We start from the raw sequence: 103,318 nt of genomic DNA, 5'->3' as shown, positions 1-103,318 counted from the left end.
TCTGCTACCAAAATATTTATGGTCAGAAGTGCTAAGCATTCTGGGTGAGTGGAAATCATGCTTTTAAAAAGAAAGAGATTTCAGCAGTACCACTAGACAAGTGCTTAAAGTTTGATAGGGAAGTGCAGGTTTATGCGAATTTCTACCAGTTCTATTATATATTTAGTTATAAAACATATACACAACCTATTAGAGACAGAAAAACAAGACCTAGCTTAAAACAGAGGTGTCAAAAGAACTAGAAACAAATGGAGCTTAGCTGTTTGAATACCTACAAGAGAATTTAAATACTAGCTCTGTGGAAACCCTTGTCATGGTATAACAGAATGAAGTAAATGCCAGGTCAAAGTGTCAAAGAAATGTTGTATTCTTGTTATCGTTCCCCCTTCCATTAAGTATTATGAGAAATCCCTTCTCAGATGTTCTGTTTTGGCATTGCAACCACAAGTAGCTGGAGCGCATACTACTTACAATCCACCCAATACATCTGGTTGCCATTTTGTCTGAAAAGGGGTAACGTGCATATTTTCCATGCACATACAGCTTTGGTATGCATGAACATGTTCCATCAAAAATCTAGAGTGCTGATCACAAGTACTGAAGAAGATACCTGCATGGAAAATATGGGTGTTGTTCCTTTTCACACAAAATGTATTGGGAGGACTGCAAGTAATGCAAGTTCCCATTATGCATGGTCAGAGCACTAAAACTGGATGTCTGAGCAGGACTGAGGATGCTGCAGTTGGACAGCCTTTGCAAGTTTGCTCTAGCACTTATAAGAGAGAAGTGATTTATGGCAAAAGTCTACACCTAATTTTAGAACTAACCACCAAGATGAATTATTGCTGGGCTTGAGAACTGTTTGGTGACTTTTAGGGTTATTTTTTTTTCTAGATGTCTGCTTGCCTAATTCCTTTCTCTCTGTGACAAGGGAGCCAGGAACCTCATGAGATGGCTGATTCTCATGCCATTTTCATCCCAATTTAATGACTATGTTAATATTATATTTACACATGATATTATACCCTGGCATGGCATTCAAAGAAAGTTATTTTTTATTTTGAAAGGAAATATATAAAGAGTCAGATAATAATAGTAATGGTGGCAATAGTGATAGCAGTGGGATTAGCAGCAAAAGTAATAATGTGATTGGTTTTTACTTTTATGGTGATTCCATTGCAGATATTTTCATCCACAATCTGACTTGGTATGAACTGAGTTGTGGTAAATATTTAACAATTAAGCCAGACAACAGAGATTCATTTTTACAATAGACTCACTCATTTCCCCAAGGGCTAATATCATCCAGTTATCATCATTAAATGCCCCCCCCTTATTTTCCTTTACAAAAACTTGAGATGAGGACACAATCTGGCCAGTTCTCAGCATTTACTTACCTTATTGAGGACAGAAAAGTCAATATAAACATACGAAGCTGTCTTATATCAAGTCAGGCCATTTGTCTACCTAGCATAGTACTGTCTTTGCTATGTGGCAGCTATTCTACAGGCTATCAAGCATGAAAAGTTCTTTGTCTGTGTATTTCACCAGAGATACTAGGATTGAACCTGGGATGTTATGTGTGCAAAATATGTGCTCTGCCACTGAGCCATGGAGTCTCCTCTGAGGTGATTCAAGACCTGTCATGACAATCTTTGTCCAGGTCAAATGTGATTAGCCAATGGTGATGGGAGCATGCCAGACACTCATCCATCTTCTGTGGGTTTATCTCTGATTAGGGGAACACCTAGGTGCACATATATTCAAGTACACATCATTTCCTATTATATTAACAGGATTTTAGTGCTTTGAACAGGGGGAAGTACATATTGTTGGAAGCTTGATTCTCAAGCCTTCAGAGACTTCTTTTGAGGTTAGCACTATAACAGGAAAAAACAGCAAACAATAGCAAAGCTATGTTTGAAATGGGCTTGTATCTCATATTGCTTTTGAAGTTGGATGGAAAAGGAATTTTACTGACAAGAGGGAGAGAGTTCCGATGATAAAAATAATAACAGTTCTCCTTAATATTGATCCATTAAATGTTCCAACAAGTAATGAAGGCTGTTGTTTTTCATTTAAAATAAAGATGAAAGGGGCAGAGAGGGATTACCAGTACATTATAGGTCTCTGAGGGCTACAGCAAAGTTTTATGGGAAAGAGTCAGTTGAATGCAGTCTGGATGTCAAGAACTAGTTTTAAAAAATGAAGTTTTTGTTAAGCATCCAGGCAATAAATAAATCAGAAGAAAAAGATGGCAGGAAAGAGAATAAAACTTTGATCAGAATACACATTTCCAAACAGATTTTCAAACAGCCATGAAACAGCAGTAATAATTAAACCCCAAAACCAACTAAAGGTTATGTGTACCAATGAGCGAAACAATTAAAAACTAACTGAACTTTTTAAAAGTCTTGGCTAGACAATGGAGGAGCCAAGTGCAGATAAAGAGGGAGGACATTTCAGAGCCAGGGAGCAACCACTGAAAAGGCCTTTTAATCCATCCACCTCATGTCAGAAGGCAGGAAGACACGAAGGAAGGTCTGGAATAAAGAACACAGAGTCCAGGCAGGGATACATGGTAGCAGGTGGTCCTTTATATCTGATGCCAAAAACAGCAAGGAATCATACCATCATATTGTCATGATTAATTTATATTGTCGTCCTGGATCTCTGTGCTGAAATCTATGGGCTGCTTCATGTGGTATAAAATCCTGCTTTGAAAGTATTACTCAGCAAACAACCTACATCATCATATGTTCTTTTACTGCATGCCTATGTAATATACATGCAGTGGGGTGCTGAGGCCAGTGATATGGCTTGTGGGTAGCATGCTATCTCCTATACAGAACAGGAAGGACATCGGCAGAGGAATTTGTGAAGCCACTACTGGAACATAAGAATTGTGCTGCTTATTGTGCCACTATGTTATTTTAAATTGATCTTGATCTCTTGCTTCCTGTACGAAAAAATTTACCAGGGTGACACCTTAGCTTAGGAGGCATTCACTGCATTCATTCATTGCATTCACAGTCACGCTTACATTTAATTTAATTTATTCAATTTATACTCTGCCCTCCCCACACCAGCGAGCTCAGGGCGTATCACAACAAGGTTTAAAACACATTACACAGTTCAAACCATTATTACCATTAAAAACATAAAATACTACATACCACAGTTTAAAATATCTATATAAATATAGAAACAAGAAGCATAGCAGCACATAATCTAGACAATCACCATTTCACCATCTCCAAAGCATTTTTACCAGAAAAATATGTGGGAGATGGAAGGTGACATTGGACGGGAGGGCATATACTTTATTCCCCCTGACTGGGTGGGGGGCACCACCTAGCATCAACCATATGCCTGACGGAAAAGCTCCATCTTACAGGCCTGGCGAAATTCTAACAAATCTTGCCGTGCCCTAGTCTCGTAAGACAGAGCACTCCACCAGGCTGGGGCCAGGACCGGAAAAGCCCTGGCCCTGGTCGATGCCAGGCGGGCCTCCCTAGGGCCAGGAATCTTTAATAGATGTTTATCGCTCAAGCAAAGAGTCCTCTGGGGCTCATATGGGGAGAGGCGGTCCCACAGATACATCGGTATAGAGACATGGCTCCTCTTTTTATGTCTCTGCAAGAAGATGTGAGGTGTCTGTTTGACTGTGGAAGCTCTTGTCCTCCAATAAAGATCTTGAAATGCATCCAGAACTGAGAATTCTCAGTCAAATAGTGGGTTACTTTATTGGTTTTGCGTCTGACAAAGTGGGCTCAGACTCACAATACCTTATGTGGCAATAATTCACTGGTCATTAAGGCAGTGATCCCCAGCGTGGTGCCCAGGATTGCCATAGCACCTGCCAGCATGTTTCCTGATGACCATTTGATTCTTGAGTTTGAGTCATAGAGTTCAAAGAATCTTAAGCAGGGCAGAAAATAAATGGGGAGCTTCAGGCTACCCCCTACCAGCTTGCTACTAGCTAAGCTCTTAACCCATTCCAGGGCGGCATGCCACAACTGTGCATCTTCAGCTTATCCAAAGCGCAGTTTTTTTTTAATGTATCTGGATCTTGCAGCCTCTCCTTATGGCCAGATAGGGAGCAAACCCTCCATTTTCTTTGTAAACTGACACAAGCAGTGTCTTGCAAGAACCAGTCCATGCTTTCCACTGCATCCTTGGAGGAAGAGGTGCTTCAGAAGAACCCCAAAGGCAACAACTTCATGCAGACAGCATTCATTCAGAATTTGCTGCCTCCATTTTAAAAGAACATTTAGTTTGGGACTTGCCAATATTTTATGAAAGCTCCAACATTTTGGGAAGCTATGCTCTCCATGGCAGGCATTTTGTAGCAGGTCCCGTTGCTGTTTCTCAAAATTCCAGAGGTTGGTGAGGTTGGGCCCCCTCATTAACTTGCTTTCTATTGGCTTTGTGTTATTTCTTTTACCCTCTTATTGTTGTTGCTGTTCCACCAGCACTGCTAGCTGATAGAGAACATTACACAAGCTCAACAATATGAATAGGTTCACTTGTGGAGGTCTTTTTACCCTTGTAACCCTGAGACTGTCCATTAGGTAGGTCACACTTTTAAAGACCTTTTAAACCTCCCTTCCTCTTCATACAGTCTACCCCATATCAACCAATAGCCAATCCCTCTTTTCACACATTTTCTACCACCTTCTACTTTGCCTTGGTGCATGGCATATTTTACAGATGCCTCCATATAGGATGTGGTATGACTGTTACATGTAGCAGTCTTAAGTGAAGGAAATTTGAACAAAAGAAAACATTTTGGAGGTGAGCACTGGATCATTTTTATTATATTCATGCTGTCCTATTCCAAATAGTTTGGTAGCCATTATAATGCTGTAATAGGAATTGCACAAATGGAGTATCCAGCAGCTTCAGTGCTATGTTCTGCATTACAATGTCAGGTCAAAACACGGCATGAAATCATCACTTCCTTTATCTGGTTTGTGAAATCGGACTCCGGCTTGCAGATGATCACTCAAGTCCTGGTTTGCCTCAACAATTGCTCATCAGCTTTTTCTGGACAGGCATCACTGTAGCAGGAGACTTTGTGAGATCATTAGCAGGAAACAGGCCAGGATAAAGTCAGGATGTTCACATTCAGATGGGTAGCAGCCAAAGAAAGGACCTTCTCAGTCATGGCACCAAAACTGTAGAAGTCCTACCCCAGGGATTCGTTTGTTACCCTCTATCATTTTCTTCTGCCACCAGGTGAAGACTTCCCTGTTTTGTTGGTGTTCCCTCACAGACTTTACTTCCCATTTATGTGCTTTGATTGTTTTAATTTTTTTGACTGTTCACTGCCTTGACAAGCCTAATTTGGATGGAAAGGTGGCATGAAAATGATTTAAAATAAGTAAATATATATGCCAAACCAAAGCTAAGGCGAATGTAGTTAATAAATCAATTTAAAATCATACAGTCATATCGTGGTTTGACATACCTAAACTAACCATAGTGGAGTGGTCTGCGTTCAGATGACCACACTAGTTTTGCGTTATGTCTGATACAAGCCATAGTCTCTGTGACATGCTTCATAAATTGTATAAAGTTCAGCATGCCATCACAATTCTATACATAACTCCCGAAAGGAGGTTACCACCCAGTGGTGGCCATGACTATGATGTCTTCCATGTGTAACTGCTTTGAAACCCTTGTTTTAGCACGTTTTTGTCTGTTGCAGCAAGTTTTCCTTCATCAGTGTCTTACATGGCAACCTAATGCATGGTCCTCCTGATGGGGTTTCAGGAATAAATATAGCAGAGCCAAGGAAGCACAGCCAGTGCTTTCAAAATGAAGAACAATGAGACTACGCGGCCACTTTTTTAACAGTCATCTTCAGAAAGGTGAGACTAATTTAGATATGGACTGACAATTGTGAAATATATGACAGGAATGTGTTTTGTACTGCTATGTTCCTAAGCCACCTATTAGTTTATTTCAGTTGTTATGGGGAAGAGCCAATGTAGTCTAGTGCTTAGAGGGTCACTCTAGGCTCTGGGAGAGCCCAGTTTTGAATCTCCAACCAAAGGACTGCAACCAGTGTCCTCAACAGAAAGCAGTTTCTCCATGCAACCAGGGTACTGCATGGTCCAAAGGTGTGGCTCTTACCAGTTTCTTTGGCATCCTACACGTCCCTACTACTTTATCTTCTCATGAGGAAAAGAACATAAACCTTATTGAATTAGCATCTCTTCTTGTAGGTAAAGGTAAAGATAGTCCCCTGTGCAAGCAACGAGTCATTACTGACCCATGGGGGGACGTCACATCACGACGTTTTCTTGGCAGACTTTTTACGGGGTGGTTTGCCATTTAATGTCTTCTGTTACAACATCCTACCCTTGACATACCTTTAGCTCATCCTACCTCTTGTGCTCTGGGAAGTTTACAGTGAAAACAACACAAAATAAGCAAAAAGAAACCAGTCTAATGCATGTTGGATTCTCATATATATATATATCTTTAAATATTGTATATAATGAAGTTGATACAGAAAAAAGCTACCCCATACACTCACAAATCCAACCACAATTTTGATAAATATACTGTCCGTTCCATTTTAATTCAAAATTCTAGCAAAAAACCCTCTATAATCTAAATCCCATGATTCAAGGAAAGTTTTGTAGCTTTCAATATTAAGGCTGCAAGATTGGATTTCTGTGCTTTTAATTGCAGGGGTTTAGAATTTTGCCAAATACACCATCTCTCAACATTGCAGCATGTTTCCCTTTTACACAGTTATTAAAGACACAACAGCAGGGGGAGGGGTTAAGAAGAACTTGCTGGCAGCAGACTAGCAGCAGCCGAGTTGCATCTGGGCAAAGCTTGTCCCTGAAAGCAAAGCTTGGTCATGTCCAAAGACTGCCAAACTCCAAGTGGGGCCTGCAGATCTTCCAGAATTACAACTGATCTACAGACAACACAGAACAGTTCCCCTGGAGGAAATAGCTGCTTTGGAGCATAAACTCTATAACATTATACCCACTAAGGTCCCTCTACTCCTCAAACCCCTCTCCTCAGGCTCCATCCCCAAATCTCCAGGAATTTCTCAACTTGGAGCTGGTAACCCTAGCATGGTCAGGGATGCAAACTCTTGGCTCTTGGCACCATGCCGTCTGCTACTGCCTTCTCCAGTGCAAAGCAAGCCATTGATCCCTACAAGCCACTCAATGCCAATGTCATTGCCCAGGAAGCACGGGGGCGGGGGGGGGGCTGCACTCATGCATATCACGTACATCCCCTTTCTACCAACAGGTTAATGCTAAGGGTTCAGTCTCTCCCCTTTGGAGCTAATTGGTTGCATGATGAGTGCAGATAGACGTGCCATTACGGACAACAAGATGCTGCCCACCCCACTGCGGGCTTGCCTGTATGATTGATGTGCAGTAAGTAACAAAATGAAACTGTTTGGAGGGGGATAGACATAGCCTCATTTCCCAGATTTGGTTCAGCATTCCAGAAGCCACTTTAACATGCTGAACCAATTAATTTTGTAGATCCAGAGGAGTTAGCCGTGTTAGTCTGTAGTAGCAAAATCAAAAAGAGTCCAGTAGCACCTTTAAGACTAACCAATTTTATTGTAGCATAAGCTTTCGAGAATCAAGTTCTCTTCATCAGATGCATGATCAAAAGAGTTTTGATCATGCATCTGATGAAGAGAACGTGATTCTCGAAAGCTTATGCTACAATAAAATTGGTTAGTCTTAAAGGTGCTACTGGACTCTTTTTGAATTAATTTTGTGTGTATTTGGAGCTCTCTCTTTTTTGTTTGTTTGTTTGTTATGTACATGCCTAGTAATAAAAACTAAGAACGTATTTACATTTTAGGAACATTTGATGTAGATACTTGTCACACCTTACAATAACCAGAACTATGGCTGCCCTGGGAAAATCAAAAGATCTGAAACTGAAATGGGAAGAACTGTGATGGGTATCCCTAGTTCTTCTTAAATTGCATTCTGATAGACCAAACCAAACTAGATGAAAATCCTGGATACTTTTTCTGCAATTCTCATGTTAGTTTATAAAACTAAAAGCTCATATACTTTTAAAACATATACTTGTGTGTATTCTACTCTCTCTCTCTCCCTCTCTCCATATATATATTGAATGAGCCAGCGAATGAACTTTTAAAAAAATAAACACAAGAGAAGCAAGTTCCGGATAAAAATCAAACTTGCTTTATTTGTCCTTCATTTCCAGCTCCAAGGCCAAAATAGTAAGCCTTGCTTGGAACTGGCACCTTAAGTAAATGTACATTTAATGTACGTCTAAGCAGGATCCCTTAGGAGTGCAAGATAATATTTATTAAACATTTTGGGAAATATTCTGGCAAGATTTTAGGGAGAATTAATATACATCATTAAACATGAGGCAAGCTAGAAACGTCTGCAGGCCAGCCTACCAGCCCATCAGGATGATAAATAACTCAGGGTGCAGATGTCCATATACGGCTAGACTTCCTCTAAGGCTGACAGCTCAGCGTGAGCATTGCGTACGGCTCTTGGATCAGGTTCACATTCTTCGGGTGTGTTTCTCTGGGAGCCTTTGATTTCCGCTTTGCGGGCTGGCGCAGACCTCCAGTGGCTCTTATAAGAAAATAGCCGCAACTGAAGGTTGAAAATGTGCAAGATTCTTTCTTTAAGTACACAAACACTCTGAGTCTAGCCACTTTCCTGCAGTCCTGCCAGGTTTTTCAGTATGTCTGATACTTGATCAGGTGACTTCTTTAGGGAAGGGGGCAAGGCACCCTCCCAAAAAAAGAAGGAAGAAGGATAAACATAAAAGAAAGAACCCCACATAGCCACACCTGTACATTTTACAAGACTTAACCAATTGAAGTGTATGTCAGCACACACATTCCACATATAGCTGTGTAAACACAACTGTGTTGCCAATGCAGTGAATTCCTAATTTTACCAGAAAAAATATACTGTCTGAAAAGGATCTGCTGTATAAACACCTGCATGCAATTCCAAATTAGTCCATTTTAACAATCTTATGTATCAATGGCAGCCTCTTTCTTGATATTGTAGCATAACCTCTGCCCATATGGCAAGGCAAACAAAGACGCATGTTAAGAAAAACTGTTCTTTTTATTCCTTCATTACACCATCCACACAAAGCATGTCTGAGGAATAATTTCAGAAAGTGTATTGAGTAAAAACGGTATAAAGCCAGGATGCAATGGGTTGGATCTGTCGCCTCCTTTCTGCTAAGCAAAGAAGCTGTCCTAGAACAGAGCAAGGCACCTTTCTCTAGAACAAAGCTCCTCATTAAGTGGATGGGAGTTGTAGGATCTGTCCATTGGCTTTTCCCGTACGCACAGCCCAGTCCTCCTGAACTGAGTTCAAAATATTACCAACCAAAAGAAATCTTTCTGATTATACATGGTGGTTTGTGTAAAGGGCCCTCACATGGTGAAGCAAATGATGACCCTTCCCTTGATGATGGCTTTGCTGGCTCGTGATCGTTTAGCAGTGCTGTGATCCAAAAGAGATGCTGCAGGCTTTAAGGACTGATTCACCACTTGATGACTATAATGTACGTAAATGTGCTATCACCTACTGGAAAACTTCAAAAGGAACTTTGTTGTCCCTCCAGTTTGGCTCCAACCTATTTCAGAGAAGTCAGTCTACAAATTCAGCTCCAAGTCAGAACATGCAGGACAGCCCACCCATTGGGCAGCCTATGGCACCAGTGGTAAAGGGGCACCAACCGTCCCTGTTGCCCCTCCATTCCAACTGCCCCCCATTCAAACACCCATTGGAGCCTGCCCCAGGAGGTGCCCCAAACCCAGTGGGTTGAGAAGAGGAGGAAGAGGGTGGGCATAGGCTTCCCTCTTCCCTGTGTCCTGGCAGGGAGCAAGGAGGATGGGCATCCACCTCATTCAGCTGCTAGGGGAGGAGGAGGATAGGCAGCAGCTTCTTACTGCAGTGCAGAGGGAAGGAGAGAACAGGCACAATCTTCCTGCCACCATATGGCCTGGTGGAGGTGAGGAGGGCAGGTGCCGTGTTCCCGCTTCCCCAAATTCTTGGACCAGTCCTGGTAATTGTTAACTGATCAAGCAATGTACAGACATTTGAGGATTGGTGCTATACAAAAGCCAATCCTCAAATGTAGTGGTGAGAGTGCTGACTAGAGTGTTGGACTATAATCTAGGAGACCCAGGTTCAAATCACCACTATACCATGAAAGCATGCTGGGTGACCTTGGATTAGTCACACTGTCTCAGCCTTACCTATGCCGCAGGGTTGTTGGGAGGATAAAATGGAGGAGAGGAGAATGATATAAGCCACTTTTGGTCCCCACTGAGAACAAAAGGCAGGTATAAACAAACAAACAAATAAATAAAACCTCTGGTAAGCAAAGTAATAGGACAGGATTACAGAATCTGAAAACAAAGTATAAACATTAGGCAGGATATGCTAATAACGTCAAAAGGCAGAATTCCATAGGTAGAAAATGTAGTGAGAGCAAGATAATGCATATGGTAAACCAAGAATATATGCTGTACATAGTAGTGTAGCCCACAGTGATATTCATGCCCTTCTTGGGATTATTGTGAATCTGGAGAAAATGCATTGGGAAGGACCCTTCCTAAAGTGCTATGTAAGTGACATTTTGTGTTTTGTGGGTTTTGTTGATGAAGTTCTAAAGATCTTCTTTGCTATAAGTTTAATTACCTCAATGAGTTCAAGGCAGACTTGGATAAATTTATGAAGGGTACGTGTGATCAATTTTATCCCACCCTATCTTGGTGCCAGTGAACTAAAAAAAAGGTCATTCCCATCCCTCTTTCAGGAGATCTGATTTCCTCCCCATACTTCCTTTGGGCACTAGGAACAGCTCGACTCAGTTCAGGATACTGGGTACCATGGGCATGCATCCAGCTAAATTACTCTTGGGTAGAAAAGGGAGAATATTAATAAACTTGCACAAAGTGTTGTTGCTTTCCTTTCCTAAATTGTACACTTTCTCAAACTTTCTTCTTAAAGACCTTGAAAAACACTTTTTGTATCATATGAAAATATATTTGTTTAAACATGTAATAAATCAATGGGAATAATTTAAGAGGCAGACAAGTAGATCAATTAAAATCAGCTAGCGGCTTTAATCCCCCTCCCTTGGCACAGCTTGAGCAACATGCTTTTTTACCCCTCCTCACTAAATAACCCCCCATACTGTCATTTACAATTCTACAATATGTATAGTAAGATATCTCCATCCAACAGTTACTTACCATATTAGGGCAATTTTAAGCAGCTTTCTATTTACCTGGTTATATTTCCATTTTTGTAAGCAGGTTGTACATAGTTTGGTGTGTCTATTATTTACTCAGCACTGAGTAAATGCAGCCATTTGCTTGCAGCCGTTCAAATAAATATAGGTTTGGGGATGCCTCATTACTTGGAAATGTGTAGTACTTACCATAAATCCTTTTTTTAGGGGATTTGTTCGAATGGAAGGATTTTTTTCCATTTAAAAGGAGATTCTTATTCAAAAGCAATGTGGTATTGGAAAGAGGTATTATGCCGTGGTGGAGAAGAGGGAAAGAAAATGGAAATACAAATCGGTAACATCTACACTTCATAACATGTAAGAATGAATAGCTCAAGTCCCATGTGGGAACAACTTTCTAAAAAACCACATATCTACAAGATTTTGGGGGGGAGGGGGTCATCTTGGAACCTGAAGATTCATTCCCCTGAATACTTCATATGCAAACCATCCTTCATACTGCTCCATGTAACAAACAGTGCTAAATTGATAAATCTAGTTTTAATACATAAAAACAGCCACTGTGCTATGTTTCAGAACCCTTCTGGATCAATAGAAAGCCAGCATGGTATAGTGGTTAGAGTAGCAGACCAGGATCTGGGAGACCAAGGTTGAAATCCCCACTCTGCTACAAAGCTTTCAAAAGTCAGAAGGGCAATCAGTTTGTATCCAAACATTTTGGCTTCTCAGTGTGATAGATGAAGCAATTGTGTTTTTCATAGCAGTAACACAACTTTCTCCCTGGAAATTCAGAGCCAGGTATTTAGATACAACTTGGCCTAGGGAAGGGCCAGTGAAAGCACAGTCAGTGAGGAATAGAGGCAGGCATGGCCTGTGAACTAAGAGAATGCCACAAAGTCCTCTGCTCTGGCAAAGAGTAGTGTTTGAAAACTAACCTAAATGAGGCTGTGTGTGATTCTTCAACATATTCAGATTCCACCCAAGAGGAGAAGACTCTCCCACTGTCTTAAGAGACTGTGGAGGACAGTATCACATGGCCTGGACAGATCACAGGTGAGAAAGTGCCCGCTCGGGTAAACCAGTGGAACCTTTAAGGGAACTGAGACTCAGCATCCAGTCCTCTCTTCCGACTATGGTGCTGAACACTTTTAGAACAGTGCTTTTGTTTCCAGCAACACTGTGGAGTAGGATAAACTGAGAAATAGTGGTTGCCCATAAGTTTCATATGTGGGTGGGAGAGATGAATTCAAACTGGTTTCCCATAGCAAGCCTATCTCTGTTCACTTTGCTATATTCTATTGGAATATTTTTAAAATACTGTGTTCTTTCATTTTAATAGATTTTTATAGTCATGGGGGGGGGGGGTGGGACAAGGAGCACAGAAGCGCAAGGGCAGAATGTGTTGCTTACGAATGACTTGAACATACGCAGTGGGAAAAAGAGAGCCACATCTTCCATGCTTCAGCCTCACTTCCCTGTGCCAAGTATTTCAGGGCAAACAGGCTCACTCTCTCTATTCATAGAAAGTACCTATTAGGAAAAATCTCCTTGCATGATTCAGCAGTCCACAGAGCTCATTGCAAACCAGACGCTGTATAACATATTACTTTGGAGAGAGATAATAAAAAGGTCCCCAAATATCTATTTTTCAACCACAGTCGGAAACTGACTCATCATGAGAAATTAGCTGAAAACAGCCTGCTTCTATATTTGTAGAGCCTTGTTGTCTTCTTGCACAGATAAGAAACGGGGGAGGGGGGGGAATTCCCAAGCTTGTTCCTAGCAACCAGCCTGGCAACCTCTCCCCGTCTCCCCTCCCCCCATCTGAACTCTGCCTGTCACAAAGCTAAAGGCATGAGCTGAATCAAACAATACATTCTTACCTGTTTCTCGTGGAGGATTAAATATTGTGGGTAAATATTGTTTCCCTGAGAAAAACACGAGGCCCAGTCCACATCCATTCAGTCAAACAGGACTTTTGTCATTTCATGTGCTAAGAATGTCGTTGATGAGGTCTAAATGACCAATCTATTCACTACCAAATATATTCTTATTAGTGTTGATAAAGTGCTCCCCAATGGATTACAAGCAATATGCCAAGCACAGGTCACTGTGCAATCTATTCATTCCAGTTGAGCTTCTGTACCAGGTCCTGTACATTGCAGCCAATGTCACTACAGGCGTGCTTGGTGAATGTCAAACAATAGCCACAGTCCAGATAAAAGTATGCATACCTGAGTCACTACAAATGGGTCTTAAAAACACAGTTCCTCTGTACTTCATTGAAACTCGAGTCTGTTCTAAGTTTAAAGGTGAGGTAAAATTGTTAAAAATAAACAAACACAATGCCAACATCTAGCTACCAATTCCAGAAATGAGGGTCCCCCATTAATGTCAGTGGAGAAGAAGCAGACTGTGCTGTGTCCCTTTGTACACTAGGAGCTCACCCTTCCTTTGCAAAGAAAAGGGCAGTCCAGGCACTCAAAAGTCTTGTCCCATGAGCGTTGATGGGACTCTTTAGTGGTGTAGTGGTTAGAGTGCTGGACTAGGATCTTGGCAACCTACGTTTGACTCCCACTCTGTCACAGAAGTTCACTAGATGACTTTGGGCTAGTCACATACTCTCAGCCTAACCTACCTCACAGGGTTGTTGTGCGGATATAATGGAATCAGAGGGAATGATACTGTAAGATACTTTGGGTCCCCCTTGGGGAGAAAACCAGAGCATAAATATATAAATAAATAATCTTTAAGGGTTTCTTGGCATTGTACATCATGCAGATTTTGAAGGTGTCTGTTTTAAGGTATTCATGTACATCTGTTTTAGGAAAATGTTGTACCCAACTCTGAGCTTTGCTGAAAGAGGGAAAGGAATTTAGAACCCCATTCATTTATTTCAAGTTCTCTATTAAAGTGTAAGGAAATTCAGCGACAAGACATTTTACAAGCAATTTATTTTGGATAATGTGGATTTAAAGGGGTTTCCCCCCAGTCCTCCCTTCAAAAATAACTGATGATGGTTCGAACGTGATATTGATTTTTTTTAAAAAAAATCACAATACTTTTTAAGGAATACATAACCTAGTTTCTTTTTCTCTTTTGTAGTAAATTTGATTTATGTATTTTGGAGGTAGGATGGACACCCACAGAGACCGAATTTTTGTGGAATTCAGGTTTAGTGCTATGAAGGCGCGGCGGGGGGGGGGTGAAAAAGAGACGTATTTTTAAGTCCTATAAATCAGCTCTGTGGTGGTGGGAAGAATCTGGGCTGGACGCTGAAGAAAACTCCCTTTCTCGCTGGTGGAAATACAGCGCCTTTTTTGTGCGTCGAAGTGCGCCAGCTTTTTCAGACAGGAGGAATGCGAAGTGTCAAGGGGTCAGGATCAATCCGGTGTGAGTTGATGAGGCAGGAAGGTGGAGAAGAATGTCAGGAATGTCGCTGTTTGTGTAGGACTCCATTCAGCCGATTGGCGAGTCCGCGGCGCCTGGAGTGTATAAAAGCCGCCGGGGCTGCCTGCTGGAGCCTCAGACAACAGCCGCTCTGCTTTGAGAGAGAGACAGAGAGCGAAGGAAGGCACTTTCCGAGCCGCTCCAGCCCAGCCTCCACGCCGCTTTTTACAGCCCCGGACAAGCCGCCCGAGCATGCTCGCCAGGATGGGACTCGGCAACGTCGCCTTGGCGCTCTTCATCGCCTTCTTCGGCTGGGTAAGTGTCTCTGCTGGCGCCGAGGGCAGCTCTGGGCGGGTGGCAGCGTTTGTGGGCTGTTTCCCCCCCCGTGCCTCCCGCTCATGCCTGCGTCCCTCTCTCTGTCCTCAGGAGGTGGCCAGCCAAGACTGCAGCGGGCAATGCCAGTGCCCCGCGGCGCCTCCCGAGTGCCCGCCCGGCGTGAGCCTGGTGCAGGACGGCTGCGGTTGCTGCCGGGTATGCGCCAAGCAGCTGGGCGAGCTGTGCACCGAGCGGGACCCCTGCGACCCCCACAAGGGGCTCTTCTGCGACTTTGGATCTCCCGTCAACCGCAAGATCGGGGTGTGCACCGGTGAGTCCCCTTTTGCCCTCAGCGCCTGGCGAGGTTTCGGCATGTCCGCGAGTGTAGCAGAGAAGCGGGCATCATCCCTTGCAGACCTTTTCATAGCTTTCCTTCAACAAACCTTCGGGGCTGGAAGACCTCTTGTCTTCCAAACGGTTGTGTCCCTCTTCAGGGATCCCGAGGCAGCCCATTCACTTCCCCACCTTCAGTTAGCTTGGCTCCTTCTGTTGTGCACGGGTGTTCCTTGGGTTTCCCCCACCAGAGTTCTCATGAATGCTCTTTCCCCTTTGCAGCTCGAGACGGTGCCCCCTGTGTGTTCGGAGGCATGGTGTACAGGAGCGGGGAGTCCTTCCAGAGCAGCTGCAAGTACCAGTGCACTTGCCTAGATGGGGCAGTGGGCTGCGTGCCTCTCTGCAGCATGGATGTCCGCCTGCCTAGTCCTGACTGCCCTTACCCCCGAAGAGTAAAGCTTCCTGGCAAATGCTGTGAAGAATGGGTGTGCGATGAGCCGAAGGACAAGGAACAGACTGCAGTTGGACCTGCTCTTGCTGGTGAGTTGGAGGTTTTGTGGTAGAATTGGCTGATCAAGTAGAATGTAAGCATCAGCCTTCTATGGGTTCATGGTCCCAGAACACTGGCTTCCATCTCTTCCTACAACACAATAGTGCTATATTGTGTATCATCTGAATGAGTTCTTAGTGCTAGAATCTAATTTTTTTTACTGTGTTTTTTAGCATATAGACTGGAAGACACTTATGGACCTGACCCATCTCTGATGCGTGCCAATTGTTTGGTCCAGACCACCGAATGGAGTGCCTGTTCAAAGACTTGTGGAATGGGCATCTCTACCAGAGTCACCAATGACAATGCCTACTGTAGACTGGAGAAGCAAAGCAGGCTTTGCATGGTGAGACCCTGTGAAGCAGACCTGGAGGAGAGCATCAAGGTAAATATTGATTCATTTTTCTTCAGCAAATGCCTCTGCTTAGCCCTGTGGCTGGTTTCACTCTAGAACAAATTCATTGCAAATATAGTACAAAATGCAAATGTCACAGCAACTGTAAAACAATTAGAAAGCAGATTTGGGGGGGTTATTAAAAGAACTTGTGACCTGTCCTTAATTTAATATGTTGAAGCTTGCAAAAGTGTCCATGTAATATAACTCTAAACAGATTTACATGGCTAAAAGTCCAGCCAACTTTGCCAGCCAAAGTTAAGCACCTCAGAAATTTCAGTGAGCATATGATCTCCTGGCTGAATTGAATTCAATGTGATTTTAAGACTGGGGAATAGTAAACAGTATCCTGGTTAGAATATATATATATTCTAAACATATGCATGTATATGTACGTATTTGATAATATGAATGGAAATCTTCAGATCTGACAGGTAAATATATGAATTTTGCTTGTTTTGCTCAACAGAAAGGCAAAAAGTGTATTCGTACTCCCAAGATCTCCAAGCCTATCAAGTTTGAGCTGTCTGGCTGTACCAGTGTGAAGACATACCGAGCCAAGTTCTGTGGCGTTTGCACCGATGGGCGTTGCTGTACCCCCCACAGAACAGCCACTCTCCCTGTGGAATTCAAGTGTCCCGATGGTGAGATCATGAAGAAGAGGATGATGTTTATCAAGACCTGTGCATGCCACTACAACTGCCCTGGAGACAATGATATCTTTGAGTCTGTGTACTACAGGAAGATGTATGGAGACATGGCATAAAGCCAAAAGAGGGACTCTTAAACTTGACCGTCAACTTGAAATGATAATTGCATCTCATTTTGTAAAACCTGATCCAATAGCACAAGTTATTTAAATATTTTTTTAAAAAATCAAACTGTTCCATGTGACTTAAGACACAAGTGTCGATTGACTCCAAACTTTGGTTTGAAGGGAAAAAATTAAGATGGACAGTGAGGACCCACAGAAAAACTGTGCCTCAGAATAGAGTATATTGTTTATATTGGAGCGATATGTAGGGATTACTGAAGGAGATACGTGCACTCTCAGACATAGTGCAATTGGAAAAGACCCTTAGCAAGGTTATCCACACTTGTTTTTGTGCCGGTAATTGCTGGACTGAAAACCCGCACCTGACAAGGTGCTAAGTAATGATGTTCTGTTAGCCAGAACAGCAATAATTTTGTTTTATGAAGTTCTGATTCAAATACTTGCATCAAAAGGAATTGGCCTGACGTGTTAGACTGGACAGCTTGTACAGTGAACTTTTCTGTTACAAGCGAGGTTTTTTAATTAATATTGTAAATATTGTATGTGTGTATATATAAATATATTTTGTACAGTTATCTAAGTTAATTTAAAGTTTTATTGCCTTTTTTAAAAAATGCGTTGATACTTCAGTGTTAGCCTCTACTTGTTTAACAGCTTGTCTGATCCAATACATTCAACCATTGAAATAGATAATTGGAGTTCTGTTCAGTTAGTGGGGGGAATAATGAAGTGAATTGATGGTTTGCTGAAAACAGAGGTGCCTGTAGAAGCATTTCATCAAATTGGGGGTACGAAGGGCCTTAATGGCCCCAAATCAAAAAGAGTGGCTCATTGATCAACTACTAATCGTTCCACCTGGAAACCTTTTCTTTCTTTGACCATGACTGTTTTGGGGACAGTTTGTTACATGTTGAGAAATGTGACCAAAAGTTACATGTTTGCACCTTTCTAGATGAAAAATAAAGTATTTTATTTTTTATATAAATTGATTTGCAATTCTTTTGTTTTTGTTGTGAATAACAATTAATACTCTGGAAACTGAGTAACTTTATTTACATTTGCCTGAGTTCTGACAGTAAAAGAGTACTCCCTGTGTACTGATTCATTAGTGAATAAATGTGGCATGTAATTTATCAGGTCAATCTAAGATCAGGAAGTTCTTGAGCAAGTCCAGCATGTTGGTTGCTTAGACTTGAAAATGTACACAGTTTCATCTAGAGTTCTTGAAAGCTAGCCAGCAGCTTTTTGAAAATCATGTTACCCTGAAACTTCCTTTTGCTACTAAAGTGCACTATAGACTACACACCATACTGCTGCAGATAGATGCCTTGTGTTTGCATTAAGTTAAAATTCTGGACTTAACTCTGCTTTTCATTGACAAAAACACGGAATTATACTGAAGTAATTATCTAATAGAGTCAGACCAGTTGAGGCCCACCAATACCACCCAAGGCAATTTTACAATGGCTTACAAATTACAATTACAATGGCTTTCGATGATCTGAATGGGGATCACTTGGCTTCAAGTCAAGCAATTTAACTACTATAAGGATTTCAGCTTTAAACATGTATTCTGAAAAATGGCAGCATGGGAACACTATCATCTGCTCTCTTTTAACTTTTTCAGCACAGTCAATGTGCTCAATGAAATCAAGAGCACAATTTAATGCTTAAGTTCCTTGGCTCTAAAAAGGCAGACACACCTTACTTGGTCTCCATTGCACCCCTGGTTTTCTGTATCTCCTAGAAATACGGCAAAGAGATATTAATTGCATTATCCTCTGATCTTCCCTCACCCCATATTTTGCAGAGAAACAGTTCACCATTTCTGTAAAGAAAAACAATGTTGTGACTCAACCAAGACTGCTAGAGAAATGGTATTCTTCCCCCTTTGATAGGCATGGTTATCTGAGGGAGCATGTCCTACCAGCTTTTCCACTGATGCTAGAGGGAGGGGGACAGTCTCACTGGATTCTATTCCTCATTGTAGCTGTGTGGCTTTTTGTCCCCATGGGTTCTATGAGTCCTGGCATTGTCTTTTCAACTCCCTATTGCACTTACAGAAAAGTTGGTAGGAGCCAGTCCTATATATTCACACTCTCAATATTGGTACAATCGCACAGATATATGACTGAATAACAAATTCAATGAGGGTTCACTTAGAAAAGTCTTCAGTAGAAAAGAAATGGCCTCCTTAGATAGCTACAGCAGGGCAAGATGGGGCTAACCATGCAAGAAGTTAAATGGAAGTGGTTTATAAATTTCTACATCCTCAGTTCTTCGAGAAAGAACTCTGCAAAAGTCTGATTTCAATACTTGAAATGAGTGGCATCGGGTCCATCTGTATGAAAACTTTGTACGCTTTTCAAAGAAGAAAATGCCCTATTAATTCCTGTGTTAAAAATAACTGCAACACTGACAATATCTTCTTTCAGAAAGACAGCAGGATCTCCATTGGTTCTGTGATCATTCCTGTCTCCAAGTAGATAGTCAGGATCCATAATAATGTTCTCTTTGGCCATTGCTTGGCTACCACAAATGCGGTCTTTGGCTATTGCTAGGCAACCACAACACTATTGCCAGCCTTCAAGGGGAAAGGGGGCAGGGTCCTTCTAGGGATGATTTGGCCTTTGAGGGCTGACTCATAAGGACCAGGCCCACCAGGAATCAGAGGGTGACTTGATACCTGCATGCTTCATGACTCACCTAGGCCCAGCTGTTCAACAGCAGCTACTACACAAAAAACGGTGTAGTGTAATGGTTAAAGTTTCAGGTTTAAATCATTAATCTGCCATGGATGCTCACTGGGTGACCTTAGGCCAGTTACACATGGTCAGCCTAACCTATCTCACAGAATTGTTGTGAGGATAAAATGGAGGAAATGAGAATGATATATTCTACTTTGGACCCCCACTATGGAGAAAAGTGGGCATAAATGAAGTAGATAAATAATAACTTTAGCTGGAGATCAGGGGGCGGGGGGTAATAAAAGGATGATGAGGGATGGGAAGAAGAGAAGGAAGCAGGAGAAGTTGAATATATGGGGGTTGCCAGAAGGATGGAAAGAGGAAAGTGTGTGTGGAGGGGAATACAAGGAGAAATGGTTTCCCCTCTACAAGTCCTTGAAGGTTCTCTACTGTGCAACTGGGCCTGGCCTGGCAGTTGGCACCACACAACTGAGCCATAGTTTTCCCACATGGAGGCTGCCAGAGGAAAGGAAGGAAGGAAGATGTGGCAGGGGGGGGGATAAAGGTTGGTTGGCTGGTGGGTGGGAAGTAGAAGGAAGCAGGAAAAGAGGAAAGGCTATGGGGATTTTCAGAGAAGAGATGAGGAAATAAGGGGGAGGAGAAAAATGAGCTGCGTCCACAAGGTATTGCAGGTCCCTTGCTTGTTCTTTCTAAATGATTGAGTAATCTGGAACTGCATTTAAGGAATAAATGCATATTGATCATACATATTAATGCCTGACATTTATGAAACTGGTAATAGTGCACTGAGCTAAAGCACTATATTTGAAACTTGATTAACCCATATGGTAAATTGCTCTTACTAAAGATAATGTCATTTATTGCACAATTGGTTGAAAAAAATCAGTACCCAATATATTTAAGTCAATACAGGTTGTTTTCACATGAAGGTTTTGTTGCAGTTTGGGATCCAAACTGGAGTAGATATTTCTGCAGCATCCATGCAACATTATTCCCTAATGGTCCACTTTCCACGTTGTCCCCTGCTTTGATGTGATCTTTCCCAAATGAGGTTTGATATTATCATTTTGGAAAGAATACCGTGAAAGTACCTTTGCATGGTGTATGGCTAGGAAGGTGCTCAGTTTTTAAGGTCCTGCTGACGTTGGCACCATTTTCCTTGCCTTGGCCCTCTGTCAATGCAATTCCCTTCCCAGTGCCAATGAATGCACAACCAGGAGCAGAAGCAAGGATTGCAAAGGAGGTAGGAGGAGGAGATGCAGGCCTGTGAAGGGGAGGTGGGAGACAATGGAAGGACTATCGCAAGAGAAAGGAGATCCAGGAGGAGGGGAAAGCAGTGGTCAGAAAGGGGGGGGGCAGAACAAAGGGAACCAGAAATGGGGGATGGGGTTTCCCACCCCCTACAAGCCTCAGTTGTGACCAACACAAATAGGTTCTTTTGTAAGCATACTAGTATTCAGATGTTGTGCGGCAATATTTAATTATAATAATAGCCAGCTAAGAATCTCTTCAGGAATTACGATGCCATCCTAAATCCATTGAAGTCTGCTTAGGACGGCATTGTTAGTCAGAAATGATCTACAAGTACACAAGAGAAAATATGTCACTTGTACAGAAACCAGTGGTTTAACTCATAAAGAAATAGGATTCTATTAAGAAAACTGACTTTTAAGTGGCTTCTGTTGAAATAGCACTGCGTAGTTAGGTAATTTGCATTCCGTCTGATTACTGTAGTCTTTCACCAAACACACAGCATGGTAAGAAGACACTCTAGCCATTATTATAATGACAGGTATCAAATCAATGAAAAAGTAGGTTATTCCATCCACTGAACATGCCATAATATTTCGTTGTGCTTTTAGTCTATGATCCCTACCTTCATTAGAAAAGGGCTGGGGTGTGGCTTTTCACTCACGTAGACTCAGCTGTGTTTTATGTTCTTTACATATGGAAACAGTTACCAAGAAATCAGTCCAGCTGGGCTGAAAAAGCAACAGAAAGCTTTGCCCAAAAAACAAGGGGAACCTGAGAACAGAAGTAGTTCAGTTAATATATTTTTTTACTTCATTTTTCCATTTCTTTTTTTCTAATGTCTGCATTTCCCACATATGACCATACATGGAAGTCACCAAAATGCCACATTTAAGCAGGATTTTCAGCCTGACTTAAACAGGAAATCCCAGGAATCTCTCAAGACAACCTTTTCCTAGGCTACAATAACGCCACAATCCAAAGCACACTTTCTGTAGGGTCTCACTGAATTAAACAGAACATATTTTTGAACACACAAGATTGCAGTACACAGCTTTGAGTTGATAAATTATATATTTAATGGGTTAGACTGTTGCCTTAAATCAACAAGCAGCATGCATGCATCTTGTGGAAGCAGGTTTTGCATGGAAGCAGGTTTTGGGTGTAGGACTGCCAACTTTGGTTTGGGACATTCCTGAAGATTTGGAAGCCATGGCTAGGGGGCGGAGTTTGGGCAGGAGAAGGAGCTCAGTGGGGATGTGAAGCTATAGGCTCCATCTTTGAAACAAGGTACCGCAGATATGAATCTGCTAGGGGACCTGATCTCTGTAGTCTGGAGATCAATTGTAACTCTAGGAGAACTCCAGGCATCACTTGGAAGTTGGCAGTCAGGCTTGTAAGCACATGTAGCTCAAGAAATCAGATCCTTGGTGACAGTGCTGATCATCTGTTCAGATCAGAGAAGGGAGAAATATTCACATGGGCATTTTTTATTCCCTGCAGAACCTCGTGTTGACACTCCAGAAGTGCTCCATAAATATTTTTAGCATAGATTTCTGCAGAGCTGACTGCTAATGCAAACTTGTTGACTTCTGCATTTAATGGTCCCTCCTCTAGAAATCTAATATCTGTTATTGGATCTGTTTTTCCACCTTGGATCAGTTTCTCTTTCTTTTATTGTCTTGGCCCAGTATGACAGCAGTTGCTCATACCAACATCAATCTTATATATACATGAGGAAAGGGCACCATTCTTAAATAAAGCAAAAATGTTTCTCTGAATAACCAAGAGCAACTGATACACTGAATAAGACATTCACTTTGGATCTTGCTTTGCATTAGGTTCTACATACCACAGAGTCGAGTATAGGGCGTTTCTCTTTACTGCAGATCAGTATTAAGCATCCAAGGTTGGGACTTTGGTGCCGGGAACTTTGTGCAGGCAAGGATAATTTAAAATGAAAGAAAGCTTTATTGAAACTACTTTTGCATCCTAAGCTAACTTCATTTACACTTTCACTCACAGGGCAAACCAAAAAGTTGCATGCAAGGACTGCTCGAGGAGGGGCTCCACTGATGATGGAGGACAAAACTGCCCTTGTGGCATGCAGAGTCTGCTCCAGCAGAAAGTAGAACTCCTCTCCTAGTTGGCAAGTAGAACTTCCACTGTTTCTTTTTTGCCCCCCCCCCTCATTTGTAGGGCTGATGATGTCACAGTGCCTCTGGCCTGATTCTCTTGTGTCTTTTTCACCTCTTTAGTTCTCTTCCTTAGCCTCCAAAATGCAGGTGCTCCTAGCTCTTTGTTGGTCTTTGCTGACAACTTCATGGCTCTGTCTCAGAAGGCTCAACCCAAGGTCACTCCTCTTAACTTGTAATAACAGTTGGTAAGGTTGCCAGCTTCAGCTTGGGAAATTCCTGGAGATTTGTGAGTGATGCTTGGGGAGGGTAGAATTGGGGAGGAGAAGGAGCTCAGTGGGGGTGTTATACCCTTGTCTACTTTCTGAAGCTGCTTTTTTCTCCAGGTGAGCTGATCCTTGTAGTTTGGAGAGCAATTGTAATTCTGGGAGAACTCTAGACCCCACCAGAAGGCTGACAACACTACCAGTTGGGGAGGAGTGAAGGAAGAGGCCAACTGCAAGGTGATGTTCAAGCACATATCATGTGTATTAGGATGGCATGATAGTCTGTTTCAGGAACCAGGAAGTGGGGGTTGACAATTGACCATTGGCCTAGATGTTACTTGAGCTGCACACACATTTCCCCCATACACTTCTAAGCCTTTCTCTATCTCTAAACAGGCTTAGGTAATTTCAGGCTAAAGTTGCTGAATACACAGAAAGTTTCAGGGACAGTAACAAAAGCAAGTTCTTGATCCTGCAGGCAAGCAGACATATAAGCATTATAATAGAGCATAATCTATTGGCAACCTTGTAACACTCATTTATTGGGTTATAAGCATGTATGTGATTAGGAATGGGCTCAAGATTGGATCCCCAAACGAATAATTTAGCTCCAAAAATAAATCATGTGGAATAAAAGGGATTAGGTCCACATAATTGTGTGAATCGAAAATTGACCTCATTGGGCTACTTCAAATCCTGGGTCAAAAAAAAGGTTCCCTGCTCCTATGGCTCTGAAACATATGAGGTCCCCCTTTGGCTACTGAGAAGTTCATCTGACTCATTTTTATACTCTGCAGGGGCAGGCTACTCAGTAGGCTATTACCTAGGGTAACAGAAGATGGAGGCGCCAGGCCATGCCCACCTAAGCCAGTTGGCAGCCCAGGGCAAGGAATGCACCCGGGCCAGGCCAGGTTGGATGCCTTGGCTGGCTGTCCTACAGTGTAAAAAACCCTTCAGCTGGCCCAGATTCTCTCACCCATCACAATGCCTTAATCATTGGGCTTCAACAGCAGTTAAGAACCTACGATTGTTCATTTTCACCCTTTGCTTGACTTGAAATAACACAAGTCTAGTGGCGCTAAAAGACTAACAAAGCATGTGCTTTAGGGTTGCCAGGTCTCCTTTTTTTAATTAATTTTTTATTGAGCATTCAACAACATAGAAACAACGATATAAATGCACAACAAAGAAGATGGAATTCTTACTATTACAATAATCAAATGCTTTAACCACTTGTTGAACAAGAATTATAATTGTCCTTAATAAGAGGGTCTATTCCTCGTTTCAGTACAGTTTTCTGTTTACAATAAAGAAGGGGGGTTAGAAATAGAGTTATTAAACTTTACAATAATCAATAAACCCTACCTATCATTCTATTATTTATGCATTAAGAATTGCCTGATAGGTAGTATCTGTAGGATATAAATTTTGTGCCATGATATATTCAATAAAAGGTTGCCATTTTTCATAGAATCCTATTGTTTTTTCTTTTCCAAGACAGCAATGTATATCTTCTGTGATTTTTTCCATGATAATTTGGTCCCATATTTTGTCATACCACTGGCTTATAGTTGGTGTTGTTTTGGCCTTCTACTTTGAAGTGATTGTAGTTTTCGCAGCTATAAGGAGACTCCTAATGAGATCTCTTCTAATTGTAGAAATGCTATTATCTAGCCATAGGTCTAGAAAAATTATTAACAGCTGTATCTGCAAAGGGTAGTTAGTTATTTTATAAATGGTTTCTGCTACTACTTTCCAAAAGTTTGATATCTTTTTTCATGACCACCAGCAATGAATATATGTGCCTGTTTCTCCACACTGCCTCCAACATAGTGGGGAGTATTTAGCTGTTATTTTAGCCAGTTTTTTGGGAGTATGATACCAGTGAGTTATGATTTTAAAAGTTTGTAGTTTTGAAGTTGTTACTGAGGAGTTGAATAGTTTTGACTTCCAGATTTCTTTCCATTGGTCTAGAGTGATTATCAGGCCCCAATCTTGTTCCCATTTTGTTTGATATGTGTGTTTTATTGCGACACCTGATGCCAGTAGAATAGAATATACCTTTGAAACCAGACCTTTCTGTGTGTATTTTTCTTGATCTAGAATTTTTTCCAAATCTGTCTTTGGTTTTTTGAGAATGTCTGTAAGATGTATTTGTGATACCATGTAATTGATTTGAAAATAAGTAAACCAAGGAATACGCTGAGCAGTCTTTTTTCAAGTTCTATTTTTGTTGAGATTCTCTCTTTTGATGTTATATCAATTAATCTTGTTAATTTGACTTGCTTCCAAAATCTTTTTATTTGTTGTGTTTTCCTTGGTGGAAACCAATCTTGCATTGTGAATGCAGAGTACCGAGAGATTTCAGGGAGAAGTTGTTTCCTTTGCATATCCCATAACTTTAGTATATCTAAAAAACATCTATTTTGTTTTATTCTTGGAAGGTGACTCCTATTATTACTCCATATGATTTCTTGGTTTGTATATGTATATGGTTTGTATAGGTGACTTAGTATCTGGATCCAGTCATGGTTTTCTGTAGTTTGTAGCAGCTGTAGCGCATTCACTAGTCTAGCTGCTATTGCATAAGTTTTCAAATCTGGGTAGTTAAAGCCACCTTGATGGGTTTTTACCCTCAATGTATTATATGAGATTCTAGATATTTTATTGCTCCATAAGAATTTATTGATCATATTTTGCCATTGTTTTATAATTGTAAATGGTGGAGTTAAGGGAATCACTCTATATAGAAATAAAATTTTGGGAAGAATAAAGGATTTTATCAAGTGGAACCTGTCCAACCAAGAATATTGTTGCTTGTTTTTCTGCTCTAGATCTTGTTTGGTTTCTTTTATCTTTTGGAAATGATTGAATTTCAATAGCAAGTCTAGGTCTGCTGTGATAGTAATACCCAAGTATAGTAGCGTGTTGTCCATCCAGCGGTATTTAAATTTAGTGAGTAAGTTTTGTTTTGTCATTGGCAGGATATGTAAAGGTAGTATACTTGATTTTGATGAATTTATCTTTAAACCAGTCACCTGGGCAAACCGGTATAGTACTTCTTGTAACTGTAGTAAAGAGTTTTCTGGATTTGTAATAAAAAGCAAAAGTTAAGTTTGTAAACTTTAGACTCAATCTCAGTTCTTTGTATTTGCTCATTCTGATGGATTGAGGCAGCTAATGGTTCTAATGGTCTCCTTAACCTCTCGGTGGGAGGGGGGAATCCTGGCACTTACCTGTGTGATCTTTTTGTGTGTGCATGCTGGCAAAGAGCAAGTGCTCTCCCAGTAGGCACAATGATGTCACTTCTGGAAGTGACATCATTGCGCGCCTGGTGGCAGGCATGCTCCCTCCCTGCACAGTGGCAAAAGGCCCCTGCGAAGGGAGGGAGCATGCCTGCCACCAAGCGTGATGACAGCACTTCTGGAAGTGACATCATTGTGCTTGCCAGGAGCGTGCTCACTGTGCACTGACCTAGGAGGCTTCTTGTTGCCCAGGCCCATTCCCTGGGCACATTCCCCCCCCCTCACCAGCCAGGTGAGTGGCTGCAGGGGGCAGAGGCTGAGAGTGGGGGATCCCCTGCCCCATAGAGTCTTTGAGAAATTCCAGAGCATCTTTTGCCATTTCCAATTTAAACCAGAAATGCCAGACCACCAGTGCGCCACCGACGCACTAGGCCATTTTCCCCTTTCTCACTCCCCGATTTCTCCTGCCAGGGGAATTTGCAGGGAAATGCCCATCATACGCAGGCACCTGGCAACACTATGTATGTTTGCCAGCCTCCAGGGGGTGGCTGGAGATTTCCTGGAATTACGGCTGATATCTAGGTCACAGAGATCAATTCCTCTGGAGAAAATGGCTACTTTGGAGGGTGAACTCTATGGTATTATACCCTGCTGAGGTCCCGCCCCTCCCCAAACCCACCATCTCCAGGATCTGCCCCCAAATCTCCAGGAATTTCTCAGCCTGGAGCTGGCATCCCTAGGTTCCAGGTTCTCTTTCATGGGGAGTGGATGAACAAAAGTGTAATTACATAGGATAAACAACAACTACTTGAGGAAGAAGCATTCTAGAGCATGAGAAAATTAACTGACATAATAATAGCCAATGTTTTCCTGCAGCAAGAGATCCCTTGTTGGGTTTTCCAGTTAAGCAAAGTGTTGAAGGAGCAGTTAGGCATTCCTAGAGACGCTTTTTGTTCCCTTAAGGACTGGTGAATTCTGTCCTTCCCTTCATCTCTCCCTATTGCCTCCTGCCAGAATACTTTTTGCTGGGGCAAGGCATAGTGGTTGTCCAAAGCCCTGCACACACAAATGTCTTCTTGCTATCTCTGAAAAAACTGCAGTTTACTGAGAAAACAGACACAGTGGAAAGGCCATGTTCTTATGTCAAGCTGCCCTCATGTGGTTCAGGTCTAGTATTTTCACTGGAACATTTGAAAGAGGAAGTGGATAATAACAATTAGAAGTGCTGCTGCTGCTTTTGTTGCAGGTCAGAAATAAGCTGTTGATTTATTTTGAAAGTTCTTTAATATCTGTCTTTTAAAAAAATGTTTAGAAATGTAAAAGGTGTCTTCCAGTAACTTCACAACGGACTTAGAAAGCTGTGACTTTTCTTAGGATGACACTGTTAGACCTTGAGGATGTTTTGAAGCTCAGCTCAGTAAAAGCAAATTGAAAGAATATTGACCAATAACAGAGAGAATGCAAGCTGTCATCTGTTCAGCAGAATGAATATGTCAAATGGTGGAGCCTGAAATTCAGGTTGGGAGATGTGCACGGTGATGCCTACATTGCAAAACCCAATTCTCCCCTCCTCAGTTCTCCTTTACAGCATGGAGAAGGGAAAGAAAATATAAAAATATCACCCACATAAGCACAGCTCCATCTTGCTCAAGGCTGAGGTGCAGGAGTCAAGCAACTGGGGGTGGAGCCAATGGCACTATATCACAGATCTTGTTTCAACAAAGGCTCAAAGTGAACAATACTTAAATACTCATGCAAGGAGGTTGATACAAACCTCACCCCTTCAGGAGCAGGCTACTAGTCCTGAATGGTGCTGTTCCTAGTTATAGAGGAGACTACTCCACTGGCATTGGGGTGGTTCCTGGCTTTGTGGGGCTTGAGGGGTGAGCTGAAGAGACACCTCAGGGGCTACAGTGGGCTCTGGGACGGAGGCTTCATGGTCAGAAGGCAGGACTGTCTCCCAGGATGAAGGCTGGACTCAGACTCCAAGGGCTTGCCGTGCACATCTGCACTCTTGAGATGAAGCTAAAGTTGGTTCCTAATTCCCAGTTTCTTACCAGTGAACTGGGAAACAACTTCAGCATCCCACTCGTGAGACACTTGTAGGAGTTTCATCTGCCTCCTTCTGTGGTGGTGTCAGGTGCTCAGCATCCTCCTCAATGGGGTCTTTGGACTCTGTACCTGATGAAGAGGAGTCCATATGCTGGTCCATAATAAGTGGGCTCAGAGCTGGGTGCTCAGCTTCCTGCCCCAAACCTCAGCAGAGAGCACTGTAGTAGTGCAAGATTGCTTACTTGTTCCAGACTTTCTCATACTGAAAGCACAAACATTAATAGTTGATTTGTGTGTGTCAGTCATTGCAGTGCACACTCTTCACATGATTTTTGTAAGGCACTCTTATTCTAGAGTTTGTTTTTTCATCAAATGCTCACTATCATTGCCATAATAATCCACAAGAGAATGAAGAGTTACGCCTGATGAAGGCAGGTGGTACAGCTCTGTGATGCTACCTGCTTTTCTTCAGCTGCTGGAAGCCTGCATCTGTACCCTGTGCACTTCTTCTTGATTCTTTGGGTTGCCAGATGCTAGCCTCTGTGCTTGTTCCTGTAATACTCCCTACCTTTTTGGGAGTGTCAGATGTTTGCCCCTGCAGGCCAGAAATTTAATTGCCTACTGGTACCCATTCTTCTTTCTGCCTGAAATTTGGCATAGAAGATCCTTTGTGGAGTGGGTACAATCCCTAGACAGTGTGTTTAAATTTAAAAGAAACCAAACAAGTTACAGCTAGAGATGCTGTCAAACTTTGCTACTTTGCAAGTTGAAATCAAGCTGTGGCACACTTGTTAGAATTATGAGGAGCACTGCTATTTACCCAAGAGCTCTTCTATTCAGTTTTAAGAACTGTGTCTGCCCAGTATGCACGAGGAACAAGGATAATCCTTTTAGCAGGAAACCTGTGTGTTTCTCTTTTCTCTTCTTTGCCTTGGCTCTGGAGATAGACCTCAGGTGTAAGAAAAATTGCCCTGATTGTGCATCACATTGGAGACCCTCTCTCATTTTTCTAGGGGTAAGTCTATTGAACACAGTGGGGCTTATTTCCCAGTAAACATGCATGGATCAGATGGAAGAAGAGAGGGGAAAGGGGAAGTTCCAAGTGGTCTAAGCTCTTCTCAATCAATTTCTGATTTATCAGAAAAAGCTCAGACTGCTCAGATTAGGGGGGGGGGGCGGAATCTGCTTTCCATTGAAACCAATGGAATATGAAATTTAATGCAAAAATAAATGAAACAAAAACAAATGAAATGTTGGGAACCAAACAAAGAAAAAAAATTCACACCCTATTAGCATCTTATTTTGTACATAATATCTTCCAAAAAAAGAGCTTATTTTAGGTCAAACTGACCTGGGTTTCCTACTTTTTCCAGTAAATGTTACTTTGCATCTGTTATTGCATTCTCTTTTTATCTCAGCAAGAAATGAGAGAGAAAATTAGTCTCACTGGCAGATCGTCTGCCTCCTCCGCCCCAAGAAGATCCCAGGTTCAATCCCTCTTCTGTTAAAGATCCAGTGGATCAGGCATTTAGAAAGACCTTTTCTTTGTCTAAGATTCTTTTTTTTTTGAAAAAATTTTTATTGGGTTAGAACATTTTTATTTTTACATTACAGTCAATTTTCCCCTAATTTTTCGTTTCTAACCCCCTCCTTTCCCCCCCTTTTGTTGACTTCCAACAGCTTTCCCACCCTCTGTCCCTTTTCCCTTACTTCTATTAAATTCCTCTGTCTAAAACAGATATACATTCTCCATTATATTAAGCAGTACATCTTTAACTCCTTTACTTATTATACACCCAAACTATACATCTTTAGATAAACAATTTATCCCATTTTCCAGTTTTGAATATTTCTATATAAACCTATATATCATAAACCATAAAAATTTCCCACATTTAAATCAAACAATTTGATTTGTTCTCTATATATTACTCATTTCAACTTTTTATAGTAATTCTATATAACTCCTCGCATAATCAATCAATTTAACTCTTCTGTACATTCAGTTTGGTGCATATAAATCTTATCAAAGAAAGAAAATATTGTTATTTACTCAATCCTCATGTTTAAACCTTATCATTAATTATTCTCTATCAATGTTCTATCAGTTAACCTATACATATCTATATATATCTCAATCAATTAATCTAACTGCTTATAAATTCACATTTCTCTTCCTCCCCCGGTAAAGTCACCCCTCTCTTTTATACTTTTATTATACTTCAGTAGTTCTCAAACTGCCACAGTTTTCCTCCCACCTCCCATTTCTTCTCCAGATATTGTTTCAGCTTCTCCCAGTCTGTGTTAAACTGCCCTGAGTCCAGATCTCTCAGTTTTCTTGTCATCTTGTCCATTTCAGCCATATACAGCAATTTGTAGATCCAATCTTCAATAGTTGGCACTTCTTGTACTTTCCATTTCTGCGCATACAAAAGTCTAGCTGCTGCAGTCATATAAAAAATCAACGTCCTATGATGGGCTGGAATTCCCTCCATTCCCAAGTTTAGCAGCAGGAGTTCTGGGTTCTTATTTATTTGAAACTGTAAAATTTCACTCATTTCTCTTATTATTTCCCCCCAGAACTGCCTAGCTACCTCACACGACCACCACATATGATAGAGGGAGCCCTCATGTTTCTTACATTTCCAGCATTTATTAGAAGTATTCAAGTTCCCTAGCGCAATCTTCTTTGGTGTCATGTACCAACGATAGATCATTTTGAAAATGTTCTCTTTAATTTTAATGCATGTCGTTGTCTTCATTGTAGTTTTCCACAAGTATTCCCATGCCTCCATTGTTATTTCTTTATTGAAATTTATAGCCCATTTCACCATCTGTGTTTTAACTATCTCATCCTCAGTATACCATTTCAACAGTACTTGGTATACCTTGGATATTCTTTTCTTGTCTTCTTTAAGAAGGGTCTGCTCTAGTTCCGAGTTCTCTGTTCGTATGCCCCCTTTTGCAAAGTCCGAGTTGTATAAGTCTCTGATCTGTCTATACTGGAACCAATCATAGTTAGGTGATAGTTCCTCTTGCGTCTTTATTCTAAGTTTAGATACTTCAATCTTAGTTATTTCTTTGTACGTTAAACATTGTTGTTCATTATCCACAGCTCTCGGATCTATCACCTCATATGGAACCACCCACAAGGGGGTTCCTTCTTGTAGGTAAGTTCTGTACTTCTTCCAGATTGTATATAGACTTCTCCTTACGAAATGATGCAGGAACATCGAGTTGACCTTTACTTTATCATGCCATAGGTATGCGTGCCATCCAAAAAATTTTTTATATCCCTCTAGGGCTAATAGTTTCTTATTCTTTAACGTCATCCACTCTTTTAGCCAAACTAGGCAGATTGCATCATGGTAAAGCCTCAGATTGGGCAGTTGCATTCCGCCTCTCTCCTTTGCATCTTGTAGAACTTTTACTTTCACTCGAGGCTTCTTGCCTGCCCAAACAAAATCTGATATTTTCCTCTGCCATTTTTCAAATTGTTTAGAGTCTCTGATGATTGGTATTGTCTGTAACAAAAACATTACTCTTGGTAACACATTCATCTTAACTGCTGCAATCCTGCCCAACCATGACAAATTCAGTCTATTCCATTTGATCAAGTCTCTCTCTATCTGAGTCCATAATTTTTCATAATTATTCTTGAACAAATCTATATTTTTTGCAGTCAGCTCAACTCCCAAATATTTCACCTTACTGGTTACTTCACAGTCCGTTGTTTCCATTAACAATTGTTGTTTCTGCTTAATCATGTTTTTACATAGTATCTTTGACTTCTTTTTATTAATGAAGAAACCTGCCAAGTCACCAAACTCCTTAATCTTATCTATCACTTTTGGCATGTTCTCCAATGGATCTTCTACAATTAACATTATGTCATCTGCAAATGCTCTAACCTTGTATGAATAGTCCTTTATTTTTATTCCTCGTATTTCCTCGTCTTGTCGTATTTGTATCATCAGAATCTCCAATACTAATATGAACAACAATGGAGATAACGGGCAACCTTGTCTTGTTCCTTTACTAATCGTCAATTTCTTGGTCAGTTCATCATTCACTACAATTGCTGCAGTCTGGTCCCTATATATTTCTTTAATTGCTCTGATGAATCTTTCTCCCAATTGTAGCTTTTCCATAGTGGCAAACAAAAAATCCCAGTTTAAATTGTCAAACGCTTTTTCAGCGTCTACAAAGAAGAAACCAACCTCTTTATCGCAACGCTTGTCATAGTATTCAATAGCATTGATCACTGTCCTTAAATTGTCTCTTATTTGTCTGTCCGGCAAAAAACCTGCTTGTTCTTCCTCTATAACTTCCGAGAGCCACCCCTTCAGTCTCTCCGCCAATATCTTTGCAAAAATTTTATAATCATTGTTAAGTAATGATATAGGCCTGTAGTTTTTCACGCTAGTCAGATCTTGGCCCTCTTTGTCTAAGATTCTGAAGTGGTTGCCAGTTAGACCACCAGTTTGATTCTGTATGAGGCAGTTTCATATGCCCAAGTAGAGGATCAGCGTACAGATAGTAAAATGGGTGATGATGAGGCAGATAAAGGCTCCTCTCTGATTTTATCTAATCTCAACCAATTAATGAGATTTCATTAATCTCATTTTATTTTTATTGCTGATCATGAAGTGATGGGGGTCATTGTACAAACTCCTGAGTGGTTCTGCTTGATTTCCTATCATTTTGCCAAGATTTCCCCCTTTCAAGGCCTGCAGGGCCCATTCAACACATACATCATCTTTCTTGGAGAGTTTGTGTAGAGAACTGGAATGAGGTAATATCATTGCTTCACACAATCCAGATGCGGTTGTCTTAGTGCTCAGATAGTCTGACTGGGCCTAGTAAGGTCTGCTGATTAAAGTAAAATTCAGGCAGGACTGAAGCAAGAAGGGAAGGCAGAACATCAGACCACCATCTGTGCTTGAGTTTTCTGTAGAAACCAGCTTTGCCCTTTGAGCATCCTCCCACCAGTCTTCATATGAGATGCCTATAAAGCCATAGTATTTAACATTCTCAAACTGAAGAGCCAATTTTAAACATATCCTTCTCCTTTTCAGTCTTTGTTTTTTCTCTTTTTCTGTCTTTCTCAGGCCATATCTGCAATACAGTTTAACCATCATCCCCTCTCTCTAAGGAACCCTGGGACTTTCAGTTATGGAAAGAGATTTATAACAGAGTTTTTAGCATCTGTATTAAACTACAATTGTTATGGGGCAGATGTTTGCATCAGAAAGTCAACTATTCACACAAACCAGAAAATTTTGATGCCTTAGGCAAATTATCCCAGTAAGAGCCAGTGTGAAATAGCAGCTGAAGTGCTCTTAGTGAACCAACAAAAAGCAGAGAATGTGTGTGTATGACTGCTATACTTAAGGTCTTGGTGATACTGGAGAAATGAATCTCTGCTTCTCAGCTTTAAAGCTGTTATCAATCAACTATACCCTAAAAGCTACACATTCAAAACTTTTCTCATTCACAAGGACATGCATGAATATTGTCAAGGATAATTAAATTACACAGAAAGTACTACACATTTTCTAACAGGAGAACCTATCATAAATGACCAAAAAAGGTAGTGGGTTATGTAACATATGTCCTGCTTTCTCTGTAGAGAAAATTGGATTTCTAAAGTTCTCAGGGGTCACATTTCAAAGACATTAATGAGAAACTAAATATCAAAATCACACTAGTAATTCAGAAAATCCCTCATAACCATTAGATTGCTAGTGCAATCTTCCCTTATTTTCTAAGCCCAGAATGCAATTCTATAAAGCAAGTATGTGTTCATAAATACATGCACTGCATTCTATAAACATTTTAAAAATTGATTGAGATGCTGCTTTCATTTGCTCCAAATGTTTTGCTGGCTACTCAGACCATTAAATGTACATGTTTACAAGTGCTCTAAAACTGTTAATTAATGTGTCAACAAATTAACACAGATAATTTATCATTTTTTCTTTCAAGTCTTCCAATAATAATGAGCGTTTGCACCCATTTGTATCTGTTGTTTGAATCTCTTCTGTGCAGGCATACATGAGACTGTGCACACACAAGCCAGCCATGGTGGAAAGTTTTTGAGCTTTAGAGCCCTGAAGAGAGTGCATCATCCTCTCTGTGCTTGTGTTGGGCATTTTCCTGCCAAATGCTGCATGCCTAGAGAGGAGATGTCCATTCATTCCCTCAGAGCTGAACTAGACGAGACGAATTACATGAGTCTATGTGAGTGGCCAGATATGTTTTTCTCCCTCACCTTCCCATGTCTCTTTTACCCCCGATGAACTCATGTCCATGGCTCTGCTCTGTATGTGTCAGCAAAACAGCGGTTTACATTGGCAAGTGTCCACGAATCATATCATCGAGTCGCCATTGCAAAGTGGTGATTCTGTTTTGCTTCCACTTCCCTCTTCCCGCACAGAAAGCAATAAGGGACGGGACAGTTACAGGGGTTGGTTTAAGCATGTGCAAACTAGCGGTGCATGATAGGATACCATTCCCGTGTCTTGGAGGAGCACAGAAGAACCCCATGCCAGCACGGATATGGGATCAAGCATAGTCTGGCCACACTGGCAAGTGTACAGGAAAGCAACGGGGAGACATGTATAAGATTGTTGGTGTGTCGTTTGCTTATCATTCGTATTGTGTAGTTCAGCTCTCAGTCTCCTTTGCCACCAGCTTTTACCTTGTTACAGTTGGCAGAACTCTCAGCAGGGTAGGAGGGAGGGAATGTGTGCCTGCACAGAAGAGACTCGATGAACAACAGTTACAAGTAGGTGTAACCCTGTTTTCATCTTCATGTTTTCTTCTGCAGTAGAAAAGAGCAAGAGTCCAGTGGCAACTATAAGACTAACAAAATTTGTGGTAGGGTATGCTCAGAGGTCACATAACTAGTACTACATACCCTACCACAGGTTTTGTTAGTCTTATAGGTCCTACTCAACTCTTGCTCTTTTCTACTGCTGCAGATAGACTAACACAGCTACCCATTGTGATCTATCTTCTTGTGCAGTCCAACATGGGAGAATACTAAGCTACTCACCATATGAGGTGGGTCGTTCTGTCAATTGAACAACAAATGCAGTACTGCTGTTCCCATGGCAGATTTCCATCTGAAGTTTGTCTGTAATATTTTCCTTCAGTCAATAACTTCAAGCCAGGCAGGGTTAAGCAAACCAAAATTAAACTTTAAACTCCACCTCAGGAGAGGTGGAGTTGGAGCCAGTCCTGTTCATCGTAGATGTCATACCACAACAGCACTTGTGCCTTTCTCAAGCACCAGTAAAAGCTATTCAGTACCTTACAGTCCAGTCATTTGTATGGTGGTTACTCAAGTTCCCCTTTATTGAAATGTGCTTTAGTCCCAGAAAAATATGCATAAGATTGTATCCATAAATATAATTTTAGTGTAATGTCTGTATAAGTAGAAATTAACTATCACAGGCGCAACATTTTTTTTCATGAGCCAGTTCACATAATCATCTAGATGTCAGGCTTATGTACTCTTTCCTATCACATGGAGAACACTGTGTGATCAGTGCAGTAGGAACCCTACACATGGATATAGGTGTCTAATTCTCCACAGGAATGAGAGATGCTAAAAGGCAGGATTGGGTCCCTTTCATGTGGGCTCTTTAAACCCACTTTGGCTTCTAAAAATAAATGTCATAAACCTTAAGGATAAAGTGTGACAAAAAAGAAAAACTGGATTAAAACAGGTTTTGGAAAACCCAGATTAAGGCTTCACAGGCTGTGGGATACAGTGTTTTATTCTCAGGTTGTGTGAAACCTTAAAAAAATCTGTTTGCCTTCATAAGCCAAAGCACGTTGGAATGAAAAGCCCATATGAAAGGGACCTTGATCTCTCTAAATCCAAGATATAATTTTTCTGTTGACAAATTTCCTTAATTTAAAAAGAGTCAGACTAACTGGTGTTATGGCGGACCCAGTATTTCACATAACCTTCCCCCCACCCAAAACCTCCCTCCACAGGTTTCGGGCTTCCAAGACTGATAAGGGCTGGTCATCACATGCCACCTGTCTAGCCTCCACTTTAGCACACAGAGCCTTGACCCAAATCCTCATAAGGTCCCCTCTTCTAGAGGCTCTACCACACAGGCAGCCCATTCCCTGTATTTACCTCCACTAACCCAGCTACTGCCCAGGGCTATTGGGGAAAGGGAACTTAAGAGGTTATTTTCCCTGTACGCGCTCCCACCATTATCTAAATTTGGCTCATTTAACATGACCACAGCATTTGAGGTCTCTGTGTGTAATATTTTCCTTCAGCCAATGACTTCAAGCCAACCAGGGTAAAACAAACCAAAATTAAACTTTATTTACAAAATGGAACATAGAAGTGAATAGTTTTTAAACTCATAAACAAATAGGTTAAACAGGGAATGTTTCAATGTAACTGAACAGGTTTATAATCAACCAGCAAATATCTCTGCTACCTCCTTTCAGTGGCATCCCAAGCCCTTCTCTCAGCCTGTCACTCTCTCCAACGGACTCTAACTGTCCCTGGCTTAGCATTCTGCCTGCTCTCATTGGTTGGTTTCTCAGGAGCGGTGGAGCTGGAGCCAGTCATATCCGTCATAGATGTAAAATTATATTTTATCTTATCCTCTTCAATGACCAGTAACATTTGTACAAATTAGTTGAGGGGTATAGTACAGTACTTAAGATACAAAGCTGAAAAGGGCTGTTTCTGTCTCCTCAGTGATCCTTACAAGGTAGCAACACATCAGAACATCATACAGTAAATGGTGCAATGATCCAAATATAATATGCAGTAAATTAGGGCCAAACTAGATAAGACATTGAAGATCAATGATCAAATATCCCATCCCTTTTAATAGCAGCCATGGAGGAACCTAAATTAGATTAAGACCAGAGGAAAATGGTGCAGAGTGAAGGATTCTTCCATGTTGTGTTATCAATCCCGGCTGCTGTTAACAGAAGTTTAAAAGGTAGAATATCTGGTCATGGTTTTCCCAATGTCATACAGTTTGACTCTTAGAGTACTGTTACAGAGTGAAAAAACCTTTAAAATATGAAATGTTTTTTTATACAGTATTTATATTACTTCTCTTTTTTTGTAAAATATACATGCCCACACTTTTAGCTAAACCGTTTTCCCTCATATATGTGTCAGTTCAGGGCCAGCATCAGCACATGACAAGATTGAGCAGCTGCTGGAGCCCATGGGTTCTGGAGGGGCCCACTGCTGCCGATGCCCTACTCACACATCTCCACTGATGCCTGCATTCATGCCCTTCCACTGCCTGCTTATGAGTGCTTTGTTATCTCTGCTCCCAGCTACACATGCTGCCTAGCACAGTTGGAGAAGGGCATGTGGGTGGTGCACAAAGCACTAGCATTCCTGGTGACCATAGATGGGGTGCTCCTAGCTGCACCCATCACCCAGCAACATGAGGGGAAGGGTATGCAGGGAGTGTAAGCATCTCTGACTGCAAATGATGAGAGAGCTTGTGAGTGGGCATAGGAAACACACACAGGCAAGTGGGGGCATGTGGATGGGAAGGCAAGAAGGGCATAGTAGTGGGCATAGTGGGCCCCCTAAGCACTCTCTGTCCAGGGCCCCCCCCCAAACCCTGGAACCAGCCTTACATCAGTTTATGAAATGCTGGCAAACTAGCTTTAATAACAAAGTACAAAACTTTTACCACATTGATGTGGATAATAAGGCTGGGAGAAGCTACTCTCCTCTATTATACCTGGTCAATAAAATGTCCCTGAGATAGAAACATGGCACAGATTTTTTTCCCTGCTCTTCTTTTGCTCAAGCGTTCTCAATCTTCCAGCATGTTTAAAAGCGTTTGTTTCCTGTAATAGTCTCCCTCTTTCTGTACGTAAGTCCAATAGCGTTGCAAGCATTAAAATTAAGCCTTGTTGAAACTTGGCAAATAGGTTTTTAATTGCAAAATATCTGACACAGGCTGTTTTCTATCATGGAAAAAACTTAGCCCAGTCAGAAGTTCTACGTCTCTGGCACGGGCTGTGTGAAATCTCATTCTCTCTTCAACCCACAAGGATTCAGTCTTGCCATTCTGTTGGAACAGAGAGAGAATTTTCAGAACATGAACGAAAAAAGATAGTTACAGAAATATTTTGTTGCTGAGATTACATTCTCAGAAGACTACAAGTAAGAAGAAAGTTCCATAGAAGAAATAAGTTTCAGTGGATAAGTTGAGGTTTGTAGTGCAATCCTATACAGAATTACTCCAATCTAAACATTGACACTGTATAAGATTGCACTGCTAATATAATGACTTTATTAAATAAATAAATATATTCTTGCTACAGATCTAAAAAGTTGTGTGTTTACATTATTTATTTATTACATACGTATCCTGCTGTTCTTCAGTCACGGGACTCAAGAAAGCATAGACCAGATGCCCAAGAGGTAACCCCATCCAAGCACTGACCAGGTCTGCTTAACTTTAGCAAAACAGTAAAGAGTCCAGTAGCACCTTTAAGACTAACCAACTTATTTGTAGCATAAGCTTTCAAGAACCACAGCTCTCTTCAGCAGATGCATCTGATGAAAAGAGCTGTGGTTCCTGAAAGCTCATGCTACAATAAAGTTGGTTAGTCTTAAAGGTGCTACTGGACTCTACTGTTTTGCAACTACAGACTAACACGGCTCACTCCTCTGGATCTATGAACTTTAGCAAGGTTGCAGTGCAATGCACATAATGATTCTCCATTTCCTCATAAGAACATTAAGAAGAACCCTGAGGGGTGAGACCAGTGGTCCATCTTATCCGGCATCCTGTCTCACACAATGGCCAACCAGTTACTCCGAAGGGCCAGCAACAAGGCACAGAGGCTGAGGCCTTCCCTGGATGTTGCCTCTTGGTACTGGTATTCAGAGGGTCACTGCCTTTGAATGTGAAACTTCCTTTCAGTCACCCTGGGTAGGAGCCACTGATTCTGTCTAATCCCTAAAGTTGCCTATACCTGTGGCCATTGGTACATCCTCTGGCAGCAAATTCCACATTTTAATCACTTGTTGTATAAAGACGTATTTCCTTTTGTAGAGGCTGAAAGGTATTTTAAACTAGTATTTTAGTATCTAGTAAAATGCATTTTCCTCTTTGCTTATAACAGCCATCTTCAGTAATTAGAATAATTCCTATCATTAAGGGTAAAAATCAAAAATATGAACCATTGCAGCTTACCAAACTGCACATGTGGGAGATGATCACAATAGGACATTATGGAGCACTTTCCCTCCCTTCCCTTTCTGGTTCTAAGTCACTTGTACTGAGTGTCCTACAGAAACCCAACCATTGCTTGAGATTTCCATAGGTAACTAGCAATCTTGGTCTTCCTCACAGCAACATGGCAGACTATTCATGAATAGCCTTCTTGCCAGGTCTGGGTGAAAGGGCGGCTTCTGCAAAAGCTAGTAAGAAAGAAAGAAAGGTTCTACGTAAAAAGAATGTGTTTAGTGGAACAAAGACTAGATTTGATGATAGCATCAAAACTCTGGTTGAGTCTCTGCATAGAATACCGGTGAGGTGTTTTGACACAGATGCTTGCATGTGAGCCATGATCAGGTCTATGTTTACTTTAATTAAACAACATAAAAAATTCTGAGCAAAGAAACGCTTAATTGTTGAGATCCATATATAAGTTATCAAATAAATCTGCGTGTACTGAAGAGACTTCAACTAAAATTGCTGAAAGGAGCAATGAGTTATTCAAGTTATCCAAGACACCCCATTCCTTTGATTTCAGAGCTTTTGCCAGACATTGCCTATACTGTTTTCAAACCTAGTTTCACAGCTACAAGGACTAGAAACTTGTGATTCGGTTTCGTTTTCTCAGCCATGCCGGACGCTCCTCTCGGCTGGTCCGGGAGGAAACGACCGGGCACCCTGACCGGGCGGCTGATCCGCAAGGATTAGCCCCCAGGACTCCCAGGGAGGGAGCCAGGGTCCGGGACGCGGCGGGAAGAACTCCCCGAAATCAATGCGGGGGGGGGGGGGAATTGCCCGTTTGTCCCTATGGAGGCCGGCAGATGTGCGCGGCGCCTCGAGTGCCGCCGGGCAACGAGAAACGGCAAGTAAAAGAAACAGACGGAAGCCTGTAAACAAGCGAATCCCTTCTGTTTTACAAGCGTTTGTGAAGGAGAGGTTGATCTGAAGAAGACTCGCTCTTCCCCTTCGTTGAGTTCCAGAATTTTGTTGGCGCCCCCCCCCCCCAAAATGGCAGCAAGGAAGCAAAGTCCCGCTCTCGGTAAGTCAATCTCGGCTACTTTGAAGGGGGAGTCGCTCGAAGAGTTGGTGCGCAGGGCGGTGGTGGAAGCCATAAAACCCTTTGTTGACAAGCTGAACGAAACTGATCAAAGGGTGGGCTTAATTGAAAGCGAGGTGAAAACCATTAAGGCAGCAGCGGGGGGGGGGGCAGAAAAGTCTGCTCTGGAAAGTGCGTCACTTGTGAAGGCTACAAAAAAGGAGCTGAAGTTGGTGGAGAACCAGCTGATCGGGCTACAGGTGGAACGAACGCAGACAATTTTGCGTCTCCAAAACGTGAAAGAGGAGGAAAATGAGGATCTGTGGGATTTGGTCTCGGAACTACTGGCGACACCCGCGAGGACAACTAAAGAAGAGGTTAAAAGCGCCATTTTGGAGGTCCGTCGGGCTTCTTCAAAATATGCAACAAAGCGACAGTTGCCTCGTGAGATCATTATTGACTTTTCATCTAAAAAGATTCGGGACACCATCCTATATAACTCATACAATGCGGATTTGGACTTTATGGGTTTGAAAGTCAAGATCTTGAAGGACGTTCCATTTCTAGTCCGGAAACGGCGTTTTAAATATAAAAAGTTTGCAGCTCTTCTGAGGGACCATGGAATAAAGTACAAATGGTTATTCCCGGAAGGAATATGGTTCAGATATAAAGATCAGGCCTATAAGATATTATCAGAAGATCAACTAAAGGATTTTGAGAATAAAAACCCAGAACTCTGCTGCACCGAGAACGAAGAAAAGGAGGAGCCGGAGGGGGGGAGGAGGAGGAGGAGAGCACCACAACAGCGGTTGCACAGAGAGAATTGCGTCCGGGACCTAGAAGGGGGAGGAAAGTTTAATCAGAATTTGAAATGTTTATTCTCTGTATGATTAACCACTCCATCATTATTCTATGGAGCTATTTTTGTATTATGACAGTATGAAGGGAAACATTGAAGTGTAGTGTTTAGTGTTTGTAGTTCATTCCCCCCCCCCCTTTTCTTTTTCCACCCCCATTTGTTCCTTCCCTCTCCCCTTTCCTTGTGATAGTCTGGTGTAGTGTTTTGTAGTTATGAAAATAAAAAAATTTATAAAAAAAAAAAAGGACTAGAAACTTGTGCCCAACAGAAAATGATGCACTTTTTTTACATTGTGGTGAAAAACTAGAATATACATAGCTGGGTGGTACATACACGTGCTTATACATGAACGAAAATGAAGATTACTCACCGCGCAGCTTTCACTGTTGTCTTCTCTGTGAGGTACAATATAAGATTCTACATCAAGAGACCCTTCACATTGCAAAGGAGTCTGGGAAACATTTTTACAGCTTGTCAACATAATGAAATAGTGAGTTGGAATCAGGACATCTGAATTATTAGTTAGTCTGAAATTTTAAAAAAATTTTTCACTGTTAAAAAAAATCAGTATTTTTATAAGCTTTAAAAATTTAAATATTAAAATAGCAGAAGTAGAAAAAAATCTGGTATCCATTTAACCAAAATTGTTGTAATAACATGATGTCATATCAGTGTTTTCAATGCAGCAGGAAGTTTCCTGGGGCAAAGTCCGCTGCAATGAATCCATTTTCATGAGTCCTGCACAAGGAACTTCCTGGCGGATTTGGGCCTATGCAGCTATACTCTGGGGTAATAAAGCCCCCTCGACTTCAAGGACAATGGAAACACTGAGCAATACATACACACTCTAAGGTAAGAAACCAGTTCTCACAGACCTATGCAACTACAATGAGCAACAGCACTCGCAGCCCAGTGGGACTTGTAAGCACACTTATAGTGCAACCCTTCGCAGAAGGCTTTCAGAGGCTGCACACAGTTTCTGACTTTAGTTATACATTTTTTTGCAAACTGGACTGCTTCCACACCAGGGTGATTTCCAGTGAGAGTCTACTTGCAGATGAGATTCTGTGTGAAATGACCCTTGCATTAGAGCTTCCAGACAGCCCAAGATAATCCATGTTCACTCCATTTGTAGCGGTGCTTTTCTGTGCATTGAAGACCTACCACCTGCTGTGTTCTCAGGTGACCCTCATCCTGTTTGTTTGTTCTTTTGAGTAGCATATAATGCAATGCTGCACAGAAATAATGCTATACCTTTTTTTAAAAAAACCTCTACATATTGGCAGACACCTCTGATAACTTCCTGCCACCCCCGCCTCCCCTACCAAGGTAGGCTGAGCTGTAGCCAATTCTCTTCTGCTTTTAAAAAAACCAATCATGAGTAACACTGGATAGGAACAACACAATACCTTTCAACAACCTTTTAAAAAGTTGCATTTGCAGAACCTCTGAGGATCCCCTCCCTCTGTCTAAAAGGTGATTGTCTTCTGTTACGTGCTAATTTTTGCCAGGGACTAGCCCCTTGTGGTCATCAATCAATGAAAAGGGTAACTGACTAGCTCTTCATCAAAGTCCTGCAATTATGCTATTTCCCCATCAGACACAATTAACTGCTTTTGCCAATAGTGTCCTGCCCAGGAAATACCCCCCTTTTTTTTTTGCAGTTTTACAATAAAGCAAATTTTTCATGAAAAGAAATAAATAAAGGATGGCATCATGTGGAAAAATTTAAAAAGCACACCAGTCAGGTGGCTGAAGTCCTTTGTGTGAAAGCTGCCCTGATTTCTTAATTCTTATAATTCACTTTAAGGAAACTGTTAGGGAATATTAAACATTCCATTTATGATATTAAACATGGTCTCGATCATGAGCCTACTCACAATCTCACTGCCCCTGGATCTCACTGGAAACTCACTGCCCATGTCCTGACTCCTTTGTTACATGCCTCTGATGACCAGACCACCCTTCGGTTTAGTGTGATAACATGTACAATACCAGATATCCTCTTTCTTAGAAGGGAGAGTCCTTCTTCGGATGCACCCTCCCTGCCGTTATCTCGTATCTTAGATGCCTGCACAAGTTCTGTTTTTTAGCTTGACCAACACTGATGTGTTACATAATCTACAGAGGTAGTATTGTAAAACTGATAGCTCTGCGTGACCTCAGACCTACGACATTATGACATGGAACTGATGATGCTCATTATCATATTGTACTGTATGTAAGCTGAGACCTGTATGGTCATGGCATGTATTCTAGCCTGACTGGTTTGCATCAGGATGGCCACCCTACTAATAAATTTTGTTCTTCTTTGCCAAATGCCTTTAGAGTTTCTTTGCACTATGAAATCTGAACCTTGAAGGGAAGGTTCCCCCGCCCGCCTTCAGCTCCGCAGAGGGAAATTCTCTAACATCCTTGGGGGTTTGTCCAGGCTCTGTAGTGCCATCTGCTGGCTGTAAGCGCAAAAACCTACTACAGTGTTCCACTTTAACTAGACTGATTGTGCCAAAGAATTTTTTTGAATTTGACAGGTTGGGTTTTAGGTTCTTGTTACCAAAGTCAAAGTTGAATGATTACAATAATGAGTATTTGTGAAGGTGTCTGTCAGAAAAAGACTGCTCTTTCTGAACTGTACACTTATTTTGTAATTGGCATTAAGCTTCTTGATATGGGAGGATAAACCAGGGTCAGTTTTGTGATGTGTAGAAATAAAGTAGCACTTAGAAGTGTACTATGTACACGGAAGAAAGAGTGCACTTTCTCAAATTATGCATACTCCCTTCATTTTAATACCTCCTCTGTCCCTATTTAAATATAGGATGTATAGCAGCTTTGCCCATAGCAATGCATCTAAAGAACAATTTTGCAAGTAGTACACTAGAGGTTCACACCTGTTTAGGATAGCCCTCTTGCACTGTAGCAGTTTTGATAGCCATTAACAAAATTGCTCTGGACAGTCTGTGATTTAATCCTCAGTTTTATATTTCTGTTTTATCTTTGATCTTTCATTGCCAGATATTGAGTTGGATCCAGACTAAACTGGCAATTTCCAAAGATTCTCTCTTCCCACTCTTGTCATTCCTTAGCATCCCCTAATGTCCCAGGAGCAGCATTTCATGGAGGTCTGGATCCATAGCACTGTGGAGCAAAAGCTGAACTTCTACAATCACATATCTGAGTGTGGGGGGGGGGGTGACTCTCACATTTCTCATGTAATTCCTTCTTTGTAGTTTTGTAAAAGATCTGCTTCTATTCAGAGAGATGAATTGCAGATTACTTGCTAGAAATTAAGATGAGGAAGCACTTTACTTTTGCTTTGGTAATGAATTCATAAACATTTTTGAGCCGCTGCAACACCTGCTGTGCCAGTGAAGCCCTCCACGGTCTTCCTGAGTGCATCAGGAGTACTCCTTAAGCCTCAAATTTGGGAAGGGGAGGGGGTTGCGTCACCTGGTTCCTCCTCCTACCCACTGCACAGTGACACTTTGCATGCCCAGTCACACCAGCACTCTCTTCTCCGTCCTCATGGGGAGTCCTCCTTTTCATTGCACCCTTCCAAGTCCCACCCAGTCTCCCAATCAGTGCCCTTATCTTCCTGCTTCCCCTTCACCAAGGTCACCAGGTAGGGCTGACATGATAGGCTCAATCCTGGCTGACCCTCCCTTTGGATCCTGGGAGACGCCATGCCACTGAACACTCCAGCTGGCTCTCTGTTGCTGCGGTGGTTGCTGCTATGCTGCCAAAGGCTCCTGCCTGCTGCTGCCCCCAGCTCTCCCAACCGCGGGACACGTTCCCCCATGTTATGGAGCCTGATAAGTGTGCCCTTACAGGGGTTGAGGAAGGCTGAGAAGGGAGCTGCAGAGGGGCTTCCCCGGGCTGTCCCCCAGCTTGGAGAGCGGCACTGGGGCCAAGTCCAGGGCGGGTAGCTGCTGCTCAGGACAGAAATATTACAATTGTTTTTCTTTATTAAGAGCCCTGTGGTGCAGAGTGGTAATCTGCAGTACTGCAGCCCAAGCTCTGTTTACGACCTGAGTTCGATCCTGGTGGAAGCCAGGTTCAAGTGGCCGGCTCAAGGTTGACTCAGCCTTCCATCCTTCCGAGGTTGGTAAAATGAGTATCCAGTTTCCTGGGGGTAAAGTCTAGATGACTGGGGAAGGCAATGGCAAACCACCCCATAAAAAGTCTGCCATGAAAATGTCTGATGCGACATCCACCATGGGTCAGTAATGACTCGGTGCTTGCACCTTTACCTACCTACCTTTACCTTCTCTTTATTACTATAAAAACTAAAGCTACCATGTACCCACCTTTTCACTTCCTTGGGTGTATCATACAACCCATTGTAGTCATAATCAAATACAGGACCAGTGATTACGTTCACACCATTTTTTGCTGTAGCATATGCTGGTAGTAGGACTGTATTGAAATAGTTCCAGATCACTGCAGACACAAGGACAAATGTGCATGATTGAGGATTGCAAGACAAAGTCTTTCATCTTCCTGGATAAAACTACTTTGCCCTGGATTTCTTACATTAAATCCATAAATTGCATTACATTTGTTTACCTGTAGAACCAGTTTGAGAGAAATGAATGGACAGAATGAAAAGAATGACAAAATTCCAAGGTGGACTGAATCATCACTGCCTTGGAACACTGTGGGTCGTTCTGCCACAAGGTTAGGCCTAGAAAACATGCACTGAAGTCCTTGGAGTCTACAAGGCAATATATAATACAACCTGGGGACATCCTTAACTGCTCTTGGCCTGGCCTTCGATGTTTAGAAGCTTCCATTGTGCTAAGGGGACAGTGACAATTGCTATGCCTACCTTACATGTATATACAGAGAAGACATAGAATCTGTTGGAAAGCAGTTAGTCATGACTTGGATTTGCAAATATATCTACCTTGGTAGAAAGTCACTAAGCTACTGCCCCTCCCTCACTCACATGAAGCTGCCTTATGCTGAATCAGACCATCGGTCCATCAAGATCAGTACTGTCTTCTCAGACTGGCAGCAGCTCTCCAGAGTCTCAAGCAAAGCTCTTTCACAACCTTCTGCCTAGTGCTTTTTAACTGGAGATGCTAAGGACTGAACCTGGGACCCTCTGCACACAAAGAAGAAGGGTTCTGGTCTGATTCCTAGTTAGGATAGAACTCTGTCCATCCATATAAAAGATCTGGAAGGAATTTTGGTAGTTATGTAGGTCAGTCTCTCCATATCAAGTATTCCATAATCACCAAACCCCCTTAAAATCACTGCTGATTTCATGAATTAAATGGTCTCTATATTTATTTCATTTATACTCTGCATTTCTCCACAACTGGAACCCAAAGTGGCTTACATCATTCTCCTCCATTTTATTCTCACAACAACTCCGTGATGTAAGTTAGGTTGGAATTGTGTGACTGGCCCAGCAAGCTTCCATAGCAGAGCAGGGATTTGTATCTGGGTCTCCCAGATTTTAGTCCAATATTAAAATCACTAAACCATACTGGCTTTCGTATTGCAAATACTTCCCCCCCCCAAACATGTCCACGTTTAATTATTTGGATAAAAAGAAGTATTGTCTTATGGTCTGTGACCAACTTCACAGGTGTAGAAAAGGATGGATTTCTGCTGATCCTGCTTCCCACAACAGATCCAAACTTTCCCCCTTATGCTGTTCATAAAGGTCTCACTCAGGAACAGAATTTGGGAAGATGAGGGCATTACAGTGGGGAGTTAGGGATGGTTCTGTTCCACTGGCAGCTACTGTAGGACCCAAACAAATGCAATGTTGACCATGCTACTTGACATGGGTCATCAAAATAAGAAGTCACATTGATTTTAAAATAATTCACATTTGCACACTCAAATAAGTGGCTCCTACATGGCTTCTGTGATGGACATTACAGAATTATGGCAGGACTATGGCACAATGTGTCTCAGGTTCCATGGGGCAATTATGCTTTATCACAATGCTAAGGCAATCCCAAACAAAGCCATCTTAGATATTGTTAATAACATTAACCTTTCTGTTAGAAATATATAGTTAACTTTTACCTTGAAATGCATGATACATTGGAGCAACATTGCTTGTGAAAAATCCTTCATAGCTACCATTTCTGTCATCCTTCATTAAATCTAAAAACAAATTTAATTTGTTACAAGATTAATTTGTCCTTCTTGCTACAGAAATGTCCAAAAATCAGTTTGTGACATTTCCTTAGGGAGTCTGCTGTTTAAAAGGGGTGAAAGCAATACACACAAAAATTGCACTAAGTGTGGCTGAACCTTTGAGAACACCCAATGTAGCTCTTCAGACTCCAACCACTGGCCATAAGTCAAATCAAAATTAAGCACTCTTAAACCACTAATTTCAATGAGTTTAACATACTTAATTCTACTAAGGAGTGCCGTCTTTTCCAAAAGCAACTCCCACTGACTGCAATGTGTCTAACTTTCCAATTTATGGTGCTAAATAATTAAATTTTACTTCAGTTGGAATTTACATGTCTTTTATTAGATCGGTGGTTGGCATCTTAATAATCCAATACCAGATTCCAGGAGCACATGGAATTCTCAGTCTCTTCCGCATAGGGCTTTTTTGCTGGTTCTGGCCCCATATACTGTTCTGATTTCACCCCAGAATTCTGCACATAAAGTCAAAATACCCCAGTTCAGTTTCCACAGCAAAAGCTGTAAAAGCTGCAGAAATGATTTTTCCCTGATGTGTTTCTTACAGTTAAGTTATGACAGCTTTTTTGAAGAGCAGAATGTTTTCTCTGGTGTCAGTCCTGGCCCTGCCTTTCACCCTCCCCTTTACTCCCTGCATTCTGATTGGCTCAAATGTCATTATTTTGTGTTATGTATTGTGTGACCCTGGTAGTAAAACTGTCTTCTCACCAACACAAGATAGTGCAGGAGTGTGTTGTGTTTCTTGTGTTTTTCTCCTTTTTTTAAAAAAAAAAAATTAAAATAGCAACATTGCTACATTATTGTCTTAAAAAACCACTTATTTTTTTAAGCTTTCCCTCCAAAATGGCTCAGCCAATCAACACAAAGATTTCTTTTTAAACTTTGGAGCTTAAACAGGGTGAGGTTAACCACAACCTTTTCTAATGTCCAAACGTTACAATGCAACTCCCCCCCGTCCGCCTGCCCAAGAAAGCCACACAGATGAAACGTTGGTGTTGATCTTCCCCCAGAAAGCGCACAGCAAAACTGGGGCATTTTTCCAGTGTAGAAATAAAAACAAGATACCACTTCAGTTTGATTCCCTCAAGCACAGACCTATAGAAGCCCCAAGCAGTTCTGAATACCCAGAAAACCGATTTTAAGTGTGCCATGTGGAAGACACCCTAGTGTGTGGAAGGCAGGGTTGCCAGGTCTCTTTACCCTCCTGGTGGAAAGTGGGGGACCTGGTACTTATTGGTTTCGAAATCTTTGTGTGCACACATACTTCCAGTGCTGGCGCAATGATGTCATTTCCATCAAGTCATCATGCTGGCCACGGGAATGCTCCTGCCAATTTGAGCCCCAAATAGGCAAAGCATGGCAGCCTTCCTGCAACCAGCATGGTGACGTCACTCCTGGAAGTGACGTTGTTGCACCCCGCTGGGAGTGTGCCCACTGTGGGCTTGCCCCAGAGGTATTTTGCCTCCTGGGTTCATTGCCCATGCCTTTCCACCTACTGGCCAGGTGACTGGTGGCAGGGGAGGGCAAAGGCTGAGAGCAGGGGATCCCACCTACCGCAACAGCTTCCCATTCAGTTCAGCATTGAAGACAATTCTCTATAACCAACAGAAACACTACTGAATGGGGGCCTTTATCTTTATAAAAACTCAACTCAAAAAGTGTCTTGATTTTAGATTTCAAAATACATGCATAGCAGTAGCACCATTTAGTGTGAATGGCATAAGCACATACACGTGACGATGTTTCCCTATGGAAGGAAGGGTTTCCTGATTGTTGTTTTACATACAACATTTATACATGACACTTTGGTTCATGTATCTTACCATTTAATCTCTGGCACTGATTGTATTTAATTATCTGTCTTTAATAATTTCATAGTTTATTTTTATATACAGATGAAGTGATGATTACTCATGCAAGTTTAAGCCACAATAAATTTGTTAGTCATTAAAACCCCAGAAGACTCTTTTGTTATTTTATTTTAAAAGGGGGGTTGGCTTGATAATGTTAAATATGAACTAGAAGTTCTCTAGGTCCTTTTGTTGTCTCCCACATTTAATGTTTATGTAAGGTATAAGCTTTTTCAAGCATTCTGAAAGCTTGCACACCCTGTATATACTTGCACAAACTCTAATACTTATTCTGTTTGCAGTGCCTGCTAATAAATAATTCTCTTTAGTAATGCAAAAGAAATTTAATTACTTGGTGGGAAAAGAAATCCATAGTTTAGCTGTGGATGGCTTTTGTAATACGAACAACTCTGGCTGAGGCTTAAAGGAATACGGTTGTCAGTGTAGAGACAGCTAGAGAAGGCTTCTATGGAGACATTCCACTTGTCCTAGGTAACAAAACAGATCATCAATAGCTGCACAAGCACAAAGCATATATTATGTAATATGTGAGAAACAGGTTCACAACGGCTCCATCCAACTCTAGTTTTAGGCTACTATTCTGTGAAATCACGAAGTCTCGGAAATCTATGTGATCTTCAGTGTTTTTAACATTGTCAGTCACCTCAAGCATCTCTTATTGAGCAGTAGCCAATAAATAATTTAATACATTAAATATTTAGCCAATGTTAACTAATCCTCAATTCTGGCAAATAAACAGATGACTTCTGAAGAAAATCTCTTTCATTTTCTGCTTCTCTGTATCCAGCAACATTTTCCCACACCAGAGGCACTGTCTAAGTGACTTCAATTGGGCATGTCATTTCAGAGCTTCATACCCCCATTACCTTACAGAACCAGTGAGGACCAGCATAAGTGATGCAGTCCAAATAGGATAAGCGACTGAATGGGAGTGAGGAGGTCATGTGCCCTGTGTCTAATGGAAGATTGTTGAAGCTGTTGGGGTGACATCAAGGAACCAGGCAAAATCCTAGTCTCATTAACTTCTAACCCATTCAAAGATATGAAGTAAATTAGCTAGAAATATAGGTAGTAAAACCTTCAGATCATGACACTGACTTTTCAATGCTTCCTACATTCAGCATAAACTTTTGTTCCTGCCTTTAAAGCTTTCTACAGCTCTCCACCCCACTCCAGGTTATCTCTCTGTTTTTGTATCATGATATATTCTTAGCATTTCCTCTTCCTTTCAGTCTTCCAACTTTCAGCAGCCTAAAATACTCCTTCAGTTCTCACACACTGTCCTTTATGCTTGGAACTCCAGCCCACGATACCAACAAGGGGCCATGTCTCTGTGTCATTCAAATCCAGCTTATAACTCACTAATACCATGAAGTATTTTGTTTAACTCTTAAGTCCTGTTTTTTGTATTTCGTACTTAGTAAAATTCTTCATAGACAGATACACTCATAGTGTAATAACGACAACTCCAGTTTAGCAAGAGAATGCCATTAGACTGACCAGGTTTCATGACAAGCACTCGCTGCCCCCAAATGCTCAAAGGCTTCAGGAGCCATTTTCTGTCATTCCTAAATCAGTCCTATAAGGGAGTATCATGCCCGTAAGTACCAATATACTCACATGCTTGTTAACAGTATATGCACTCCATATAGGCATCTTGATATCTTTGCTGTATCCATTTACGTAGTGTTTATTGTAAAGAAGGCAATAGTTATGCTCCTTTTGTAGCACTCTGGGTCTCCCAAAAGGCAAATTGTATTTTTCTATCTTCTTTACTAGAGTAGGAAAAAGAAAACTAATTATATCTCTAAAACACAGTCTATTTTCCGATGAGATTTTCTGCTTGTTTTCCATTTTCAAAGCAGTTAAAATGCTTACCCTGTAATGCAGTGAAATTTCTCAGTGACTGAATGTGTGGCAAGCCCTAGAACAAAAAGGAAGTAAAGACGAAGAAAAATCATATAAACTATTCAATATCCACATGAACCAGTGGTGTGAATTAATCTGGGGGATTTGAAGTGAAATGCCAGTAATTTGCAGATGATATTAAATTGTATTTCTCCTTTACATTTGAATCAAGTGAGTAGTGGGTGTTCTGAACAAGTTCTTGGAGTTAGTAATGGGCTAGATGAAGACCAGTAAGTTGTTGGTAAGTAGTCAATTAACCCAAGATGGTGGTACTTTTGTAGTTCTATTCAGGACTAAGCTCCCTCATAAGGACCTTGTATGCAATTTGAGTTTATTCACAGATCTGCCCTTAAGGCTGATACTCAAGTAGAATCCATGGCATAGAGTGTTTTTCCACAAAGTTAAGCTGCTGTGTCAGTGGCACCTCATAGACAGATAGGGTTTTCCTACTGTTATTCATACTATGACTACAGGCTTGATTACTGTAATATGGGACACACTTTGGGGGATACATTTCCCAGTTCTGAAAGTATTTTACTGGCCCTTTCCAAGCACCATTCAAGGGGCTGGCACTGATTTATATGACTCTAAATATTCAGAAATGAAGTGTTGTAAGGACCACTTGCTCTTCTGTGACCCTATCAGTCTTCCTCAGGGGCCATCTCCAGATGCCTTTGCCTTCTGACTTTAGGCAGACAGCTACTGGAGAGAGAGCCCACTGTGAAACCCTCTCCTTACTCAGATTTACCTGATGCCTTTGCTAATGCGTTTGAGATGCTAGGTGCAGTTTGCCTCTTAATCATGCTTTTATTCATATTTAGGGACTTCTGCTTCCTAAACTATAACGTTTGATGGTTGTTTGTTTTAGCTTTTCTTTTTACATTGGATGTTATCAGTTGCTATTGGCTTTGATTGTCAGCTACTCTGAGAACCTTTAAATAAATAATTCTGAGCATAAATAGTATAAAAGTATTAGCGTATCAAATCTAATTCTAAGTCGTTAGATATTCTGAAATATTTTGCAACGTCACTTGCATATTTCACTGTATTAAAGAATACATCCATTCATGGAGCCATTCAACCCTTCTAAGAGCTAAATCCTGATCTCATGGAGATTTCTTAACATATGGATTCCTTCCAGGATTAATCCTTACTTTAACAAAGAAAAGAACACTTTGTCTTAAAATTCTGTCCAACCATATGTATCACACTTAATCCAAAAGGTGATTTTAGCACATGATTTTATTGTTATTGTTAGATAACTTGAGATTGCCGGATAGAATGAGCTATAAATAAAATCTTAATATATATAATGGGCTTAACAGGTAAATTACAATTTAATGAAGTCAAGTATGCACATATTTGCCATTTATCAAGGGGTATATTAAGTGACTGGCAGCCAAGTTTCCAATACATGTACTAGCGATGGGAGAGTTTTGAAGGTGTGACTTGTTCTTAATCCAGGCCAACAGAAACTTCTCAGTGATGTAACTGAATCCAACATGCGACATCGACAATGACCTCACAATTTGGAAGAGTATATCATTTCAGTCTGGAGTACAAGCAAATAGCTAAACGTTTCTATGAGAGTGTGTACCTACCAACAAATCACATGAACAGCCAAGATCACCTGAAGAAGTTCTCCGGCCTGTGAAAGGGCATGAAGAAGGATAACTTTCTTCTTTGGGATGCTTTGGAATGTAAGTTGGTTTCTTTAAAAGATGGTTGAGGCTTCCATGAGTACCATTGTTAGGGGCCGGTATCAAGTCAAGTAGATCTGTAATATTTCACACATAATTAATGGCTTGAATCCCACAAACCACCAGTAGAAAGCACTGGTGGTCTGGGATCTTTCTTCCCTCCCCCTCTTCCCCAGAGCCATTTCTGATCCTGCAGAGGTTTTTATGTACTAACAGCTGAACAAGAAAAAGTGAAAAAAAGCAGTTGGTGCAGTGGGAAAAATATTTTATTTGACTTCACAATTTTAGCTGCTGTAGGAACTTTCTGGCAACATTACTATACAGATCCCCATGATGATGCACAGGGAAAATATATGAAGTCATCAAGTCAGAAACATTTTTTCCTATTGCACCAATCACTATTTTTTGGCCTTTTACTGTTCTGATTACTGGTGTAACATTCTATTCTGGATACTGACTGATACAACAGTTGGGTGGCTGTAGTGGAGAAGGGAATTAGATTGCCATTTTTACCTCTTTTGTAAGAAAAGCTCTATTCATGGGGGGAAAGAGCAATTTTGCTCTCGTTCCTCTTCTCACTACAGCCACCCAATGTGCCACTATTAGTACAAAAATCCCTCCGCACTTGGAATAAACTTTAACTCCAGCAGTAGGGGAGAGTGAGATCCTGCGATCCTTGCACCCTCAAATTATGAGATCCAACCTGTTAGATGTTTTAAAATACACTTCTACTCTGCAAATTTCGTGTGAGTATAACCATGAACATCTCATGTCATGAGTATTTCTTTGATAACGTTATTGTCTTCTGGCCACCATACACTGCATTGTTTCATCATACATAGAGAGAGTGGGAGGCATGTTGGAATCTTCTAAGGGTTCCACATACAATGGCCTGCCTCAACCCCCTTGCTCATCCTGCAGGAGCAATCTACCATAACTTCCTCCTCATCTGTCCTTCAGCATCCAGCATCCAGGATGAGTATCACAGCCCAGCACTGCCAGGACTGGAAACTGCATCAGCCAGGAAACAAATATATACAGAGAGGTCCTACATCTTTCCAATGCAAAAAAAGATATGGCCAGTGAAACTCTAGTTTAATCAGGTATTTGTTTCCAGTAAGGGTTGATTGCCAAGTGGAGTGAAAACAGTTACTTCATCATACCACACATTAAATTGTAGATTTCAATATTTTCAAAAGTATTGACTTTGGTTTGAAACTTGAATCCAGGTCCAAAGCCTATAAAGAAAGCCTAGAAAAAAGGAGAACTCTGTTTTAGTTCTAATATTTTATAAAGTATGTGCTTTAAAAAAATAGATGCATGCATATTTACAACATGTATTTACAATTATTTAATGGCAATACTTAGAATAATTATTGCAGTGCACTCAAATCCTGCTCTGTTTTAAAGGCACCCTCCTGCACTATTTCATTCTACTACAGTTCTATAAAAATGCCCTCCTCGACATTTCTGTTTTGCACATTCTGCAGAATGATAGAAATGAGAGAGCATTCCAGAACTTCTCAGGCAGGCCATTCCACAAGGTGGGAGCCACATGAACAAGCATTTGCTGATCTTACCCATTGGCAAGGTGGCACCTTCAGAAGGCTCTGTTCAGATGAGGAAAGCTATTCTGGCAGTCATAGCATGGCATATCATAGCAGGAGACATATCATAGCAGGAAAGACACTCTTGCAGGTACGTGGGTCCAAGACCATTAAAGGCTTTGTTAGCCATAACCAGCATGTTGAACTGAACCCAGTAACTGAGCCCAATGGGATGTCTGAAGATTGGGAGTGACATGCATGCTCTGCCTAGTGCCTGACAGTAACCAGGCTGTGGCATTCTGTACCAGCTCAAGTTTCCAAAGCTGACTGTAACAGCCAGGTAGAGTGCATTTCAATAATCTAGTCTTGAGGTAGCCATAAAATAAATCCAGGTAGTTGAATCAGCCAAGTCAAGACAGGGAACCATCTTCCAGCTAAATGAAGATGGAAGAATGCGGATTTTTTGCAGTTGCATTAACTTGCTTCTCTAGCGATAGTTCTGGGTCCATTAGAACCCCAAAGCTCTTAATCAAGTCAGCAACTGTCAGCTGGACCCATTCAAAAGTGGAAAGTACAGTATCCTCCAAGATACCCCAGACTTTCCAACCAACATCACCTCCATATTGCCAGAATTCAATTTCAGCTTGTTCACCCTTAGTCATTGAACCACAGCTGCAAGGCACTGATCTTAAAAAAGAGATGGTATTTAAAAAGATGATGTAGGATAAGTGCAGACAATATCCTAGCTGTGTCAATGGTGGAGGGAGGGCATGCCTTACTTTCTGGCTCATCCACTGCCATGGCACCACCTCTGACTCCAGCATCGGTCTGTGTATTGCCATATTATCCAATTTGGTCCGTGAAGGCTTCATACACATTGTTAAACCCTTAAATTAAATGTAGGGGTTTAATCCTGCATATGAAGCTTATGCATACTACATAGCCTAGCCTTCCACTTGTCATGCTAGTTTTTATATGCATAATTTTTTAAATTTAGAACATGTATTCAGCCATGCATCTCTTCACCAGCAGTCCAAGAGAGAGATATTCTGTCTCTTTTTCTTAATTTATAGGAAAACTTTGTGCTGGCCACCACCAATTATATGATAAACAGAAAAATCATGATGAAAGTCCTCTTGGACTGTGACTTTCAAAAGCTCAGAGCGTCAGGAGCCAAGGCTGATGTGGTCTGAGTGAGAAACATGAAGTCCCGAAAACGAAGAAGCATCTCAGAGCCCAGCATCTTTCTTCAATTACTTGATCCTTGTTCAGGTTCCTTAGAGGGATTTCGGACAGCGCAAAGGAGTGGACCTATATTTTCTAGGAAATATAATGTTTTTCTATGGAATTGGTGTTCTCTGAACCCTAAAGACTGGGAAAGGCTTTGCAGACTCCAAAGGGATAAAGGCAAACTGTAGACTGCAAGTACACCAATACCTTCTCTTCTCCCCACCAAGAAAACCAGCCTCCACAATGTTCTGCTGATTTCAACTTGTTCACTCCCAATTACAAGTATGTAAGTCCAGAGCTGGATCGAGGGGGGGCAGGGGGGTAGTCTGCCCCTGGTGCCGCCAGGGAGGGGGTGCCAGGAGCAGCTGCCAGCTGCCGGAGCATGTAGGCAGCAGCATAGGCAGCCTCACAGCCCCCCACGCTGCCTTTCGCCTGCCCTGCGGGACAGGGAGCAGCCAGCTTGCCACGCACCCCCTGTCCTGCAGGGCAGGCAAAGGGCAGCGCGGCTGCCCATGCCATTCGCCTGCCCCGCAGGAGAGGGGGCAGCCGGCTGCCCCCTGTCCTGCAAGGCAGGCGCATGGCACGGGCGGCCTCGCAGCCCCCCGCGCTGCCTTTTGCCTGCCCTGCAGGACAGGGGGCACATGGCAAGCCGCCCCCCCTGCCCCGCAGGGAAGGCGAAAGGCAGCGTGGGGGGCTGTGAGGACGCCCGTGCCATTCGCCTGCGTGGAAGTGAAAGCCGCAGGCAGCTTCCTAGCCCCTCATGCTGCTTCCGGCGCTCCGCGTGATGACGTCACCAAAATGACATCATCACGCCGCACCGGGAGCGCGTGCATGTGAGGCCGGACTAGGGTTGCCTTGGGCGCCGGCAACCCTAGATCCGGCCCTGTGTGAGTCTGAACTTGGAGAGAGTTGCCTTTTCCCTTGTATTGTTTGTTGGAAGCCAAGAACTCATATGTTTTAAAACTTACCTGCATATTTGGAAATATATTGTCTGACCCATGGAATCCACCTGTGCAATACTTGAGCTCAGACGGGATTCTGCAAAACAGTCATGAACACATAACTGACAATACCTGCCTTGATGTATCATTGAAAAGCCTGGAGTATTGCAACCCTCTCTGGACTTCCCCAGATACATCTCAGCCCTTCCCACCTCTGCCTAAAATTCCACTGCTGAAATAATAAACAGTGTGACATTCCTCCTCAGACCTCTTCACTGGCTTCCCATCCCCATTCATATTCAGAACAACCTTTTTGACCTCAGCTTTAAATCTCTTTAAGATTAATACTTCTTTGAAAATGAGTAGCTGTGTCTGTCATAACACAATAATTTTTATTAAAAGACCAGTGATACCTTCAAGACTAACAACATGGTGAGGGGTCTGGAGACCAAGTCCTATGAGGAAAGGTTGAAGGAGCTCGGTACATTTAGCCTGGAGAGGAGACAACTGAGAGGTGATATGATAACCATCTTCAAGTACTCGAAGGCATGTCATATAGAGTTGTTTTCTGGTACCTCAGAAGGTCAGACCAGAACCAACTGGTTGAAATTAAATCAAAAGAGTTTTCAGCTAAACATCAGGAAGAACTTCCTGACAGAGTGGTTCCTCAGAGGAACAGGCTTCCTCGGGAGGTGGTGGGCTCTCCTACTTTGGAGGCTTTTAAGCAGAGGCTGGATGACCATCTGACAGCAATGCTTATTCTATGAACCTGGGCAGATCATGAAAGGGAAGGCAGGAAGGTTACATCAGTGCTTAGTTCTCCTGGCCCCTTCTTACAGGCCCAGGGTAAGGCCGATCGCAACCTTGGGGTCAGTAGCAATTTTCTCCAGGCCAGTTTTGCTAGGGATCCTGAGGGTGTTTTGCCATCTTCTGGTCATGGAGCAGGGGTCACTGGGGGTGTGGGGAGGGGAGATAGTTGTGAATGGCCTGTATTTTGCAGGGGGGTGGACTAGATGACCCTAGAGGTCCTGTCCAACCCTATGATTCTATGAACATTCATTTCAATATAAGCTTTCATGAGTCACAGGCAGCCCACTTTGTCAGAGAGGTATCTATCTGATGATGCAGACTGAGATTCACAAAAGCTCATATTGAAATGCTGTTAGTCTTGAAGGTGCCAATAGACTCTTTAATTTTTATAATATTCCTGCCAGTGACCTTTGTTCTCCCAATATTGCCACCCTCAGCAGCCCAATAGTGTCTTGATCTTGAATGCTATTCTACCTGCTGAGTAAAATTCTCTGCCTGAAGATGTACATAATATCAATTTTCATTTTCTTTCAAATGACTTTTTCTACAGGGCCTTTGGATTAATCTCTTAATATTTCTCAGTATCCTCCAATTAATGACATTTTTTCATACTCATTCCTCCTATCTTTGCTTCCCTCACTTTCTTCTTGGTTGTCTTCACATTGTTTAGTTTATATTGTATAATTTATATTGTAAACTTCTTGGACGCCTATGTTTTGATCATGGAATTCAAGTTAGGTGCCATTTACACATGCTTCTTGAACTGTATACATAAAAGATGCTTGCTTTTTTAAAAACTTTAAATTTTGTGCGCGTATGCGCACCTAACTGGGCATCTATAACAGAGATACCATATTACCACTTCCTAAGAAGATTAATTTTCCATTTCAGAGTTTCAGGTGGGTAGCCATGTTAGTCTGCAGTGGAACAGCAAGATTTGAGTCCAACATCACCTTAAAAACCAATAAGATCTCCAGGATATAAACCTTTGAGAGTCAAAGCCCCCTTCATCAGATACAAGTAAGAATGGAGATCCCTGAGACTCTCAAAAACTTATACCCTGGAAATCTTGCTGGTCGTCAAGGTGCTGCTGGTTTTGAATCTTGCTCTTTCAGAGAGAACTAACTAGCCCAGATGAATCTTGCACATTCTACAAGTCTTTATATGAAGTCCAAGTCATCTCCACAGTTCACCAGAAGATGTCATGTGCATGGCCTTTTTGACATATTATCACAGTTTCTCAGTCCACTTTTCATAGCACTGATATTTTATAGCATCTGCACTTGAATACAACACTGTTGAAGCCAACACTGCAATGTTCAATGGGAAGATAGAAATCATATACTGAAGTTGTATGACCTGATGTTTATTTAATTGAGACTATACGTATTTATCATAAAACACTTTATTTGGTAAAGTACTCGGGATATATTGTGCATCTTGTCTAGATAAACAAAGGAGATGAATACTTTCATGACTACTCATATATGCTATAAGTATTATTTGCATATGATGAAAAGCTTCAATCCACAACAATTTCAGACAGGTTATATAATCAAGCAACAGCTTCTCTCATCATGTGAAAATCATAGATCGTAGCATGTATACACAAACACACAGACACACACACACAGACACATATACATACATATAGGGAAATCTACAGTGTACAAGTATAGGTATGAGAAAGTGCACAGAGCTTCATCTCATCAGCTTTTGGGGAATCAGGAACCAACCAGCAAACTTCAGCCTCCAAGCCCAGCAAAAAGAAAGGAAGAAAGGCAGAAAGAAAGGAAAATACAAATGCTCGTTTGAGCATTTGTATTTTCCTATACAAGAGAATTTGTCTTTTATCCCTCTTACATAATTAAATGGGACCGTATATTTTATTGGTATAGTACAGCACGGAAACACTGCACCCAATGTATAGAAGCATGGTATGGGGTCCACAAAAAGCAAACTTTAACAGCTATTTATGAAGAATAATAACTTACCGAGCAAGTTGCCACTGTTGGTCCATATAGAAACTCACTGGTTCAATCCGGTCACTCTTGGCATAGTGAAATCGCTTGGGAAGAAGGTGCTTCATGTATGCTTTGAAATGCTGATCTGGGACTAAGCACTGTAGTATTGACATTAATATCCGTGTTATTTCTAATGTTATGGTTATATGTCGTAAGTGTTCCCATCTATAAATTCTCAAGCACATCACACAGCAAGCCTGTTCAAAGGCTTCTATGGAAAACTTTATTATTTTATGTAATTTATATCCCACTTTTCTCCTTAGTGGAGACCAAAAGCAATTTGTATCAATCTCCTCTTCTCTAGTTTTTGCAACAACCCTGTAAGATAGGTTAGATGAGAGTCTGTGACTTGGTCCAAGGTCACCCAATAAGTTTCCGTGGTAGAGTAGGGGCTTTTATCTGAGCTTCCCAGATCCTAGCCTGATACTCTAACCACTACCCCACACTAGCTCACCACACTTGAAACTCCTTTTTTGCACCACCTGCTGATTCTCACCCTCTTTATGTACAAGTGTGCCAACAATATTGTGAGAGCTTCCTCCCTGTGATGTAGTCTCATGGCTCTAGGAAATGTGTGTGAGTATCACAGTCGCATAGGTAGGCATGACAGCATTGAGCTCTCTCAACCAATCAACATTCAGCTGAGACACAGGATTTCATTAAAGTGTGAATAAGTTATTCTTCTCCAGGCCCATAGCATCACACTATGGGAGAAACTAATGTAACTAGGGTTGTTAAAAAGTAGTTAATTAATTATGAACTTTTATTTGATTTGTATATGGAAGCACCACGCCTGGAGAAAAGGGCATTTGTTTTTGGGGGGCGGGGGCGGGGGATGAAGCGCACATGGAAAAAGCAAGCTGCAGTCTCAGAAGAGGCATTCCCTCCCACATGTGAAGAATGCCTCTTCTAAAAATATGTCTGCTACCCCTGGATTTGTAAATAATTACATTAGAAATAGCTCCCAAATGCTAAAAGAATCTGCTGCCCAATTAATGAACAATTAATGCTTTTAATCTAAATGACCTAAAAGTTACAGCCCTAAATGTAAGTAAAAGTCATCAAAAGTCATACAGGAAAAAAACAATACTTACTGTAAGGTTTCTGACAATGCCTTCATAATCAACTGGAAGAGTTAGATGATATAATTAGTTACCTAAAGGTTAAAAGAAAATGAAAATAACATACTTCCTAATGAGGAATGATGATTTAAATACTGCATAATACTTAACGTTTCTTATCAAATCTCCATCCTTTTCACCACCTCACATCAACATCAGAAGTAATTCTTATCACATATTTATTTTAATAACTTTAAAATTAATAATATTAATATTATTAAAATTTTGTTCTAGTCTGCATTTATGTATAGAAATTAACAGCTCTTCTGTGGAAAAAGTTAAGGCTCTGATACTATTGAGCGTATTCTAGCCCAAGCAAAGACTGTTGTTATCCCATCCCACAGCTGAACACAGTTCACACATCCCACAGTTCATTTGCTTTACTTTCTCTAACCAAAGTGAACCCTTTTCCAATATATTCAATAAAACAAAGCATTATTTCAGAAGGAAGATAGTATTACTTCTTTAAACCACACACATACAAATTTGTGATTCAGGCATATCCTTCCTATGCAGAATTGCTCAGAAACCATAATCACTCTTACATGTTTTTGTGTCCTGATCCATTTCATAGAATCATAGAGATGGAAGGAACCTCCAGGGTCATCTAGTCCAACCCCCTGCACAATGCAAGAAATTCACAACTATCCCCCCCCCACACACACACACACAGTGACCCCCTACTCCATGCCCAGAAGATGGCAAAAACCTCCAGGACCCCGGGCCAAACTGGCCTGGAGAAAATTGCTTCCTGATCGCAAAGTAGTGATTGGCATTACCCCAGGAGTGTAAGAACTGACCATGAAAACTTACGCTTTCTTCTTTGCTATTAGATACAATGACTACTATTCACATCTACTGAAATTATCAGAAGCGTCTATGTCCTGCATTATCATCAGTAAATCATCATTATCTACACTCAATCTTAGTCAAAAGCTCCAAAAGTGGTAACATCTTAATTTCTCCCTTACATGTTATGTCTCAGAGTATACTTCAAGTGAGATGGCATTATAACTACATTTTAAATCATTCTTGATACGGATGATGAAAGCAGTCCTTTATGTGTTCAGTTTCTATTTCAATCCCATGTTTTCCTCCAAAAATAAGGGACCAAAGGTAGGCCATTCACAGGATTTAAGGGCATGAGAAGCTCAACACAAGGCATTTCACTATTGAGTTGGGTTGTAATAATATTCCTGCTGTTTCATTTGATGTACTTTTAAAACCCCTCAACGTAAGTTCAATTCAAGCATATTAGACTAGCAATTACATACAAGAGAAATACTCATCTGGAACATTTTTTGGTCTTAAGCGAGCTGCAGGACCAGGTACTACAGTCAAATTTTCAACATCATCCAAGTACGTGTTCAGGTATGCTGCTTTTCTGCAGCTAGCTGCTTCCATCCCTTTACAGAAAAGACAAACATTATTTTAAAGACTCAGCTGGTTGTCAAACAGATGGGTAGCTCCTCTCATATAATAATATATCATATAATGATAAAATTTTATCATATAATGATAAAATGTAACTAACCTAGGATTGCCAGCCCTCCGCTCATGAAAAAATGGCATGTGCATGCACTCCAGAGGTTTCTTAGTGACATCAATTCCAGTTTAAACAAGAAGCAACAGGGGCTCAGCCAGAACAAATCCGCCAAAACAGAGCGATTTCTTCATGGGGGCAAACCTACAAATAATGTGTATGTTGCCTGATGCTTGCTCCAGTAAGGCAAACAGCAGCTCCACAGAGCCATTTCAGGTCAGGAAAAAGGATATAGTGCTGTGTGTCGTGTGCCACAATCTGTACTTAGACTCTGCCTAGTTTATTCATACAATAAAAATGTCTAGGAGTTCTGAACAGAACTCCCAGTCATGTCCTATTAGCTTCTCAGTGATTAACTAATTCATACATGCAGTCCTAAGCAGAGTTACCCCTTTCTAAGCCTGTTGACTTCAGTGGACTTATAGAAGGATATAACTTTTCTTAGGACTGCATTGCAATAATAACATCAACAACACTCAATTTATACACCACCCTTCAGGACAACTTAATACCCACTCAGAGTGGTTTGCGAAGTATGTTATTATTATCCCCACAACAAAACATAGTGTGAGGTGGGTGGGGCTGAGAGAGCTCCTAGAAGCTGTGACTGACCCAAGGTCACCCAGCTGGCTTCAAGTGGAGGAGTGAGGAATCCAGATTAGAGTCCCGCACTCTTAACCACTACACCAAACTGGCTCTCAATGAATTAAAGTTCCACACACACGCAAATAAATGGGATACCTGCATTTTGTATTATCATTGACAAAGATATAAAATGTTTAGAGTATTCGTGCTTATGAGTTGGCATCAGCCCTGCCTTACTTCTATTTCTGAATGGCTTAATCTTGGAGTATGGTTAAACTCAATGAACTGGTACCACTGACAGTAAAAGATATGTAAAGATGTTTCCATCAGTTTGGTATACTTTTATTCACTTTATGAATATGCATCAAGACACAAATATTTATTTGACTTTGCTCTGTTTTGTATTATATTTTATTTCTAATAAAGACAGTTAAAATTTGCACTTTTTTCATACATCATATTACATGCAATTACCAAATTATATTTCCAGAAGAGCAACATTAAATATTCACTAGCATCTATTTGAAAGATTACTATCGTCAAATTGCTGTGTAAAATGTGCATGTGCAAAATTGGTTTTTACTCTCATTAGACTCAGAGTATTGGGAAGAGAATGTCTGTGTTCCCTCTCTATGGGAAGATCTGCAAAGGCTGGGAGAAGGTCTTTCCTGTGGTGGCAATAGGGATGTTAGTGCACCTCTCTATCTCTGAAGTACTTTGAAGACTAATTAAAATTGTTTTGTTCACGTGTCTCTCCAATTTGATACTGAGGGATATGGTAGGTTGAAATGGACTGGCACAAAGCCATTAGGCAAGCTTTATGGTCGAGCAGCAATTCAAACTTGGGTCTCCCCAGCCATAATGAGACACCCTAACCATGACTTAGTCCCATTGATAGGATTACAGTCATAAGAAAGATTATCCCATTTTAAAAGTTTTCTACATCTTGATAGAAAATATCCTGTCAAAGTAAATAGATGCAGAGGAGTTAGCCGTGTTAGTCTGTAGTAGCAAAATATTAAAGAGTCCAGTAGCACCTTTAAGACTAACCAACTTTATTGTAGCATAAGCTTTTTGGTGGCTCTCGAAAGCTTATGCTACAATAAAGTTGGTTAGTCTTAAAGGTGCTACCGGACTCTACTGTTTTGTCAAAGTAAAGTGACCCATTTTTTAAAATCTGACCTAAATGCTATATAGCTTAAATAAACTTACCGTGATCAGAGAGAAGAAGAATGTTAATGCAATTGTGCAAGTTCATTTGTTTAAGACCATCCATCAACATCCCAACCACTTTATCCACTCTTTGTAATGCAAGAATGACCTACGTGACAAAAATAAAGAGAGGTAAAACAAACATTAACAACATGCAAGACAGAATCTATGGCTCAGAAGGTTTTCAAGAGCAGCAAGCTGTTCATAGGAAATACCCTGTGCTTGTCACCTAATCCACAAGAACTACATAACCAGGATCGGAAGTCACTCCATTGATTGCCTGTCTAGTAAAAGAACTGAGTGACCAACGGCATATATCTGAAGGCTCATTGACATGTGACAGTATCCCCATGTCCACTGGAGGGATGCCATCACCATTTTAAGACTTGGGTTTTTAAAAACACTGCAGGGCCTGATCCTGACAGGCGACCTGATGGCACTCCGGCTAGTCAGAGATACAGGCAGTGAGGCTCGGAAACAGCACAAGGGGAAGACAGAAGTCCCAAAAGCAGCAGAGGTGAGGGGCAGTGCTTGTTGGGTGATCAAGATGTCCCCAATGCCAGCCCAGCTGCTTCCTCATCAAAGCCCTGTTCTTGCAGCCACCACAGCCTGGCTTGGCCCCTGATGGTAAGAAGAAAGAATCACTACCACTCCTGCCAGTCACCACGGACCTTGGCTTGGCTGTGACAGTTCTGGAGATGCTGGAGGCATGACAGCCCCCCCCCATAGTAAACTGAGTGCCATGCCTGAGGGGGGCGATTCACACATGACACTTCTGGGGGAAGGGAGAGGAGGAACCGTGCCTCTATCTCCACCCCTAAACAAACAACTCGTGAAATCTTACTAAATGTAAGTTACAAATAGAAAATAAAGATTGTCCTTTGATTTCTGAGTAAATGATGATGTAAATTACTCTTTATTGCCTATTTCTAGCTTACATTTAGTAAGATTTCGAGAGTTGTTTGTTTTGGTGTACCTTGGATATTGCAATATTCTCTTGCTTGTTTATCTGTCTCCACCCCTGGCTACTCCCTCATCATGCAACAAGCACCACCTCTCACCTCCGCTGCTTCCAGGGCTCTTGTCACCCCCTGTACCATTTCCAAGCCTCTAGAGATGGGGGGAGACCACGTGAGTCTCTGCCTAGCTGGAATGCCATCATGCAGGTTGTCAGGATCACACCCACTGTGTTTTTGAAATAAGAAAATCCAGTCCTTAAAATAGCAGCCACATCCCTGTGGCAGACAAGGAGACGTCATCACGTCTAGTTGTGCCCTGAGACTTTCTACTGGGAAAAACTTGCAAACATTTCCCAGAAGTATTATGAAAAGCCTCAAGAATATAGTTGACAAATATATTTAAATACACACATTATTCTTAAGACTTGCAGATACTTTTTTAAAGTAAATATCACCGATTCACTACAGTACTTATTTAAAAACAAAAAGAATAGCAATTTACTTACTTCACTGCTAACTGGTCCATATCTGTGGCCGGAGTGATCTGGTTCTTCTAAATACAGAGTGTAAAATTGTGGTCTATATCAAACAGTACCAAAATTTTAATATTTTACATAAAATCTGTGAGGTGTGGAAATTCATACGGACAGCATGTGTCAGAAATATCTGCGCATTATTCACTGAAGCAGCAACAGCAAAAAGACATGTAGCAGTTAAGCAAAAGTTCTGAGTTCAATAGGTCTTACTCCCAAGTAAGCATGTATATAAGGTTTCAGGTCTCACTGATTACAGTAGGAAAGTGAAGCATATGTTCTACATCTTTCCCACTGAAATCAGTAACTTAGTTTTGCTACAGATCTAGCAAATCAAGTTAGTACAACTTTCAGGAGCAAGATCTCATTTTATCATCAAATGCAGCACCTTCATCTTAAGATGATTCATCAGGAGGGTTTTACTATGAAGGCTCATGCCACAATGGCTGCATTCTGACATCATGACAAACTGCGACTTTTCTAGAAATGTAGTCCTCTCTTGGTGATTGATTGATTGATTGATTGATTGATTGATTGATTGATTATGCCATTTATATTCCACCTTTCTCACTGAGACTCAAGGCAGATTACATAGTGTGAGATTAGTACAATCAGTGGCAAGGACAAGGGCAGGCATTTCCATACAGTGTCAAGAACATTTCCATAAACATGTCATGGGGTCAATGAATGTAAGTTTACAAAGACATAGTATTAGCAAGGATCCAGTATGGGGTTGAGGAATTGCTGAAACAGAACATAATCAGTTCTATGACTTACATTAAACAACATAAAGCACAGGTAGGATATAGGAGTACATATTTAAAGCTACAGATAATATGTAAGGCAACATAATGGTGAAATCTATGGTTTCTAACTCATTAGCGAAACATCTGGGACCCCTTTCCTACAATGCCGCCCTCTTAGCTGAGTCACTAGCAAATGGAGTCATGGAGAGAAGGGAAGGGAAGGGAGCTGTTTTCTGACAAAGCAATATCAGTAGCTTTAAGCAGCACAAGAAGCACAAGATTTTTCTGTTGCTCTGAGTTGCCATCTATATGCAGGAGGCTGAGAGGGGCAGAACTACTTAATAAACCTGGATTTCTGCATTCAGACAGCACAATGATCAGAGGGTGGTACAAACCAGACTTAAGCCAGGTTCAGTGTGTGGTTTAAACTGTGGTTCAGCATGCCTACTCAGCACCCACCTACAAAGAGCAGCCTGCACTTACGTTTCACAATAAACCGCAGTTCAATCAAACTATGGTTTAATGTGGTAAATTAATCTGTCAACGAACTGGTTAATGGTTAAGATACAAGAGAAGTAATTGTTGTTTTGCTACTACAAATTACCAAAGTTACACTTCAGGAGCAATTAACTGCAGAAATGTTTTACAAGAGATAAAGTTTGGAAAATAGGCCTAATTTGGTTATTACAACAAACATTGTGGCACTCCCTAGCCGTGGCAACAGCCTCTTGGCTGGGGGCCAGGGTTTGTCTCTCCAAAGGAGGGGAAGGTAGCCAGGGCTGGGAATGCTGGGGGGGGGGGGGAGGCGCAGAAACAGAGGACTTATAAGGCCGCTCCACCACCCCCAGCAGCCAGTTACAATAAACCTAATTGCATATTGTGTTGAATACACATACTGTTTAAAAAATCACTGTTGTTCTGTTTTTCGAATATTCTAAGCATGTACCTTTTCTCTTCAGGTAACTGTAGCCAACTAAGCAAAGTTACTACTCTTTCTTCATATGGTATTGACCTAAATCAAAAAACAAAACAAAAAGCTTAACAAAAACTGTGATGTGTATTACATACCCCCGTTGTATATGCATGTAGAAAAACTGCTCGTTATTAGAGGAAAATTTTTGTTGTATCTTGAGAACAGGTACTAGTCTGTATTTTTGTACTAATATTTTTTCATTCTTTGTGTCAACTTTATATTAACTTAACTAGCTGTGAGAGTCACTTGATACAGGATTATTAATAAAGGAGTTGCAGGAATTTTCAGTTGCTGAAAAGCAATCCTTGATTGTAGAAGAGGAAGAGATGCATTGAATGAAGGATAGCTAAGGAAAGGAAGAAAAGAAGTGTTGTTTGAAGAAAGCAGAAAGATTTTTTAGTATTGGCTTCTTCAGGATTTTCCTCTTGCTGTTTTTGTTGTAGGCACTTTTTTGAGGAAATCTCATTTGCTCTTTAAAACATCTGGAATTAACAATGCAATCCTAAACAAAGTTACACCCGCCTAAGTTTAGTGAAGTCAGGGAGCTTAGAAGTGTGTAACTCTGCTTAGAACTAGAAGTATCTTTGAAAGCATAGTACTGTGTTTTCTTGAAGGGTCAGGAGTCTCAGGACTAGGCATGGGCATGAACAGGGGAAAAACCCCAAACAAGCTGTTTGTTGTTCGTTGCCATCCACGAACAACGAACAACGAACAGTAACAAACGTGACCCTGTTCACAAACATGTTTGTTGCCCTTTAAAGATCCTTTAAACTATCAGCTGGCAGGTGGCAGGGGGGATTCCCCCTCTGCCACCCGCCAGCTGATAGTTTAAAGGGCCCTTTCCTGCCACGTGCAAGGGGCAGGGCCCTTTAAACACCCCATAAACTGACCTTCCCAATGTCCAATACCCACCAAATTTGCAGGGGACATAGTCATCACTATCCTCTGAAGACCCCCCAAGTTTCAGAGAGATTGCACCCCAGAAACGGCATGATCCATGGGTCCCTCCTTTGCTGTCATTTTCTCTTCACAGTGGCAAAAACAGGACTGCCTGTTGGAAGGCAGCTGCTTTGAGGGGTTACAAACTGACCTTCTCAATGTCAAATACCCACCAAATTTGCAGGGGACATAGTCCTCACTGTCCTCCAAAGACCCCCCAAGTTTCAGAGAGATTGCACCCCGGGAAAGGCATGATCCATGAGTCCCCCCCTTTGCTGTCATTTTCTGTTCACAGTGGCAAAAACGGGACTCTCTGCTGGAAGTACTTTGAAGAGTTAAAGCCAGAAGGAAAGCCAGAAGGAGTTCAGACAGAGTTCAGTCCCTGCCTCCGGTTGCCAAGGGTATTGATTACAGGTGCCAGACTGTCTGGCTTGACGAACGGCTGACAAAGGCAACGAATGAGTCTTGCAATGACCACTTGTTCATTTAGAATGGGGCCTCATGAACGGCTTGTTCGCGAACAGACAAATGGGCTGTTTGTGGGTTTTTTCTGTTCGTAATGCTGTTCGTGCCCATGTCTACTCAGGACCCATTTGTTGGGAAATCCCAGTAACAAAAGCACCTTAAATTATATGCACAAACTACAATCTGGCTTCTTTCATACCCAAAATAGATTGTTCTGTAACTAGTTAAATACTGTAACTAGTTAAATACTAGCTCCGTTCTGTAACTAGTTAAATACAGATTCTGGGTTTAATAGTTATTTTAGGTCCAAACTCTAGGCTTTTGGATTGGCAACTGCAGGTTTAGAATAGTGATAGTTAACTGCTTCGAAGACAGTAAAACCATGACATTTCACTGAATGGGTATTTCTATAGCTTGGCAGGCAGATATGCTGTGCTAAGTTTTCAGACTAGGTTTAAGTTGCGGAGACCATCTAATACACTCCCACTGAAGTTAATTTGTCTGGCAGTCCAATGCAACAGAGACATACATTCTTCTAAATCCATTATGTTTAAGAACTCTGCTTAGGATTGTCTGTAGCTGAGCTGCTAACACTAACCTTTAACACTCCACCTGTAGAAGGTAAAGCTAGTATTGGGGGGCGGGGGAAGTACCCTCTTCCTCCCAGTCCCAACAACATCTTGACATTGTTCTGTAAGGATCCAAGCCAAGCCGTACTGATGAAGTGAAACAGTGTCCATACATTGCCCATACATTTACATGAGGCACAACTTATATGTAGGGCTGATTCTACGCTAGCGATTTAATCTGCATCTGTCATGATTTGATCATCCAATTTACGGATGATACTGTAGACAACTAGTTCCTTTATAGTATTTTCTGCTTTACATTTCCTTTGTTAAAAATGTCATTTGTGTCATTTGTCGTTCCTCCCTCCCCCAAATTTAAAGTGCAATTGCAAAGCCATTCTCATGTTGGCAGAAAGGATGCTACTGAGCCTTCCCAAGGCTACTGTTCTTTTTTAAAAAATTACTTTGCTTTTTTTAGCCTTATTAATTAATTACAGTTTTGTAAAGGCTTCCCAGTTCTCCCCAGCACTCATTAGTAAATGCTTAATTATCAGCTCTTGTACAGGAAAGGAAAGAACTCTTTTAATGCTTTGCAGAAAATCAAGCCATTGGTATTTTTTCCATTTCTATGACCAAAATTTGTAATAGTACTATAATGATAGTAAGCAATAAAGCCTGAGTGGCTACTGTGACTTGCTACAAGGTTAAAAAAAAATCTTATCATCACAAGAACTAACAACTAAGCATTTATGTGAGTGCCAGGAGAGCCTGTGAAAACAGGAAGTAATTAATTATCCTGAAAACAGAACTAAGGAAAAATTGCAGGGAGAACTAGGACTTTTGCTGTTTACTTTCAAGTAAACATATAGTAGCATTGTACTTGTAGGGAAAGATTTTTATGGGGAATATAGTGCCCTCATTTCAATTCCATTTGCAGCTGAATGTGGAAAAGGACTGTCTGAGCAGTGGGAAAAGTGTAGAACAACCTACAATTATATTCCTATTATATTAACATGCACTACCATAACCAAGTGACCAAGAGGAATCAGCAAGTCAGAAGTCTTCTGCTGGATCCAACCCTACAGGACCCCCCCCCCCACACACACACACACGCACACAAACAATTTAACGTATGACTACTTTTGCCCCTTCTCCCAAAGAAAAATATTCAGCAATACTTAAAGACAAGAGAATGTTGGACTACATTACAAATTCAAAGTCCTCAAATAGCACCTCAAACATATTACCTATAGCTACAGTGCACTCTTATAGGGAAGTAGACAGACTACTGGGTTTGGAGGCACAAGACACAAGGAACACTGCTATTCACTGTGGCTGCCATTACACTTGTAACTCTAACTTATGTTAGATCATGATTAGGAACAAAACAGTAAAACCACCTGAACTCTTGGGATAGGTTTGAAAACACAGGATTTTATTCTTAAAAATTACATCCTGCCATTAAGCCAAATAAATGTGCTTTAAAGTGGTTTACCATGGTGGTCCTGTAGTGGTAATGGGCAGGTAGTCACCACAGACCACAAGGCAATATGATAAGGGCCCATACTAAAAGTGTCTACACCACTGAGCTTCCCTTAAAGCAGCTACCCACCTAATCCCTAAACTGTGTTTTAAACTACCCAGCCCTTAAAGATCAGTTGGGACAGTGGTGCTAGAACACAATAATGGGGTGAGGACTTACTCCAAAAAGAATCCTGCAAAATAAGTGTGTTGAGAACGGCAACGTTCCATTCACCAGCACCAACAGATCACAGCTCCCCCCCCCCCATTTTTTTTTGATTCAACAGAACATCTATAGTTCTTTTTTGCTGGTGTATTTAGCTATTGCCCAAACTACAAAGTCTCACCTATTGTATATTCTGTAAATGTTTGGAAAACTTCCATTAACATCAACATCTGAACCAGGCCAGAAGAATGAAGCTGATTTTTGTCCTTGATACATAGCTGTCAGCCAAATCTGTACAAAAAGAGAAATACTGCTGTCACAACCCCGGATCCAGGACTTTTCTTGTTAGGGTTTTTTTTCTTTTACATTTAACATACAAAATGAGAAAATATTGCTATTTGAGAATTCCTTTTATTTATGAATGTAGTGGAACATAGTTTGGATCCCCGAATCTCTGTCTGCTAGCCATTTTTCTTCTAGTTGAAAAAAATATGCAAATCATATAAAAAGTACTGCAATTCTCCATGTACCATCCTTGCTCCCCTTTTCCCGTTTGTGGGTTGGGCAGGCAAAAAAATTAGATGCAGGGATTTAGCCTGCCTCTCCCTTCTCCCCAAGTGAGGATTTAACCAGGATCCCCAGCCATGCTATCGCAGTGCTTTCCCACTGAGCCATGCCTATCTGTGTGATATCCTCTGGTTGGGCCCATGTGGCTGGTGGTGACATCAGGGCTGCAGTGGGGCATCTACTGCCTGCTGGCATGTCTTTCGAGAACCTCTTCTCTTGGCTCTGAGGTTATGGGCTGGTTCTGAATATCAGGGACTGTGGGTTTGCACCTGGTCTTGGTCTCTTTTTTCCTCTGCATATCTATTTTTACTGTTCCAAAAGAGGTATGTGGCTCTGATTGGGGCATTTGCAAGTAGGTGGTGCTTTTGCTGCTAGTCTGGCCCTTACCAATGATGGGGTGGGTGTGCCCTCCAGGCCAGGGAGGGGGCTTCTCCAGCCACATGCCTTGATGGGGTGCTGCAGTCACAGGGTCTTTCCTTCTGTCCACCGGTTCTCTGAGGGGGGAGGAGTGGCACTGAGAGGCAGCATTGCTGGCCAGAGACTGAATGCTCCTGTAGGTGGCACTCATAGGATGGTCAACATCTGCTGTTGTGTGATTGGTGGATGCAGTTGTTGTTACTATGGAGACCAGAGCACTTGTTCTGCTTCCTGTGTCTGGCCAGGTTTGTGTGTTGGCTTATCTCCCTGTGGAAAGTTCATAGGGAACAAACTAGTGCCACTGAAGTTACACTGGTGCTGGGATGAATCTGCCACAGCACCCCTCAGGATTGTGCTGCCTCTTTACTATACAGTAAGTTTTATTCATTCTCCATGTACTCACCTTTTATGCCTATACTGTAAGTTTTATTCGTTGCTTTAGTATTCAATAAAATACTTTATTTCCCATTTTTAAAAAGTAAAAACAAACAAAATTCAAAAACTTAAAATGTGCCTTATTTTGAAAGACATTAATATATCTCAGGGCTGTATGTCTAAAATCACCACTTACCGGCTGCCCTAGGTACCACTGTAGGTTGAACTTTTCTTCATTTCTGAGCGTGAAGAAAGCATGTCTCTTTGGTTCATACATTTTGTTATCTACTAGACCGTGTGATTCAGGATACAGGCCCTGCAAGCAAGACTGAGTCATTAGTACCTAGTTTTCAATGCTGTTTATGCTTCTGTCCATTTGGCAACTTTCAAGCAACAGTACTTGAAGCCAAGAGAATACCAGCCTGGTTTTTCTTTAAAAGACCACAACAGTGATTTTCAACCTTTGTTCCCTAAAAGACAGCTTGTTACCTTTCCTCTGCAACAAGCATCCTGAGGGAAATTTGGGTGCTTTCTGAGGTATGGTCTCAGTTCATGTGGAGCAACAGTGAGGCTCCAGATGGGTTAGGGGGTGACATCCCTTAATGACTGTAGGAGTACAAGTGAAGGGACAGAATTTCTTGGAAAGAAAAAAGAGAGGCCTGTCGAGAGACAGATGAAAACCAGGGTGCGGGTGATATCTTAACTGGCAGGGAATCAACTGAAAGGTTTAAGAACATATGACAAAAGGCTGACTGTTTTATTGTTGTCTTTCTGACACTTTAAAATAGGAAAGGATAAAAATCAAAATAAATACTAAAGTGGAAGTATCACAGTAGCACATACACATATTTAAGAGTAACTTATTTTGCAAAAAGCAGCAGACTTAATCTTAATAGTTAAAGCTCTATTGACATATAGACTTCCTTCATCATTTGGCACTACATAAACATACCTTGAAGAAGTTTCAGATTAAGTTGCATGATTTCTGCTCCTCACTTACTTCTCTCTTCACAGACGGCTTTAAAAAGCTCATGGCAACCCCAATCCCAGAGAGTTCGAGGCAAGAGAGGAGCAGAGGTGTTTTGTCATCGCCTTCCTCCGTATAGCAACCCCAGTCTTCCTTGGTGGTCTCCCACTCAAGTACTAACTCTGGCCACTTCACTTAGCTCCCAAGTTCTGACAAGCTCAGGTTAAGCCAATTGATCCAGGCTGCTCACAGATGGCTGGTTTAGCAACTTAGAAAATAATTGCAGAAAATGAGTATAGTTGTGAAATGTCTGGATGCTAAGACCAAAGAACCAGCACCAGGGAATCAGTCAATACAGAGGGGATGAAAGGTAAAGTAGGGTTTGATTTGGAAATTATTAATTTGCTTGCTATGTATGAATAGATGAGGTACAGCAGGGATTGCAGGCACAAGCCTGAAACATAGTTGTGTGGCGCCCAACTATGGTATCTGCACCACTTATTATCCTGAGATTACAGTCTACTTTAGCATCTTATCTAACTGCTATCCAGGTGGCCACAGACAGTTTTAGTAATAGGTGTGTGTGTGTGTTTGCTGTGATTGCTTGTTTCCAGATATATTACCAATTCAGAAGTCAAATGCATGTGTTTTTTCTTTGAAACCATTTTCAATGAGAAATCTATTCAAGGGTCTGGAACAGTTGTTTATAAAGATAATAACACCAAATTTGCAGAAAACACAGTCTTCCTGCTAATCTAAAGACCTCTTAAGTTTCAAAGGGGGTTGATTTAACAGTCTCCCAAAATAGGTCCCTCTCTGCACAACCAAACTTATCTCTACTGAGTTCTAAAATCGTGGCAGCCTAGCAGGAGAGCTCCAGATGGTATAGTGCCCACCCTGTCTGCATTTATTTCATTTTTCTACATCTTACAGTGACTGACTGACAATAAAAAACTTTTCCACAGAAAACTATCCATTTGCCATGCTTCCTTGCTGTGGTCTGTTTAACAAAGTAAGGAATGAGACTGGCAGTTTTTCCATAATTCCCTATGGGGGACTTTTTTGGTGGGTGCTGAAGTCATCGTTTTTCAACCAAATGTCACCAAATTTGCAGTGGAGCTTCCTTTGCCTACCCAGCAAAGAACCCCCAATTTCAAGCAACTGGACAAAGGGTTTGAAATTCTACAGTCCCCTGAACAAGCCCAAGCTTTCTACTTTCAGAGGGAAAGAAAACTCTCTCTACAACCCACAAAGTGGGGTGGGGGAGAGAATGGCAGCTCTCTGCAGCTTGGATTAGCTGGGAGTGCTCTGTGCTCCTCCCCTGCAATGGTCTAATTGGAAAGCAGTGTGTGCAGGGGGGGGGGAGGATACATGCTATTCATGCTGCATGGCTGGTAAGCATCAGAACTTGGAGGAGAAACTCAATATTTTTTTCAGAGAGGGGAGTTTCATTCTTGCAAGCATCTTAGATTTGTGTTACTGTTCCAGAAAATCAAGGTGATGATTTGAAACAGTGATTTCCATGTGTATCAGCTGCCTTCAGAGCTGTGACTGGATGGTTGAAGCAGAGTTGGCTGAGACTGAATCCCTCGAAGACAGAGGTCCTGCATGTGGGTCTAGGGTCCATGGGTGCAGGACTCCAGCTCCCTGCTCTCAATGGAGCACCACTTACGCTGGTGTCAATAGTGAGGAGCTTGGGGGTGGTCCTGGATGCTCCCCTGTCTATGGAGGCACAGGTCGCAGCGGTTGTTCGATCCTCATTTTTCTATCTAAGACAAGCTCGACAACTTGTCCCTTACTTATTGACCCATGACCTTACGACAGTGATCCAGGCAATGGTCACCTCCAGATTAGGCTACAGTAGCTCACTCTACACAGGGCTTCCCTTGAGCTTGATCTAGAAACTGCAGCTGGTTCAGAATGCAGCTGCACGGGTGGTTGCCAGAGCTCCAATCATGGCACATATAACACCCATCATCCGTCGGCTGCACTGGTTACCAGTTGAGTACCGGGTCCAGTTCAAGGTTCTGGTGCTGACTTATAAAGCCCTATATGGACTGGGCCCAGCATACCTTCGGGACCGCCTCTCCCCATATGTTCTCCAGAGGTCGCTTGGATCAGCCAGTAAGCACTTGCTGATGGTCCCTGGCCCCAGGGAGGTCCGCCTGGCCTCTACTAGAGCCAGGGCCTTTTCAGTCCTGGCTCCGACCTGGTGGAACTCTCTGTCTGAGGAAACTAGGGCCTGGGAGGATTTGTTATCTTTCCACCGGGCCTGCAAGATGGAGACGTTCCGCCAGGCATTTGGTAGGGGCTAGGCTGTCCTCTCGCCGGCCATACCACTGAAGACCATCCACCACCCGTACAGGAGCTCCTAAGTATGACGCAGGGCATGATGTAAGAGCCAAGCCCTGCGTCTAAAATGCTGTATTTTAATATTTATATCCGCCAATTTTAATTGTATATGGAATAATGTTTTACTGTTTTTATAATGTTTTTATTGTTTTTAATCTTTATGTAAAAATCGTATGTTGTTACACCGCCCTGAGCCTGTCTGATGGGGAGGGCGGTCAAGAAGTATAACAACAACAACATCATCTTCTTTGGCACGGGAATTCTGTTTTGCAAACCACTAGGTTTTAGGTCACATCTAAATCTAATGGCATTTTTTTTTTAGAATTTGCAATGCTTTGGGAGAGCAGTGCCTGGAGCCATGTAGAATGATATGAGAGCAGCAGTAGACACTTTTAAGGCTACACAATACATAATAATAATAATAATAATAACAACAATAATAATAACAACAGCAGTAGCAGCAGCAACAACAACAACAACAACAACAACAACACAGTCCAAATACATGGGACTGTGAGGAAAGTACTGTTGTTTGGGGAAAAACAAAGGGATTTATTATCTGTTGCCATTAGTCTCTGCCAACTATTGGCCATAGCTCTACCGTAAGACAACCATTAGCTGTTCTCCTTATCAGACATCCTCACTACATTGACTGGTGTTGGCTCTTTGGTCTTACTATTCTGATATTTCACACCTACACACAATGTCTGCAAGTATTTTCTATGCTGCTAAGTGATGCAATTGCTGCCGAAGTTGTCCAAAACTCTTACAATGTTTGCAGAATTGTGTTGGCTACAGTTCTTTTCCTGCAGTGTAAGATCTTACTCAGTAAGCAACCAACTACAGGTTAAATTCTAAATACAGAATTCAGACAATTCTCAGCAAACATGCTTACCGTGGCAATGCTGTAATGATTGGGAAATGTTTTTGATGGATATACTGGTCTCATGCCATCAGTATGTGTTCCACATTTTTCTAGTGAGAGAGGGGGGAAATAGTTAGAAATGTTTTAACAATTTCACATGTACACTTTGTATTAATTTTTATATGAAATATGGCAAAATGAATGTTCAGCAATTCTGCTCAGCTAAGTCAACCATAATCACATAGATATCGCACCACATGGCAATCCACTTGTGAGAATCGCCTCTGTCCCCAAATTCAGCCAATTTTTGCCCAGCCAGTGCCTGTGTGAAGTTCATGCTGGCCTGGTAAAAATTATCCAGATCATGTGGGAAGCTGCCACATAGTCAGCCCCTGTCAACGCTATTGTTTTAAGAGGCTACCACACAGTTATGTGTATATGTAAATTGGCTTTTATAAATGTGAACAGAGAAACCTTCACAAGAGAAAATGCTGAAATTTTCAAGATGAGACCTTTGTATAAGAGCTGTATATATTTGTGCGTACATACATATATATCTACACATAGAGAGAAACAGATGTAGAGAAATTTGCATTCAGTTTATTATCATCACCCTGTAATTCTAAATTAAAAATTTAGAAATCCACAAAAATTGCAGCCATTTATCTCTCCAGGCTTCTGTTTTCAGTTTTAAACCAAACCAAACCAAACAAACCATATCCCTTCCTCATACTACCATAAGACATTTTAAAGAACCTTCTTTCCATCTGACTTCTTACATGCCATTCATTAACAGTCCCAAGTAGGACAAAGACAATCATTTGATCCCATGATCCACTTCCTTAAACTCAGCTACTTATGGGCATTCCAGAACAGGATGCTGTTAGAAGAAACAAGGATATTTGTGAGAGAAGGGGAAAATAAATTTTTCCTCATCTCTATTTTATTTACTTCTTCATCCTGATCACATTACCTCCCCTCATTGCCCCCCTTGACTCCCCCACTCCACTCACTATCGTTATATCCTTCTCCTCCATCTCTTCGTCCTGGCCACCTCTGCTTCCGCAGCCCTCCACCAAATCTCCAGAAGCCTCAACATACACAGTGGTTGCTATAGCAACCCATATACTGGTCCAACTTAGCCAGGGATTTGTTGATATCCATATTAAAAGGACTGGAAGGCAGTTACATCCTATTTTCTTTTTCTCTTCAAACCTGGGTTCCGCCAGATTTACAGAACCTGAAATGGTAGCCATGGCTGATCCCATTTCATGGATTTCACTATCTGAATGGGGGCCAGAGCTTGGCTATTAGATGCAGTGCCTGGTCATAGTCCACTTTTCTTAAGACAGGTAAATCTGTGAAATTATATCTTGCTGTTAAATGCATATCTGGTACCATCTCATATTAATCCATACAACATTACCGCTGTTCCCAAAAAGCATTAAATAAAGTGCTATGTCAATTATCACCTGAAACATTATGTTGCTAATATGTCAGTTGTATCAAATGAACATTTCAAAAAAAGTTCCAGCAGCTGACTCGAGAGCAGGAAAAGCAGTGTGCAGCTATCACTGAGACTGAAAGCAGGACTGAGCATTCATGCACACAGCTGTCAGCAGTCTCCATTGTAAAGGTGCAAAAGAAAGAATCTCACTATACACAATCTGTTATCTCAATCTGAATTTAGGAGGATCAGTTATTACAAATCCATTTAAATGAGGCAATTTCACAACAAAAATATAATAACTAGCAACAGCCAAGATCTAAGGAATCATGCAGCTAGCTTTGAACACTCAAGGCATTTGGCTTTTGCTTCTCAAATAGCAGGTTTCCCTCCTCCCTGCCATTAGGTGACCTGCTTTTAAATCATGGGACTTTAAAAATTACATCCAGATTATGACTTGGGCCGTTTCCAGACGGCTTACCTGCCTCTGGAACGTCGCACCATGTTGCGGGGAAAACGCGAAATATTGCGTTTTCTCGCGCGAGTTTTGCGCGACGTCGCGCAAAACTCGTGCGAGAAAACGCGATATTTCGCGTTTTCCCCGCAACATGGCGCGACTCTCCAGAGGCAGGTAAGCCGTCTGGAAACGGCCTTGGTTGGGGGATTACTTGAATAACACAAGCCAAAAGTAGTTTTAGTATTCAACAAAGAAAAAAAGTATCCCATCAGGCAAATCAAGCCATTGGGGTGTCTGCGTAAAGTCTGATCACAGCAAACATTTTCAAACAAAGCTGCAGCACAATCTTGGATTGTTACTTTATAGATAAAAACCCTAAACAAATGTGAGACTCCTTCATGGAAAAACAGAAGGAACTTTCCTTGAGGCTCTCTGTATACTTGTATTTTATTCTGATTGGCTTACTAGTGCTCAACAGAAACTATGAAAATTATGTAAAATGAGAAATTTTATATTGTGCTAAACAATTCACAAATGATCTTAACAACACTGCCTTAATCTCTCTTATCAGAACTCCTCAGGGTTTCTATAGAAGTTTTAAATAAAGACTTTCATGTAAAATTATATTCATTAAATTATACTGTAGATTTTTCTGTTTCAGGACTTCAACAAGAAGGCCAAGGTCTTGTACCGCCCACATAATTGACATTCTTTTACACAGTTTCCATAAACAGAAGGTGATCAAGAACAATAGACGTGAACAACGTAGCAACATCATCACTTCTGATTCCTCTCTGCTTCCCTTTTCCAATACTCCAGAGCTAGAAAGCCAAGTACATTGTGAGTGCATAGTGAAATATATTTATTTATTTTAAAGCATTTTAATATCTCTCTCTCTCTCTCTCTCTCTCTCTCTCTCTCTCTCTCTCTCTCTCTTCTATGTTTTAATATTTCACCATCTTTATCCCCAATACTAAGAAACCTTGAGGAAGCAGACAGTCCCATGTCACCAAATTTTCCATGTTTAGGAATGTGGTTTTGGAAATGTGGAAGATAATTACTGCCCACCTACATAAATGGTTGCTTAACTGTATCAACGCTTTATGGAACTCAAGAACAGCCCTCGCCTCTTTACTCATCCCTTGTTGGGAAAAAACCCCCATGGAACTATAGGTCAAAAGTTTACAGGTAATGTAAGGAATTCAAGAGAGAAAATAAAGAAAACACACAGCTTAGTTTTTATCTTTATATATCAACATGCTATCCCTCAGAACAGAGAAACTACTCACGTAATTTGCTAATAACAGGAAGAAGTCCACCCCATGTGTGCAAATACTCAGCCCTGAATCCATCCAAAGAAAACAACAACACTGGAGGCTTTGTAAATCTGAGCAATTAGAAATGAGACAGTTAAAAACAAGCACTCGGTATTTATTAACTCATTTTTTAGCCACTTTTTCAGTCTGGGACAACGATGTTGATGTATATCCAAAGATGAACTAGGGAAATGAGCAGAACTCTCACTGAACTAGAACATCTGGATCAGTTTAAGTTCTGCATGCCAAATTTTTTCATGCTGTGAAGGGGACTAGGTGTCTAGAGAAAACAGAACTAACCAGAAGAAGTATAAACACAAACCAAGGAATCAGTAGGCAAGCTGCATAAGAGACTAGCAAAGAAGTTTCTGTGACAGTACCTAACGGCAACGATAGCATGGTAAACAATGCCAGAAAGTCTGGCTATCCTCACTGGCCACAAGAAGGACCTCTAAGACACTGTGGGAAGGAGGATGGCAAATAGCGGGCCTGAAGTGTTGCTTATGCTTTAAGGAGAGTAAGCTGTGTTGGGATATGCTTAATCTTCAGTCAAAATATCTGAACATAAGAACTTGCCTAACTGGTGGAACACTGGTGAAGCTAATTTAGGATGCAGTCTTACGATCACTTACCCAGGGAGTAAGCACCCTTAAATGTAATGTGGCTTACTTCTGAATAGACACATACAGGCTTGAGCTATTAGTGTCGTTCTTTATTAACTAGGATCTTCAAGAACGAGATGTAGAAATAATAGGTTTACTTTGCATTAGTAGCGTTCATCCATGAGACAAGAATAGCAGGATGATTTCTTAAGGTAATTTCAGTTTTATATCCAAAAGTAGGGATTACTGGAGATGTGCAGTAGAAATAACAAAGATATTTCATATAAGATGCCTGCTGCTGGCATTTCTTTCCTGTTTGGGAACTTTCTTAGCCCTTCTTTGACTTCATTTAGGAGTCAGTGAAATCCGTGTTCCCATAAAACCTAAGACTGCCGTCTTAAGTAAACTTTCTGTAAAGGAAGAAGTCCATATGACTTCTGAGTAAACAACAGTAAGGCTTGGATTGTCAGTTTCCTATGAAAATAAAACTTTCTATGACACACTTTAAAATGTACTATCTCAGGCAACAGAAGAACGTCACATCAATGTTTTATGCCAAAAAACCCCTCCTACGTGAAACACCTTGCCTGATTCAAAATAACAAGTTTGAAAGTAACTTGTGTGTTTTTTTTTTGCAAATTGTCTTCTGGTTTGGCATTTGCTAGCAAGAAAACCACAAACTAAGTATAGTTCTAGTTTGCTGCTTATCTGAAGTATTTGACCTTGCTCCTATGCTTATAGCTATATAAATACCCACTATGTCCAAGGAGATTGATTGCTTTGGTTTGTTTACAATGTTCAAAAAACTGTAGAAAATATAATTATACAAAAATATCAGAATTACTTGTTTTATTATACGAAGCAAAACAAAACTTTTAAAAATGCCTCAAAACAGATCATACCAAACTGATTAGATTGGTAAACATTTTGATTTTTTCATTATGCCCTTCTTTCTCTTAAAGGGGCCCAATGGGTCTCCTGTCTGCCACCGAGAACAGTATGCTGACTTGCTACAAGAGTTTTGTGAATAAGAATTACCCATGGTTTAGTTTATTATGTCATAGCTGGAACCATATGCAGGAAAAGACAAAACACCAAAAATGCACATTTGTTGCCTTCTTGACTCGTTCTTTTGATACCTTTTCTCAGTGGGAACAACCCAGGCAGAGATAAACACTTTAAAATCCACTTCAAATCCAGAGGCTTTTCAAAAGCACTTAACGTTTGCTGGATCAGACACCTTGAGATTTTAGGGCTTGTGGGCAATGGCTAATTCTAGCTGGACTAACTCTAGCGGGAGCACAAAAACAGAGGTCTGAACACAGCAGGGTACAATCCAACTTTGTAAAGAGCAGCCCATTCCATAATTGGAGCCCAGGAACCAAGTTTGATGTAGTGGTTAAGAGCAGCGGGACTCTAGTCTGGAGAATTGGGTTTGATTCCCCACTCCTCTGCTTGAAGCCAGCTGGGTGACCCTGGGTCAGTCACAGCTCTCTGGAGCTCTCTCAACCCCACCTACCTCACAGGGTGATTGTTGTGGGGATAATAATAACATACTTTGTAAACTGCTCTGAGTGGGTGCTAGATTGTCCTGAAGGTCGGTATATAAGTCGAATGTTATTACTGTTATTATTATTAGAGTTGCTAATCAGATGGTGGACTAATCTATGTGCAGGGGAACACTAGTAAGCTGCAAAATAACAAACGGTATTCCCACCAATAGAGAAGATTGTTGGGTCTCTGAATGTTTTTACTGCTCTGGACTTGCTTCCTTCCAATCAGCCCGTGCTGAGGACATGTAATTCTTCCACATCTCTGTAGGATCAATCAATCCCAGAGCAGAAGAATTACCTGTGCTGAGAGGAAGCACACCTTGAAAAACTGACTCGTGCAGAAACACAGAAGATAAGCTCCTCTGAGGATAGGTAGTTCTTGTACATGCTAAAAGTAAACCTTTTGAAGTGTTAAGTGTGCTTCCAATTTAAATTTTAAATTTAAAAAAATAGTGCCTCACTTACCAGACACTTTGGAAATTCTGGTTTATACTTGAAGAATTAATCACTCACTGATTCAAAAATTACAAAGTCCTTGTGTCTCTCACATGTCCACCCTGATCCTTTCAATCAGATGTGCACCAGGAATTTCACGCTCAGAATTCAATTCCCAGATGTATGTAGGTCCAATGTACGGGCCTAACTATTCTCCCTATGCCACTTTCCAAACCCAAAACTGTCTGGAGGAACCACTATTTGCCCTCTTTGGCAAGCTTACACACAGCACATCAGTATATTTGTAGCTCCCACCAGGGCTAACAGTGGGTCTCCAGTAGAGTTGCCAGGTGAGCCCCCCTACCTGAAAAGTGTGTGAGGGGGTGCCAATCCTTCTCTCCAGGTGTGCAGAGGTAGCCAGAGCATGCTGCACATAAGCTCTGCAGACCTGATGACATAACTTCCAGTTTAAACCAGAAGTTACAGAATCTCAGCAGGCCCAGAACACAGCATTTTTTATTATGTTTTGGACCAGACCTGCTGAGACACTGTAGCTTCCAGTTTAACCCAGAAATTATATCATCGCACTTGCAGAGCCTGTATGCAGCATGCTCCGGTTTACCTCTGCTCACCTTTCTCCCCCCACCTCCCCAAGTGAGTAGCAGCTGGGGGCAGAGGGTGGGGGTTCCCTCTCCCCTTCATGGCAGGGGATCTGGCAGCCCTACTCCCCAGATTTGTTTCAGGTTAGGAAAATGGGGGCAGGAGAAGTGCCTTCTCTCTGTGCATCTCAATCCATATCTAAATTGGGCCCATTAACATCTGAAAGTTAAGTACCAAGCACAGAACTCTCAGCTCCTGTCTGACCAAATGGACCAGTACCAACATCTGCAATCTCTTAGAATGTCTCACTGGTTCATTATGGGGTGGCAGCTGAGTGGGACGTCAACAAACTAAATGTCCCCTGCAATGGCAGCAATGACAGCAATGGCAACTGTCTCGAAACCGACCACAGTTAAGAGTTACGCAGAGCCCCACAATGAAAACAGCACTCTGTCTTACTCAGGACAGAAAACTCCCGCTGCCTGCACCTGGGTAGGTCATAAGGCTGTAGTTTTGGTGCCAACCCAGATTTACATGTGGCCACATGATTCAACCCTGCTGCATCCTCTGTAACTCCTGCACTTTCTGGGCCGCCAGTTCCATGGCCACAGCAATGTCCACTGCTGTTTTAAAACCCAGGTATCCCCCCCCCCCCACCCCCAGACAGCATTGAACTGCCTTATTAAGTATGCCTGCAACAAGCCTGTCACACAGCATCTGATCTAGGGAAGCTCCAAATCCACAGAATTCAGCCAAAGAATACAGTTCAACCACAAATTCAGAAATAGTTTCACTAGGTTTACGCTGGTGACTATGAAACTTCAGGGACTGGGTCACTGCTAAAGGCTATGGGCTAATATGCTATTGTACTAGAGCACACAATTCTTTTAAAGTTTTCTCACCTGGCTTTTGAGGAGCCACCAACTTTCTTAAGCGGATATACGTCTTTTGCCCACAAACAGTAAAAAAAAAAAAAAGATTTCTGCCATTCTGCATCTTCAGTCTTGTTTGCTTTAAAATAATGTTCCAGTCTCTCACCATACTCAGACCACTCTCTTAACTCCACCAAATTCTGGCCTGGCACCATACATTGCCATGACCATTGAAGTTTTATCTGCATCACCAGTGTAATAGCTCCTCAGTGTCCAGTACCAAAGCAGTTCAGAACTTAATTCAACATAGGCAAGGCCTGATCTGGGTCACGCTAGGCCATAACCAGCCACAGCCAGCAACCAACTTAATAAGTGAAAAGCAAAACTATAACAAAGGCCTTTTCCTTAAGGGATCATGTTAAAATAACTATGCAATCATCATCAACCAGTTCACAACTCCCCATGATATAATAATTTCTTTATTAATCCCCCGATCATGAAAACTTGATGCTTTTTGATTATGTGGAATTGTACAGTATACTTAGTATACAAAAATACTGTTAATATGTTATCATTCTCTTTCCATTCTGTAGTATCCTTCTGAGTAAGGGTGCCAACTGGCCAGGAAAAAAAGTCCTACCCCTTAATAATGGTTTACTGTGTAGAAATGGACAGCGGAAACTTTTTATGGCATCAAGCAAAATAATATCACCTCATGATTGCTGAGGATCAAACGGATATTAACTGAACTAACCAGAGGAACTGGTTCAAAAGGTGGCACCCGTGTTCTGCAATAGTCCCTTTAAAGTAGTTATTGTTCACATTTGTATTTACTTTTTAAAGCCTTTTAAAACATTTAAAAGTTATGTTAATATAATTTACCTTAAGGTTAAAACACCCTTTTGGGGGCCGTTTCCACATGGCTTACCTTATTCTGCAAAATAGCAAAATCTTGCGCGAAATCTCACGAGAAGATGCTGTTATCGCGTCTCCTCGCACGATAAGTGTCTTCTCGCAAGATTTCGCCATTTTGCAGAATAAGGTAAGCCGTGTGGAAACGGCCTTGATTTAAAAACAAAACAGAATTGGGTCACAGGTCTTGGAGTTTCTGATCTGAGGTTTTCACAAAATACTTTGGTTTGTTAATCTCATTCACTGTGTTTACAGCTAGGCCACAAGTGCCACAAAAATGCCTTCTCACAAGAGGTTTTAAATATGTACTGCTAAAAATCATTTAAAGCCACTAGCATTCCACAGTAAGCAGTACACATAAAAGAAACGAACTTGTGTCTGTCTCCTTCAGATTGCAATGAGTAAGAAAACTATCTCTTCATTAAACTGTGAAAATTCCTCTTTTTTTTTGCTGCTGCTGCTGCTGCTGTGTAAGTGTCATATTTGATGTACTACTGAATAACGTGCTCCCTGGGAAACTTTTATTAGCAACTTAGGTAATTACTGTACAGAAATTTACATTGTCACAGACTGAAGCAACTTTTTTTTTCTTTTAAAAGTATATAAAATCAAATTTAAATATACTCACCCATCTGGACACTGGGGTTCCTTAATGTCCTCACATTCATCTTGAAGCCAGCTTGTCTTTCCTTATTTAAGAAAAGATATTTTATTTTTAAAGATTATATTAATCTTTTTTGTAAGGAAAAATATCAATGAACTGACTGAAACTGAACTTCATGAATCTACACATTTACAGTGCAATCCTAATCAATTATATCCTTCTAAATCCATTCAAAACAACAGGTTTCCAATGATGTCACTGTGCTGAGGACTGCACTATTAATTCCTTCTAAAATATTCAAAATTGTGCAATTTACAGTGGAAAAGTAAAAAATTCCACTGGAGATGTCCAAGACTTTGGGCTTATCTAAGGACACTCGTAGCCTATATTACTTGTAAAATTCAGGGGCAAGAAATCACTGATTCTGGGTGACAGTAAACACAAGTAATCTTTCCCCACAAAAAACTGCGCTTTAACCATCCAATTACAAATCCTTATGTCTCAATGACATTTGTTGTCTTCCAGTATGCAACACTGACTGTACCTTATCTTATTGCCTTATCATTTTCAACTTCCCTTTCAAATTACAGTTCTTTTTTGTCTAAGTCCTACACAGCTCAGAAAGAGTTGTACAAAAAATTCCCAAAGGCTGATAGACCACTCCATCATTGATCTTCTCATCTTTTAAAGATGCAAATGTAAAGCAAGTTTTTTTTTTACCTTCACAAACGGAGTAATAATTGACACAGCAATTATTATTTTTCACACAGTCATCTGAACACGAGCAGTGATATTCTGTCCGGTTCTTCTCACCACACCGGAACTTAGTACAAGTCCATATATGAGCTACAATCAAAAACCAAGCAACCCACTTTTAGTTAAATATGGCTTAATTCCATAACACAAGCAAAAACATATGAATATAACTGCATGACAACTCTTCTTTCTACATACTCCTTTTTAAAGCTACATTTCAGAAGCTAGCAATTTTAACTTTAGCTCCCTATTAGGGTTCCCAGGCCTCCTCAACCTCCGGGGAGGTGGATTGGTGCCTGGCAGTCACCTTTCTGCGGGGGGGGGGGGGGCGCAAAGCAAGCAAGCGCTCCCGCAAGCGTGATGATGTCACTTCTGGGAAGTGACATCATCACGCGGCGCCCCCCCCCCCAGCATGATTACGCTCCACAGTGGCTTAGATCAGGGCTGCTGACCTCCACAACAGCCCAAAAGGAGGGCCAAATCAGCACCAAAATGTGCCCGAAACGAGCCCATTTTGGCGCAGATCGGGCCCCTTTTGAGCTGCTGTGGAGTGCAGGAGCACTCCTACCCTCCGCAGTGACCCCAAATGGCCCCGATCCATGCCAAAACAGGCCCGAAATGAGCCCATTTTGGCGCGGATAAGGCCCATTTTGGGTTGTTGCAGAGGGCAGGAGTGCTCCTGCCCTCCACAGCGCTGAAAACGGCCCTGTTTGAGCCCAGATCAGGCCCGTTTTGAGCTGCTGCAGAGCACAGGAGTGCTCCCGTGCTCCGCAGCGGCCCCAATCCAGGCCAAACTGGGCCGATCCAGCAAGCTGCTGCGCACGGAAGCATGCAGCACCACAGAGGAGCACGCACAGAAGGTGCGCGCGCCCCCCACCGGCCAGGTAAGTGGGGGCAGGGTGTGAGGGGTGGGGGCGGGGGATCCCCCACCCCCACCGGGGGTATAGTATCCCTATACCTGTACAAAACATGACACACCAAGGAAAAGAAGGAAAGCACTAAACTATTTTGATGGTTAGGTCCTGAATATCAGAATATGATTTCATGTTCATGGTGGTAACAAGAAGAGCATAAAAACTTGCTGAAGTCATGGAGGTCAGCAAAAACTGATCGATTCACTACCATGTCTTCCTAGTAACTTCCACAGAACACCTTCAGTAGTCTCTGGCCTACAGGATTTTATGTTGGCAGGAGGAACTTTACATTATTAGACTACAGATTCTGTAGAACCAGAGAAATAACTAAAACTAGGATTAAAAAGTGGAGCCCAGAATTCTCCTAGAATTACAACTAATCTCTATAGAGATCTGTTCCCCTAGAGGAAACAACAGCTTCAGAGGGTGAACTCAATAGTATGCCATAGAGTCTAGGGGAAACGTAAATCATAGAGTGTCTCTTCTCCTGAAGACTAGGAGAAATTGATTGTCAATCCACTGAAGTCCAGAAGACGGCTGGAGACCTAGGGCCAAGCTACAAGTGATGAATGACACAGATTGGACACTTGTCAACTTCCCTCAAGTTTTGATGGGAAATGTAGGCATCCTGGTCTCGCAGCTTGGCTCTCCGACTGCTGTCCAATAGACTTTTCAACTGTTGCTTGTCCAACATTCCGCCAAGCTGCCTACATCTCCCATCAAAACTTGAGGGAAGCTGACAAGTGTCCAATCTGTGTTATTCGTCACTTATAGTTTGGCCCTGAGAGAGGGATGGAACTGTAGTTGGCTGGTGTCTTCCAAGTTTCTACAGATCTTCAGAATTGACTTTCCCCCTTAAAACTGAAAAATAAGCTTTCTCTGTCGTGACCCCTACCTTGTTGAACAGCCTGCCTGAGGAGGTCAGGAGAGCCCCCACTCTTCTAGCTTTCCGCAAATGATGCAAAACTGAATTATTCAAAAAGCCTTTTGTATTGTAAGGAGGGGCTCTCAGATGCTTCACTAATGAGTTAAGGACCATAGACTTCACCACTATGTTGCCTTATGTACTACCTGTTGTCTTAAATACGCGGTCCTACGAGCTACTTGTGCTTCATGTAGTCTAATGTCAGCCCTAGAATTGCTTATGTTGTGTTTCAACATTTCTTCAACTCTGTATTGGATTCTTACTAATGCTATGTCTTTGTAAAATTGTGTTTATTTACCCTATGGCATTGTTTATGGAAATGTCCTTGAAATTGACTGCGCTAATTTCACCTTGAGTCTCAAGTGAGAAAGGCAGACTATAAATGACATGAATGAAAATAAATAAATACCTAAAGAGGATTTTGAGAGGTTTTTTGCATTGTGTGGAATGTGACAGAATAGCAAGCAGTCAATTATATCAGCCCAAATATTTAGGCTCAAAAGGTTAATATTTCATACACACATGCATACAGAAGTCTACAAGTGATACAAGGTAGGAGGAAAAGTTGGGAAGTATTATGAGATGGGAAAAGTAAACTTAAAATCTGACTTTTGGTATGAGGAAGTGATCTCACAGGCAGGGAAGGAGTAGGAGGAACTGACCTTTGACCTGGATGTGCCATCGTAGGATGTGACATCATGTCTCCCTCTCCATACTTTGGCCTCCCTAGGCACTGCCCCCAAATCTCTGGGAATTTTCCAAGATGGATTATGCAACCCTAGACTACACCCAATTCCCACATGAATATATAAAAATGGTAGTGGGAGGAGAGGAGACACAGGAAAGGACAGGAGGGCTTAACTCTTCCCTCTTCACTACTTTTCCCCTGCAGCCCCTTATCCCACAAACACCAACCGAGTCATATCCAACACATTTCTGAAGAAAAATATCTGGGAAGATGGCAATTTAGCTAAGAAATAGCTTGCTAGATAGGGGTGAAGTACCCTTCCCATGACTGCTGTTTTTCTCTTCCAATTCATGCTCTTCCCTATAACACTTCACTTGTTCAGTGGAAATCTGAATTCCCAGATCCAGGACCATCAAGTCTGAGCCTTATTATTAATTAAAGTGAACAATTTACTGTACACCTCATACCTAAACTCCCTCATGGAATCAGAAAAGTAGTCAGCGGAGCCCTAGGAACAAAGAGTTTGTTGTCTACATTTTTTAAATATAATCATGATCATAAGAGATGGCAACAGAGCAGATGTAATGCTAAGAACTATTGGTTTTTATCTCCCTGCATTCTCATCAGCAGAGCTGCCTCAAGAACTGGAACATTTTTAAAAAATCTTACCAGGTTCTATACAGGCTTCCTGGAAATCTAAACAGCAGTTTCCAAGTTTAACACACTCACTGTCACAGCGGCAGCTTCCAAACGTTCTCTCAAAGCAGCGGCCTTTGCAGGTTTTGACTGAAATATTTGACATGGAATGCATCTTTATTATCATGGACTGAACACTGATTTCGTATTATTTAACATTCAGCATGGGCTTTGGAGTGGACAATGCATAAACTGATCTCCCTGAATTACCAAAATGAAAATGCCACTGACGTTGTGTATGTATGTCTTTGTGGTGTGAAGTCTGCAAAACAACACAGTTGGTGACAGCCCTTTATTTCAAAGGACTGCACAAGGTAAAACTAAAAGTAACGTCAACTGAGCTCAAACAGGGCTTTTGGATTGTACACTCATGGGTTTGCTTCTCCTTGTCCAAGGAGCTTAGATCAAATAACCTGAAGAAGGAGAAGGAGATGTAAGTTCTATCCACACTACCGCCAACACTGCCATCAGACGGTTCTATGATAAAACTACTTCGTCCAGTTCTAGCATTAAACATTTTAATACAGGGGAAACAAAAAACATATATCTCTGCTTTGGAATGATAACTAGGATTGCTTCCACACAGAGCTCTTGCTCCATGTTTTCCCCAAACTGCAGAGATTTTTTTTGTGAGGAGAGATTCCATACAATGTAACGGTGCAGTTGTCTACTTTGCAGGTTTTCCCCAGGTCTGCTCTGCAGTTTCTCAGACCTGCTTTGGTATGATCTTTCTCTAAAGATCATACTCAAATTGGGTTTGAGGTTAAAGAGTACTGGAAGATTTCCTTATCTTCCCATCCATATCCAGTGTAATCTCTCCCCACTTTCCCTTATACCTACCATATACCAGCAATAATCTTTTTGCTTGATTTTTCTTTTATTGAGACCTGAGAAATGACAGGCACAATGGAAAACACAAACAAAATCCTGTACAGAAGCTCCATTGCTACTGCACATGCTTTTTGCAAATATGTGAAAGCAATATAAGAAAATGAGGCCCTTTCTAAAATCTCATGTTGCTTCATTATAGGGTTGACTCCAAATCCATCTACTTCAATCAGGTAAAACATCATGTAAAGGTTACATTGCAATCATGTCTTCCTACTGTCATTTCTGAGGAACTTTCTCCTAGTGGGACCCTGTTTGCTGCCTTCTCCATGGTTGCTCTTGTACTGATCAAGACATACATAAATTCCCTTTAGCGATTAGCACACCACAAGTACAACACACAGTAAGCCTTGTGTGACATGGTGAACCTGCAGTTATAGAAATGACAGAGAAGCCTTTACATAGACTGATAACAGCATGGCTATTATGGCAGGCATGGCGAGTAAGACACATGTAAAAACGATCTGGTGGCATGCTTACAATCACTTGCAAGAGCCTTAATGTTTTCCTTTTAATCAATACATTTCATAGATATTTATTATGTTTTTAGATATATATGCAACATTTCTCCCCAATGGGAACCAAAATAGTTTGCAACAGCTTGTTCCCTCTTCCAGTTTATCCTCACAACAACAGCCTTGTGAGGATGAGTCTGATGGAATAACTGGCCTAAAGATAATGGCAACAAATGTGCACAGAACATAGTCCTTCCCTCTAATCTAAAGACACTCCCTCCCTCCGCCAATGTTGAATTAGACAAAGGGGTTTGATTTTACAAACTCCCTCAAGTAGATGCCTCTCATCACAGGTGTTGTTCTCTGCACTGATTCCTATCAAGGGATATGACATCAGCCACCATCATTTATTTTTTAAAAAGTCTGCATTCATTTAATTTTCCTACTCTTACAGTGACTGCCTATCAAAAATGTTTACCTTTCCACTGAAAACTCTTGTGTTTGTCAGCCTTCCTGGTTGTGGTCTGTTGTTTATTTCATAGAGTAAGGGAAATGAACAGCAGCTTGACAATTATTCCCTGCAGGGGATTTGGAGGGGGAGCTAGCCTGGAGAAAAATTCATTCCTGACTCCAAAGTAGCTATTGGCATTACCTTGTGCATTGAAGAAAAGGCCACGAGAACCTAGCACTGGCCAATCCCTTCCTGTCCTCCCTCTCATGATCTGCCTAAATTCATACTGAGTCACAGAATCAGCATTACTGTATGATGGCCATCTAGCCTTTTCTTGTGTGTGCATAAAGTGCCATCAAGTCACAAGTTCTTCCTAATGTTTAGCCAAAAACTCTTTTGGTTTAATTTTAACCTGTTTGTTCTCGTCCGACCCTCTGGGGCAACAGAAAACGACTCCACCCCATCTTTTATGTGACAACCCTTCAAACAGTTGAAGATGGCTGTTATATCACCTCTCAAACACTCCTCTGCAAGCTTAAGATATCCAGCTAAAGGAGCTAGCGAAGCTACTGCTGATCCAGTGTCAAGCAAATTGGACCAATGGTTCCAAATCTATGGGCCACTGAATAAGGTGACCCCAGCTGTTACTTGCAGAGAAAATAAGAGCTCCATCTAAACAAAGGAAGGAGCAAAGAAAAATGGCAGCTCCGTGCAGTTTTTCTCTTAACATGATTGGCTGGGATAGCTGTGTGCTCCTGTCTTGCAAGGATTCAATTGGAAGGGAGAATTGTCATTGCTCAGGGAATCAGCAGAATCAAGGCAAAACACAACCTCATGCTGTATTCCTGGTAAGCACCTAACTTTGAAAAAACAGACTGTTTCAGAGAAGGGTGTTTTTTTTGTAATTCCCAAGCATCTTGGTTTTGAGTCACAATTCTAGAAAATCAAACTAATGACACAAAACAGCGATTTCCATGTATATCTTCAGCTCAGAAATTTTGAAACGCACACCCCTCACAGAAACCTTGAGCTCATATACATTTGAACACATGAAGCTGACTTCTGTTGAGTAAAATCATTGGTCTATCAAGGTCAGCACTGTCTACTCTGATTGGCAGCAGCTCTCCAGGGTCTCAGGCAGAGGTCCTTCACATCACCTACCAGCTGATCCCTTCACCTGGAGATACTGAGGATTAAACCTGAGGTATTCTATATGCAAAACAGATGCTCTGCCATGAGTCATAGCTGCTCACCTTATTTGTTTTTATGAGCCAGAAAATGTGTTAATTCTTTTGCAGTATTAAGGAGCTGGTTCAAAATAGTATGTTATATAGAACTAAGATATTCTAGAAAAACAGTGAATTGTCTGAAAAACCTCATCCATACCTCATTAGATTTGGACTCACACTTATAAATTGAGTGGTTCGGCTGCAAATCAGCACTCTACTGGTTTGAATCCCACTACTGCCATGAGCTCAGTAGCCTTGGATAAGCCACTCCTCTCATCCCTAGTTCCCCAACTATATTGTGGGGATAATAACAACACTAACTTGTCGACTGCTCTGGGTTAAGAAGAGCAGGTCTAGAAGAGCTGTATATAAGCACAGCTGTTGTTGTTGTTAACCATTCCAGTTATTCTTTCTTTAAAAGAATACATTTTATACTTGAGTTGAGTTCAGTTGTTTCCAACAACATATGTAAATAAAATCATTTTGAGTTGCTAAGGTAAAACCCCTAATGTGAGATGCTTTTTTATGTCAAAGGGCATTCCTCAAAGTATATGCTAGAATTTCCTATAATTACCATCTCTTGTACAGCTAGGCTTCAGTCCAAATATGCATCCTAAAATTGTTGTTAGCACAATGACGCATAATACCTACAACAGAAAAGAAAGACATAATCAAAGGAGAGTAAACAGCAATGATATAAGTGATCTCCATAAGTGATCTCCAACCATACAAAACATAAGTACTGTTTTTAATTACTTTCACTCGAATTGCGGTTGGTCAACTGCATCGAAATGTTCCAGTCATTGATGTACATTGTGAATTAGCACTAAGCAACAGGTTGGGAAAGAGGTGGCCCAGAACCACTCATAGCAAGCTTAGACATTCTGAGTTTAATTTTGCATTCAGATTCTCATCATAGAACCTATGCAAATGCATCAAATATCCAAAATGTTCTTTGGAAGCTTATAATAAACAAGATGGAAACAGTAATCAGCACACTTCATAAAAGCTCACACTATACTGTGAAACTTCAAATACCCGTGGGAATAGCCTCCCTCACCAAGCAAGGCATATGCATAGTCTTGTTTTTATTCTTTTTCTCTGGCACATGGAAAGTAATTGCAGAATTAAGTTGCTCTTAGAAAGCCACAAAGCTATTTTTCCTCACACACCAAGATCTGGGACTGGTGTTTCTCAAACAGCATTTTGTCTCTCCTTCATGCACAGGAGCACACACCAAACACTAAACTGGAGTTTCAAAAGCTGTTTGTGCCCTGAGGGCCTTGGTGTTGCAAGAACTGTAGCTAGATAGGTATAATCTGCATGCTTAGAATGCACTGTATGCAGGGGCCATTTCGTAGAAAAAGAGCTGGAGGAACTCATTAGCATAACTCATTAGCATATGCCACGCCTCTTGCCATCACCAGAAGTGTGTCATTAGTATAACTGATTTGCATATGCCACACCCCCTGACATCACCTATTCTGGCTGTTTTGGACCCAATCCTGGCCATTCAGGGCCGAAATTGGTCCCAAAATGGCAAAAAGGGGCTGAAAAGGGGCCCAAAATGGGCAGGATCAGGCCGCTGATGAGCGGGAGAGTGATCCACAACCCGTCAGAGGCCTGATCCAGGCTGTTTCGGTCCCAATCCGGGACGAAATGGGCCCAAAATGGCTGAGTCATGTGGGCAGGGCCACCTGACATGTGACCTCTTTGGGGAACTGCTGGAACTGCGTTCCTGTGCGTTCCCCCTCGAAATGAGCCCTGACTGTACGTTATGTGCCATCAAGTCGCCTCCGACTTATGGTGAGCCTATGAATGAAAGACCTCCAAAACATCCTATCATTAACAGACTTGCTCAGATCCTGCAAACTAGAGGACGTGGCTTCTTTTATTGAGTCAAGCCATCTCATTTTGGGTCTTCCTCTTTTCCTACTGCCTTCCACGTTTCCTAGCATTATTGACTTTTCCAGAGAATCTTGTCTTCGCATGATATGACCAAAATTCACTAAACTCATTTGAACACTTGATTAAAGCTTTTTGAAATCATTAGCTGAACTTTGCATCAAACACATAGGCTTGCTTCCAATGAACCACAATGAATGCTTTCCCACCTCTGCCTCCCTACTGCAGTCCCAACAATATCCTCCCTCCTAAACCTTTTTCTGAGAGTCAGGGGATCCTGCAGAAAGAGGAGTGAGCAAAACAATACCCACTTTCCACTGATAGAAGCGCCTTTCCATGCCTGCAATGACAGGTTTGGGTCCAAACGATTAAAAAAATTCCAACAGTTAACACAGTGATGATGTTAAAAGGTTAAAGTATAATTTTAGGAAAGTTCAGACAGATGGTCCCTAAACACCACCTTGTCACCTCTCTAACTGCTGCATCTGAATAATTTCACATTACCATGTATATAGCTCATCTAAATGAGAGATCCCCACAATATCATCATGGTCAGTAAACTACACTGAATCTCTTCCTGTGGTCAGGAAGTCTTACAGAAATGATCGTGTTACTGTTGAACTGAACTGATTCATGTCATTCTGGGGTCCTTATGCAAACCGCACACAAGACATGTTTATAGCACCACAAGCCACAGAAGAACATTTCAAAAAAAATGTTCTTTTTACTACAGACTAGAAAAATCTTAGGATCATTTAACAGTCTCCAAAATTTGGAAAGAACTTGAACAAAAATCATCTTCTAGACTTCAGAAAAGCAAATCAAACAGCCTGAACATTTGATTTCCCCCCCCATAGTCATTCATTTTGTGGGGCACATGTTTATACTTATTTTGTAAATAATTATGAGTATCTATGTAGTCCACAATACAATTTCAACATGGAGTCACAATATTTTGCATTTGAAGGAGTATTTTAGAATGGCTGTTGGTTTGCTGCAGGAAAGAAGAAAATATGTTTTATTTTGAAATGTATTTTTGTGTATGTTTATACTGGAACAAGCTTTTGTATTCTAGGATGGAGCTTGGCATGAGCTTGGCTAGGCATGAGTCTCTGTCCCCTTTGTGTGGGAGGAAAATGTAGTGCATTGCCCTTTAAACATTATGGGCACAAAGACAGATAACTGGGAAAACATTTTTTTATTCTGAAAACTGAACACTTGGGCAACACAGTTAGGAAGCAGCAAACCTAAATAAATTTATCGACTTTCCCATCCATATTCCCATCCATATTCCCATCCATATTCCCATCCATATTCATGTTTGCACTTCTGTCATAAGTATTCCTCCTAGGGCATACTGGGTTAGATCTTACGAACCATGAGCATAAAGAGTTTGAGGGTTCTCCTCTTTCCAGCCTTCTCCTTTAAACAGCCTGTTGTGAATTACTCTACACCCCCCTCCAAAGCTAAAGCGGAACAAGAGGAACCTTCTTGTACAAAATGCTACGCAGCACAAGGGCAAGTAATAAGGAGGGGATTTGGTGAAATCGTACCCCTTATTTCTCATGCTAGTGAAGAAAGACCACAGGTCTTCTTCCAGCATCTTATCTCATTTAATTATCAGCACTAGCTCATTCATGCTTTGTCTTTCTGTTGTTGCATTTCATTGAAATACATTTTGATTCTCTTGCTCGGCCCAGCATAAAAATATCTATTTAAAAAGCAACACTCACCAGCATACATAATATTTTAATAAGATTATTAGGTATTCTCCATGGAATTACATCTCAGTGTAAATGTTTTAGAAACCACTCCTATTTCTTTGAACTTATAACTATCCAAAAGTCCAAGATACAATATTCTCCCTCCCACATTCCCCCACCTCTCTTAAGCATATGAAACATTCTAACTCTCCTTCAAGGCTATTTTTTAAATTATGGTTCAGCTGTGAATCAGCACTCTACTGGTTTGAATCCCATTAGCGTCATGAGCTCAGTAGGTGGCCTTGGGAAAGCCACTCCTCTCAGCCCCAGCTCCCCAGCTGCACTGTGGGGATAATAATAACACTAACTTGTTCACTGCTCTGGGTGAGGCACTAATCTGTCTAGAAGAGTGGTATACACGTGCAGTTGTTTATTGTTGTTGTTACTTTTATTATTATTACCCTGCACATCCATCATTATCAAATCATCATCTCCCAAAGAGTAAAAAATGCTACCACATATTCCCCGTGAATTACAGTTTTAAAATTACCATTTAATAGCACTGAGACCAATTTTTTCCTCTAAGGCCAAAAGACTAAAAACAAGCCTGGAGGCATCTCCAGTGGAATCAGGATATTCTTCAAATGTATTTTGCTTTTTACAGCCATATTGCAATTTTATGCAAATGACTGGATGAGAGGCCCAGATATTTAGGCCAACCACACCATAAATCAGCAAGTCCTGAGTGATTGAGATAGCTGTATAGGAAATATTTCATATCACCTTAGCTACATTATTGCAGTTGCAGATTGGTACACTTTGGTATGACCTAGAAATTTGTGAATCAAAGCCTGTGGAGCATTTGGAGGTAATGAATAACCCAAGAGCATAAGGAGTTTACTGTGTGTATGGTTCACAGAAAATACAAGAGCATAGGAAGCTGCATAAATACAATCAGCACACACACACACACACACACTAACAATGCAATCATAAAAAGACTTACTCCAGTCTAATCCCATGGAAATCAATGGGCCGGACTGGAGTAACTCTGCTAAGGATTACACTGTAAGGTATCTTACTCTATGAAGTTTTGCATGTTCTCTCCCTGCTTGGAAAGAAGAATTAATTCCTATATGAAACACAGTCTTATTTGACCTTTTAAAAAGCAGAATTTACCTTTAATAGAGGAAAAAGTCATTATTTCTATATCAAAAAGCAATATGCCTATTAGAATTGAATACATACACTCTCCTAAACTTTTAGTATGTGCTATGCTATTTCTGTCTAAGGTCATTAAAAGGGCAAGAAGGAAGATGCCAATTATGCTAACAAACATTCAAGTATATGTTAGGATTTTTTTATTTTTTGCATGTAGTGACAGGCATTCATCTGATACATCTGAAGAGAGAAATCTCTAGAGAGAGAAATCTGAGATAAAATGCTAAGTTCAGCAGAAGAGCAGATAAAGGATAAAATGAAGTTTAATTCTTCTCTAAGTTATGCCTTATGGCTCATTCACTTTGCATAATTCTAATACGGTTCCAAAACTTTCCTCTTAAAGAGACTGATAGGCATAGAAAGAAAAGGAAAAGAAAAGCTGTTAGATTATGTTTCGTACAGGCTTAATTCATCTCATTTCAATAGCAGCCAGGTCATAAAAAGGAATAAATGTGAAGATTCTTTGTATAACTGGTAATGCCAATAAAGGTTGCTGAATTGATTGTATAACTGGAAAATAAAATTAGAACAATTTATCTACAATTTTTTTGCTCACTCGTTAACTCAAAATCTTTGCTATGGCATGACATAAATGCCACTTTAATATATTGTTTTCCCTGGCATTGTCTCTGCATTCAAGAGAATCTGAATGCATTAAAGATAAGGAGATGATGCAAACGGTAATGTCTGCGTGTCAGATATGTATATGTGAATGGATCTCAAAACTCGTAAGCATGCAGACTAGGTAATGATCAGTCCTTGTAAGCTACCCAGTAAAGATTCCTTTAAACTACTAGTTCAAAAATAAAAAAAAAACCTGTTCACAAGTTTCAGTGAAGATGCCACAATCCAACCCTGTACAGACAGCGTTGCTGATCATGGGGAGGGAAGCATATGCACAGACACTTCCTCCACATGTTCACGCTGTGCAGATAACTCAGCGATCACGTGGAGGCAGGGCCAACACACTCATATCTGATCTCCTTCCACACACATTAAGTCAATGTGTGGGAGGGAGGGGTCATCTTTCCAGGGCTTCTGTGTAAAACATGTAACATATAAAAATCAGATGTACATGTATAAACATGTATAACATGTTTATACATGGGTATGCATGTTACATGTGTATATATGTTACATACAGGGCATATACAGTTGAACATGTGATTTAAGGCCCATAGTTATTCAGGAACTTTTCCCGAGTTTTATTTGTGAACTGAACATGTGTTGGCTCTTTCTTACAAACAGGTGTACACGTAGGATTGACATGCAGTCACTGTGTGTCAAGTCACAATTGACTTATGGCAACCCCAGTCAAGGGCTGCCAAGGCAGGTGCAAAGCAGAGGTGGTTTGCTGTTGCCTTCTTCTGCAGAGTCTTCCTTGGTGGTCATCCATCCATGTACTGACCCTGCTTAGCTTCAGAGATCTGACGAGATCGGGCTATACCATGCCACCTTCCCTCCCATGAGGATTATCACATACTGGCAAACAAAAGGAGGCAATGACTAGGTTAAGGGGAAATGAGATGCCTCCAGTAAGTCCTGGTGGGTCTCACATGCACATGTGTGTGTGTAGCATGAGAGTAAGGAAGCAAAACCTTTGGAAAAGTTAGTGGTCTTGATTTCAGAGCACACACTTCAAGCTTAGTGGCTTGTTGCATATGGACACCCACAACCTTCTTTGCAGGAGAGAGTCACAAAGAGCTTCTGTGAGAAAGAAAGGGGAAAGAACTGCCAGAAAGATCCACCACTGCAAGCATCTTCTGCTTGTACAACTGTAGCATTCAACACAGTGTTTCCATGTGGAGATGCTCATGTAATCACCTTTAAAAGCCATTATCTTGGAGCACAAAATGTTGTATCAGAACCAACCTTGAAACAACTTCTGGCATACCATTGCACAGTAGTGGTTTCCAAATCATGTATTTATATACCCAAAACACTAAATTTCATTAGCATGGATACAATCAATTTCCTCTTTTTATCTGTCTACAAAGCCTTGTCGACTTCTGACTGCATTGTTCCCCCATGCATAGTCTCATGGAAAATGGCAATATACAAGGAGAAAGGGACAACCATAAAGATAAGTGGGCTGGACCCTTTCCCTGTGAAGAAACGTTAAGGATTCTGGGGCTCTCAGCTTCTAAAAAAAAAAAGGATGACTAATGGGGTTCAGGATAGAGCTTACAACTTGGGACTGCAGCCTGCCTGAGGATGGCTGCAATGGTGGAAGCCTTTGTCATGTTTGAGGGTGGCTGCTTGTACTGTCCGTTCCAGCAGCTGCTCTCTACTGCCCAAGTATGCAAAAGGTGACCCCGTGAAGACTTGCAGGAGAGGAAAAATCCCATTTACTCCACAACTGGCTTCTGTGTCCCCTCCTCTTATTCTATGTCCATTTGGCCACCCCTCCTACACTTCCACTTCCTCCCCTGTGCTCTCTTCCCATTTCCCAACAGGGCATTTCCAGTAACCCCTTACACAACCACCTGGCCAGTCTTTCCTGGCCTCATCAACTGCCCCATCCAGTCCATCCCCTTATCAGCTCTCCCCTGCACCCCCTCCCCTATTTACCCTCTCTCTTTTCACTGTCAGACATCATTTGGGGTCATTAAACTAGAAATGCATCAAAAGGCTGATTTTTGAGGGGAGGGATGTGCCTCAGACACATATATTTACTGTGTGAGGAGATGTTTAGCCCATTAATAAATCTTTTGATATGTTTAGCAAACCCATAGTTGCAGGAACATATATTTATTAAAATACATATTATATTAACATACACAGAGAGAGACTTGAGAGCACACAGTTAATGGGCAGGAGTCTCAATTAAGACAAAAGAAAGTTCTAATTAATGCATCATTTACTTATAGAACTCATTGCCCCAAGCTATGATAGCTGCTAGATTAAGGCTGCAATCTCAAGAACAGTTACCCAGTATGTTCTATTAAACAAATTAGGACTTGATTCTGAGCCAACATGCATACGCTTGCATTGTAAAATGGAAATTAATGGAATTAGTGGAAGAAAGTTCCGTGGTTAGCCATGATGGCTAACAGGAACTTCTGTATATAGAGGCAATGTAGTTCTGAATCCAGTTATTGGAGGGTGGGGGACAACAGGCTTGGTCTCTGTTTGTAGGCCTTCTAAAGGCCACAGTCAGCCACTGTGAAACAGGATATGAGTGAGCACGCATGGATTTTGGTCTGATACAGCAGAATTTTTCTTGCATCATTACTACTTTGGAACTTAAATGTTTTATTTTAATTTTTTTACAAGAGAGGTTTTTTTAAAAATGTTTTGAGAAACTGACTGGACTGTTGGACTGTTCACATTCCTACCATCTTTGTTTTTTTAAATTACTGTCTCTCATATATATCTATGAGAGACAGTTATATATATATATAACTGGGAATATATATATAGTCCTCCCTTGTTGCAGTACAGAAGTTCTTAGATATCAAGATACTGAATGATTAACTTTATGACTAACTTTACACAGATCATAGTCCAAACCTCACCAAGGTTTTGCAGTCTACTATGTATAACACGAAAGTGTAAGTAGCATTGATGCCAACTGGGTTGGAGCTCTTCCAGAACCAGTAAATGTGTAGTCAGGAGATATGGTTGCCAGCAGACCTGGAGAAAAATCTGTCCCTTTAAGAGAGACTGAATAGGATGTTATTTACCTCCATGTTATGGAAAGCTTCGATTCCTTGTTTCCACACATTTAAGTTTTTTTTAAAAGAGAAAGGATGTTTTTCTCCAGGCCTGTTGGCAACCTTAACAGAACTATAACATACTTTCCTGTTAAGGCCCCATAGAAAGAGAAGGACCAGAAATAACTTCTCTGTTGTCTAAGTTATCATCAATGTGTGGTGAAGAAAAGCTGTCCAGTCTTTAACTGGCATCACAATGTAGTTTTACCAAATCAAGAATAGACACATGGATCCTATATATAATGTATTTAATCTGTCTGAGTTTATCATTACCCTGTGAAGTAGGAGATTCATCACATACACAAGTGCATACATGTGTAATCAGTATTAATTAACAGGAATAACTATCACCCCCTCACTGAACAACATACATAATCAGTAACACAGATTACAATCCCATGTCATCAATCAACATGCATCAGAAGTGTGGGAAAATCCACCTTTTGTAGGGTTGGCTAGCAGATGCTGAGGAATAACTAATTCGTATTATATAATCTTAAAATCTGAATTCCTGTGGATAATGCAAGTAATACAGCATCTGATGACTGCAGATCATTCTCTGAGTGAAGAAAGTGTCACAGGTTGAACTTAACGGTTTTGATTTCCAACTAAGACTGCCCCACCTCATTATAAGTGGTTAATTTCAAGAGAGAGAGAGAGAGAGAGAGAGAGATGCTGGGTTTAAATTCCCCCAAGAAAATCCAGATGAATTAACCGTGTTAGTCTGTAGTAGCAAAATAGTAAAGAGTCCAGTAGCACCTTTAAGACTAACCAACTTTATTGTAGCATAAGCTTTCGAGAGCCACAGCTCTCTTCATCAGATGCATCTGACAAAGACAGCTGTGGTTCTCGAAAGCTTATGCTACAGTAAAGTTGGTTAATCTTAAAGGTGCTACTGGACTCTTTATTATTTTGCTCCAAGAAAATCTTATCCTCTATGCTGGGACTCTGCCAGATGTGTAATAGTTTATTTTAATGTTTAGAGAACACTATAGGTATGCACAGATATTCACACGTCTTTATTAATTCACATGTTCCAAGGTTCAACCACAGAGTTGAAAATCATGGGTGGTAGGTAAACTGGTTAAAAGGAAGCCTGCCACATACCCAGTATTAGTTTGTTTGCATTAGCTGAGAATGCCTTGCCACAGACCACCTGGAGACCTCTGCAGCCTCCATGCCCAAATGTAACCCACACAACACACCATATAACGTGTCTTTCCAATATGCTTTAATAACGCCCGTGTAGCTTTTTTTTTTTGTTAATTTTTTAGCTTTAATGATGCCATATGATTTTAAGATCAGGATCTTTGCGAGCTGTCAGCCAGACTCGCTAAATGGCCCAGGCAATTTAGCCACTTGCTTCCCAGTTTGAAAGAACAGCCCGACGTATCTATTCGATTTGTTTACCCACCCTATTTCCAGTGGCATTGGACAGCATCCCATTTTAACCGCCTAACAACCCTGCCAGGTAGGTTTGTCTGGCCGTCAGCATTCAAAGCCAGGTCTCCCCGCTTCATATCTCGCCATGACAAGCTGTGAGCTCGCCACGCCACCTCCGCCGGGCTCCATGTGGGCGTCACCTCCTTACCAGGGAGAGAACTTTGTAGGCGTTCGGATCTTTTTCTTTGCCTCTGGGTGTTGCTTTCTCCGGCTCCTCCGCGAGCTCCATGGCCGACAGCATAGGCACCGCCGCTGAATTCTGCCGCTCTGGCCCTGCGACAGCCCTATCGCCGCGGAAGCTTTTTTCTTGGCTATTCTCCGCAGGCGAGCTGCTTTTGGCTTGGCTGTTGCGTACCCCGCCGCTCTCCATTGTCCCTGCGCGCGTCTCGTTCTCCAACGCCTGCCGCTTCTATTAATAAGAGGCCCGCGAGCTGTCCTGGCTCCACCCTCCTCCCCGGCTTTGGCTGGCTTCCTTCAGGCGGCGCAAAACGGGGGAGTGAGGAACCCAACGCCCCGGATTCCTTGGTTTCCTGTCTAGTTTCCCGAGCGCTAGGTGGTTCCCCCCGCTCACACACACCATATGCATTTATGTGACTTTCTAATGAGATGAAGAGG

General features: G+C 41.4%; 2 protein-coding genes across 2 annotated transcripts; one reads left to right on the top strand and one right to left on the bottom strand.

Annotated features, from left to right (window-relative positions):
• Window positions 1-14,808: 14,808 nt before the first annotated feature.
• CCN2 (cellular communication network factor 2) lies at window positions 14,809-18,013 on the top strand. Its single transcript, XM_054985017.1, has 5 exons — window positions 14,809-14,976; window positions 15,088-15,307; window positions 15,592-15,849; window positions 16,033-16,244; window positions 16,723-18,013. The coding sequence occupies exons 1-5, from the start codon at window positions 14,914-14,916 to the stop codon at window positions 17,017-17,019; spliced, it is 1,050 nt and encodes a 349-aa protein (XP_054840992.1). The 5' UTR covers window positions 14,809-14,913; the 3' UTR covers window positions 17,020-18,013.
• Window positions 18,014-37,016: 19,003 nt separating this feature from the next.
• On the bottom strand, window positions 37,017-103,082 carry ENPP1 (ectonucleotide pyrophosphatase/phosphodiesterase 1). The gene is made up of 25 exons (XM_054975047.1): window positions 102,852-103,082; window positions 93,290-93,362; window positions 89,666-89,782; window positions 86,434-86,559; window positions 85,738-85,798; window positions 80,109-80,206; window positions 76,946-77,025; window positions 72,928-73,047; window positions 71,554-71,663; window positions 67,686-67,751; window positions 65,967-66,039; window positions 64,502-64,610; window positions 62,436-62,567; window positions 61,135-61,166; window positions 60,011-60,138; window positions 57,234-57,303; window positions 54,652-54,739; window positions 53,390-53,565; window positions 51,759-51,804; window positions 51,501-51,655; window positions 50,212-50,347; window positions 47,875-47,955; window positions 46,137-46,269; window positions 42,200-42,356; window positions 37,017-38,776 (listed from the first exon to the last, which is right to left on the bottom strand). The coding sequence occupies exons 1-25, from the start codon at window positions 103,071-103,073 to the stop codon at window positions 38,609-38,611; spliced, it is 2,757 nt and encodes a 918-aa protein (XP_054831022.1). The 5' UTR covers window positions 103,074-103,082; the 3' UTR covers window positions 37,017-38,608.
• Between the last annotated feature and the right edge of the window lie 236 nt (window positions 103,083-103,318).

This window comes from Eublepharis macularius, chromosome 1 (genome assembly GCF_028583425.1).
Source record: "Eublepharis macularius isolate TG4126 chromosome 1, MPM_Emac_v1.0, whole genome shotgun sequence".
NCBI lineage: Eukaryota > Metazoa > Chordata > Lepidosauria > Squamata > Eublepharidae > Eublepharis > Eublepharis macularius.
Note: the sequence above shows the minus strand (reverse complement) of the source record. Positions and strands in the feature narration are given on the sequence as shown.

What these genes read in the sequence shown, in the direction of transcription:
- ENPP1 (XM_054975047.1), bottom strand. Translation starts at nt 103,073, where the DNA reads ATGGAGAGCGGCGGGGTACGCAACAGCCAAGCCAAAAGCAGCTCGCCT. An exon ending in GCTGTTCATGTGATTTGTTG is followed by an intron (nt 51,805 to 53,389) that starts GTAGGTACACAC and finishes TTTTTGTTCTAG; the next exon opens with GGCTTGCCACACATTCAGTC. An exon ending in ACACCCAAGGAAGTGAAAAG is followed by an intron (nt 42,357 to 46,136) that starts GTGGGTACATGG and finishes TTAAAATTTCAG; the next exon opens with ACTAACTAATAATTCAGATG.
- CCN2 (XM_054985017.1), top strand. Translation starts at nt 14,914, where the DNA reads ATGCTCGCCAGGATGGGACTCGGCAACGTCGCCTTGGCGCTCTTCATC. An exon ending in CAAGATCGGGGTGTGCACCG is followed by an intron (nt 15,308 to 15,591) that starts GTGAGTCCCCTT and finishes TCCCCTTTGCAG; the next exon opens with CTCGAGACGGTGCCCCCTGT. An exon ending in ACCTGGAGGAGAGCATCAAG is followed by an intron (nt 16,245 to 16,722) that starts GTAAATATTGAT and finishes TTTGCTCAACAG; the next exon opens with AAAGGCAAAAAGTGTATTCG.